Here is a 136833-nt window from a genome sequence, read left to right on the forward strand (position 1 = left end):
GACCTATCCTGAGGATAGGCCATCAATTTTTAGGGACTGGAAAACCCCTTTAAAAAAGGAACCTTTTAGCACACTCATGCTGCCCTAACAATGGACACAAGCCAGTGTTAAAGCCATGACTTCTCTAAAATGACGCAGCACTTTAGAGTAACACGTAGTTTAGTTTAATCAGTGCACCTGTCACTATATCATACTGCCCGCAGTTAGAGCAACATTAACAGGCCGACAGGTTCACATAAACAAAATAGCAGATACAGGATTTGTTTTGGTACAATCTTAAAACCGCATTTATGATCAAAAATAGATGCATAAGAGCAAAGGAGAAAAAGGTTGTTAAAACAGTGGCATAACAATTGCGGTCACAGGGGGGTGGGTCGACCTTGAATGGGTGAGCCCCACTTTAAAGCGGATCCTCATATTTAATGAAGCGTTAGGACGGTGTATGCTGCGTCTCATATAATTTACTAATGCTGCCCGGCGGGATGTGGTAGTGGGCCTTGTGTACCAGGCCATGAAGTAGTGGGGAGTACATTTTTTTTAAAATTTTATGTCGGTTCTGGGGTCCATGCTTAAGGTGGACGAGGCTATTCAAAAGTGTGGTGTGTGGCGCAGCACAATGTAGTTACACCGCTCCCTCTGCCCTATCCAGACACAGCAGTTGGCATTGCTGCGATTGCTCTTCATCGCTTTGGACCTTTCGCAATAATAACAATTATTAAGTGAAAGAAAAAATAAATATATATAAATATTGTAAAGAGCTTCGTCATTAGTTCTACAGAGTTTTAAATGTTAGGGTTAACGCTTATGACGTTGAGCGTGACATCAAGATGTGCTAGATTGCAGCATGAGACTGCTGAGCAACTTAAATAGCCCCAGCCAGACGCCCACTGGAGCTGCTGCTTACTGGTTAAAAAGCAACCATTCAGTAAAAAAAATAAAAAAAAAAAAATACTGCTAAATTATTGTTAACTTACCTGCTGGCCTCACTTGCTTCTGGCTTTGCTTCCTTATTCCGGTCCCCGTTTTCCAGAATCCAAGATGGCTGCTACTGTCTCAGACATATAGAAAGCATTGCCTGCCAGTCTAAGACATGCCCCCACCTCCTTCACTGCTCTCAGAAGGACAAGCACTGATGATGTCAGCGCTGTGTCCATCTCTTCTGACACGTCTCCTGCTGGGTTCTTGACAGGGGTTCAAGCATGTACTTTGATGTTTCCGTCATTCCCATACACTTTGAATGAAATGGAAGCGTGCACGCTTGACCGCCGCTCAATTCAATGTCCGCCTCACTGTGGGGGGTGCAGTGAGGAGGATCTGGGGGTTTGAGACCCTCGTTCTTATAAACACAAAAAAATATAATTAAACTGTAAAATTATTGTTAACCTACCTGCTGGCCTGACTATCTTGCTTTCCGCTCCGTTCCCTCGTTCTGGTCCCCATTTTCCAGAATCCAAGATGGCTGCTACTGCCTCAGACTTGCATGTGGAGAGCGTTGCCTCCACCTCCTTCACTGCTCTCAGAAGGACAAGCACCGATGATGCCCCCACCTCCTTCACTGCTCTCAGAAGGACAAGCACCGATGATGTCAGCGCTGTGTCCATCTCTGCTGACACTTCTGCTGGGTACTTGACATGGGTTCCGGCAGCAGCAACATCCTCACTGACAGCGCGTCACAGGAGGACGGAGGAAGACAGCGCCAGGGTTGTAATGAATCATCTTCTGACTTGATGTTCATTCAGAATCCTGACCACTTCTGAGTCTTTTCTGTGAGATTCCAGCAAGGCGAACGTCATCTCGTTTGAAATGACAGGTTACATCGTAATCTCGCGAGATTACATTTGCCTTGCTGTAAATCTCACAGAGACGCTACAGACGTGTCATGATTCTGAATACACATCACGTCCAGGCTGGTAGTGATGTATATTCATTATCAGGACACTGCAGTAATGTTAGTGTTTGTGTATGTGGCTGCACATAACGATATAACTATATCGCTAGTGCAGTGTAAATGAATGGAGAGAAGTGTATGACGCTGATTGGTCAGCGTCATACACTCCTCTATACAACGCCCACTTGGTCTAAAGTAAAAACATGCCCACTTGGGCATTAAGAAACTCATTAGCATAAAGCTAAAAATCGCTCATAAAGTGGTTTAAAATAGATTGTTTTTCTAGATAAAAAGCATTACTGTCACCTACATTACAGCGCCGATCTCCTTATATAGGAGATAGGGCACTTATAATGTGGTGACAGAGCCTCTTTAATCATACTTGATTATCATACATTGCCAATTTCTATTTTTGCACACTATTTAAATGCTTGAAGCACACACATTCACAGCTTGAAAATGCCTTCAATGGGAAGGTGAAACGTTGCTTATATGTTGGGTGAATAAAAATTTTGGATTTTTATAACTCTGGAGTGCTGCCTCTTCTTTTGGATTCTGGCTGTTCGTATTTGGGGTCCAATGTCAAGTTGCCCCTGAGGATAGCACCCATATTGCATGCTACGGTGCAGCTCCCACATTTTGTGTGTACCTTTAAGTCCTGGTGCCGTTAGGCCTTGTTTACACGAGCGTATTTAAGACCCGTGATATTCACGGACCTATGTTAGTCAATGGGGCCGTTCAGACAGTTCGTGATTTTCACGCAGCGTATGTCCGCTGCGTAAAACTCGCGACATATCCTATACTTGCCCGTTTTTCACGCATCACGCACCTATTGAAGTCAATGGGTGCGTGAAAATCGCACACGACACACGGAAGCACTTCCGTGTGTCGCGCGTGATTCGCGCAACAGTAGATAAAGAAATGAAGGAAAAAATAAAAGCACTTCCTTCATTTCTTTTTCAAAACAGCAAAACCGCGTGTCATAAAGATGGCATATGCGTGGAAATCATGCAGCCACGCACCATTCACTGATGACACACGGAACTGAAACGCGCGCAAAACGCAGCGTTTTTTGCTCGCGCAAAACGCATACGCTCATGTGAATCCGGCCTTACTTTGTTCTATGGTCATTTTATATTGGAAATTTGGGAACTGATTCATCCCCTGGAAACGAGCACATGGCCTAATGTATGGTATGTTGGAGTGCTGTGCTCATCTGCTTTGGACTATATATATTTATATATATATATATATATATATATATATATATATATATATATATATATATATGTATATATATACACCGTGTTCCAAATTATTATGCACATTGGATTTAAGTGTCATAAACATTTAATTATTAGTTTTTCAATTAAACTCATGGATGGTATTGTGTCTTAGGGCTCTTTGGATCATTGTAATCAATTGTTAGGGATCTGCCAGGTACTTCATCTAGCTATACTCCTGGGATTAATCAATCCACACCTGAGGCCAGACCTGCTCGACTGACACCATCTCCCACCAACCAGGGTGGCAGGCTCAGGAGTGGGAGAGCCTATCGCGGCCTGGTCTCTCGGAGTTAGCTCCGCCCCCTGCCCTTTATTACCTGCCCTGTGCTCTCCCTCAGTGCTTGTAATTCTTTTGGATTCCTGGCCCCACTGCTGCTTGCTCCAGCCTGCTTCTGCCGTGCTTCTGCCTTGCTGCAGTTCTGCTTGACCTGCTTGCTTGCCCTGGCTTGCTTCTGTCTCCGTGCCTGCTCGGGTGTACTCACTTCGTCCTGGTCCTGACTGTTCGTTCGCCGCCCCGTTTCCTCGTGGCGTTCCGTGGCTACTGCCCCTTCCCTTGCGTGTTCCCTGTTTGTCTTCCTGTGCACTTAGCCAGCGTAGGGACCGCCGCCCAGTTGTACCTCGTCGCCTAGGGCGGGTCGTTGCAAGTAGGCAGGGACAGGGCGGTGGGTAGATTAGGGCTCACTTTCCCTTCACCTCCTTCCTGCCATTACATAATTACAAGCCCTTACCTAGTCTACCATTTCTCCTACGCTGACGCTATCATGGACCCCCTTGAGACCCTGACCCAGCAGATGCAGGGCCTCTCCCTACAGGTCCAGGCCCTGGCCCAAAGGGTCAATCAGGGTGACGCTGCTTTAGTAGTACCCCTCACCTCACCTCTAGAACCCGACCTCAAGTTACCTGACCGGTTTTCAGGGGACCGTAAGACGTTTCTCTCCTTCCGGGAGAGTTGCAGACTGTATTTCCGCCTAAAGCCCCACTCCTCAGGTTCCGAGAACCAGCGGGTGGGTATCATCATATCCCGACTCCAGGAAGGGCCCCAAGAGTGGGCCTTCTCCTTGGCTCCTGACGCCCCTGAACTTTCCTCTGTTGATCGTTTTTTCTCTGCCCTCGGACTCATTTACGACGAGACTGACAGGACTGCTTTAGCCGAGAGTCAGCTGGTGACCTTACGTCAGGGTAGGAGACCGGTTGAGGAATACTGTTCTGATTTTAGGAAGTGGTGCGTAGCTTCTCAGTGGAACGATCCGGCCCTAAGGTGCCAGTTTAGGTTAGGATTATCTGACGCCCTGAAGGATCTGCTGGTTAGCTACCCCTCGCCTGACTCCCTTGACCAGGTTATGGCCCTAGCAGTACGACTTGACCGACGTCTCAGGGAACGTCAGCTAGAACGCTTCAGTGTGCTCCCCTCTGACTTTTCTGCGATTCCCCCCGAGGTCCCGTCTCCTCGCCCCTCCACGGAGGACTCGGAGGTACCTATGCAACTCGGGGCCTCCATGTCCCCTCGACAACGTAGGGAGTTTCGCAGAATGAATGGTCTCTGCTTCTACTGTGGGGACGACAAGCATCTACTGAACACCTGTCCCAGGCGCAAGAATAAGAAGCCGGAAAACTTCCGCGCCTAAGTGATCATCGGGGAGGTCACTTGGGCGCACAGGTATTTCCCGTTAATGTGAAACGCAATAAAATTTTGCTTCCCTTTCAGGTCTCGTTTGCTGGCCGGTCTGCCACGGGCAGTGCTTTCGTGGATTCTGGCTCATCTGCTAATATCATGTCTGTGGAATTTGCTATGTCTCTAAAGATGCCTTGTATTGATTTACCTTATCCCATCCCTGTAGTAGGAATCGACTCAACCCCCCTTGCTAATGGTTATTTTACTCAGCATACTCCTGTTTTTGAACTCCTGGTTGGCTCCATGCATTTGGAGCAGTGCTCTGTACTGGTGATGCAGGGATTATCGTCTGATCTGGTATTAGGTCTTCCCTGGTTGCAGTTGCATAATCCCACATTTGATTGGAATACTGGGGATCTCACCAAATGGGGTAATGAATGTCTTATGTCATGTCTTTCTGTTAACTCTATTTCTCCCCGGGAGGAGGTAAACACGCTTCCTGAGTTTGTTCAGGACTTCGCCGATGTGTTTTCTAAGGAGGCCTCCGAGGTGTTGCCCCCCCATAGAGATTACGATTGCGCTATCGATTTGGTGCCTGGTGCCAAGCTTCCTAAGGGTAGGATATTTAATCTTTCATGTCCTGAACGTGAAGCGATGAGGGTGTATATCCAAGAATGCCTGGCCAAGGGTTTCATTCGCCCCTCGACTTCTCCTGTAGGTGCTGGCTTCTTCTTCGTGGGAAAGAAGGATGGTGGTCTTAGGCCGTGCATTGATTATCGTAACCTGAATAAGGTCACCGTAAGGAACCAGTACCCACTTCCTTTGATTCCGGATCTTTTTAATCAGGTTCAGGGAGCCCAATGGTTTTCTAAGTTCGATCTACGGGGGGCATATAACCTTATCCGCATCAAAGAGGGGGATGAGTGGAAAACTGCGTTCAACACACCCGAGGGTCATTTCGAATACCTGGTCATGCCCTTTGGGTTGTGTAATGCCCCTGCTGTCTTCCAGAATTTTATTAATGAAATCCTGAGAGAGTACCTGGGTAATTTTCTTGTTGTGTACCTTGATGACATACTGGTGTTTTCCAAGGACTGGTCCTCCCACGTGGAGCATGTCAGGAAGGTGCTCCAGGTCCTTCGGGAGAATAATCTGTTTGCTAAGACTGAAAAATGTGTCTTTGGGGTACAGGAGATACCATTTTTAGGGCAAATCCTCACTCCTCATGAATTCCGCATGGACCCTGCCAAGGTTCAAGCTGTGGCGGAATGGGTCCAACCTGCCTCCCTTAAGGCGTTACAGTGTTTTTTAGGGTTCGCCAACTATTACAGGAGATTTATTGCCAACTTCTCGGTCGTCGCTAAGCCTCTTACGGACCTTACCCGCAAGGGTGCCGATGTCCTCCATTGGCCCCCTGAGGCCGTCCAGGCCTTTGAGACTCTCAAGAAGTGCTTTATCTCGGCCCCCGTGCTGATTCAGCCCAACCAAGAGGAGCCATTTATTGTGGAGGTTGACGCTTCCGAGGTGGGAGTGGGGGCCGTCTTGTCCCAGGGTACCAGCTCCCTCACCCATCTCCGCCCCTGTGCTTACTTCTCTAGGAAGTTTTCGCCCACGGAGAGTAACTATGATATTGGTAACCGCGAACTTCTAGCCATTAAATGGGCTTTTGAGGAGTGGCGGCACTTCCTGGAGGGGGCCAGACACCAGGTAACGGTCCTTACGGATCACAAGAATCTGGTTTTCCTAGAATCGGCCCGGAGGCTTAATCCTAGACAAGCTCGGTGGGCACTATTCTTTACCAGATTTAATTTCTTGGTTACCTATAGGGCTGGGTCCAAGAATATTAAGGCTGACGCTCTGTCACGTAGTTTCATGGCCAATCCTCCTTCCGAGAAGGATCCCGCTTGTATTTTACCCCCTGGTATAATCGTCTCTGCCACGGATTCTGATTTAGCTTCTGATATCGCGGCTGATCAGGGTGCAGCTCCCGGGAACGTCCCTGGGGACAAACTGTTTGTTCCCCTGCAATACCGGCTGAGGGTACTCAGGGAAAACCATGACTCCGCTCTATCTGGTCATCCTGGCATCTTGGGCACCAAACACCTCATTACCAGAAACTATTGGTGGCCTGGGTTGCCTAAAGATGTTAGGGCTTACGTCGCCGCTTGTGAGGTTTGCGCTAGGTCCAAAACCCCTAGGTCCCGACCTGCGGGCCTACTACGTTCCTTGCCCATTCCCCAGAGACCTTGGACCCATATCTCCATGGATTTTATCACCGATTTGCCTCCATCTCAGGGCAAGTCGGTGGTGTGGGTGGTAGTCGACCGCTTCAGCAAGATGTGCCACTTTGTGCCCCTTAAGAAGCTACCTAACGCCAAGACGTTAGCTTCTTTGTTTGTGAAACACATCCTGCGTCTCCATGGGGCCCCAGTCAATATCGTTTCTGACAGAGGGGTACAATTTGTTTCCTTATTTTGGAGAGCTTTTTGTAAAAAGTTGGAGATTGATCTGTCCTTCTCCTCCGCCTTCCATCCCGAAACTAATGGCCAAACGGAAAGGACCAACCAATCCCTGGAACAATATTTAAGGTGTTTCATCTCTGACTGTCAATTCGATTGGGTCTCATTCCTTCCCCTTGCTGAATTTTCCCTGAATAACCGGGTCAGTAACTCGTCAGGGGTCTCCCCGTTTTTCTGTAATTTCGGGTTTAACCCAAGGTTCTCCTCCGTCTCCCCTGGTTGTTCCAATAATCCTGAGGTAGAGGAGGTTCATCGGGAACTGTGCACTGTCTGGGCCCAGGTTCAGAAGAACCTAGAGGCGTCCCAGAGCGCACAAAAGATTCAGGCGGATAGTAGACGTTCTGCTAACCCCCGGTTTGTCGTCGGGGATTTGGTCTGGTTGTCGTCCAGGAACTTGCGCCTTAAGGTCCCGTCCAGGAAGTTTGCTCCCCGATTTATTGGACCTTATAAGATCATTGAAGTCCTCAACCCTGTATCCTTCCGTCTGGAGCTCCCCCCATCCTTTCGCATACATGACGTCTTCCATGCCTCCCTCCTTAAACGCTGCTCCCCGTCCTGGTCCCCCTCGAGGATACCTCCTGTTCCCGTTCTCACCCCTGAGGGGGTGGAATTCGAGGTGGCCAAGATTATGGACAGTAGGATGGTCCAGGGCTCCCTCCAGTACCTGGTCCATTGGAGAGGATACGGGCCGGAGGAGAGGACTTGGGTACCTGCCCGTGATGTTCACGCTGGGGTATTGATCAGGAGGTTCCACCTCCTCTTCCCCACTAAACCGGGTCCCCTTAGTAAGGGTCCGGTGGCCCCTCATAAAAGGGGGAGTACTGTTAGGGATCTGCCAGGTACTTCATCTAGCTATACTCCTGGGATTAATCAATCCACACCTGAGGCCAGACCTGCTCGACTGACACCATCTCCCACCAACCAGGGTGGCAGGCTCAGGAGTGGGAGAGCCTATCGCGGCCTGGTCTCTCGGAGTTAGCTCCGCCCCCTGCCCTTTATTACCTGCCCTGTGCTCTCCCTCAGTGCTTGTAATTCTTTTGGATTCCTGGCCCCACTGCTGCTTGCTCCAGCCTGCTTCTGCCGTGCTTCTGCCTTGCTGCAGTTCTGCTTGACCTGCTTGCTTGCCCTGGCTTGCTTCTGTCTCCGTGCCTGCTCGGGTGTACTCACTTCGTCCTGGTCCTGACTGTTCGTTCGCCGCCCCGTTTCCTCGTGGCGTTCCGTGGCTACTGCCCCTTCCCTTGCGTGTTCCCTGTTTGTCTTCCTGTGCACTTAGCCAGCGTAGGGACCGCCGCCCAGTTGTACCTCGTCGCCTAGGGCGGGTCGTTGCAAGTAGGCAGGGACAGGGCGGTGGGTAGATTAGGGCTCACTTTCCCTTCACCTCCTTCCTGCCATTACATCAATCTCAGACACCTGTGATAATTAGTTTGCCAGGTGTGCCCAATCAAAGGAAAACTACTTAAGAAGGACGTGACACATTATTAAGCAGGCCACAGGTTTCAAGCAATATGGGAAAGAAAAAGGATCTCTCTGCTGCCGAAAAGCGTGAAATAGTGCAATACCTTGGACAAGATATGAAAACATTGGATATTTCAAAAAAACGTAAGCATGATCATCGGACTGTGACAAGATTTGTGGCTGATTCAGAGCACAGACGGGTTCGTTCAGATAAAGGCATAATGAAGAAGGTTTCTGCCAGACAAATTAATTGGATTAGGAGAGCAGCTGCTAAAATGCCATTGCAAAGCAGCAAACAGGTATTTGAAGCCGCTGGTGCCTCTGGAGTCCAGCGAACCTCATGGTGTAGGATCCTCCAGAGGTTTGCAAGTGTGCATAAAGCTATTATTCAGCCACCCCTGAACAATGCTCACAAGCAGAAACGGTTGCAGTGGGCTCAGAAATACATGAAGACTAATTTTCAAACCGTGTTGTTTACGGATGAGTGCTGTGCAACCCTGGATGGTCCAGATGGATGGAGTAGTGGATGGTTGGTGAATGGCCACCATGTCCCAACAAGGCTGCGACCTCAGCAAGGAGGTGGCGGAGTCATGTTTTGGGCTGGAATCATGGGGAGAGAGCTGGTAGGCCCTTTTAGGGTCCCTGACGGTGTGAAAATGACCTCTGCTGTAATGGCAGGAAGGAGGTGAAGGGAAAGTGAGCCCTAATCTACCCACCGCCCTGTCCCTGCCTACTTGCAACGACCCGCCCTAGGCGACGGGGTACAACTGGGCGGCGGTCCCTACGCTGTCTAAGTGCACGGGAGAACAAACAGGGAACACGCAAGGGAAGGGGCAGTAGCCCACGGAACGCCGCGAGGAAACGGAGCGGTGAATGAATAGTCAGGACCAGGATGAAGTGGAGTATACCAACGTGAGCACGGAGAAGGAAGCAAGCCAGGGGCAAAGCGAAGCAGGTTAAGCGGAACTGCAGCAAGGCAGAAGCACGGCAGAAGCAGGCTGGAGCAAGCAGCAGTGGGGCCAGGAATCCAGAAGAATTACAAGCACTGAGGAAGAGAACACGGCAGGTAATAAAGGACAGGGGGCGGAGCTAACTCCGACTGACCAGGCCGCGATAGGCTCTCCCACTCCTGAGCCTGCCACCCTGGTTGGTGGGAGACGGTGTCAGTCTAACAGGTCTGGCCTCAGGTGTGGATTGATTAATCCCAGGAGTATACCTAGACGTAGTACCTGGCAGATCCCTAACAGTACTCCCCCCTTTATGAGGGGCCACCGGACCCTTACTAAGAGGACCCGGTTTAGTAGGGAAGAGAAGGTGGAACATCACGGGCAGGTACCCAAGTCCTCTCCTCCGGCCCGTATCGTCTCCAATGGACCAGGTACTGGAGGGAGCCCTGGACCATCCTACTGTCCATAATCTTGGCCACCTCGAATTCCACCCCCTCAGGGGTGAGAACGGGAACAGGAGGTTTCCTCGAGGGGGACCAGGACGGGGAGCAGCGTTTGAGGAGGGAGGCATGGAAGACGTCATGTATGCGAAAGGATGGGGTAGCTCCAGACGGAAGGATACAGGGTTGAGGACTTCAATGATCTTATAAGGTCCAATAAATCGTTGAGCAAACTTCCTGGACGGGACCTTAAGGCGCAAGTTCCTGGACGACAACCAGACCAAATCCCCGACGACAAACCGGGGGTTAGCAGAACGTCTACTATCAGCCTGAATCTTTTGTGAGCTCTGGGACGCCTCTAGGTTCTTCTGAACCTGGGCCCAGACTGTGCACAGTTCCCGATGAACATCCTCTACCTCAGGATTATTGGAACAACCAGGGGAAACTGAGGAGAACCTTGGGTTAAACCCGAAATTACAGAAAAACGGGGAGACCCCTGACGAGTTACTGACCCGGTTATTCAGGGAAAATTCAGCAAGGGGAAGGAATGAGACCCAATCGAATTGAGATGAAACACCTTAAATATTGTTCCAGGGATTGGTTAGTCCTTTCCGTTTGGCCATTAGTTTCAGGATGGAAGGCGGAGGAGAAGGACAGATCAATCTCCAACTTTTTACAAAAAGCTCTCCAAAATAAGGAAACAAATTGTACCCCTCTGTCAGAAACGATATTGACTGGGGCCCCATGGAGACGCAGGATGTGTTTCACAAACAAAGAAGCTAACGTGCATGGCTGAAGTCTTGGTGTAGAGGAGAAGGATTTGGGTTCCTAGAGCACTGGGCTGACTTTTCATTGGGGTACAAACTGTATTCTGCAGATGATTTGCACCTAAATGGAAGGGGGTCCGCTGTGCTGGGGGAGAGAATTCTAGCTGGGGTGGCGGAGTATTTAAACTAGGGCTGAGGAGGGAGGTCAATGTAGAAAAAAAAGGGGTAGCCAGGTTAGAGAGGGGTCAGACTATATTGGTGGGGGGAGAAACAGAATGTGGGGAGAGGACTAGACAACAAGATAAGGAGATCCTTTCGTTACAAAACATCAGTGTAAATAAAAAGGACCGATTAATGTCAAATCACATTTCTGAAAATAAAAGTGAAAAACTGACAGGCAAGTTAAAGTGTATGTTCACAAATGCCAGAAGTCTAGCAAGCAAAATGGGGGAGCTGGAGGCCTTGATACTGGAAGAAAATATAGATATAGTTGGTGTTGCTGAAACATGGCTGGACTCTTCACATGACTGGGCTGTAAATCTACAGGGTTTTACACTTTTTCGTAAAGACAGGACAAATAGGAAAGGTGGTGGTGTATGTCTGTATGTGAGAAGTGATATGAAGGCGAGTGTGAAAGAGACAATAGTGGGTGAAGACTGTGAGGAGGTTGAAACCTTGTGGGTGGAACTAGAAAGGGAGGTAAACACTGAAAAAATTACTTTTGGTGTAATCTATGGACCCCCCAATATAACTGAGGAGATGGAAGGTCAGCTATATAAACAGATGGAGCGGGCTGCACAGGCGGGTACTGTAGTGATAATGGGAGATTTTAATTTCCGGGATATTAATTGGTGTCATGGTTCGGCTTCAACTGCAAAGGGGAGACATTTCCTCAACCTGTTGCAGGAAAATTTTATGGGCCAGTTTGTGGAAGACCCGACTAGAGGTGAAGCTCTGTTGGATCTGGTCATTTCTAATAATGCAGATCTTGTTGGGAATGTCAATGTTCGTGAAAACCTCGGTAACAGTGATCACAATATAGTTACATTTTACCTATACTGTAAAAAACAAACGCAGGCTGGGAGGGCAAAAACATTTAATTTTAAGAAAGCCAATTTCCCCAGGATGAGGGCTGCAATTCAGGATATAGACTGGGAAGAACTAATGTCAAATAATGGAACAAATGATAAATGGGAGATTTTCAAATCTACTTTGAGTTATTATAGTGCAAAATTTATTCCTACAGGTAATAAGTATAAACGACTCAAATTAAACCCCACATGGCTTACACCTTCTGTGAAAGGGGCAATACATGACAAAAAAAGGGCATTTAAAAAATACAAATCTGAGGGTACAGCTGTAGCCTTTGTAAAATATAAAGAGCTTAATAAAATCTGTAAAAATGTAATAAAATTAGCAAAAATACAAAATGAAAGGCAGGTGGCCAGGGATAGTAAAACAAATCCCAAAAAATTCTTCAAGCATATAAATGCAAAAAAGCCAAGGTCTGAACATGTAGGACCCCTAGATAATGGTAATGGGGAGTTGATCACAGGGGATCAAGAGAAGGCAGAGTTACTAAATGGGTTCTTTAGCTCTGTATATACAACTGAAGAAAGAGCAGCTGATGTAGCCGGTGCCAGTGCTGTTAATATATCAGTTGATATACTGAATTGGATGAATGTAGAGATGGTCCAAGCTAAATTAAATAAAATAAATGTGCACAAGGCCCCGGGACCAGATGGGTTACACCCTAGAATTCTTAAAGAGCTTAGTTCAGTTATTTCTGTCCCCCTTTTCATAATATTCAGAGAATCTCTAGTGACTGGTATAGTGCCAAGGGACTGGCGCAGGGCAAATGTGGTGCCTATTTTCAAAAAGGGCTCTAGGTCTTCCCCGGGTAATTATAGACCAGTAAGCTTAACATCCATCGTGGGGAAAATGTTTGAGGGGCTATTGAGGGACTATATACAGGATTATGTGACAATAAATAGCATTATAAGTGACAGCCAGCACGGTTTTACTAAGGACAGAAGTTGTCAAACTAACCTAATCTGTTTTTATGAAGAGGTGAGCAGAAGTCTAGACAGAGGGGCCGCTGTGGATTTAGTGTTTTTGGACTTTGCAAAGGCATTTGACACTGTCCCCCATAGACGCCTAATGGGTAAATTAAGGACTATAGGTTTAGAAAATATAGTTTGTAATTGGATTGAGAATTGGCTCAAGGACCGTATCCAGAGAGTTGTGGTCAATGATTCCTTCTCTGAATGGTCACCGGTTATAAGTGGTGTACCCCAGGGTTCAGTGCTGGGACCACTATTATTCAACTTATTTATTAATGATATAGAGGAAGGGATTAATAGCACTATTTCTATTTTTGCAGATGACACCAAGCTATGTAATATAGTTCAGACTATGGAAGATGTTCATGAATTACAGGCAGATTTAAACAAACTAAGTGTTTGGGCGTCCACTTGGCAGATGAAGTTTAATGTAGATAAATGTAAAGTTATGCATCTGGGTACCAACAACCTGCATGCATCATATGTCCTAGGGGGCGCTACACTGGCGGATTCACTTGTTGAGAAGGATCTGGGTGTACTTGTAAATCATAAACTCAATAACAGCATGCAGTGTCAATCAGCTGCTTCAAAGGCCAGCAGGATATTGTCGTGTATTAAAAGAGGCATGGACTCACGGGACAGGGATGTAATAATGCCACTTTACAAAGCATTAGTGAGGCCTCATCTAGAATATGCAGTTCAGTTCTGGGCTCCAGTTCATAGAAAGGATGCCCTGGAGTTGGAAAACATACAAAGAAGAGCAACGAAGCTAATAAGGGGCATGGAGAATTTAAGTTATGAGGAAAGATTGAAAGAATTAAACCTATTTAGCCTTGAAAAAAGACGACTAAGGGGGGACATGATTAACTTATATAAATATATTAATGGCACATACAAAAAATATGGTGAAATCCTGTTCCTTGTAAAACCCCCTCAAAAAACAAGGGGGCACTCCCTCCGTCTGGAGAAAAAAAGGTTCAAGCTGCAGAGGCGACAAGGCTTCTTTACAGTAAGAACGGTGAATTTATGGAATAGCCTACCGCAGGAGCTGGTCACAGCAAGGACAGTAGATGGCTTTAAAAAAGGGTTAGATAATTTCCTAGAACAAAAAAATATTAGCTCCTATGTGTAGAAATTTTTCCTTCCCTTTTCCCTTCCCTTGGTTGAACTTGATGGACATGTGTCTTTTTTCAGCCGTACTAACTATGTAACTATGTAACTATGTAACGTCTTGGCGTTAGGTAGCTTCTTAAGGGGCACAAAGTGGCACATCTTGCTGAAGCGGTCTACTACCACCCACACCACCGACTTGCCCTGAGATGGGGGCAAATCGGTGATAAAATCCATGGAGATATGGGTCCAAGGTCTCTGGGGAATGGGCAAGGAACGTAGTAGGCCCGCAGGTCGGGACCTAGGGGTTTTGTACCTAGCGCAAACCTCACAAGCGGCGACGTAAGCCCTAACGTCTTTAGGCAACCCAGGCCACCAATAGTTTCTGGTAATGAGGTGTTTGGTGCCCAAGATGCCAGGATGACCAGGTAGAGCGGAGTCATGGTTTTCCCTGAGTACCCTTAGCCGGTATTGCAGGGGAACAAACAGTTTGTCCCCAGGGACGTTCCCGGGAGCTGAACGCTGATCAGCCGCAATATCAGAAGCTAAATCAGAATCCGTGGCAGAAACGATTATACCAGGGGGTAAAATACAAGTAGGATCCTTCTCGGAAGGAGGATTGGCCATGAAACTACGTGACAGAGCATCAGCCTTAATATTCTTGGGCCCAGCCCTATAGGTAACCAAGAAATTAAATCTGGTAAAGAATAGTGCCCACCGAGCTTGTCTAGGATTAAGCCTCCGGGCCGATTCTAGGAAAACCAGATTCTTGTGATCCGTAAGGACCGTTACCTGGTGTCTGGCCCCCTCCAGGAAGTGCCGCCACTCTTCAAAAGCCCATTTAATGGCTAGAAGTTCGCGGTTGCCAATATCATAGTTACTCTCCGTGGGCGAAAACTTCCTAGAGAAGTAAGCACAGGGGCGGAGATGGGTGAGGGAGCTGGTACCCTGGGACAAGACGGCCCCCACTCCCACCTCGGATGCGTCAACCTCCACAATAAATGGCTCCTCTTGGTTGGGCTGAATCAGCACGGGGGCCGAGATAAAGCACTTCTGGAGGGTCTCAAAGGCCTGGACGGCCTCAGGGGGCCAATGGAGGACATCAGCACCCTTGCGAGTAAGATCCGTAAGAGGCTTAGCGACGACCGAGAAGTTGGCAATAAATCTCCTGTAATAGTTGGCGAACCCTAAAAAACACTGTAACGCCTTAAGGGAGGCAGGTTGGACCCATTCCACCACAGCCTGAACCTTGGCAGGGTCCATGCGGAATTCATGAGGAGTGAGGATTTGCCCTAAAAATGGTATCTCCTGTACCCCAAAGACACATTTTTCAGTCTTAGCAAACAGATTATTCTCCCGAAGGACCTGGAGCACCTTCCTGACATGCTCCACGTGGGAGGACCAGTCCTTGGAAAACACCAGTATGTCATCAAGGTACACAACAAGAAAATTACCAAGGTAATCTCTCAGGATTTCATTAATAAAATTCTGGAAGACAGCAGGGGCATTACACAACCCAAAGGGCATGACCAGGTATTCGAAATGACCCTCGGGTGTGTTGAACGCAGTTTTCCACTCATCCCCCTTTTTGATGCGGATAAGGTTATATGCCCCCCGTAGATCGAACTTAGAAAACCATTGGGCTCCCTGAACCTGATTAAAAAGATCCGGAATCAAAGGAAGTGGGTACTGGTTCCTTACGGTGACCTTATTCAGGTTACGATAATCAATGCACGGCCTAAGACCACCATCCTTCTTCCCCACGAAGAAGAAGCCAGCACCTACAGGAGAAGTCGAGGGGCGAATGAAACCCTTGGCCAGGCATTCTTGGATATACACCCTCATAGCTTCATGTTCAGGACATGAAAGATTAAATATCCTACCCTTAGGAAGCTTGGCACCAGGCACTAAATCGATGGCGCAATCGTAATCTCTATGGGGGGCAACACCTTGGAGGCCTCCTTAGAAAACACATCGGCGACGTCCTGAACAAACTCAGGAAGCGTGTTTACCTCCTCCCGGGGAGAAATAGAGTTAACAGAAAGACATGACATAAGACATTCATTACCCCATTTGGTAAGCTCCCCAGTATTCCAATCAAACGTGGGATTATGCAACTGCAACCAGGGAAGACCTAATACCAGATCAGACGATAATCCCTGCATCACCAGTACAGAGCACTGCTCCAAATGCATGGAGCCAACCAGGAGTTCAAAAACAGGAGTATGCTGAGTAAAATAACCATTAGCAAGGGGGGTTGAGTCGATACCTACTACAGGGATAGGATAAGGTAAATCAATAAAAGGCATCTTTAGAGACATGACAAGTCCACAGACATGATTCCACAGACATGATATTAGCAGATGAGCCAGAATCCACGAAAGCACTGCCCGTGGCAGACCGGCCAGCAAACGAGACCTGAAAGGGAAGCAAAATTTTATTGCGTTTCACATTAACGGAAAATACCTGTGCGCCCAAGTGACCTCCCCGATGATCACTTAGGCGCGGAAGTTTTCCGGCTTTTTATTCTTGCGCCTGGGACAGGTGTTCAGTAGATGCTTGTCGTCCTCACAGTAGAAGCAGAGACCATTCATTCTGCGAAACTCCCTACGTTGTCGAGGGGACATGGAGGCCCCGAGTTGCATAGGTACCTCCGAGTCCTCCGTGGAGGGGCGAGGGGACGGGACCTCGGGGGGGATCGCAGAAAAGTCAGAGGGGAGCACATTGAAACGTTCAAGCTGACGTTCCCTGAGACGTCGGTCAAGTCGTACTGCTAGGGCCATAACCTGGTCAAGGGAGTCAGAAGAGGGGTAGCTAACCAGCAGATCCTTCAGGGCGTCAGATAATCCTAACCTAAACTGGCACCTTAGGGCCGGATCGTTCCACCGAGAAGCTACGCACCACTTTCTAAAATCAGAACAGTATTCCTCAACCGGTCTCCTACCCTGACGTAAGGTCACCAGCTGACTCTCGGCTAAAGCAGTCCTGTCAGTCTCGTCGTAAATGAGTCCGAGGGCAGAGAAAGAACGATCAACAGAGGAAAGTTCCTGGAGTCGGGATATGATGATACCCACCCGCTGGTTTTCGGAACCTGAGGAGTGGGGTTTTAGGCGGAAATACAGTCTGCAACTCTCCCGGAAGGAGAGAAACGTCTTACGGTCCCCTGAGAACCGGTCAGGTAACTTGAGGTTGGGTTCTAGAGGTGAGGTGAGGGGTACTACTAAGGCAGCGTCACCCTGGTTGACCCTCTGGGCCAGGGCCTGGACCTGTAGGGAGAGGCCCTGCATCTGCTGGGTCAGGGTCTCAAGGGGGTCCATGATAGCGTCAGCGTAGGAGAATGGTAGACTAGGTATGGGCTTGTAATTATGTAATGGCAGGAAGGAGGTGAAGGGAAAGTGAGCCCTAATCTACCCACCGCCCTGTCCCTGCCTACTTGCAACGACCCACCCTAGGCGACGGGGTACAACTGGGCGGCGGTCCCTACGCTGTCTAAGTGCACGGGAGAACAAACAGGGAACACGCAAGGGAAGGGGCAGTAGCCCACGGAACGCCGTGAGGAAACGAATAGTCAGGACCAGGATGAAGTGGAGTATACCAACGTGAGCACGGAGAAGGAAGCAAGCCAGGGGCAAAGCGAAGCAGGTTAAGCGGAACTGCAGCAAGGCAGAAGCACGGCAGAAGCAGGCTGGAGCAAGCAGCAGTGGGGCCAGGAATCCAGAAGAATTACAAGCACTGAGGAAGAGAACACAGCAGGTAATAAAGGACAGGGGGCGGAGCTAACTCCGACTGACCAGGCCGCGATAGGCTCTCCCACTCCTGAGCCTGCCACCCTGGTTGGTGGGAGACGGTGTCAGTCTAACAGGTCTGGCCTCAGGTGTGGATTGATTAATCCCAGGAGTATACCTAGACGTAGTACCTGGCAGATCCCTAACATCTGCAAAGTACGTAGAGTTTATGACTGACCACTTTCTTCCGTGGTACAAAAAAAAGAACTGTGCCTTCCGTAGCAAAATTATCTTCATGCATGACAATGCACCATCTCATGCTGCAAAGAATACCTCTGTGTCATTGGCTGCTATGGGCATAAAAGGAGAGAAACTCATGGTGTGGCCCCCATGTTCCCCTGACCTCAACCCTGTTGAGAACCTTTGGAGCATCCTCAAGCAAAATATCTATGAGGGTGGGAGGCAGTTCACATCAAAACAGTAGCTCAGGGAGGCTATTCTGACATCCTGCAAAGATATTCAAGCAGAAACTGTCCAAATACTCACAAATTCAATGGATGCAAGAATTGTGAAGGTGATATCAAAGAAAGGGTCCTATGTTAACATGTAACTTGATCTTTACAACCTTTAAAATGTTTTGATCTCTGTTGCGCATAATAATTTGAAACAGTGCATTTTGAGTTTTTTTACTTCTAAAAAAAAATTTGTTATCATTAGGAGATTTGTTCAATAAAATTCACATTATACTCCAACGGTTGATGGCTTGAAGATTATACTGACTGTCATTTGCATCGACTATTTAGGAAAATCAGCGAAAAATAACATTTGCATAATAATTTGGAATGCGGTGTATACTGTATATGTAAAGGATCTGCCAGACACAGCTTCTGTGTCGACGCCCGTGGTTAATCAGTCTGCATCTGCTCCTAGGTCTGATAGAGTGACTCGATCTGCTACCACTCAGGCTGGTAGGCTGAGGAGTGGGAGAACCTATCACAGCCTGGCCAGACGGAGCTAGCTCCCGCCCTCGGTCTATTTATACCTTCATTTCCTGCTCTTCCTTTGCCTGTGATTCTGTCTTGTTTCCTGGCTCTGCTGTTCCTGCTAGTACTATTGACCTCTGCTTCAAATTGACCCTTGCTTTACTGACTACGCTCCTGCTCTGCGTTTGGTACCTCGTACACTCCTGGTTTGACTCGGCTCGTTCACTACTCTTGTTGCTCACGGTGTTGCCGTGGGCAACTGCCCCATTTCCCTTTCCCTTAGCTTCTGTGTACCCTTGCCTGTTTGTCTGTCGTGCACTTATTGAGCGTAGGGACCGTCACCCAGTTGTACGCCATCGCCTAGGACGGGCCGTGCAAGTAGGCAGGGACTGAGTGGCGGGCAGATTAGGGCTCACCTGTCTGACTCCCTACCCCGAAATTACAGTATATATATATATATATATATATATATATATATATATATATATATATATATATTTATATATATCACGAAATAAAATACAATAATATTAAAAATATTAAAAATATAGGCAACATCCCCAGAGTGCATAGATACATACAAGATATAACACTGAGATATCAAAGCCAAAGAGGACCAGTTCCAGGATACACCACCACAAACCCGACGCATGTTTCACCAATGCCACGCTTGCTTGTTCATCTGCTGATCGCTGCCCTATTTACACAGGGCAATGTTTGGGAATGAGCGTTCTGTAAATGCTCGTTTGCCCGATAATTGGCCCATGTGAAAGGACCCTTACTCCGGTTCACATAGCAAAGATGTGCCAACTTCCTCTGACTTCTGCTGGAGAGGCTGTGGCCACCGGTTAACATATCTACACACATGGTGGGATTGTCCCTATGTCTGGTCATTCTGGACTGAGGTTTTTCATATTTCTCAATTAGTTACCGGCTTTAGTATACCTCTTGACCCTAAGTTGGTCCAGTGTTTCTTAGGCCTTGAGCGGATTCCAACATTCCAATTTTTGGACATATCTATCACGATCTGTGGGTATGTGGATCAACTGGGCCGTACCGTCATAGCGGTATAGCAGCTGGCCAATACAGAGTACCAAGTAAAGTCTATAGTTCAAGCAAGGGTACCTGTGGTGGTTCAGACAGTAGCGATGACTAGGCTCAGATGGGACCTTGGCAACAGATACCAGACATGGTGTAACACAGCAGACAGATCGATGGTACAACACGACTCCAACTCTTTAAAGCACAGAAACAAGGTAGCACGGGCTACAGGATACAGGTAGCGGGTACGGGAACACTGGGAACTGGAAGACACTAAGAGACCATTTGCAAAGACTAACACAGGTAATACAAACAACGCTCAGGTAATGAAGGAAGGGGCAGGGCCCTTCTTATAGTTCAGGGTGATCATGGGAGCAATCAGTCATTCTAAAACATGTGTGTGCTCTGGTTCATTAAGGTCGGGAATGAGCTCAAACACGCACCCTAGTGGTCACTGCAGGACAGGATGGCCACATGTGCTGGCATCTCTGGGGAGGTAGACGTCTGCAGGATGATAGGAGTCTGCGGTCTGCCACCCTGGACATTACAATATCATTCTAGCTGCAAGACATATGATGCAAAATCTTGAAAACTGTATGTCCCATTGCCTATGTTTTAAATGTGTTGTTCTATTGATTGTGGTTATCAGTTGGAGCAATCTGTGGCTGATAGACATAATAACTTCTGCATGCAGTGGCATCTGTGGACTTCCTCTTCATTCCAAAAATGTCTTTAATCTCCAACCCAGTCTGAGCTCTTCAAATACTGGTGCCTCCGTCAACGTCATAGCCCATTACCAACTCATTTATTGCTGGTAACTTAGATACAATCATTTGATCTTGATATAATGGCTCTGTAATCTTTCTATGGTATTGTTTCTAATATATCGGCAATCATGAATTTGGTTGTACCATTCTCCTCATCCCACTTTCTTTATTTTTTTAATTCAAAAATTCAATAAAAGTTTAAATGTAACAAAAAAAATCAAATATTACCAACATACATTGACTGATAAATGCATCGAATAGTGAATGAGTATTACCACCATATAATTGAATAATAGCACCATACTGAGTCTAAATAAAACTACCATTCATTGACCAATAATATCACCATACAGTGGTTAAATAACAGCTCCAGATAGGCAGTCTGCAGGGCATCATCACACTGCAGACCAAACGAGTGAATGCACACGACCTTTGGGCCACTCGGGCCGTTTTTTACGGCATCCGAGTGGCACCCGATAGTCTTCACGGACCGATTCACTTTAGCGGGTGAATCGGGTTCGTGAAAAATGGTCCCGAGTCTCCGATCCGAGGAAAGATAGAACATGTCCTATCCTTCCTCAGATCACGGACGGCACACTCGGTCGTGTGCATGAGGCGTAAGACCCCCATGCACACAACCGTATATTTCATCCGTAATTACGGACCAGTTCATTTCTAGTAGCCATGGACACCTTTCAGTATTTTTACTGATGGGTGTTCGTGCTGAAAAAAATATAGTGCCTGTCTTATTCTTGTCTGTAATTATGGCACGGACTCTCCTATAGAAGCCTATGGACGCTTCCATAAATACGGACCGCTACGGATGTGCATCCGTAAACTGTCCGTATTTACGGAAGCTTTGCTATGCAAAATGATGGTGACATCATTTGCAGCATCCCTCTTTTTTTTTACGGATCCGTATATACGGATCAAATATGGATGCATTACAGACCGTTATGGACACCCTTCCATATATATGAATGAATTACGAATGACTATGGATCCGTATTTACTGACAGTATTTACGGGTAGATCAAAATACGGTCGTGTGCATGGGGCCTAACAAACAATTAAATGACTGTTCCCTGTCTTCTGCATTTGGCCCTGACTGCTATAAAGACTTCGAGCTATGAATCAACTATGCAGAATTGAAGCACAGACATCTTTGGATCATCATATTCACAGCGTATCCTCACCCTCTATACTTCCTCCAATACAATACTGTACTGTTGCCTCAGGTTCCCTAAATGCTTTGTGTGATGCTCCAGTTGCTCCAAATTATATGCTTACTGCCCCAATACTGTGCTTGCTGTAGCCCCCAATACTTTGGCTGCTAGGGTCCCAGGTGTTCATAGTAATGTGCTTACTGCTGCCCAAAATGTTCTCAATACAGTGCCTACTTCTACAGAACCATGTGCCCCCAATATTGTGCCTGCTGCTGTCCCAGGTGCCCCAAATACTGTGCTTGCTCCTACCCCAAGTGCCATCAATACCGTGTCTACTGATTCCCCAGGTGCCTCCAATATTGTGCCTACTACTGCCCTAGATGGCTCCACTACCGTTATCTGGGAGATATCTAAGCCACACACTATATTATTTAAAGGATGAATATACTATTAGGAGACACGATCAGACACAATATTTTGAATGATATTTTAATTGCTTATCATTTTCTGCATTTACAAATTATCGTTATGACTGCTCTGAATCATTTCAATGATAACAAAAATTGCTATGTGTGAATGGGCCTTTAGAGCTAAGCTGTTAGGTTGCATGCCTGTCAAGTTCACGTACATTGCAATATGTTTCCAAAAACCAGCAGCAAAATTTTGCAAGCAGCTTTGGATTTGAACGGAGAAAAAAAAATGTGATGTACTCAAATCAATAAAAAGGTCACTTTCACACACCAGTATTCAGGTCAGTATTTTGTATTCTGTATTTGTGATTCAAAACCAGGAGTGGGTCCAAAAAATACTGAAGAGATGGAAATCTTTCTATTAAACGTTATATATTTCTGTTTCACTTCTGGTTTTAGTTTACAAATACTGAAGCTAAATATTGATCTAAATACTGCCACGAAAAAGTGGCCCAAGAGACAAATTCCAAGCACTCATACAAGATCCATGCTTTTACAATCATGAATGTTTTTGTATACTATCTACTTAAACATTCATGGGATTCCCAGATATCCGACAATAGTTCTCCATAGTTTTGTTGAAGTTGTTGAACTTCTCAGATGTCTCTAGCTCTTTTCCTTGTTTACATACATGAGAACCAATCAGATGTGATCGGAGCGAGCCAAAGATTCATTACAGTAATAACATCCAGGCCTCTCTGCTTCCAGTGACTGGACACATCAGCATGCAGACTGCAGGCGAGAAACAGGAGGAGGACTGGAGCGAGAAACAGGAGGAAGACTGGAGCAGAGGGAGGAAAAGACACCGGGAAAGGAACAGAGGAGGAACTCAGTGTTAAGAAGATTCCTCTCCTGACAGGGGTGAAAATATAGTAAAAGAAAAGTCTTTGGAGCTTCTTACAAGAACCATGAATGACTTCTACTAAAAATTGCTAGAGGTAAAAATCACATAAGAAAGGCTGGGAAGTAGCTCGCACACTATTGCTGTCCTGCCTGCAGCTGAACTCTTCCTTTAATGTTCTTCTACAATTTGGACATAAGGAGTCATGGCTTTGTCCTCAGCATCCCACCAGCCAATTGACAGTCCGCCCATCCAATCATATAGGAAGGTGGGAGCCTTCCTGGCCAACCAAGGCACATCCTGTCAAAAGCCTGGATCTTTTAAAACAAACATCCCTTCCAGTGACATACTGTATTTTTAGAGGGAGAGAGAGCAGAGGCCAGGACTAGGAAAAAAAAAAAAAGATTGGAATGATGTCAGTACAAGCTCCAGCCAATTGCAAATGTCAAGGGGCGGCGTTGGAAAAGTTTCTTTCTTCTTTTTGGGTTTTCCCTGCTCTGAAACAAAAAAAATCTATAATAAGTTTCCCATTAAAAAAAAAAATACAGAGGGAAAAATCTGGGAGTGAGGAATGCTAAAGGCTGAGCAGTGGGGAGGACAAGAGCAGGAGGGGAGCTGGGGATACTGGGATCTGCAGGAGGAATCCCCCTCCCCTCTGTCTGTCTTCTGTATTTATATATTCTTCCTGTATATACAGTAACGTGCTTCATTCCTCTCCTTTTGTATCTGCACTCTCACATGTTCCCTGCTTTCCACTGTTAGCTCTTGTCTTCAGCTTCTGTTGGACTTCATACAACTTTTTCACACTTTGGTCCTCACCTCCCCTGTTTACTTTCCCCTATTCTTATTATTACTACTCTTTTCACTTTGCTTTTTCATACAAATCCTCCTTTTCATCACCTCTTTTACATTAGCCTTTTAGTCCTATTTATTCTTATCATCTCCTGACTCTCCGCACCCTTCTAACTTCCAAATGGGGACAGCTATTTGCCAAGATGGGGAGCTAGATTTTCGCCTTATTTTTGGTGAAGAAGATTCAGACTCTCCATCGCCCAGGAGTACTTTGCACACTGCTGGTGAGTAAGTTGATGGTGCCGATCGGGACTTAACAAAAAAAATAGTGCTCATCATTTTCTCAAAGTGCCTTAGAATCTCTATACTTTACTTGTACTAGCTCTCTATTAATTTGTCTATGCATGTGAGTCTCTGCATGAAGTCGTATATGAAGCATCTACCGATACCAAGTTTGTTACCTCTACTTTGCTTTTTTTATGGGGACTTTGTAATCACTCTAGAACTGGTGTGACTTACATTCTATAGAAAATGCCAGACGTAAACTGTAGACAAATAGGACAAAAAAGGTTAAAAACATCTAGAATGACAGATTCTAGACTGGTACATTTTATTGAAAAAAAAATATTATATGGGAATGATATATTTTATTTAGCTGCCAATTAAATTTTCAGTTTAGCTATCCAGATTGTAGAACACGAGTAAGAATGAGGGATAAGAAACAGCATATATTACATAATATAATCTCTTTATTGGCTAAATGTGGCAGGAAGATCGATTTTAAGGCCTGTGATAAACGACCAATAGTCTGTAGACAAGTCCGAACTGCCCAATGACAAAATACAGGAACAATTATGATCTTGTCATCGAATAAAATGGTGTCTGGGACTAATGTCAATTTCAGTACAGGTAAAACAATGTGAAACAATACAGAAAAATACAATAGGCCTCTTACAATTAGCATCATGTTCTGGGATATGGTACCTTTCTCTAGAGGGAAAACGGAAAATATTCATTTAAATATAGATCTTTTAAAGAATCGTATATTCTAAATGTATAAAAGTTCATACAAATATATTTTAAATAGAAATCACTAAAGCCCAATAGGAAATAAATGCACATCATTCCAATCTTGCTTTGCATATGAATACAAGGCAAAACAGTTGATTTTTCCAACTTTTACGTCGTTTTTGAAGAACAATACTAATGTATCTTCGTACTGCTCATCTTGACTTATTCTTCACTATATAGCATCAAAATTGATCTCCGTCAACCTTTCTAGCACTGTATCCACATTAAGTTAAAGATACACCCTGAACTAGAAATCTAGGTCTGGCACCCAACCAACTGCTTGTACTATGTGTTGGATATAAGGATGTGGTTTGTTATATTGCAATCCTGGTACAAAATATGGTTCACAGGCCTGCTAAATCAGATAAGAACTTGATAGTGAAATGCATTAGTCATCATCCAAAGTTAACGTTCATAATAAAGTATTTTCTCTGTGATTACGGTTTATTACGTTCGGTACCGCAATGTAGTTTTTCACAGGAGCAGGAATATTACCAAAAAGTCCTTGAGTCGTCCTCTTAAGTCATCTAAAAAAGGCTGAACAGAATTTATATTGGTGTCAGGGAAAGCTGGGTTAGAATATGACTACCTTTACAGCTCCTCTACGAGATGTTACCCAGCTTTCTCAGAGTCTTAAATGGCAAATTTTCCTCATTTTTACAGCGGTAAATCCCATGTAGTTGAGTGCCTTCACATTAATAAGTCTACTGTATCACCGTCCCACTGGCCACTTACATGTGCACTATCCATATTTGTTATTTTCTATGATATGGCCCTATAGGGATCAAGAACAGGTGTTTCCATCCATGACACAGTTAACACAACATGACCTGTGGCCGGAGACAGGTCCTGTTTCCTTCTGTTTGTGTAGTCTACTGTCTGAGACAATGGAGCATCACACACAGTTGTAGATATAATAAAACGTGTTATTAGACAGCTCTGGGTAATGAAATATATCTACTACTTGTAAACTCTAGAATCTCCGACCGTTACTACAAGAAATTCATTTCATAAGTTCCAGCCATGGCTGTAAGTTTTCCAATAATTTCACCCATGTATAAAACCGTCTCAGAGAAAAAGTGTCATTGTTGTCTACAACAAGCAATCGGAAATTCAGCATTTATTTCTAATAGACTACTTATAAAGGTATACTTGTCGTAGATAATAGATCTGTTTAAGTACACATGTGTTTGGATTAAAGAGGAACCCCAGCAGAGGGATAAGAAGTTCTCTGTTAGTTTCCCCCATGGCCCTTTTTGTGTGGAAGCATCATATAAAATATTCCGATATTCCCGTTCCACCACTGGGGTTAGCGGCCTGCATTCCATTCCTATAGTGCTGGAGGGGAATTTTTGGTGGTACATATCAGTATGCCACGTATAATGCAGGTGGCACAGCTAGACCTCCACAGGAACATAAAGATAAGGCCAGCCATCTATTTGCCATGCCACCAATTGCTGAGTAGAAGGATGAATGCTATTTTTACAGGAGCATTTCTATTCTGTATTTGCAGACAGAACATTGTGGGAGATTAATAATACAGTAAAATTCCTTTAGTCCAGCAATGGAACAGTTTATAGTGCCAGATACTCATATATAAAATTCACTTGTAAGGGTAAAGAATCCATAGAGAGACAGTCAAAAGATGAACTGTTAATGAAAAAATCTGCTGCGTTGACTTATCAATTAAAGGAATTTCCAAACTAGTTCAATCTCCTGCCTCTGGCCCTCCAAGTTACATTGCAGTATTGTGCCGGATTAACCGACTTTCTGGATTAGGCTGGGTTCTCGATTAGCGTAAACGCTGCAGAGTTTCTGTAACGGAGTTCTTTGCGGAAAATTCACAGTATTTACAGTAGCAGTAAAATCAATAAGATATTTCCAAATTTCATCCACACCCTGCGTAAAAAATCAGCTGCGATAACATTCATAAATTGATTTGAACTCCGGAGCATGTCCATTCATGCTGCGGATTCATTGCTATTTTGTTGAGGTTTTCCCTATTGAATTCAATAGGGAAGTAAAACCCGCAACTAATAGCAAATGTTGCCATTTTTGCGATGAAAACGCTGCGATTCTGCCACAAAAACTTTTTTTTTGTTTCAATCAAGAAAAAAATTAATACTTACCCCTGGGCGTTGTCATAGTGATGCATCCCTCTGTTCTACGTGCAGCCCGGCCTCCTGGGATGACTTTTTATCCCATGTAACTGCTGCAGCCAATCACAGGCCGCAGTGGTCAAATGGGCTGCAGCGTCATTCCAGGAGGCCGGGCTGCACGGAGAACAGAGGGATGCATCACTATGACAACGCCCAGGGGTAAGTATTGTTTTTTTCCCAGCAATGTTTCCGTAGTGGAGATTCTGCCCAAAAATCTGCTCCACAAATTGGTGGGAGTTTTTTTGTCCGTAAATTCCCTGGGGGTTCTAGGGTGGATATGCTGCGTACTTTTATGCAGTGTATCTAACACGTGGGAACATACCTTTAACGGGAGCAGATTAAAAAAAATTAGCAAAAATAAACATTTTATATTGGAGGACACATCTTTCCTATAATCTTAGGCAGTTTTCAAAATCTGTCGTGCTGGCTGAATTATCTGTGTGTCTATGCGCAGATTGAGGACCTAATATGAGTATTTGATAGATTCCCAATAGAGGCAACCAGAAAAAAGCAGACGAAAAGACATGTCAAATACTAATGTGAACAAGCCCTTATATCAGTTTTCCTCAACAGTGGCTGGGGAGCCACATGCGGCCCTCGGGCCCTCCGCATGTACTTCTCCAGCCCCCTGAATGTTGCTCCCTGGCTTTTTGCAGCTTCTGATACTATTGTGCACTAATGGCAACGGGATGTCATAGAATTTGACTGGGTTCACACGACCTATTTTCAGACGTAAACGAGGCGTATTATGCCTCGATTTACGCCTGAAAATACGGCTCCAATACGTTGGCAAACATCTGCCCATTAATTTGAATGGGTTTGCCGACGTACTGTGCCGACGACCTGTCATTTACGCGTCGTCGTTTGACAGCTGTCAAACGACGACGCGTAAATTGACTGCCTCGGCAAAGAAGTGCAGGACACTTCTTTGCCACGTAATTTGAGCCGTTCTTCATTGAAGTCAATGAAGAGCAGCTCAAGATTACGGGCGTCAAAGACGCCTCGCATAATACGAGGAGGAGCTTTTACGTCTGAAACGACACAGCTGTTTTCTCCTGAAAACAGTCTGTCTTTTCAGACGTAAAAGACAGTTATCGTGTGCACATACCCTTACTAGAACTTGTTTCCAGTGTCAAAACAATATCGCTGGCAGTTAATACCGGGGTTTCACTTGGTCTAATCTTTAATAGCCTTTTTTCATTTTACCATTCAGCGGGGCTCAACACTACCTGTCATGTTTTAAAGTGTGTTGCGACCTACAAAAATTTGGAGACCTTTGCCTTATATAAACACAACAGTCATGCAACCAATGAAACCATATTTTACATATAGTCCATCTTCAGACTGAAATTTCCAACTTACCTGCTACTGTAGCATCCCTTTGGCAAGATGTGGTTATAAACAATTTTTAACAGGTACATTATATCACCATACAACTATCCCGTTTTATATATGAAATATAGTGTTTTTGCTTGTTCTACACACCTTATGTTCTGTGATGTTTGGTTATACTTCACCCCCTACTAATTATGTTTTGTGTCACTCTTCTTATTCACCTGTTTAGGTCATTAGATATTGACAGACTGGCCCCATAATACTGTCATTGATTGTTTCAGTCATATTCAGATAGTAGTGACTATACAAATATGTCAGCCAAAGTGGCCCTATCATACAACTCTATTAAAAAATTCAAGCAAACAGCCGATCAGCACCCACTTGGAGCCATATGTTTCTGTGCTAGTCTCTAAGGTTAGATATCAGCACTGGAGAAGACAGGTCCGGCAGAAAATTTCCCAAATGTGTTGTGTTTTAGGATAGGGGAAGAAAAGCAACAGTGTCTAACTGAGTCCTATCATGGGATCAAGTGCCAAATAGCCACATGAAAGAGGATTGCAAGCCGCATGAAGCTCCCAAGTTACTCTGTAGCCCCCCTGGGTATATATACATACATACAGTATATAGACTAGTTTTGGAGGACTTTACTAATAGGTATGCAGTAAGACATATCAATTGTTAAATTGCTCGAGCTATAGATTGAACGGCTCCATTTTCATTTAATACTGTTAAATTTATAATGCATCAATATGCAAATTCATCAAATTGCCAGCAAAACTGTCTTCAGCACAAGATTATTGCAAGAAACAGTTGAAGGTCCTGTTTAGTGGATTTTACAGTTTATTGTCAAGGTTTATAGCAAGACTTGCCCTGTGTATAACCATAAAACCTATTGTCAAAAGTGGGGGACCAGATACAGACTTTTGAATACTGTGGTCAAGCATACCCTCCAACTTTTTGAATATAAACATTGGTACTTTTCCCCTCCATCATAATGCCAATGTTATTGTGCTCAAACAGTAGTTTTACAGAGCCCTCAAGTCTACCTTGCTCTCCTCACTACTATCTCTGCCTGTATGCAGGGCCGGCCTTACGTTGGATGGCGCCCTCTGCATGACTCTCTATTGCCGCCCTCTACACAAACCAAAAATTAACCACATATATAGACACACACATACTGGAACATATATTCTGTATATACATAAAGGCAGATATTTATACATACAGGCAAATATACATACTCACATCTGGAATATATACATACAGGTAAATATATAGACGTACAGACACATATACACACACACACGGCAGATAAATACAAAGACAGGAAAATATACAAATGCATAAAAGCCACATATATACAAGCACAAAGACACATTCACAAACAGACCCATATATACCCACACAGGCACATATATATACACAGTACACATAATGCAGTAGATTTCACATGCAGTCCTATGTAACACCACAGATAACGCAGTGATAACTCTCTGAGTACAGATAATGTAGATGTCACCTGCAGTCCTATGTAACAGTACAGATAACACAGTGATAACTCTGAGTACACATCATGTAGTAGATGATAACTATACACAGACACATATAAACACAAACAGAGGCATGTGTGTGTGTGTATATTATGCAGTGTGTGTGTGTGTGTGTGTGTGTGTGTGTGTGTGTGTGTGTGTGTGTGTGTGTGCGCGTGTGTGTATTATGCAGTGCACTTCCAAACTGGATACACTTTAGAAATATTATTTCCATTAATTAATTGCCATGAATTGGTTAAGGTTTTATAGATGACTATATATGAAAACGGGGTGTTTCCCTTAACCCTTTAACGTCGAAGGATGGATATATCCGTCCTCTGCAGCTGCTAGTACGCGCAGGAGGACGGATATATCCGTCCTGTGATGGCGCGGGTACTGACACTGTACCCACGCTATCAGCGGCAGGAGCACGGCTGTTATACACAGCCTGGCTCCTGCTGCAACTGCCGGAATCGAAGCGCGCTCCGATTCCGGCAGTTTAACCCATTAAATGCCGCTGTCAATAGTGACAGCGACATCTAATGTGTTTGACACAGAGAGGGAGCTCCCTCTGTCACCCCATCGGCGCCCCCGCAAAGAAATCGCGGGTCGCCGTCGGGTTTCCAGGGCAGCCGGGGGCCTAACAAAGACCCCCAGGTCTGCATTCAGCAAATGCCTGTTAGGCCATGCCGGAGGCATGACCTAACAGATTGCCTGTCAGTTTTACACTGACAGGCAATAATGCTTTGATTTACTAAGTATACCAAAGCATTATATATGCGATCAGCAGATCGCATAGTGAAGTCCCTTGGTGGGACTAAAAAAAAATTTTTAAATCAGTTAAATAAAGTTTGTGAAAAAAAAAGAAAAAAAAATTACAGTCAAAATCAAATAAAACTACTTTTTTTGCCCAAAAAGAGGTTTTATTTAGTAAAAGTGTCAAAACAAATAACACATGCACATATATGGTATCCCCGCGATCGTAACAACTTGAACAATAAAATAAACACATTAATTTAACCGCCGGATGAACAGCGTAAAAAAAAAACGCAAAAAACAACGGCAAAATTCTCTCTTTTCTCCCATTCCCCCCATAAAAAATTAAATAAAAGTTAATCTATAAGTTCTATGTACCCCAAAATAGTACTAATGAAAACTACACATTGGCCAACAAAAATTAAGCCCACATACGGCCACATTGACGGAAAAATAAAAAAATTACGGCTCTTGAAATGCGGCGATGCAAAAACAAGTATTTTTTTTCTAAAAGGCTTTTTATTGTGCAAACATAGGAAAACATATAAAACCTCTACATATTTGGTATCCACGTAATCGTGCCGACCCATAGAATAAAGTTAACAAGTTATTTATGCTGCATAGTAAACGGCGTAAATTTATAACGTGAAAATTAATGCTGGAATAGCTGCTTATTTTCAATTCTCTCCTAAAATAAAGTTAATAAAAGTTAATCAATATATTATAAGCATCTAAAAATGGTACAATTACAAAATACAACTCGTCCCGCAAAAAACAAGCCCTTATACGGCTATGTCGACGGAATAAAAAAAAACTTACGACTCTTGGAATGTGAGCGTGAAAAAACAAAAAATAATCCTTGGTCATTAACGTGCAAAATGGCCTGATCATTAAGGGGTTAAGGGCAGCAGAGGATATAAGGGGCAGAAGGGTATATAAGAGGCAGCAGGGTATATAAGGGACAGCAAAGTATATAAGGGGCAGCAGGGTATATAAGGGGCAGGAGAGTATATAACGGGCTGCAGGGTATATAAGGGCCAGCAGAGTATATAAGGGGCAGCAGGGTATATAATGGGCAGCAGGGTATATAAGGGGCAACAGGAAATATAGGGGCAGCAGGGTATACAGGTGGCAGCAGGGTATATAGGGGCAGCAGGGTATATAAGGGGCATCTGGGTATATAGGGGCAGCAGGGTATATAGGGGTAGCAGGGTATATAGAGAGCAGCAGGGTATATAGAGGGCAGCATGGTATATAGAGGGCAGCATGGTATATAGGGGGCATCAGGGTATATAGGGGCAGCAGGGTATATAAGGGGCAGCAGGGCATATAGGAGGCAGCAGGGTACATAAGTGGCAGCAGGTTATATAAGGGGCAGCAGGATATATAGGGGCAGCAGGGTATATCGGGGGCTGCACAGATATCTTCATTTTATCTGTTCTAATTTAATATTGAACACACACTTTTACAAAGAGACATAAACACATACAGACACATATATACACACACATACTGTAACATATACACATACAAACACAGAGACACATATGGTATACACACACACATACACACACACACACACACACACACATATATACACACAGAGACACATAGAAACTTACCATCCCTCAATGCTGACAGGATCACAGGTTTCTTGCAGGATGGGCTGTGGGCGGAGCTTCCTCCTCTATCTCTTGCTCCTCGGCTCCTATTTACTCTGTGTGTGTAACTAAGACTAGAGGACAGAGCAGAGCCCAGTGGCACCTCCTACATGCTGGGAGGGTGCAGCACCCTGTGCACTCGCACAGGTCGCACACCCCTAAGGCCGGCCCTGCCTGTCTGTAGCTTCCACAGTATAGAGATTCCACTGGCTGTAATTAAGAATTGGTGCCATCTAGTGGCCACATTTCTATATATGAAACATGAAATCATGAAAAATATTCAGGAATCTTCCAGCAATAAGTAGTATCTGCATTTCAGAGACAGATTATATTAAATATTAGCTTTATTATCCTATAAGGCAGAGAGGAAGGAACACAAGTAATGTTATACAATTTGTATTTCCATCTCGACAATATCATTCAAAAATAGATTCAAGATTATTGTGTTCTTTTCCCTAAACTCTTGGGTGTAATACAATTACGTTGTTGTAATGCATGTGTCCATGTACCTATAGTTAGTATTGGCTTTAATTGTCTTATTTTTGTTAAATAAGGATAGTCCTTATATTGACATTGTTATGCAAAATTACAGAGAGATTGCCCCTAAATCCCCAGTGGTGATTATGTATGTACAACTGGCATAAGCAAATAATTTGCACCAATTCTTATATATATTCATATACCTGAAGATGCCCAGATAGAAGTAAGAGAAAAAAATATTTAAAAGTATTCAACATATATAATAACTCTTCAATTTATATAGCAGCAATTCCAACTTAGTATGGCCTCGTGCTTACTGTTGGCTGAACCCAGGTCTAATGTCTGGCTATAATAACCAAACCTTAGGCATCTGCTGAGGATATGCTTTGAGTGAAAGTTGCAACAATTCTTACCAATTTGTCATTGAGTGTTTGAAATTATGTAAAGTGACTTATTGTATTTTTATTCCTCCATTTCTTCTAAAGAAATCAGATCAAGCTGCACTTGCCGTGTATTCACCTTTGAGCTGATCAAAATGTAATTCAAATATAGTGAAATGGCCACCATAAAGTCTATTAGTGGACATGAACATATTATTGTACCACTTGTACACCAGTGCTCACTCCAAAAATATATATATATTACTTAATTAGAATTTCATAGAGACATGTCAGTAAAAATAGTGTAGTACCGTGTTAGCCAGAAACAATATGCAATGCTAAACACCTTTATGTCAAAAAAGACAAAAGTATTGTATGTATGATACCTTTATTGGCTAACCATAAAAATGATATATCTTAATGATGTATCACCTCATGTACTAATTGTCTTTGTGTAACATCTTAAACGTTGTGCTTTTTTCTAAGTCATTCATTTGTAAACCTGCCTGAAGAAGGAGCCAGTGTGCTCTGAAAGCTGCATATAGAACTTTTATGGTTAGCCAATAAAGGTATCATACCTACTATACTTTTGTCTTTTTTGACACAAAAGTATTTAACATTGCATATAGAGACATGTCAGAAGATGATATGGGGTGGGGGGGGGGGGTCAGGGCATTAAGACCTCACTAATAACTAGTATTGACAAAGTGTCTCCTAAGTGAGTATCAGCAAGGCATGGCACTAAGATTGGCCAAACAACCCTTCTGTTGTAGCAATCGGTCGGAGTCTAAGCCCCCAGTCCCTCACCCACCATTTCTATTTTCTGACATGTCTCTGAAGGTGAACATTTACTGTTTAAAATCAAACTTCTCAGACAATCAAGTATTCGGAACACAATAGGGCAAATTTACTAATGTAGCACACCTAAAAGCAGATGGGCTAGCTTGAATGGCCAGTGCTCCATATTCCACAACAAGGTTGTACCTGCCGTTGTTCGTCGTGCTGGCAAACTAATGAATTGAATTAATCTGCCCCAATGTCTTCCAAACTTCCCAGGTTAGTCCCACATAGATAACTCGCTTGTATCTTAATTGATTGACCAGGACTAGTATGTATGTATATATATATATATATATATATATATATATATATATATATATATATATATTTAGAATAATGGCACAAAAAGAAGAGAGTGGCACTCCAGTGGACATCATTTTCAAGCCTATATAGTCAACTGTTTTTAGAAACTTCCTCATAAATAATGATGAGGTTCAGGAGGTAAATAATGATGAAAACTGAACCTCCTAAAACTTTAGACCCAACTCTTTCAAGCAAAGATGGATTAGAAACATAGTTGTACCAGCTGATAGGAGAAACCATCAGCAAGTGCTCTACCTCCTGCTGATGGTATCCACTTGAGTAGCCCCTTATCTAACAAGACAGTGATGAAATTGCAATATATTCTGATTATTACAGCTTTCTTGTACATACAGCACAATACACTTGACCTCTGTCATCAGGACAGGTGGACTTTAAAGCCCTCTTTTCTTTCAATGCTGTGTCTAGCTCCTCACATGATAGTACTTTGTGGAACTTGTATGTTCATTTCTTTCCGGATGTCTGCTGGGATGATTGCGTGTGTTCCTATGCATATGTTCATGATTTACCATCATCTATAAAAGTCTTAGAGGAAATACTTAGCTCTTTAGCTAGGACATGCTGGGACCTCACCACCATCTGACGCTCCACAGAGTGCCCCTCTGTGACGAAAAGACTTGGGAACTGGAATGCTAGATTAATGCTTTCCGACTCTTCCTTTTTTAACTGTGAACATGTCTGAGACTCTGCAGCTCCTCCGCCACCATCCAACCTCTCTTTATCTTACTTTCCCGCCATTTATTTTCCTCTCATCCCTAAGATAGATAGAAGTGAATACTTCCATGTCCAGAAGCGTGGAATTTGCTAGCATTATATAAACAATGGGAAATAAAAAACATATATAAGGTTTATCCCTTTTTTTTTATTCTATTCCTACATATCCTTGACTGAGATAGTTATATCTTTGTGTATAGCCTCCCAATTCAATGTTATAGTGTCCGGTCATATTAATGTGGCTGGCTGCACGTTCCAGTCCCGCTGTTTTCCACTTTTTCCTTCATCCTTTTATTACTCTGGCTATTCGTCTTCCCGCCCTCCTTCTCTTACTTGTTTAGAATATCATTCTTATTTAGATATTCCAACATGTGGTACAAGTTAGTCCCTCAAAGGTTTGGCAGGCGAGCGTTGCCGTGGTGACGGTGATTTCGGCTGGCGTAGTTTGGGTTGGGGGGGTGTAATTAGGTACACATGTCCCTGAACTTCTGGATAACTTTATGGAGCTGGGGGGAGGGTTCCCATAAGCCACAGAGTGAAGATTTCTGCGTGCTATAAAGGTCAATGAACATTCAACGTCAGCTTAAAGGGAACCAACCGCCTCCCCTCCTCTACAGTTCTTTTTCACAGCTCGTCCTCATTTATCAAGGACTGCACCTCTGAAGGACCACTCACACTTGTACTCTTAAGTATTTTCCTCTCACACTCTGACCTTCTAATCTAGTAGATATTAGTTTACCACTGTGGTAGAAGATTTTGTGTCATTTTTACATAGGACTGCAGGCCCACTTTATTATCTATCTAAAGGTTTAACATGCATAAATGTAGCTTGATAAAATTCTAGAGTTTAATGTTAAATTCAGCACTGCCACATCTGCATATATTTTTACTGTTCTTTACAATAGTAACACCTCCAGACTCATAAATGTAAAATAGATATGAACAACCTACAGTATTTCCCCTACAGACTAAAGGAAATTGGGCAAAAAAAAAAAAAAAGCACTTATCAGGGCCTGTAGTGCATTGCCAAAGATATATCTGCAGACCAAATACTTATTTCCTAATTGAGTCAACAATTTATCTCAAGTATAGATCAACCAAATAAGAGATCTGACAGAGTTATAAGGATCCTCGGATGTTTGTGGCATTCACATATTTTCCTGTTAGTGTGGCAATTATGCAAAACGTTGGACTTTCACATACAGACCGAACTTTTGTCATTGAGAAATTGCGAAAAAAAATCTTGCCTAAATAACTTTTATTTTAACTTTTATTTTTTTATACTTTGGGCAGCCATAACTTGATTGTCACCACATTATAAGTGCCAGATAACAGCAGTGGTTTTTATTTTGAAAAACGATCATTTTTTAGCAAGTTATGAGCAATTTTAGATTTATGCTAATTAGTTTCTTAATGCCCAACTGATATCGATCTCACCCGTTCGAGCAGTGATGTCCCCAGCCCTCAGTTACCTATGGCAGCTGGGAGCAGGGAGATTTAACGGCTCCCTGCTCTGTTTATTAATTCTGATGCAGCCTATGCATCGGAATAAAGCCCATTAGTGGCCACCGTAAAAACACTATGGGGCGGTCATTAATGAGTTAATGCCCAACTGGGCGTTTTTTAACTTTTGACCAAGTGGGCGTTGTAAAGAGAAGTGTATGACGCTGACCAATCAGCGTCATACACTTCTCTCCATTCATGTCCATTTGTACTCGCGAGATCACGCTGTGCTGTGATTAAGTCCCACACAAACCTTACCGAAGTGTCGGGAGTGTGAATAGACATCGCGTTCCGGCTGGAGGTAATGTATATTCACTCTCAAGGCACTTCAGTAAAGTTAATGTGGGTGTATGTGCCAGCACAGCGAGATCACGCTGTGCTGAGTACAAATGGACATGAATGGAGAGAATTGTATGACGCTGATTGGTCACTGATTGGTCATCGTCATACACTTCTCTTTACAACGCCCACTTGGTCAAAAGTTAGAAAACGCCCAGTTGGGCATTAACCCGTTAGTGACCGCCCCATAGTGTTTTTACGGTGGCCACTAATGGGCTTTATTCCGATGCATAGGTCTTTTTACGGCGCTGCATCGGAATAAATAAACAGAGCAGGGAGCCGTTAAATCTCCCTGCTCTCAGCTGCCAGATAAGATCGCCGGGTGCCAGTGTCTTCTATGGCAGCCGGGGGGCCTAATAAAGGCCCCCAGGTCTGCCTGTAGTGTATGCCTGCTAGGTCATGTCAGAGGAATGGCCTAGCAGATGCCTGTCCGTTTTACATGGACAGGCACTAATACACTGCAATACAGAAGTATTACATTGTATTATAAATGCGATCGAATGATTGCATAGTGAAATCCCCTAGTGGGACTAGTAAAAAAGTAAAAAAAAGTTTAATAAAAAGTTTAAAAAAAAAAGAAAAACCCACTTTTTCCCCTTACAAACTGCTTTATTATTAAAAAACAAAATAAAGTAAAAAAAGTCACACATATTTCTTATCGCCACGTCCATAACGACCCCAACTATAAAGTTATTACATTATTTAACCCGCACGGTGATCGTCGTAAAAATAAAATAAAAAACAATGCAAAAATTGCTGTTTTCTTTGAATCCTGCCTTAAAAAAAATGTGATAAAAAGTGACCAAAAATCGCATCTACTCCAAAATGGTACCAATAAAAACTACAAGTCGTCCCTCCTCAAAAAGCCCTCCTACAATTGCATCGGCGAAAAAATAAAAAAGTTATGGCTCTTCAAATATGGAGACGCAAAATCAAATAATTTGGAAAAAAAAGTGTTTTTACTGTGTAAAAGTAGTAAAACATACAAAATCTATACAAATTTGGTATCTTTGCAATCGTAACAACCAGTTGAATAAAGTTATTGTGTTATTTATACCACACGGTAAACGGCGTAAATTAAGAACGTAAAAAAGTGTGGTGAAATTGCAGTTTTTTTTCTATTCCCCTCCAAAACAGTTAATAAAAGCTAATCAATAAATTCTATGTACCCCAAAATGGTGCTATTAAAAATTACAACTTGTTCCGCAAAAAACAAGACCTTATACAGCTATGTCGACGCAAAAATAAAAAAGTTATAGCTCTTTTAATGAGACGATGGAAAAACTCAAAAAATGGCTGGTCATTAAAGAGGCTCTGTCACCAGATTTTGCAACCCCTATCTGCTATAGATAGGCGCTGCAATGTAGATTACAGTAACGTTTTTATTTTTAAAAAACGAGCATTTTTGGCCAAGTTATGACCATTTTCGTATTTATGCAAATGAGGCTTGCAAAAGTACAACTGGGCGTGTTGAAAAGTAAAAGTACAACTGGGCGTGTATTATGTGCGTACATCGGGGCGTGTTTACTACTTTTACTAGCTGGGCTTTCTGAAGAGAAGTATCATCCACTTCTCTTCAGAACGCCCAGCTTCTGGCAGTGCAGATCTGTGACGTCACTCACAGGTCCTGCATCGTGTCGGCACCAGAGGCTACAGATGATTCTGCAGCAGCATCGGCGTTTGCAGGTAAGTCGATGTAGCTACTTACCTGCAAACGCTGATGCTGCTGCAGAATCATCTGTAGCCTCTGGTGCCGACACGATGCAGGACCTGTGAGTGACGTCACAGATCTGCACTGCCAGAAGCTGGGCGTTCTGAAGAGAAGTGGATGATACTTCTCTTCAGAAAGCCCAGCTAGTAAAAGTAGTAAACACGCCCCGATGTACGCACATAATACACGCCCAGTTGTACTTTTACTTTTCAACACGCCCAGTTGTACTTTTGCAAGCCTCATTTGCATAAATACGAAAATGGTCATAACTTGGCCAAAAATGCTCGTTTTTTAAAAATAAAAACGTTACTGTAATCTACATTGCAGCGCCTATCTGCTGCAATAGCAGATAGGGGTTGCACAATGTGGTGACAGAGCCTCTTTAAGGTCTAAAATAGGCTGGTCACTATGGGGTTAAGAAACTATTTAGCATAAATCTAAAATTGCTCATAACTTGCTCAAAAATGATCGTTTTTCAAAATAAAAACCACTGCTGTTCTCTACATTACAGCACCGATCAGATTATGTAGGAGATAGGGCACTTATAATCTGGTGACAGAGCCTCTTTAAGGTTATGGAGATATGCTTAGAGAATGAATTTTGCTGAGTGAAAGGATGAAATTAATTGTGGCCATCACCTAACTAGTTGCATCAACAAAGGCGAATATAGAATATACAAAAATGTGTGACCCAAGTTGAAAATTAATATATTACCAATGTTCTTGGTTTAACCTGTGTGGTGAGTTAGGTGATGTACAAGGAATAACGGATTTATCAATAGACAGATCAAGCAAAATAAACAGTAGGATGCTCTACTTATATACATGTAAAATTAGACTTAGGCCTTAGTCACACGAACGTGTTATACGTCCGTGCTACGCGTGTGATGTTAAGGAATGGGGCCGTTCAGACTGTCAGTTAATTCCACGCAGGGTATGTGCGCTGCGTAAAACTCACGACATGTCCTATATTTGGCCATGTTTCGCGCAGCACGCATCCATTGAAGTCAATGGGTGCATGCAAATCGCGCACGGAAGCACTTCCAGGTGCCGCACGTGATGCGCGCTACAGTAGTAAAATAAATGAATGAAAACAGAAAAGCACAATGTGCTTTTCTGTTTGTAAACATAAAACCAAAGTGTCATAATGATGCCGGCTGCGCGAAAATCACGCAGCCGCGCACCATATGCTGATGCCACACGGACCTTTTCTGCGCGCGAAATGCAGCGTTTTTTGTGCGCGCAAAACGGAAATGTCCGTGTGAATAAGGCCTTAGGCATAGAAATTTAGGGCAGAATCAGGGGCATACACAGAAATTATAGGGCCCCATAACCCTGCTTCCCCTACTGAATGCTCTGGCAAACGTACAACGTTTTATCAACACTAATGTTCAGGATCATGTTACATATCTTTACAGGGGTTGGAGCTCCATTTTTCACAAATAGAGCTCCAAATCCCTTCACATAGTTATAATAGTAAATGATAAAACTCTGGCTGCCTGCAGCCACCACTAGAGGGAGCTCACTGCATATGGATTAACACAGCTACTTTTGTACTTCACAGGATCCATGAAAATCTCTATGCAGTGAGTTCCCTCTAGTCATGGCTACTGGAAAGCACTACAGTATTTCAGGAAACAAGAGAAGCTGTTCAGTGCCAGGCCCCCTCTCACCACGGGCCCCATAGCAGTTACGTGGTCTGCCTCTACAGTATATAAAATAGAATGTACCATATATACTAAGGTTTATATGTTCATAAAACTGTAAACCAGTGACAGCAACTTAATTAATTTGTTTCCTGTTACATACCAGCACTGATATACAACATAAGGCCGGATTCACACGAGCGTGTGCATTTTGCGCGCGCAAAAGCTCCATAACAGCTACGTGTGTCAACAGCATATGATGCCTGGCTGCGTGATTTTCGCGCAGCCGCCATCATTATGACACTCCGTTTGTATGTTTGTAAACAGAAAAGCACGTGGTACTTTCCTGTTTTCATTCATAGTTTTTACTGCTGTTGCGCGAGTCACGCGCGGCCCACGGAAGTGCTTCCGTGTGTTGCATGTGATTTTCATGCACCCATTGAATTCAATGGGTGCGTGATGCGCGAAAAACGCACGAATATAGGACATGTCGTGAGTTTTACGCAGCGGACACACGCTGCGTAAAAATCACGGACTGTCTGCACGGCCCCATTGAATAACATAGGTCCGTGCGACGTGCGTGAAAATCACGCTCGTTGCACGGACGTATTATACGCTCGTCTGAATAAGCCCTAATAGTAATATAATAGTAATATCATCCCTTTTCTGATTATTAGATAAATATTGACAGATTTTGGTGACATTGCCCAACAATCTTATGTGCATGAGGGGTAGCCTGACTGCCCCCTGATGCCTGCTTTCAGGGGAAATACGGATCAGACATACGGATTTAAACATGACAGGGTCTTTGTTCTCCGGGAATTAATTGGCAGCAAACGGGAATTAATTGGCAGCAAAGATGACAGCAGCTTATCCCCCACTCCCTACAGCAATAAACATGCATCATCGGCCAATCCGTGCATACATTTTTATAGGATCCATATATGTTTGCAGGACAGTCTAGAGATATACGTAGCTGCATTTAGAAAATAGCAATTATATGATTATAAAAGAAAAGCAAATCCAATCAAATGAATTTCCCACAGGTAGACTCCAATCAAGGTGTAGAAACATTTCTGATCTAGAGAAATGGGAGGCCCCAGAGCTATATTTCAAGTGTTATAGCAAATGGTGTGAATTATGTCCATGCCAAATTAGAGTTTTTAATTTTAAAGAGGCTCTGTCACCAGATTTTGCAGCCCCTATCTGCTATTGCAGCAGATAGGCGCTGCAATGTAGATTACAGTAACGTTTTTATTTTTAAAAAACGAGCATTTTTGGCCAAGTTATGACCATTTTTGTAGTTATGCAAATGAGGCTTGCAAAAGTCCAAGTGGGTGTGTTTAAAAGTAAAAGTCCAAGTGGGCGTGTATTATGTGTGTTACATCGGGGCGTTTTTAATACTTTCACTAGCTGGGCGCTCTGAAGAGAAGTAACATCCTCTTCTCTTCAGAACGCCCAGCTTGTGACAGTGCAGATCTGTGACGTCACTCACAGGTCCTGCATCGTGACGGCCACATCGGCACCAGAGGCTACAGTTGATTCTGCAGCAGCATCAGCGTTTGCAGGTAAGATCGACTTACCTGCAAACGCTGATGCTGCTGCAGAATCAACTGTAGCCTCTGGTGCCGATGTGGCCGTCACGATGCAGGACCTGTGAGTGACGTCACAGATCTGCACTGTCAGAAGCTGGGCGTTCTGAAGAGAAGAGGATGTTACTTCTCTTCAGAGCGCCCAGCTAGTAAAAGTATTAAAAACGCCCCGATGTACGCACATAATACACGCCCACTTGGACTTTTACTTTTAAACACACCCACTTGGACTTTTGCAAGCCTCATTTGCATAACTACAAAAATGGTCATAACTTGGCCAAAAATGCTCGTTTTTTAAAAATAAAAACGCTACTGTAATCTACATTGCAGCGCCGATCTGCTGCAATAGCAGATAGGGGTTGCAAAATCTGGTGACAGAGCCTCTTTAAATACATTTGCAAACGTTCTGTTTTCACTGTCATTATGGGGTATTGAGTGCAGAACGATGGGGAAAAAGCTGTAATTTTTTTTATTTTAGCACAAGGCCCCAACATAACAAAATGTGAATAAAGTGAAAGGGTCTGAAGACTTTCCGAATGCACTGTAGCTACAAAAATAATGTTTTGCAGCAATAGATATACATGACATGATATGATGACAGTAGATTCTCACTGCAAAGCTCTTGTGGTTTGGTTGTTTTTTGTTTTTTTTCTTAGTTTTTGTACAGGAGTTTCTCAATAGCATATACTAGTCCTTCTCAATTAATTACAATATCATCAAAAAGTTAATTGATTTCAGTAATTCAATCCAAAAAGTGAAACTCATATATTCTATAGATTCATTACACACAGAGTGATCTATTTCCAGCATATTTTTCTTTTAATGTTGATGAAAACCCAACATTTAGTGTCTCAGAAAATGAGAATATTATATAAGCCCAATTTCAAAAATGATTTTTAATACAGAAATGTAGGCCTACTGAAAAGTATGTACAGTATATGCCCTCAATACTTGGCCGGGGCTCCTTTTGCGTGAATTACTGCATCACCACGGCGTGGCATGGAGGAGATCAGCCTGTGGCACTGCTGAGGTGTTATCAATGTGGCGTGGCATGGAGGCGATCAGCCTGTGGCACTGCTGAGGTGTTATGGAAGATTCTCTATGGGGTTTAGGTCCGGCAAGCTTGCTGGCCAATCAGGTGAAGTGATACTGTGGTTATTAACCCGTTCCTGCTGGCTGTGTATTTACGGCCAACGGTCAGGTTCCTTAAAATCCAAGCCATAGACTATTTAAAGCGCGGGTTTTAGCTTGCTGCCCGAGTGATCGGGCAGCTGAATGTCAGATCTCCGGCAGTCAGTGACTGCGGGGGCCCTGAGGAAAAGATAGAAGCAGCTTTCGCTGCTTCTATCTTCTCTGATCTCTTGCAGACAAAGCTCAATGAGCACTGTGTATATAAATAGAGGCAGCGGCAGAGCATGAAGTGTTCTAAAATTTACTGGTAGATGACTGCGTTGACTCTGGACTGGATATAACACAGTGGAACAACCAGGGCTGACTCCAGGCTTAGTTTATGTGGGCCTTTGGGCAACACAAACTTAGTAGGCCCCTTTGCGGGGGAACTCATGGCGGCAGTAAAATGGTAGAAAACTTCACTTTGTGCCCCCATATAGACTTTAGGTCCTGTTTATGCCCCCATATAGAAGTTAGGCCCCCAGTTTGTACCCCCATAAATTGAGTGCCCTCTGTAGATAGTGCCACACAGCCCCCCTCCCAGGTAGTGCCACACAGCCCCCCTCCCAGGTAGGGCCACACAGCCCCCCTCCCAGGTAGTTCCCAGACAACCCCTTTTATTCAGACTAATAAATTATAATACATACAGACCCAGACCTTCTAAACTATTGCTGTCACCAGACCAGACCCCCTCAAGCAAATACAGACCCCAGAACAAGCACCCTAAACAAATACAGACCCCAGAACAAGCACCCTAAATACAGACCCTAGACCTGACCCCCTAAACTAATGCAGACCCCAGACCTGACTCCCTAAACTAATACAGACCCCAGACCAGGTCCCCTAAATACCTGACTCTCTAAACTAATATAGAACCAGACTTCCTAAATACAGACCCCCATAGACTAATACAGAGCCCGGACCTGACCCCCTAAATATACAGACCCCAGACTAGACCCCCTAAATATACAGACCCCAGACTAGACCCCCTAAATATACAGACCCCAGACTAGACCCCCTAAATATACAGACCCCAGACCTCCTAAATACAGAACCCAGACCAGACCCCTAAATTCAGACCCCCTAAATATACAGACCCGAGACCAGACCCCTAAATACAGACCCCAGACCAGACCCCCTAAAAATACAGACCCCAGACCTCCTAAATACAGACCCAAGGCCAGACCACCTAAAAACAGGCCCCAGACCCCTTAAACTAATGCAGAATCCCAGACCCTCTTGTCAAAGGGTTGTGTCCCTACATACTGACAGTCTCTAACCATCGCTGACAGTATCACACTGTGTAGGGACATATCCTCCTGGCAAGCTAAATTAAACAAAATAAACGTACACAAGGCCCCGGGACCAGATGGGTTACACCCTAGAGTTCTTAAGGAGCTTAGTTCAGTTATTTCTGTCCCCCTATTCATAATATTTAGAGATTCTCTCATGACTGGTATAGTGCCAAGGGACTGACGCAGGGCAAATGTGGTGCCTATTTTCAAAAAGGGCTCTAGGTCTTCGCCGGGTAATTATAGACCAGTAAGCTTAATATCAATTGTGGGGAAAATATTTGAGGGGCTATTGAGGGACTATATACAGAATTATGTGACAATAAATAGTATTATAAGTGACAGCCAGCACGGTTTTACTAAGGACAGAAGCTTTCAAACCAACTTGATTTGTTTTTATGAAGAGGTAAGCAGAAGCCTAGACAGAGGGGCAGCTGTGGATATAGTGTTTTTGGACTTTGCAAAGGCATTTGACACTGTCCCCCATAGACGTCTAATGGGTAAATTAAGGACTATAGGTTTAGAAAGTATAGTTTGTAATTGGATTGAGAATTGGCTCAAGGACCGTATCCAGAGAGTTGTGGTCAATGATTCCTACTCTGAATGGTCACCGGTTATAAGTGGTGTACCCCAGGGTTCAGTGCTGGGACCACTATTATTCAACTTATTTATTAATGATATAGAGGAAGGGATTAATAGCACTATTTCTATTTTTTGCAGAGGACACCAAGCTATGCAATATAGTTCAGACTATGGAAGATGTTTGTGAATTACAGGCAGATTTAAACAAACTAAGTGTTTGTGCGTCCACTTGGCAAATGAAGTTTAATGTAGATAAATGTAAAGTTATGCACCTGGGTACCAACAATCTGCATGCATCATATGTCCTAGGGGGAGCTACACTGGGGGCGTCACTTGTTGAGAAGGATCTGGGTGTACTTGTAGATCATAAACTAAATAACAGCATGCAGTGTCAATCAGCTGCTTCAAAGGCCAGCAAGATATTGTCGTGTATTAAAAGAGGCATGGACTCGCGGGAAAGAGATGTAATATTGACACTTTACAAAGCATTAGTGAGGCCTCATCTAGAATATGCAGTCCAGTTCTGGGCTCCAGTTCACAGAAAGGATGCCCTGGAGTTGGAAAAAATATAAAGAAGAGCAACGAAGCTAATAAGGGACATGGAGAATCTACGTTATGAGGAAAGATTAAAAGAACTAAACCTATTTAGCCTTGAAAAAAGGCGACTAAGGGGGGACATGATTAATTTATATAAATATATGAATGGCACATACAAAAAGTATGGTGAAATCCTGTTCCATGTAAAACCCCCTCAAAAAACAAGGGGGCACTCCCTCCGTCTGGAGAAAAAAATGTTCAACCTGCAGAGGCGACAAGCCTTCTTTATTGTAAGAACTGTGGATCTATGGAATAGCCTACCGCAGGAGCTGGTCACAGCAGGGACAGTAGATGGCTTTAAAAAAAGGGTTAGATAATTTCCTAGAACAAAAAAGTATTAGCTCCTATGTGTAGAAATGTTTCCCTTCCCTTTTCCAGTCCCTTGGTTGAACTTGATGGACATGTGTCTTTTTTCAGCCGTACTAACTATATAACTATGTAACAGTGATAGACGGAAATCATTTGCACCGAACCCGTCACCATTGAAATCACTGGTGATGCAAACGAAAACCTATGTAACTATGTAACCCCCCAAATGCAGACCCCTTAAACTAACAGACCCTAGACCAGAGCCCCTAAATACAGACCCCGGACCCCTTAAACGAATACAGACCCGCTAAATACAGACCTCAGACCAGACCCCTTGAATACACAACAGACCAGACCCACTAAACTAATACAGACCCCCTTAATACAGACCCCCTAAATACAGACCCCAGACCAGACCCCCTAAATACAGACCCTCAGACCACTTAAACTAATTTAGACCCTCTAAATACAGACCCCTTAAACTAATACAGACCCCTTAAATTAATACAGACCCCAGACCAGACCCCCTAAATACAGACCCAGACCCCTTAAACTAATACAGACCCCTAAATACAGACACCAGACCCTTAACACAGACCCCAGACTAGACCCCCTAAATATACAGACCCCAGACCTCCTAAATAAAGACCCCAGACCAGACACCTAAATACAGACACCAGACCAGACCCCCTAAATATACAGACCCCAGACCTCCTAAATACAGACCCCAGACCAGACCCCCTAAAAATAGGCCCAAGACCCCTTAAACTAAGACAGAACCCCAGACCCCCAAATACAGAGCTCTTAAACTAACAGACCCTAGACCAGAGCCCCTAAATACAGAACCCAGACCCCTTAAACTAATACAGACCCCCTAAATACAGACCCCAAAACCAGACCCCTTGAATACACACGACAGACCGGACCCACTAAACTAATACAGACCCCCTAAATACACACCCCAGACATCCTAAATACAGACCCCAGACCAGACCCCCTAAATACAGACCCTCAGACCCCTTAAACTAATACAGACCCTCTAAATACAGACCCCTTAAACTAATACACACCCCAGACCAGATCCCCTAAATACAGACCCCTTAAACTAATACAGACCCCCTAAATACAGACCCCTTAAACTAATACAGACCCCAGACCCCTTAAACTAATACAGACCCCCTAAATACAGACCCCAGACCAGACCCCTTGAATACAGATGACAGACCAGACCCACTAAACTAATACAGACCCCCTAAATACAGACCCCAGACATCCTAAATACAGACCCCCGACCAGACCCCCTAAATACAGACCCCAGACACCTTAAACTAATACAGACCCCAGACCATACCCACCTAAATATGGACCCCCAGACACCTTAAACTAATAGACCTCCTAAATACAGAGCCCTTAAACTAATACAGACCAGAGACCACCTAAATACAGACCTCCTAAATACAGGCCCCCTAAACACAGACCCCTTCAACAAATCCATGATCCCCTTAGGCTGGATTCACACGACCATGTTACGTCCGTGATGGACGGAACGTATTTCGGCCGGAAGTCCCGGACCGAACACAGTGCAGAGAGCCGGGCTCCTAGCATCATAGTTATGTATGATGCTAGTAGTCCCTGCCTCGACAACTGTCCCGTAGTGAAAACATGATTACAGTACGGGACAGTTGTCCTGCAGCGAGGCAGGGACTGCTAGCATCGTACATAACTATGATGCTAGGAGCCCGGCTCCCTGCACTGTGTTTGGTCCGGGATTAGCGGCCGAAATACGTTCCGTCCATTACGGACGTAACATGGTCTTGTGAATCCAGCCTTATACTTACCTAGCAGCTCACCTCACAGTCTTCTCTCTTGCTGCTGTTGTAGGAGCTGCGGTCATGTGACCAGCAGGTCTCTAATCAGTAACAAGAACTGCAGACATAAGGTCATGTGACCTTTATTTCTGCAAGTCATTTACAGGACATACACAATGCCGTTTTGTCGTGTTTTTTGCCGCGATTCGCAAAAACGCATTGTACTTGAGCCTCGGACCCTGGGCGGCCACCCAAACTGCCCAATGATGATCCGACATTGCCCCTAGCTCTCCCCAACACCACCAGACTCCTGTGCATACCTGTGCCCAGCTGCTTTGCCCAACAGACCCCATGACTCCCCCCACAGTATAATGCAGCCCCTAGCTGACCACCACAGTATAATGCTCCCCATATCTGCCCCCACACTGTATAATGTCCCCCCCATAGCTGACCACCACAGTATAATGCCCCCATAGCTGCCCCCCCCCACAGTGTTATGCCCCCCATAGCTGCTCCCACAGTATAATGCCCCTATAGCTGCCCCCACAGTATATTGCCACCAATAGCTGCCACATACAGTAAAATGCCCCATACAGTACAATGCCCCCCATAGCTGCCCCATACACTGTAAAGTCCCCCATAGCTGCCACATACAGTATAATGCCACAGCAGTATAATGCCCCCATAGCTGCCCCATGCAGTATAATGCCCCCATAGCTGCCCCATACAGTATAATGCCCCCATACAGTATAATACCCCCATAGCTGTCCCATACAGTTTAATGCCCCCCTTAGTTGTCCTATACAGTATAATGCCCCCATAGCTTTCCCATACCGTATAATGCCCCCCATACAGTATAATGCCCACCTTAGCTGTCCCATACAGTATAATGCCGCCCATTGCTGTCCCATACAGTGTAATGCCCCCCTTAGCTGTCCTATTCAGTATAATGCCCCCATACAGTATAATGCCCCCTTTAGCTGTCCCATACAGTATAATGCCCCCCATACAGTATAATGCCCCCTCAGAAGCTACTATATGAGCCCCCCTCCAATACCCAGTAAAATGCCCATAAATGTACCTAACAGAAAAATAATAACATAATTACTTATTATTTATTGTAACATAATTACATTATACTTCTCCTCCTCTGCACTGTGCTGTGAGTGACTCGGCGAAGACAGGCGCGATGATGTCACCACATCGCGCCTGCCTGCACCAAGCCGCTTTTGGCACAGTGAATACTGGAGCAATGCTCCAGCATTGAACCCAACTGAATGTGTGGACGCAGATTCAATTGGAAGCAGGACCAGCGCAGTCAGCGCTTTGTGGCATAGGGGGCCCCCCCAGGCTTAGGGGCCCAGTCACAGTCACGACCGTTGTGACCCCCTATAGCTACGCCACTGCCTGGGACACTGCTCTGCTCCTGACAACACTGTCCATATAAGGACAGTGATGTAAGGGGCTATCAGAGATACAGAGTCCCGGTGGAGAGCCGCTAGTGCTCTTCCTGGGACTCCTCTCTTCATTACATCACTATCCATATATGGACAGTGATGCCGTGACGACGGCAGTGTCAGCACCCGGAGGCCGAGTGGGCCCCCCCAAGTGTTGTGGGCCCCGTCACTTACCCGGTTCGCCGGGTGATGACGCCAGCCCTGGGACCAACACCAGCAGATGACATGGCTCCCCAAACCATCACTGACTGTGGAAACTTCACACTGGACCGCAAGCAACTTGGATTGAGTGTCTCTCCACTCTTCCTCCAGTCTCTGGGACCTTGATTTCCAAATGAAATGCAACATTTACTTTCATCTGAAAACAGGACTTTGGACTACTGAGCAACAGGAAATATTAGAGCACTTCATGCTTCCCTCTACTGACAAGCTTTATGGAGATGCTGATTTCATTTTCCAGTAGGAGTTGGCACCTGCCCACACTGCCAAAAGTACCAATACCTGGTTTAATAACCACAGTATCACTGTTGTTGATTGGCCAGCAAACTCGCCTCACCTAAACCCCATATAGAATCTATGGGGTATTGTCAAGAGGAAGATGAGAGACACCAGACCCAACAATGCAGACGAGCTGAAGGCCGCTATCAAAGCAACCTGGGCTTCCATAACACCTCAGCAGTGTCACAGACTGATCTCCTCCATGCCACGCCGCATTGATGCAGTAATTCATGAAAAAGGAGCCCCGACTAGTATTGAGGGCATATACTGTACATACTTTTCAGTAGGCCAACATTCCTGTATTAAAAATAATTTTGGAAATTGGGCTTATATAATATTCTAATTTTCTGAGACACTAAATTTTGGGTTTTCATTAACTGTTAGCCATAATCATCAAAATTAAAATAAAGAAATGCTGGAAATAGATGACTCTGTGTGTAATGAATCTACAGGGTGGGCCATTTATATGGATACACCTAAATAAAATAGGAATGGTTGGTGATATTAACTTCCTGTTTGTGGCACATTAGTATATGGGAGGGGGGAAACTTTTCAAGCTGGGTGTTGACCATGGCGGCCAATTTGAAGTCGGACATTTTGTATCCAACTTTAGTTTTTTCAATGGGAAGAGGGTCATGTGACACATCAAACTTATCGAGAATTTCACAAGAAAAACAATGGTGTGCTTGGTTTTAACGTTACTTTATTCTTTCATGAGTTATTTACAAGTTTCTAACCACTTATAAAATGTGTTCAAAGTGCTGCCCATTGTGTTGGATTGTCAATGCAACCCTCTTCTCCCACTCTTCACACACTGATAGCAACACCGCAGAAGAAATGCTAGCACAGGCTTCCAGTATCCGTAGTTTCAGTTGCTGCACATCTCGTATCTTCACAGCATAGACAATTGCCTTCAGATGACCCCCAAAGATAAAAGTCTAAGGGGGTCAGATCGGGAGACCTAGGGGGCCATTCAACTGGCCCACGACGACCAATCCACTTTCCAGGAAACTGTTCATCTAGGAATGCTCGGACCTGACACCCATAATGTGGTGGTGCACCATCTTGCTGGAAAAACTCAGGGAACGTGCCAGCTTCAGTGCATAAAGAGGGAAACACATCATCATGTGCAATTTCAGATAACCCGTGGCCTTGAGGTTTCCATTGATGAAGAATGGCCCCACTATCTTTGTACCCCATATACCACACCATACCATCAATTTTTGTGTTCCAACAGTCTTGGAGGGATCTATCCAATGTGGGTTAGTGTCAGACCAATATGTTCTGTGTAAACTGAGGGTCCTGTTCCAATTTTAGTTTTGCCCATTCTGCAAATTCAGTGAGCCGATCTGGGTCATCCCCGTTGAGATGCTGCAGCAGCTGGAGTTTGTAAGGGTGCCATTTGTGAGTAGCTAATATCCACCGAAGGGATGTTCGACTGATGCCACTCTCCAGTGACATGCGGCGAGTGCTACGCTGTGGGCTCTTGCTGAATGAAGCTAGGACAGCCACTGATGTTTCTTCATTAGTGACAGTTTTCATGCGTCCACATTTGGGCAAATCCAACACTGAACCAGTTTCACGAAACTTGGCAAGCAGTTTGCAAACTGTAGCATGGGAGATGGGTGGTCTCGTAGGGTGTCTTGCATTGAAATCTGCTGCAATGACCCGGGTACTGCGTTCACCAGACATCAACACAATTTCTACCCGCTCCTCACGTGTTAACCTCTGCGACATGTCAATGGCTGTAAACAAAGAGAAACTTGTAAATAACTCATGAAAGAATAAATTAATGTTAAAACCAAGCACACCATTGTTTTTCTTGTGAAATTCTCGATAAGTTTGATGTGTCACATGACCCTCTTCCCATTGAAAAAACTAAAGTTGGATACAAAATGGCCGACTTCAAAATGGCCACCATGGTCAACACCCAGCTTGAAAAGTTTCCCCCCTCCCATATACCAATGTGCCACAAACAGGAAGTTAATATCACCAACCATTCCCATTTTATTTAGGTGTATCCATATAAATGGCCCACCCTGTATATAATGTATGAGTTTCACTTTTTGAATTGAATTACTGACATAAACTAACTTTTTGATGATATTGTAATTCATTGAGAAGGACTAAAACTGTATGCTGTGTAAAGAAAATGACAAACAGTTATGTGAATATTGGCCATGTCCATTATGTAATTAAAAAAAATTGCTGTTCACTACTGTGTTGGAAGCTCTGTTAGGGGTTTCCGTTGCAGATCCGGCCAAAAATACCACAAACAGTAGTACAGCATGCTGCACTACTGTTTCCAGTAAAACCAAAGATACCCTGACGGAAGTCCAACGGAACCCATTAAAGTCAATGGGTTCCTTTTGGTGCCAGTTTCCTCCGTCGTTCAACGGAACGCAGATGTGAATAGGCCTTTAGGCTTCATTCACATCTGCGTCTGGACTCCGTTCATGGTTTCCGTTGTGCAAGGGTACATTTTCACGGAATGAATAGTGAATAGTGCATAATGAATAGTGCAGTCGATTACGGTATTGATTCCGTCAAAACGACGGAACCCTTGCACAACTGATAATAAAAGTGAAAAACTGAAAGGCAAGTTAAAGTGTATGTTCACAAATGCCAGAAGTATAGCAAGCAAAATGGGGGAGCTGGAGGCCTTGGTACTGGAAGAAAATATAGATATAGTTGGTGTTGCTGAAACATGGCTGGACTCTTCACATGACTGGGCTGTAAATCTACAGGGTTTTACACTGTTTTGGAAAGACAGGACAAATAGGAAAGATGGTGGTGTATGTCTGTATGTGAGAAGTGATATGAAGGCGAGTGTGAAAGAGACATTACAGGGTGAAGATTTTGAGGAGCTTGAAACCTTGTGGGTGGAACTAGAAAGGGAGGTAAACACTGAAAAAATTACTTTTTGTGTAATCTATAGACCCCCCAATATAACTGAGGAGATGGATGGTCAGCTATATAAACAGATGGAGCGGGCTGCACAGACGGGTACTGTAGTAATAATGGGAGATTTTAATTTCGGGGATATTAATTGGCGTCATTGTTCGGCTTCAACTGCAAAGGGGAGACATTTCCTCAACCTGTTGCAGGAAAATTTTATGGGCCAGTTTGTGGAAGACCCGACTAGAGGTGAAGCTCTGTTGGATCTGGTCATTTCTAATAATGCAGATCTTGTTGGGAATGTCAATGTTCGTGAAAACCTTGGTAACAGTGATCACAATATAGTTACATTTTACCTATACTGTAAAAAACAAACACAGGCTGGGAGGGCAAAAACATTTAATTTTAAGAAAGCCAATTTCCCCAGGATGAGGGCTGCAATTCAGGATATAGACTGGGAAGAACTGATGTCAAATAATGGGACAAATGATAAATGGGAAATTTTCAAATCTACTTTGGGTAATTATAGTGCAAAATTTATTCCTATAGGTAACAAGTATAAACGACTAAAATTAAATCCCACATGGCTTATACCTTCTGTAAAAAGGGTAATACATGACAAAAAAAAGGGCATTTGAAAAATACAAATCTGATGGTACATCTGTAGCCTTTGTAAAATATAAAGAGCTTAATAAAATCTGTAAAAATGTAATAAAATTAGCAAAAATACAAAATGAAAGGCAGGTGGCCAAGCATAGTAAAACAAATCCCAAAATATTCTTAAAGTATATAAATGCAAAAAAGCCAAGGTCTGAACATGTAGGACCCCTAGATCAGGGGTTTCAAGCACGCGGCCCGCGGGCCGCATGCGGCCCCTGGGGCTGTCATCTGCGGCCCGCGGGACACAGAGCCGCTAGTATCGGCTCTGCTCCGAGACTCTGGAATTCCCTGACATCGCTGTCCACATATGAACAGCGATGTCTGGGGCTTCCCCAGAGCCGGAGTCCCGAGCAGAGCGCTGGTGTCGGCTCTGCTCCGGGACTCTGTGGAATTCCCTGACATCGCTGCCCATATATGGACAGTGTGTCAGGGTCTTGCCCAGAGCGGAGCAGAGCGCTGGTGTCGGCTCTGCTCCTGGACTCTGTGGAATTCCCTGACATCGCTGCCCATATATGGACAGTGTGTCAGGGTCTTGCCCAGAGCGGAGCAGAGCGCTGGTGTCGGCTCTGCTCCTGGACTCTCTGGAATTCCCTGACATCGCTGTCCACATATGAACAGCGATGTCTGGGGCTTCCCCAGAGCCGGAGTCCCGAGCAGAGCGCTGGTGTCGGCTCTGCTCCGGGACTCTGTGGAATTCCCTGATATCGCTGCCCATATATGGACAGTGTGTCAGGGTCTTGCCCAGAGCGGAGCAGAGCGCTGGTGTCGGCTCTGCTCCTGGACTCTGTGGAATTCCCTGACATCGCTGTCCACATATGAACAGCGATGTCTGGGGCTTCCCCAGAGCCGGAGTCCCGAGCAGAGCGCTGGTGTCGGCTCTCCTCCGGGACTCTGTGGAATTCCCTGACATCGCTGCCCATATATGGACAGTGTGTCAGGGTCTTCCCCAGAGCGGAGTCCCGGGCAGAGCGCTATTATTGGCTCTGCTCCGGGACTCTGGGGAAGCATCTGACATCGCTGTCCATACATCGACAATGATGTCAGGGGCTTCCCCAGAGCAGGAGTCCAAGTGATGTCAGGAGCACAGCTGGAATCCCAGGAAGAGCCTACTAACGCTCTGCCTGGGACTCCAGCTCTGGGCAAGCCCCTGACATCACTGGGGCAGCCTCTACAGAGGGCACTGGGGCAGCCTCTACAGAGGGCACTGGGGCAGCCTCTACAGAGGGCACTGGGGCAGCCTCTACAGAGGGCACTGGGGCATCCTCTACAGAGGGCATTTTGGCAGCCTCTACAGATGGCACTGTGGCAGCCTCTACAGAGGGCACTGTGGCAGCCTCTACAGAGGGCACTGTGGCAGCCTCTACAGATGGCACTGTGGCGCTGTGGCGTTATCTACAAGTGGGTGTGTGACAGTATCTGAAGGGGACTCTGGCATTATCTAGGGGTGTGTTGCATTATCTACAGAGGGCACTGTGGAATTATCTACAGAGGGCACTGTGGCCTTATCTACAGAGGGCACTGTGGCCTTATCTACAGAGGGCACTGTGGCCTTATCTAGGGGTGTGTTGCATTATCCACAGAGGGCACTGCGGCAGCATCCACAGAGGGCACTGCGGCAGCATCAACAGAGGGCACTGCGGCAGCATCCACAGAGGGCACTGCGGCACTATCTAAAAAAGGGGCTGCCCAATCTTGACATGTGTGCTAACTGAGCCACCGGACTGCATTTAGCGACACTTAAACTGGAAAGCTGGATTGTTGAAATAAGCACGTGGAGAAATATCTCAAATTTTAAACCTAGCGCTATTATTATAGTAATGTAGTATTATTATTATAGTAATATAGTGTTCTAGTAGTTCAAATAACTAATTGATAAATTTGATAAATTTGATAAATGTGCACAAGGCCCCGGGACCATATGGGATACACCCTAGAATTCTTAAAGAGCTTAGTTCAGTTATTTCTGTCCCCCTTTTCATAATATTCAGAGATTCTCTAGTGACTGGTATAGTGCCAAGGGACTGGCGCAGGGCAAATGTGGTGCCTATTTTCAAAAAGGGCTCTAGCTCTTCCCCGGGTAATTATAGACCAGTAAGCTTAACATTCATCGTGGGGAAAATGTTTGAGGGGCTATTGAGAGACTATATACAGGATTATATGACAAAAAATTGTATTATAAGTGACAGCCAGCACGGTTTTACTAAGGACAGAAGTTGTCAAACTAACCTGATCTGTTTTTATGAAGAGGTGAGCAGAAGCCTAGACAGAGGGGCCGCTGTGGATATAGTGTTTTTGGACTTTGCAAAGGCATTTGACACTGTCCCTCATAGACGTCTAATGGGTAAATTAAGGACTATAGGTTTAGAAAATATAGTTTGTAATTGGATTGAGAATTGGCTCAAGGACCGTATCCAGAGAGTTGTGGTCAATGATTCCTACTCTGAATGGTCCCCGGTAATAAGTGGTGTACCCCAGGGTTCAGTGCTGGGACCACTATTATTCAACTTATTTATTAATGATATAGAGGAAGGGATTAATAGCACTATTTCTATTTTTGCAGATGACACCAAGCTTTGTAATATAGTTCAGTCTATGGAAGATGTTCGTGAATTGCAAGCGGATTTAAACAAACTGAGTGTTTGGGCATCCAGTTGGCAAATTAAGTTTAATGTAGATAAATCTAAAGTTATGCATCTGGGTACCAACAACCTGCATGCATCATATGACCTAGGGGGAGCTACACTGGGGGCGTCACTTGTTGAGAAGGATCTGGGTGTACTTGTAAATCATAAACTAAATAACAGCATGCAGTGTCAATCAGCTGCTTCAAAGGCCAGCAGGATATTGTCGTGTATTAAAAGAGGCATGGACTCGCAGGAAAGGGATGTAATATTGCCACTTTACAAAGCATTAGTGAGGCCTCATCTAGAATATGCAGTTCAGTTCTGGGCTCCAGTTCATAGAAAGGATGCACTGGAGTTGTAAAAAATACAAAGAAGAGCAACGAAGCTAATAAGGGGCATGGAGAATCTAAGTTATGAGGAAAGATTAAAAGAATTATATTATTTAGCCTTGAAAAAAGACGACTAAGGGGGTGACATGATTAATTTATATAAATATATTAATGGCACATACAAAAAATATGGTGAAATCCTGTTCCATGTAAAACCCCCTCAAAAAACAAGGGGGCACTCCCTCCGTCTGGATAAAAAAAAGGTTCAACCTGCAGAGGCGACAAGCCTTCTTTACTGTGAGTACTGTGAATCTATGGAATAGTCTACCGCAGGAGCTGGTCACAGTATCTACAGTAGATGGCTTTAAAAAAGGCTTAGATAATTTCCTAGAACAAAAAAGTATTAGCTCCTATGTGTAGAAATTTTTCCCTTCCCTTTTCCCGTCCCTTGGTTGAACTTGATGGACATGTGTCTTTTTTCAGCCGTACTAACTATGTAACTATGTAACAGTGATAGACGGAAATCATTTGCACCGAACCCGTCACCATTGAAATCACTGGTGATGCAAACGAAAACCTATGGTTTCCGTTTTTTTCAGTTTGGATTTTGTTCATGGGTTCCCCTTACAGAAAAGTCAGACGGAACCCATGAACGGAGTCCCAACGCAGATGTGAACGAAGCCTTACAGGTAAAGTGTTGAAATGTGTACAAGAAACAAAACTCCATATTTACTAATTACCCTCTGTAAATGCTTACCAAATGTATCTAGAAGTAAGGATCTTGCCTGTAAAATATTATCAAGTACTCTACGGATATGACTATTTACAGCAGTACTCCTGGTTTAAGGCCTACCCTTAAAGGCTATGGACACTTTGTGTACTTTTTCTTATTATGTTGCAATGTACGTGCTTTGTGCTAAAAAAATTTTTTAATAGGTTTTCATTCAAAATCTTGTACCCTTTTTTACTTTTTACATACATTACAGACTGCTCTGTGCGATTCACAGCAAAATCTGTCAGTGCTATACACTAATGGCTAGACCTCCAGCCCGTCTCTCTCCTCTCCTAAACTATCAAAAACGCTCATTTAAGATTCATTCTAAAAAATGTTATCAGAATTCTGTATAAATGAGCGTTTATGATACTATGAAGTTTACACCCCCGCCCCCACCCTCTGAATACGTGTCCTCTATTACCTCCTTTCCCTCACGGAAGCTGTTCAAATGTTCTCTTTCCTGCCTCTTATGATTTTATCTATTCTTCTTGTCCCTAAGGAATGGAAGTAAAAGACTGTGTTTATTTTCTGTTTCACAATACAGGGACACAATATTGGGATGAGACAATGTTGAGGGATGGTTTTGTCTCCTTGTAATTAGAAGCATGAATAGCATGAGACCTGTCAAAGTCTCATGCTCCCATGACATGGATCTCAGTTGACTATTTTTGGTATCTTAGGCTATCACGTGCAGATAAATTGCAGATTATAGTTTTTACATATTAGAACACAGAGCTCTTTGTCCTAATATGTATGTAGCTATGGGTGATATTTGAACTTCCCAAGAATAAAAGGGACAAACATAATAAGTTGTATGCTATTAGAAGTAGTAGAATATTTAAGTAATATTAAAAAAGAAGAAAACTGTATAATGCGTAAAGTAGTCGAGCTAATTAGAATTATGAAAGCTATTAAGGGGCTTTATGTAATAAGTTCAATTCCGGTTAAGTTATTTACTGTTAACATTTGATATCTTTATCATGCCATTGCAGATCTGGAATCAGATGACCCTTCACTATGCAATGATGTGTCCTCAGATACCCTTAATCCATCTAATACCTGTGTTGCTGGAGGAGCAAGTGGTGGAATTGGATGTGTTAGTAGGGCAGGCATGCACTCACCACCCCCCAGACGTTCCTCAGATCATGATTTAAATGGAACCTTCCTCAGCCAGCCATCTCGGTTCATTCCACTTGGGGGATCACGCTTCCTGGAGTGTCCCAGTATACGTATAACAAGTGATTCGCCATCGAATAGTGATGGAGAACAGGAAGAGCAAAGCAGAAGAGATATTTGGGATGAAAGACCACATCGTGATCAGCTCTTCTTGCCCCCAGATCCATTTGTGTATAGGGACTCTTTCCTTAGCCCCAGTCCAGCAAGTAGCCATTCTTCATGGAGCATTCTTTCTTCTGAAGCATCCTCTTGCGATTCTTTGGGACAAATGTGTGAAGAGGTAGAAAGAGAGCTTAATGAAGCTGCCTCTAGATTCACACTAGCTTCACCCCTTGGATCCCCAAGGGGTTCACCAAAACCCTGGAGTGTCCATAATGATGAATTCTGGCCAAGTGGTTCTTCAGCTTCATCTCGAGAAGAACTGTTGTCACCATATCCTCAAAGCCAAATTTCAAGGCCTACTTCACCATGTGGCAAAAGGAGGTACTCAAACTCTAACGAAGATGGTATCCACCATACCAGCTCACCTTCCCCTTCTCCTTCACGCAGGGGAAGCCTGGGAGAGGAAAATCTGTCTTCTGAAGCTGATGCTTCCCCTAAACCACCTGAGCACAACCAACAGACAATGTCAACCTCACAAGAAAGAGGAGATAATATTCCACAAAAAGCCAGAAGAACTTCAGCAGAACAAACAGTTGCCCCTGTTAGGCCCGAGGAATCCTCCAGCCCTGCAAAGACTTTTTCCTCTGGAGCATCTGTATGTGTAAGTGACGAGAACAATGCGATGTTCCCTCAGACCAGAAAAGAAAATGTAGAGATGGATTATTTGGCTGTGCCTTCAGCATTGGCCTGGTCTAAAGCAAGAGTTGGAGGACAAAGTCCAATCTTTAGGTAAAATTTAAAATAAACAAATTTTCATTTTTATAAAGATGAGTCTCTGTTTTACAATCCATAATAGTAATCAGTCTTGTTACAAAGCAATATTTATCATTAGCAGTTACATGACATAAAAACATATATATTAAATAAAAGAAATAGTGTTCAGTAATGTATTTATTTTATGGTATAAGTCAAAGTCATATTTCCTGTGAAGGAGAAACGGAATTATAGTTTGTTCGTTTTTTGCTGGGACTTTAGTTGTTCCTACCACTGAATAACCAGAAGTGTATTCTTTTATATGTGGGGATTTTTTTTTCAAATAAAAAATCATATATAGGGTATGTTCACACGGCCTATTTTCAGACGTAATTCGGCCGTTTTACGCATCAAATTACGCCTTGAAAAGAGGGCTCCACTACGCCTGCAAACATCTGCCCATTGCTTGCAATGGGTTTTACGATGCTCTGTTCAGACGAGGTGTCATTTTACGTGTCGCTGTCAAAAGACAGCGCGTAAAAAGACGCCCGCATCAAAGAAGTGCATGTCACTGCTTTGGACGTTTTTGGAGCCGTTTTTCATTGACTCCATTGAAAAGCAGCTCCAATTACGTCCGTAATGGACGCCGCGAAAAACGCGAGCACTTGCAAAAACGTCTGAAATTCAGGAGCTGTTTTCGCCTGAAAACAGCTCCATAATTTCAGACGTAATTTGTTAAGACGTGTGAACATACCCATACACAAAAAACAAGGAAGCATCACTGTGGATTAGAAACAACCAGGATGAAAGCCCTTGAATACTGATCCAATATCCAATCGTGATAAAAAAAAGCAAAAAATGGCAGCACTCCAGAAAATTAAGTGATAAAGCAAGTGGACTTTATTCACCTCTGCAATGTTTCAGCTCACTACTTAATGTAGCCTTTATCAAGCACTTCTTGATAAAGGCTACATTAAGTAGTGAGCCGATACATTGCAGAGGTGAATAAAGTCCACTTGCTTTATCACTTAATTTTCTGGAGTGCTTCTATTATTTGAGTTATATATATATATATATATATATATATATATATATATATTTTTTTTTTTTTTTTATTTTTTTTTGGGGATATAGACAGATACACTGTAGATACATGTATATATATATATAATATATAGGTATAGGTACATAGTGTATACATACTGTATGTGTATATATGTATAAATATATATATAAAACACTTTCTCTATATTTTATATATAATAATAATACAATTATTATTGTTATTATTAAAATATTTACACTATACGTACTGTACTAAGACACAGCTATGTGGTTTTTGCTCAGGTCATCCTCTTTACCACCTCTGGACTGGCCACTTCCCTGCCAGTATGAGGGTTTAGAACTGAGAATAGAGGTACAACCAAGAACTCATCATCGAGCCCATTATGAAACAGAAGGGAGCCGGGGAGCAGTGAAGGCTTCACCTGGTGGACATCCTGTTGTCAAGGTAACATTACAATACTGCAGCTGCATCTCTATACTATATCTAATACTGGCGCGCCACCCAAAAGCATCTCTTTCTCTCTGGCGGACGCAGACCATCCATGTATTACATGGTTGGCATTTCATTTGAATGACTGGCATTTAATGTATGGCTGGCTGCAGCTTTCCCGGCAATAACAGCTGATTGCTAAGGGTTTCTAAAGCTGGACCTGCAGCAATCGGCTGATCCCTAAGCCAGCATCAATTAAAAAAGACTTCATGAGACAATCCCTTTAAGAAATATTGTTGACCCGCTCACTGTTTCTGACCCAGGTGCATTTGTAGAAAAAAGTGAATAAGGGGTATCATAAACATGGCTTATTTTTAATGTATTAAGCCAGAAAATATATTGAGAATTCTTCCCCAGTGCATATGTGAATGTGCGTTAAATGTGTGTGTGTATTTGTGCATGTGTGTTAAGTTATGTGACCTATAGAAATCTCTATAGGTATAGTATGTATTTACTATGCTTGATGGCTCATGAAATATTGAAACCATTTCCTTCCATCCTCTTGTTGAGAGCAGATACAGTATAAAATGAGGACAAGCAGAAAAACATTACAGGACAGATGAAAAATGCAGACCACTTCTAAAGCAAACACAATATATATATATTTAGAAAAAATTAAACGTAAAGTGGAAACGAAATGCTGTAGTGAAGGATTTCCCAGAACTTTGAATGCACAATTTGGGGGGAATTTCACAAATTTTCTTTGCCAGTTTTCTGGCGTAGAAAAGTTGAAGACGGCTCAAAAGTTGCAAAAATTGGGACTTTTGATCCGTTTCCCATAATCTTGTCACTTTTATAAAAAGTTGTTGGAGCTACGCAGGAGGGCCGGGGCCACCTTTAGCCTGACCCATTTACTATAATTTACACCAGAAACTCTCACAAACTATAGTGAAAATCTATGCCAGCTCTTGGCTGCCATGGATTTCACTCGGTGGTGCAAGGACAGCTGAAGATGCGACAAATTTATTAAGAGTTTTTCGCTTCTTAATAAATGTGTCGCATCTTACTCCAACTTGTTCCCTAATAAGACTGGTATGTGAAATGCCAGTCTTGATAAATTCCCCCCAATGTAAGTGTAATGAATGGTGATCTGAGGCGATTGTAGACGTTATTATCATCACTACAGAAGAGGCATAGTGAAATAAGAGAAAAAAACATGGCTATGCACAAAACAGAATACGCATCGCCCATATAGTCAGCCATATAGTGTAACAGACCCATCTGGTCATACCTACCATAAAGACAGGGGAGGATTGGTACGTAAAGGGTAACTAAACTTACAAAAAACTTCTGACATGTCATAGAGACATGTCAGGTCCGAGCACTGAGACCCCCACCGATCGCAAAATCAAAGTGGCATATCCGCTCGGGTAAGCACTTAGTTTCTGATTGGCTTTTCTCGGAAAGGCGAGCAGTTGGTGTACGGGCTCATAGGCTTTCTATTGAGTCCGTACACCAATTTCTCAGCATTCTGAGAAAAGCCAATCAGAAACAAGCGGTTCAGCGCCCACCCGAGCACTTCTGCAGCTTCGTTTTAGCGATCAGTGGGGGTCTCAGTGCTCAGACCCCCCAATCAAAACTTCTGACATGTCACTATGACATGTCCGAAGTGTTTGAAAAGTTTAACTGCTTCCTTTGCTTGCAGCGACACTTTAAGGGCTTGTCCACACGTAACGGAATTGCTGCAGAAAATGTCTGCAGCAATTCAGTTGAAAGTAGCAGACTTTCTGCTCCGGCAAAAAGGCACCATTTCCTACGTTTTTACTGCAGAAAATGGTGCGTATTTTGCTGCGTTTTTCACAATGCTGGGAGATGGTGACATCTCCTCTGAAAAACGCAGCAATTCAGTCCACTTTCTGCAGCAGGAATTGAGATGCTGCGGTCCAGAAAATACGCACTGCAGCAATTTCTACTTGGAAATTTTACGCAGCGTGTGGATGTGATTTGCTAAATCTCACCCACTATGCTGCTACTGTATTCTGCTGAGTATTTTTCATCTGCAATTTCGGACGGAAAGTACACAGCAATTCCGCTACTTGTGGACAAGCCCTAATAATTACTACCTGCAGTTATCAGTTACCACTGCATACAGATTTATACAGCTCCCTTTAACTTCAAAACTGGTTGCATACATCCATATGCAGTTAGCTCCGCCTATTGGTAGCTGAAAACAGAATTAAATGATTTGTACAATCAGAAAAACAGAGCTCTATACAAATATATTATGAAAGTAATCAGTACAGAATTTTCAACCTAAAACAGTTTTGTGGGTCTCCTAATAATCATCATTTATCACCTTTCCACAGGATAGGTATTAAATGTCTGAGCAGTGGGGGGGTCCGACCGCTAGAATCACCACTGATCCCAAGAACGGGGGTCCACGAGTGCCTATGTGAATGCCACTGCTTCATTCACTTTCTGTGAGGCTGAGATAGCGAGAATGGAGCGGTGGCTGTGCATGCGCATAAATGGACAGTGATGTCAGGAGGTTCCCACGGCCAAACTCCCCGAGTAAAGCACCGTAAGGGCATGTCCAGACGTGGCGGAGTTCTTCCGCCACTGTCCGCATCAATGCCGCACAGAATCTGCGTTGCAGATTCTGTTGCGGCTTTGCCTAAAATGGGCATTAAATTGATGCGGACTAGCCGTTGCGTATTGAGGGGAAGAGGGCTTCCCTTCTCTCTATCAGTGCAGGATAGAGAGAAGGGACAGCCCTTTCCCTAGTAAAAGTAAAAAGAAATTCATACTTACCCGGCCGTTGTCTTGGTGACGTGTCCCTCTTTCGCCATCCAGCCCGACCTCCCTGGATGACGCGGCAGTCCATGTGACCGCTGCAGCCTGTGATTGGCTGCAGCCGTCACTTGGACTGAAACGTCATCCTGGGAGGCCGGACTGGAGGAAGAAGCAGGGAGTTCTCGGTAAGTATGAACTTCTATTTTTTTTACAGGTTGATGTATATTGGGATCGGAAGTCACTGTACAGGGTGCTGAAATAGTTACTGCCGATCGCTTAACTCTTTCAGTACCCTGGACAGTGACTATTTACTGACGTCGCCTAGCAACATAATTACGGGAGCCCCATTGACTTCCTCAGTCTGGCTGTAGGCCTAGATATACATAGGTCCAGCCAGAATGAAGAAATGTCATGTTAGTAAAACCAATACGCTCCACAGCACACATAACATCTGCGGACTTCATTGCAGAATTTTGACTCTCCATTGAAGTCAATGGAGAAATTCCGCAATGAGTCCGCAACAAGTCCGCTACACGTCCGCAACAACCAGTGTATGCTGCGGACACCAAATTCCGTACCGCAGCCTATGCTACGCAGCGGAATTGTCCGCAACGTGTAAACGAACCCAACTACAAAGCTGTGGAAGGCAATGGAGAAACGTGTACGCTGCGGATTTCCGCTGCTGACTGTCCGCAGCGGAATTCCAGAGCAATTCTGCCACATCTGGTCATGCCCTAAGGGTCAGTTCACACGTAGCATAAGTACCGCAGACTTTCCACAATGGATTTAGTTGCAGAAAATCCGCAGCATAATACAGTAGCAGCAAAGTGGATGAAATTTGAACAAATCTCATCCACATGCTGCGTAAATGCTGAGCAGAAAAAAACGCTCAGAAATTGATATGCGGTGCGGATTTTTAATCCGCAGCACGTAAATGCTGCTTATTTATTGCAGGATTTTCCCATTGAATTCAATGGGGAGGTAAAACCCGCAACAAATAGTGGATGTTGTTTTTTTTGTGGCAGAATCGCTGCGATTCCACCGCAAAAAATGCAGCTCAGAAAAAAACCATTATAGTTACCCAGAAGTCTGTGTTTCTTCATCCATGCCGGCCTCCTGGCATAACGTTTCATCCCATGTGACCGCTGCATCCAATCAAAGGCTGCAGCGGTCACATGGGATGAAACAGCATCCCAGGGCTGCAAAGCGTTATGACGTCAGGACATCGGAGGGACGCATGCCATGGTAAGTATCCTTTTTTTTTTTCTGTGTAGTTTTCCACAATGGACACTCCGGACGGAAAACTGCACCACAATTTGGTGCGGTTTATCGTCCGGAATTCGCTGCAGCACACAGGGCGGATACACTGTGGGCTTTTACAAAGCTTATCTCCCCTGTGTGAACATAAGCTAAGCACTCTGCCTGGGGGAAGCTCCTGACATCTCTGTCCATATATGGACCATTATCTTAGGTGTTATCCCAGGTCAGGAGTCCCTGGGCAGATCATCAGGGAACGCTCTGCTCGAAGACTTTAGCTCTGGGGAAACTCCTGACGTCACTTTCTATATATATACAGTGTTGTCAGGAGCTTCCCCAGGTCCAGACACAGCATCAGGAAGCACTCTGCCCAGAAAGCTCCTGACGTGCCTGTCCTATGTGGACAGTGATGTTAGGCACTTCCCCAGTGCCAGAGTTCCCGGCAGAGCATCAGGTAGCACTCTCCCAGGGGAAGGCTGTTCGAGCAACGTATTCAATGGTATGCATACAGTGGGATAAGTTGCATCCTTTTGTAGGAGATACGTTGCTCTGCCGGGGGATTCTGACCTCAGGAAGCAGCTAAAATTGATGTCCATATATGGACAGTGATGTCAGGAGCTTCCCTAGTGCCGAAGTCCCCAAGTAGAGCATTAGGTAGTGCTCTGCCTGGGGGGTGAGAGGGGGTCGGGGCTGTTCGAGTGATGTATCTCACTCTATGCCTATACACATCTGACGGAAGGCAATAGCAAGATGTAAAGTGGGCCTTAGGCTGGAATTTATACAAACTGGTTGTTTTTTTTGCCAAAAACAGAAATAGATACAAATAAGAGGAGACATATCAGTTTCTTTATACATTTCATTCTATTTTGATCCACTCCTGGCTTTGGCTCAAAACACTGCAATAAAAACTGCATGTGTGAATCCAACCTTATACTTCTACTTCTTCTTTAATCAATTCCTATTTTTGCATTGAAAGAAAAGAAAAGTTAATCTGCACTGTGTGACCAAGGCTGTATTGTTTAACATATGTACCATTTTTGGCGCATTTTGGTAGACATTACTTTGTAAACAGGATTTGAAACAAATAATTCTGCTCGCATAATACAGTTGCACAGGTTCCACCAACTAAACAAACGGTCCCACAAATATGCCACTGCACTAGATGAAGCCTATAGTGTATGCATATTCCTTTATTATTAAATAAGGCTGGGTTTCCATAGGGTGTTTTTACAATGTTTTTATTGCACTTATAGCAATTTCCATGTGCTTCTTAATTGCTGTGAAAAATGCATTATAAAAACCACAAATCGTCGCGGTTGTGTGATTCGATTTTCGGCTTTTACTGGTGAGACACATGTGCTTCACCTGTAATAACCGCACGGCCGAAAACTGCATTGCAAAACCGCTTCGATTCACGGTAAAATTAATGCGATTTTTAGAATCCGTTTTTCACAGCAATTAAGAAGCACATGCAAATTTCAAGAAAACTGCAATAAAAATGCGGTAAAAACGCAATTAAAATTCCCTGTGGAATCCCTACCTAAAACTGGGTTCACACGTAGCTATGAGGGTATGTTCACACGACCTATTTTCAGACGTAATTCAGGCGTTTTACGCCTCAAATTACGCCTGAAAAGACGGCTCCATTACGTCTGCAAACATCTGCCCATTGCTTGCAATGGGTTTTACGATGTTCTGTTCAGACGAGGTGTAATTTTACGCCCGCGTCAAAAAAGTGCAGGACACTTCATGGGACGTTTTTGGAGCCGTTTTTCATTGACTCCATTGAAAAACAGCTCCAATTATGTCCGTAATGGAAGCGGCGAAAAACGCGAGTACTTGCAAAAACATCTGAAATTTAGGAGCTGTTTTTGCCTGAAAACAGCTCTGTATTTTCAGACGTATTTTGCGTTTGCTTGTGAACATACCCTAAAACTGGATTTTTTTGCCGCAAACCATGTCAAAACTGCACAATTTTGCAAAAATTGTGGCAAAGTGGTGCAGTATTGCCACAGTTCACTGCAAATAAAACGCATTTTGACCTTAGCGTGTGAACCCAGACTTCTAAGACTACATAAACCAACTTTACCAATTATTTTGCTTTGGTTCGACATAGACAAATGCTGGTAAAGAAACTATGCAAAAATGCCTTATGGAAACCCAGCCTAAGGCTACATTCATTTGTTGCGTAATTTGGTAAAAAAAAATCTGCTTCGAAACCGCAGATAAAATCTGCACTTAATGGTGCGTTTTGATGTGTTTTAGGTGTGGTTTTCACATTCTGATGCGAAAATAGGTACGGTTTTATGCTGCGGATTTCGGTGCATTTTTTTAAAAACTTGTCAGATACAGTTCTGAGCCAGAAATGCAAGATAAATTGACATGCCCCGGATTTTAAAATACGCACCACATGTCAATTTACGTGTGCAAAAATTCTGTAACTTTACTTGAAACCTCATTTACTTTGCTGCCACTGTATTAAGCTGTGGATTTGTCGCAGGAAAATCTACGCTGCAAATCCCCATGTAATATGCGTTGTGTGTATTTGGCCTAAAAAAACCATTTTATGGGAGAATGGATTTTGGATCGGGTGCGGTGGCATTCTACCATTTATCTATCAAAATAGTTATATGAACATTCCTAGATCCGCTTCTATAATGAAAAATTTATATATATATTTAATATATCGTTTTCATGCAGTTTTAAAAACTTGGTATTGATGCAACTTCCTGCCGTATCACTGCCAGTATATGTCGAGTGTGATTGTATAGCTTCAGTGGGGTTTTCCACAGTCACCCTTCCCACCCTTTAAATTAGGGGAGGCCTATGGTATAGGTAGCACCGTGGTAGGTGACATGCATAGTTATAAAATAATAGAGCTTCTTATTGCATAGAACATTGTGCAGATTGATGTGTACAGCGGAGCTAATGTGGAGCTAGTTAGATTCTTTGTGTGTTTCTGGTATAGTAATCCCAGCTTGGAAGCAAAGTCTATCAGCTTGTATATCTAGGAGGCGGGGGCAAGCACTGTGGGTAAGGAACAGGCTCTAGCATTGTAAAGCTATTTGGGTGACAAGATGATTCCCAGCTGTTCTCCTCTAGTCTCATCTTTCCCACGCTCGCATTCTTACGTATAATGGTGGATCTAAAAGAACACTAGTGCTAGGCCGTGCTTAGATATATAGTTCACAGTCTACATCTATCCCTTACTGTCTATAATACAACTACCACCAAAAAAAAATAAAAAAAGAAGTGAATGAAAAAAACGGACTAGTGAAAAATGCAGTCAAAGAATATAAACTAGAGCAAAAAAAATAAATTATAAAAGTTTTCGAAAATGGAGGGGCTTTTCATTTTTTTCAGCATATGAACATAATTTTTTAACCCTGTCATACAGTGATTGTATATATGTACTCATATATTTTGTGTAGCAGCTGCTTATTCTGTGCCTACTATAACCGTTTACAATATGCATCAACTGTACATAGACATGTATTTTCTGATGCAAGCTGCGAATAACTTTATGCCTGAGAACTTGGTAGAATATTTCCGACTTAAAGAGGTTATACCGCCAATAACATTTATCCCCCTTCCACAGCGTAGGGTATACATTTTTAGGTGTGGTTTGAGCATTTGGACCACTGTCATTTGCTAGAAAAGGCAACTCCAGTCAATCCTCACCAGGACAGCCATGGTAAAGAGATGTACGGAGCGGAGGCAAAGTATGCGAGCTGCCGCTGCACAGTGTGCTCACTCAACGGTTTTAGTGTTTCCCACAGAGTTGCAAGGATTCTTGGCCATTGTTTCAAATGAAGGACTCCCACTGATCTATCCTGTGGATACTTTAGGCTGGGTTCACACGAGCACATTACGTCTGTAATGGACGGAACGTATTTCGGCCGCAAGTCCCGGACTGAACACACTGCAGGGAGCCGGGCTCCTAGCATCATAGTTATGTACGATGCTAGGAGTCCCTGCCTCGCTGCAGGACAACTGTCCCGTACTGAAAACATGATTACAGTACGGGACAGTTGTCCTGCAGCGAGGCAGGGACTCCTAGCATCGTACATAACTATGATGCTAGGAGCCCGGCTCCCTGCAGTGTGTTCGGTCCGGGATTAGCGGCCGAAATACGTTCCGTCCATTACGGACGTAATGTGCTCGTGTGAACCCAGCCTTAGGTGATACATTTTATAGATGAGAAAACCCTGTTACCCTTAAAGGGTTGTCCAGTTTTAAAATACCTTATTTGCTATAATTGTCCTCTGAAAATTAATTATTGTCCTGCTACTGGGACCCCTAGCAGTTAGTTTTAATCTGTAGGGGAACCAAAGGGTTTAATTATTTCCTAGTGCACCACGATGGATATAAAGCATCACATGGTGTCCGTTGAAATCATTCGGCCGTACATGCATAGTAGCCAACATTTGAATTTTGTTCCTGGGACACTTATGGTGTGGCTTCTTTGGCGGGTGTGTCTAATGGGAGTGTGGCTTATGTTGTGGTTGTGGCTAATGGGACGTGGCTTTCTTCCCAGAATTTCTACATACAAATAAACAAACAGAAATTTCTGCACTAGTTTTGCTGACAACTACTATGGTGGCAGGTATCTCTAGTTATATGGTTGTTTACAGGAAGGTGATGTCTCACTTTATCACCAAGGCTAAGTGATATGTGGTGACCACTACTGGTAGTGTAAAAACCAGCGTAGATAGTGCCACACTCAGGGCCCCTTGTAGATGGTGCTCTATACTGCCCCCAGTAGATAGTGCCACACACTCCTACCTGTAGATATTGCCACATTGCTCCCTGTAGATAGAGCCACACTCCCCCTGTAGATAGAGCTACACACGCCCTGTAGATAATGCCGCAGTGCCCCCTTTAGATAATGCCACAGTGCCCGCTGTAGATAGTGCCACAGTGCCCTCTGTAGATAGTGCCACACACCCCCTGTAGATAGAACCACACAGCCCCCCTGTAGATACAGCCACACAGCCTCCATGTAGATGGGGCCACAGTGCCCTCTGTAGATAGTGCCACAGTGCCTTCTGTAAATAGAGCCACATACCCCCTGTAGATAATGCCACAGTGCCCACTGTAGATCGTGCAAAAGTGCCCTCTGTAGATAGTGCCCCACATCCCTTGTAGATAGAGCCACACAGCCCCCTGTAGATAAAACCACACAGCCCCCCTGTAGATAGAGCCACACAGCCCCTCTGTACATGGTGCCACAGTGCCCTCTGTAGATAGTGCCACAGTGCCCCCTGCAGATAGAGACACTCAACCCCTGTAGATATTGCCAGAGTGCCCCCTTTGATAATGCCACACTACCCGCTGTAGATATTGCCACAGTGCCCTCTGTAGATAAAGCCACACAGCCCCCTATAGATGGTTCCACAGTGCCCTCTGTAGATAGTATCACACACACCCTTTTTTAGATAGTGCCACACACACCCTTTTAAGGGGCCACATTACCCTCTGTAGATAATGCCACATTGCCCACTGTTGATAGAGCCACACAGCCCCCTGTAGATAGAGCTATAGAGCCCCCCTGTAGATGGTTCCACATTGCCCTCTGTAGATAATGCCACAGTGCCCTCTGTAGATTGTGCCACAGTGCCCTCTGCAGATTGTTCCACAGTGCCCCTTGTAGATAGTTCCACAGTGCCCTCTGTAGATAATGGCACACACTCCTCTGTAGATAATGCCACAGTGCCCTCTGTAGATAGTGCCACAGTGCCCTCTGTAGTTAGTGCCACACATCCCATGTAGATGATACCACTGTGCCCTCTGTAGATGAAACAGTGCCCTCTTTAGATAGTGCCACACACACCCCCTGTAGATAGTGCCACACATTCCCTTGTAGATAGCGCCAGTTTCCTGTTCTGCCATAGTTTTCAATTGTATCTGCGTTCTGAGGATGCAGATATAATTAAATATTGCAGTTGTCAGTATACGTCCGGGACAGTAATTTGCCAGGGCCCTCTCTGTAAATTCGGGAAAGTCCTGGCAAATTCGGGACTGTTGGCAACTATGTACATGTAATACATGGACACGCCAGGTCCTTCATAGACAGAGGCACTCTTTGTAGCCATGCTCCACTCATTCATTGAGATCTGGAATGAAGCTATTAACTCAGAATGCCCTAATAGGTTATCTAAAAACGGCTTTACTAAATCTTTAATTACAACTGAAAGATAAAAAGATCTCAATATGTTTAAATATATTTCCGCAAGCAAAGCCTCAATTTAGATTTCTTATTCACACAAATGTTGTATATGTCTGTGTGACGGCCATTAAAACGACGGCCGTCACACGGACGCATGTATTTCAATGGGGCCATTCACAAGGCAGTTGTTTCAATGGACCGTGTGAAGGGTCTGTTGAAAAACAGAACATGTCCTATTTTCTGCCGTTTTCACGGATCCTTGATAGACTCAAGTCAAGTTTGCATTCGTTCGTGAGAATAAGCCCTTAATGAGTGGTATCATCAGTGCTAGTCCTCTTGCTTTGCTTTCAAATTGCCTCTGTTTTATGGCCGCAGATTAAGGCCCCCTGCACGCAGCCGTAGTCGTAATCCCGGTCTGTGATTTCGGCTACGGCCGTCCATGAACAGTCACCCGCATTTGCGTGCCGTTCTCCTATTATAAAGTAGATAGGGAGCACAGTCCATAAAATCATAAATAGGACATGTCCTGCTTTCTACGGCCAAATACGTGAAGGTGTCGTGGGCAATACAAATGAATGGGTCCGTACTTTGATTCGCAATTACGGTCCGTAATTGTGGATCAAAATTACGGCCATGTGCATGGGGCCTTAGAAGAACCACCAGATGAAATCTACAAAGGGCCATTTTGTGTACATTAATGTGGATACTGTATTTTAGTTCCAGGCTGAGATATGATTGCTTGAATTTATAGGCCCAAAACCTGAGGATGCATAATACTGAGAGATATTTTTTTTACCACAAATCCCCTTTTGATTTCTGTCAGGTATTGTCATAGAGAATTCAAATCACCACCCACAGCTTTATTTACGTCCTACTTTACTTGAATAGCGTTAGAAATGTGTGAACGTTGATGTGAATGGAGACTGCACCTGTCGGAAAGCAGAGGGTAAATGTCATTAGAATCTCCCAGTAGTGCAACTTTAGGCTTTAGCCTGTAACTACTTAGCAAATAAGATAGTAAACATGGCAATAAGCATATTGTATGTGGCAAGAAGAGGAGTTTAGAACAATTTTAGATTTTAAGAATAGTGAGAAAGAAAACTAAGATATCCAAAGATTCCATAATCAACAGCAATAATCTTTAATACAGTACAATATACTTTTTATGAGACTAAGAGGTCAATCTAATGCTATCTTTTGCAGCTATTAGGGTACAATGACAAGCCCCTTACCCTTCAGATGTTCATTGGCACTGCAGATGAGCGCAACCTGAGACCTCATGCATTCTATCAAGTTCATCGAATCACAGGAAAAATGGTAGCTACACCCAGTTATGAAGCTCTAGTGGGAAGCACCAAAGTTCTGGAAATGTCCCTTCTGCCTGAGAACAACATGTGTGCCAAGTAAGTTGCATGCCACAAACAGGAGTGAAATACACTAAAGTGACTAATTTCTTTCCACTTCTACTGTGATATATTGAGAATATACATTATATATATATATATATAGACATTTATTGGTAATGTATCTTACTGGTTTGATACATCCTTGATGGATGCTGTTTATGTCCGTGTTCCAGTATAGACTGCGCTGGAATCTTGAAACTCCGGAATTCAGATATCGAACTCAGGAAGGGTGAGACAGATATTGGCCGCAAAAACACACGTGTCCGACTTGTGTTCCGGGTGCACATTCCACAAGGAGGAGGAAAGGGAATCTCACTACAAGTGGCCTCTATACCTATAGAGTGTTGTAAGTAAAGATTATCATAGAATTACAAGATCATTATATGTTGAATTGTTAGTTGCTACAAGTTTTGAAGGGATGTGCTTTAGGCTCAAATACTAAACCACTATATTTTTCTCTAAAATGTCAAATTGCACAGAAAGTACAAGGTGACTATGGAAGTATCATACTCAAGACTGATATACACTTAGAGAAGAGGGGCTGAAAGAAAGGTGACAGCAGAAAACTGTCTTTGTATACCAGTATGTAGGTGGTAAATAGGTGACCAAAAAACTTAGCTCTATAACTCCAAAATGGCTTACTATGGGTGCAACTTCCTGTCATCAGTTACAGAAGGAAGAGCAGCTCTGGTACACCAGCTGGCATCTAACAAGTTAAATACTGTACAGACTTAGGGCCTGTTCACATCAGCGTTATCCTTTCGTTGAGGAGTTCCATTGAACGTTTCCAACAGGTTAACCCCTCAACGGAAAGGCAAACGTAAACATTAGCTTCCGTTTCCCACACCATTGATCTCAATGGTGACGGAAACGTTGTTATTAGTTTCCGCTTGTCACCATTGTGACAGGGTTCCGTTGTTTTGACAGAATCAATATTGATTCCATGAAAACAATGGAACCCTGTCACAAAGGTGACAAACGGAAACCCTTAGCAAAGGGTGTTGGGTGTTGTATATATGTACTGAGCTTGGTTTTGGTGTTGTATATATGTACTGAGCTTTGTTCTGGTGCTGTATATATGTACTGAGCTTTGTTCTGCTGATGTATATATGTACTGAGCTTGGTTCTGGTACAGTATATATGTATGAGCATGGTTCTGGAGTTGTATATATGTACTGAGCTTAGTTCTGGTGTTGTATTTATGTAATGAGCTTTGTTCTTGTGCTGTACATATGTACTGAGCTTTGTTCTGGTGCTGTATGTATGTATTGAGCTTGGTTCTGGAGCTGTATTTATGTACTAAGCTTTGTTCTGGTGTTTTATATATGTACTGAGCTTGGTTCTGATGCTGTATATATGTACTGAGCTTTGTTCTGGTGCTGTATATATGTACTGAGCTTGGTTCTGGTACTGTATATATGTATGAGCTTTGTTCTGGAGATGTATATATGTACTGAGCTTGGTTCTGGTGTTGTATTTATGTAATAAGTTTTGTTCTGGTGCTGTATATATGTACTGAGCTTGGTTCAGGTGCTGTATATATGTACTGAGCTTTGTTCTGGTGCTGTATATATGTAATGAGCTTGGTTCTGGTGCTGTAAATATGTACTGAGATTTGTTCTGGTGTTGTATATATGTACGGAACTTTGTTCTGGTGTTGTATATATGTAATGAGCTTGGTTGTGGTGTTGTATATATGTACTGAGCTTTGTTCTGGTGCTGTATATATGTACTGAGCTTTGTTCTGGTGCTGTATATATGTACTGAGCTTTGTTCTGCTGATGTATATATGTACTGAGCTTGGTTCTGGTACAGTATATATGTATGAGCATGGTTCTGGAGTTGTATATATGTACTGAGCTTAGTTCTGGTGTTGTATTTATGTAATGAGCTTTGTTCTTGTGCTGTACATATGTACTGAGCTTTGTTCTGGTGCTGTATGTATGTATTGAGCTTGGTTCTGGAGCTGTATTTATGTACTAAGCTTGGTTCTGGTGTTTTATATATGTACTGAGCTTGGTTCTGATGCTGTATATATGTACTGAGCTTTGTTCTGGTGCTGTATATATGTACTGAGCTTGGTTCTGGTACTGTATATATGTATGAGCTTTGTTCTGGAGATGTATATATGTACTGAGCTTGGTTCTGGTGTTGTATTTATGTAATGAGTTTTGTTCTGGTGCTGTATATATGTACTGAGCTTTGTTCAGGTGCTGTATATATGTACTGAGCTTTGTTCTGGTGCAGTATATATGTAATGAGCTTGGTTCTGGTGCTGTAAATATGTACTGAGATTTGTTCTGGTGTTGTATATATGTACGGAACTTTGTTCTGGTGTTGTATATATGTAATGAGCTTGGTTGTGGTGTTGTATATATGTACTGAGCTTGGTTATGGTGTTGTATATATGTAATGAGCTTTGTTCTGGTGCTGTATATATGTGCTGAGCTCGGATTAGGTGCTGTATATATGTACTGAGCTTTGTTCTGGTGCTGTATACATGTATTGAGCTTTGTTCTGGTGTTGTATATATGTATTGAGCGTTGTTCTGGTGCTGTATATATGTACTGACTTTGTTTCTGGTGTTGTATATATGTACTGATCTTTCTTCTGGTGCTGTATATATGTACTGACCTTGTTTCTGGTGTTGTATATATGTATTGAGCTTTGTTCTGGTGCTGCAAATATGTACTGAGATTGGATCTTTTGTTGTATATACACTACCGTTCAAAAGTTTGGGGTCACCCAGACAATTTTGTGTTTTCCATGAAAACTCACACTTATATTTATAAAATGAGTTGCAAAATGACTAGAAAATATAGTCAAGACATTAACAAGGTTAGAAATAATAATTTTTATTTCAAATAATAATTTTCTCCTTCAAACTTTGCTTTCGTCAAAGAATGCTCCATTTGCAGCAATTACAGCATTGCAGACCTTTGGCATTCTAGCTGTTAATTTGCTGAGGTAATCGGGAGAAATTTCACCCCATGCTTCCAGAAGCCCCTCACACAAGTTGGATTGGCTTGATGGGCACTTCTTGCGTACCATATGGTCAAGCTGCTCCCAAAAAAGCTCTATGGGGTTAAGATCTGGTGACTGCGCTGGCCACTCCATTACAGATAGAATACCAGCTGCCTGCTTCTTCCCTAAATAGTTCTTGCATAATTTGGAGGTGTGCTTTGGGTCATTGTCCTGTTGTAGGATGAAATTGGCTCCAATCAAGCGCTGTCCACAGGGTATGGCATGGCGTTGCAAAATGGAGTGATAGCCTTCCTTATTCAAAATCCCTTTTACCTTGTACAAATCTCCCACTTTACCAGCACCAAAGCAACACCAGACCATCACATTACCTCCACCATGCTTGACAGATGGCGTCAGGCACTCTTCCAGTATCTTTTCAGTTGTTCTGCGTCTCACAAATGTTCTTCTGTAATCCAAACACCTCAAACTTCGATTCGTCTGTCCATAATACTTTTTTCCAATCTTCCTCTGTCCAATGTCTGTGTGCTTTTGCCCATATTAATCTTTTCCTTTTATTAGCCAGTCTCAGATATGGCTTTTTCTTTGCCACTCTGCCCTGAAGGCCAGCATCCCGGAGTCGCCTCTTCACTGTAGACATTGACACTGGCATTTTGCGGGAACTATTTAATGAAGCTGCCAGTTGAGGACCTGTGAGGGGTCTATTTCTCAAACTAGAGACTCTAATGTACTTGTCTTGTTGCTCAGTTGTGCAGCGTGGCCTCCCACTTCTCTTTCTACTCTGGTTAGAGCCTTTTTGTGCTGTCCTCTGAAGGGAGTAGTACACACCGTTGTAGGAAATCTTCAGTTTCTTGGCAATTTCTCGCATGGAATAGCCTTAATTTCGAAGAGCAAGAATAGACTGTCGAGTTTCACATGAAAGCTCTCTTTTTCTAGCCATTTTGAGAGTTTAATCGAACCCACAAATGTAATGCTCCAGATTCTCAACTAGCTCAAAGGAAGGTCAGTTTTATAGCTCCTCTAAACAGCAAAACTGTTTACAGCGGTGCTAACATAATTGCACAAGGGTTTTCAAGTGTTTTCTAATCATCTATTAGCCTTCTAACACAGTTAGCAAACACAATGTACCATTAGAACACTGGAGTGATGGTTGCTGGAAATGGGCCTCTATACACCTATGTAGATATTGCATTAAAAACCAGACGTTTGCAGTTAGAATAGTCATTTAGCACATTAACAATGTATAGAGTGTATTTCTGATTAATTTAATGTTATCTTCATTGAAAAAAACTGTGCTTTTCTTGCAAAAATAAGGAAATTTCTAAATGACCCTAAACTTTTGAACGGTAGTGTATGTACTGAACTTGGTTCTGGTGTTGTATATATGTACTGAGCTTGGTTGTGGAGTTGTATATATGTAATGAGCTTGGTTCTGGTGTTGTATGTATGTACTGAGCTTTGTTCTGGTGTTGTATATATGTAATGAGCTTTGTTCTGGTGCTGTTTATATGTACTGAGCTTTGTTCTGGTGCTGTATATATGTACTGAGCTTTGTTCTAGTGCTGTATATATGTGCTGAGCTTTGTTCTGGTGTTGTATATATGTACTGAGCTTGTTCTGGTGCTGTATATATGTATTGAGCTTTGTTCTGGTGTTGTATATATGTACTGAGCTTAGTTCTGGTGCTGTACATATATGTACTGAGCATTGTTCTGGTGCTGTATATATGTATTGAGCTTTGTTCTGGTGTTGTATATATGTACTGAGATTTGTTCTGGTGGTGTATATATGTACTGAGCTTTGTTCTGGTGGTGTATATATGTACTGAGCTTTGTTCTGGTGTTGCATATATGTACTGAGCTTGGTTCTGGTGTTGTATATATGTACTGAGCTTGGTTCTGGTGCTGTATATATGTATTGAGCTTGGTTCTTATGATATATATATAACTCCAGAACCAAATACATAACTCCATAACTCCAGTACATAAATACAGCACAAGAGATAATTTGCAAACTCAGTTTAACCCCTCCCCTGCCATATAAATTTGTATGGCATAAAACTAAAGCTCCCAGTATGGCCAAAACGATGGTAAGGCTATGCTGGGAGTTGTTGTTTCACAAAAAAAGAACGATAGTACTGATCAGTCACAGGGAGAATAAACATTTACATTTGGTGACTCACCGGTGTCGATTTCTCAGATTGGAGTCGTTCTTTATCTCTTTTCTTTGGTTCTCTATGCTGACTTCTCCCGGCCACAACCTATTTCTGCAGTTTGCCGCTCAGATGTCTTCATCTCTTCACTTTTCCAACATTTCTGCACCTATAAACGAAGATAAAATTCTCATGGTGCTGCACTCTATTCTCCTAGATATAATAGTATCATACACTGTGCCCCCGAATATAATTATATCATACAATGTGCCCCAAATATAATAGTAGCATACACTGTGCCCCTGAAAATAATAGTATTATACTCTGTGCCCCCGAAAATAATAGTATCATACACTGTGCTGAATATAATATTACTATACACTGTGCCAATGAGTATAATGGTATCATACACTGTGCCCCCAAATATAATAGTATCATACACTGTGTCCCCGAATATAATAGTATCATACACTGTGCCCCTGAATATAATAGTATCATCCACTGTGCTCCTATATATATTAGTACTGTACACTGCGCTCCTGAATATAATAGTACTATACACTGCGCTCCTGAATAAAATAGTACTATATACAGTAATCCTGAATATAATAATATTATACACTGTGCTCCTGAATATAATAGTACTATACTTCAATCCTGAAAATAATAGTGTTATACACTGTACTCCTGACTATAATAGTACTATACACTGCGCTTCTGAATATAATAGTACTGTACACTGCGCTCCTGAATATAATCGTACTATACACTTCGCTCCTGAATAGAATAGTACTATACACTGCAATCCTGAATATAATAGTGTTATACACTGTACTCCTGACTATAATAGTACTATACACTGCGCTTCTAAATATAATAGTACTGTACACTGCGCTCCTGAATATTTTCTTACTATACACTGCGCTCCTGAATATAATAGTACTATACACTGCGGTCCTGAATAAAATAATACTATACACTGTGCTCCTGAATATAATAGTATTATACACTGCAATCCCGAATATAATAGTGTTATACACTGTACTCCTGAATAGAATAGTACTATACACTGTGCTCCTGAATATAATAGTACTATAGACTGTACTCCTGAATATAATAGTACTATACACTGCGCTTCTAAATATAATAGTACTGTACTCTGCGCTCCTGAATATTTTCTTACTATACACTGCGCTCCTGAATATAATAGTACTATACACTGCGGTCCTGAATAAAATAATACTATACACTGTGCTCCTGAATATAATAGTATTATACACTGAAATCCTGAATATAATAGTGTTATACACTGCACTCCTGAATAGAATAGTACTATACACTGTGCTCCTGAATATAATAGTACTATAGACTGTACTCCTGAATATAATAGTACTGCACACTGTGCTCCTGAATATAATAGTACTATACACCGCATTCCAAATTATTATGCAAATGTTATTTTTCGCTGATTTTCCTAAATAGTCGACGCAAATGACAGTCAGTATAATCTTCAAGCCATCAACCGTTGGAGAATAATGCGAATTTTATTAAATCAATGATAACAGATTTTTTTTAAGTAAAAAAACTCAAAATGCACTGTTTCAAATTATTATGCACAACAGAGATCAAAACATTTTAAAGTTGTAAAGAGAACTAAAATGGTAATTTGTTGAATTTGCAGCATCAGGAGGTCATATTTACAGAAATCAAAAGCTCTTTCAATCAAAAAAACTTAACAGGCCAAGTGACATGTTAACATAGGACCCCTTCTTTGATATCACCTTCACAATTCTTGCATCCATTGAATTTGTGAGTATTTGGACAGTTTCTGCTTGAATATCTTTGCAGGATGTCAGAATAACCTCCCAGAGCTTCTGTTTTGATGTGAACTACCTCCCACCCTCATAGATATTTTGCTTGAGGATGCTCCAAAGGTTCTCAATAGGGTTGAGGTCAGGGGAACATGGGGGCCAAACCATGAGTTTCTCTCCTTTTATGCCCATAGCAGCCAATGACACAGAGATATTCTTTGCAGCATGAGATGGTGCATTGTCATGCATGAAGATAATTTTGCTACGAAAGGCACGGTTCTTCTTTTTGTACCACGGAAGAAAGTGGTCAGTCATAAACTCTACGTACTTTGCAGAGGTCATTTTCACACCGTCAGGGACCCTAAAGGGGCCTACCAGCTCTCTCCCCATGATTCGAGCCCAAAACATGACGGCGCCACCTCCTTGCTGACCTCGCAGCCTTGTTGGGACATGGTGGCCATTCACCAACCATCCACTACTCCATCCATCTGGACCATCCAGGGTTGCACGGCACTCATCAGTAAACAACACGGTTTGAAAATTAGTCTTCATGTATTTCTGAGCCCACTGCAACCGTTTCTGCTTGTGAGCATTGTTTAGGGGTGGCCGAATAATAGCTTTATGCACACTTGCAAACCTCTGAAGTATCCTACACCTTGAGGTTCGCGGGACTCCAGAGGCACCAGCGGCTTCAAATACCTGTTTGCTGCTTTGCAATGGCATTTTAGCAGCTGCTCTCCTAATCCTATTAATTTGTCTGGCAGAAACCTTCCTCATTATGCCTTTATCTGAACGAACCCGTCTGTGCTCTGAATCAGCCAAAAATCTTTTCACAGTACGATGATCACGCCTAAGTTTTCTTGAAATATCCAATGTTTTCATACCTTGTCCAAGGTATTGCACTATTTCACGCTTTTCGGCAGCAGAGAGATCCTTTTTCTTTCCCATATTGCTTGAAACCTGTGGCCTGCTTAATAATGTGGAACGTCCTTCTTAAGTAGTTTTCCTTTGATTGGGCACACCTGGCAAACTAATTATCACAGGTGTCTGAGATTGATTACAATGATCCAAAGAGCCCTAAGACACAATACCATCCATCAGTTTAATTGAAAAACGAATAATTAAATGTTTATGACACTTAAATTCAATGTGCATAATAATTTGGAACACGGTGTACACTGCGCTCCTGAATATAATAGTACTATACACTGTACTCCTGCATATTATAGTACTATACAATGTGCTCCTGAATATCCTAGTACTATACACTGCACTCCTGAATATAATAGTACCATACACTGTACTCCTGAATATAATAGTACTATACACTGTGCTCCTGAATATAATTGTACTATACACTGCATCCGGAATATAATAGTATTATACACTGTACTCCAGAATATAATAGTACTAAACACTGTGCTCCTGAATATAATAGTACTATACATTGCGCTCATGAATATAAAAGTACTATCAGGGGCGTAGCTAAAGGCTCATGGGCCCTGGTGCAAGAATTCTGCTTGGGCCCCCCCCTGCCGCGCCTATGGCCACCCACCTTGCCCAACAGCCCCCCCAGTATACTTCTCCCATAGCCGCCCCCACACAGTATAATGCTCCTCGTAGCTGCCCCATATACTATAATGCTCCCCGTAGCTGTCCCCATACAGTATAATGCTCCCCATAACTGCCCCTATACAGTATAATGCTCCCCGTAGCTGCCCCCCACACAGTATAATGCTCCCATAGCTACCCTCCACACAGTATAATGCCTCCATACAGTATAATGCCCCCATAGCAGACCCCATACAGTATAATGCCCCTCATAAATTCCCCCATACTGTATAATGCCCCCATAGCAGCTCCATACAGTATAATGCCCCCATATCAACCCCATACAGTATAATGCCTCTCATAGCTGCCCACACACAGTACAATGCCCACATAAAGTATGATGCCCCCATAGCGGCCCCATACAGTATAATGAGTCCATAACTGCCCCATACAGTATAATACCCCCCATAAATGCCCTCATACAGTATAATGACCCCATAGCAGCCCCATATAGTATAATGCCTCCATAGCTGTCCCATACAGTATAATGCCCCCCATAAATGCCCTCATACAGTATAATGCCCCATAGCAGTCCCTTACAGTATAATGCCCCTCATAGCTGCCCCCACACAGTATAATGCCCTCCTTAGCTGCCCCACACAGTATAATGCCCCATACAGTATAATGCCCCCTTTAGCTGCCCCCACACAGTATAAAGCCCCCATAGCTGTCTCCCTACAGTGTAATGCCCCCATAGCTGCCACCATATCAGCCCCCCCCCGACAGTATAATGCCCCCATACGGTATAATGTCCCTCATAGCTGCCACCATATCAGCCCCCATACAGTATAATGCCCCTCATAGCTGCCACCATATCAGCCCCCCATACAGTAATGCCCCTCATAGCTGCCACCATATCAGCCACCCTCCTTATACAGTATAATTCCTCCATATATGCATAATAGTAATAAAAATAAATAAAAATAATAAAGTTACTTACCTATCCCCGTTCCCACGACGGGTGGAGGAGGAGATCCTTCTCCTCCTTTGCCCTGTGTTATGAGTGACTCGGCGTAGACAGGCGCGATGACATCACTAAATAGCACCTGTCTGTGCCGAGCCGCTAATAGCTCACGGCAGTGAATGCTGGAGGAAGGAGCCGTCAGCTCCTTGCTCCAGGATTAAATTCAACTGGATCTGCATCCTGAGGGTGCGAATACAGTTGGAAGCAGGACCTCGGTGACCCACAGTTTGTAATGTATTGTGTCATGCAGTTTGTGTTTGCGGTGGAGAGAGGAGAGGGGGGCCTGTAATTTAAAGCCCCTCTCCACCGCAAACACAGACAGTAATATACAACAGACAGTACAATACAATACAATACAACACACATACATTACGGGCCCCCTCTGCAGCTCACCTGCAGTCTTCATGCTCTCCGCATCGGCTCTTCAACAGTGGCTGGAACGCCCCCTCTCGTGACGTCACGGTCACATGGTACACTGAGTGTACCATGTGACTGTGACGTCTAAACAAACCATGCCCATAACCAGGAAGTGCCGGCATCACGGCACATACAAACTTTGTATTAGCACGCTGCGTGGCAATGGGGGCCCTGCAACTGCGACTGCTGTGACCCTTATAGCTACGCCACTGAGTACTATACACTGCACCGCTGAATATGAGGGTATGTGCACACGTAGTGTCTTCAGGCGTATGTTGGGGCGTTTTCGCCTCGAAAAACGCCTGAAAAAACGGAAGCAGAACGCCTACAAACATCTGCCCATTGATTTCAATGGGAAATATGGCGTTCTGTTCCGACAGGGCGGTTTTTTACGCCTCATTTTCAAAAAATGGCTCGTAAAAAGACGCCCACAAAAAAGAAGTGCATGTCACTTCTTGAGCCGTTTTTGGAGCCGTTTTTCTTTGACTATAGAAAAATAGCTCCAAAAACAGCCGTAAAAAACGCAGCGAAAAACGAGAGTTGCTAAAAAAAAGTCTGAAAATCAGGAGCTGTTTTCCTTTGTAAATAGCTCCGTAAATTCAGAAATGTTTGAGTTTGCGTGTGCACATACCCTAATAGTACTATACACTGCGTTCCTGAATATAATAGTATTATACACTGTACTCCTGAATATAATTGTACTATACACTGCGCTCTAAATATAATAATACTATACACTGTACTCCTGAATATAATAGTACTATACACTGTGCTCCTAAATATAATAGTACTATACACTGCACTCCTGAATATAATAGTACTATAGACGACCCCGGATTGTCCTGGGGCGCGTCGTAGCAGTTATGCCAAGCCATGTCCTGCCGATCTGGGCCGCTTCCGAGCGGTGCCAAGGTTGTAGTACCAGCAGGACCAAGTTGGCAGCCAGCTGCGACCTCCTGCGGGGCTCTTGGTTCACCTCTCTCCACGGGTCCTCGACTTTGTTCCGATGCCTTGGAAGGGTCGGTTGTTTGAAGGAGTCCTCCTGCTCGGCAGGTTGCGAGCTGGGCCGTCGGTGAGAGCAGGTAGCCAGGATTGTCCTGGGGCACGTCGTAGCAGTTATGCCAACCCATGTCCTGCCGACCTGGGCCGCTTCCGAGCGGTGACAAGGTTGTACCGGTACCAAGTTGGCAGCCAGCTGCAACCTCCCGTGTGGCTCTTGGTTGACCTCTCTGCAAAGGTCCTCGACTTTCCCTGCTGCCTTGGAAAGTTGTCTTGTCCCCCGCGCGCTGCGAGGCCGCCCACCTCCCGAGCGCAATAAATAAAGGTAGTCTCAGCACTTCGATGGAAGGGGGGACTACCTGGTTGGTTGATCCTGCCAGTAGCATATGCTTGTCTCAAAGATTAAGCCATGCACGAGTAAGTACACACGGCCGGTACAGTGAAACTGCGAATGGCTCATTAAATCAGTTATGGTTCCTTTGATCGCTCCAACCGTTACTTGGATAACTGTGGTAATTCTAGAGCTAATACATGCCGACGAGCGCTGACCAACCGGGACACGTGCATTTATAAGACCAAAACCAATCCGGGGGCTTGGGCGGCAGGGTCGGGAACAAAATACCCCATTTTGTTGCCCAATTTCTCCTGAGTGCAGCAATACCCCATTTGTGGCGATAAACTGCCGTTTGGGCCCATGGGAGGCCTCAGAAGGGAAGGAGGGCTGTGTGTTCTTTGGAGTGCAGATTTTGCTGGTTTGGTTTTCGGGTGCCGTGTCGCATTTGCAGAGCCCCAGAGGTATCAAAGCAATGGAAACCCACAAGAAGTGACCCCATTTTGGAAACTACACCCCTCAATGAATTCATTTATGGGTAATGTGACCATTTAGACCCCATAGTTTCTTCACAGAACTTATTTGAATTGGGCTGGGAATGATAAAAAAAAAATTTTTTCCAATAATATGTCGTTTTGGCTGAAAATGTCTTATTTTCACAAAAAACAAAATACCCCATTCTGTTGCGCAATTTGTTCTGAGTGCCGCAATACCCCATTTGTGGTGATAAACTGCCGTTTGGGCCCATGGGAGGGCTCAGAAGGAAAGGACCACCATTTGACCTACTGGGGATTTTCTAGTGCAAAGTCATGTATGCAGAAGCCCCTGAGGTACCAGTACAGTTGAAACCCGCAAGAAGTGACCCCGTTTTAAAAACTACACCCTTAAGGCATTCATCTAGAGGTGTAGTGAGCATTTTGACCGGAGACCTGCACCCCATAAACTGTAATGTGGGTTTTCCCGGGTATGGCAATACCCTACATGTGGCTGTTATCAGCTGCCTGGGCACACAGCAGGGCCCAGAGGGGAAAGACGAGGGGGGATAAGCTGTGCGGAGTGCATCAGGGTAAGTAAAATTGGGGTAAATTATAAACCAAGGGATGTATGATAAATTTTAAAACACTCTTTCATACAGAGCTCTGGTTACTCGGGACACGTGTCACATTAATATATTGTGTCATCCCTTATCGCCCTCTTATAGCAGACTTTGCACCTCTTTTGACTTTTTCCCTTCTTGCCAGTTTGGGGAACTTCTCCTGGAAAGTGTTGCCCTGGTACAATGCGTGTGGCCCCGCTTTCAGAAGGACTGGGTGCCCCCCCTTCTTGGTCCCTAAAGATTAGGTTCTTGATAATCACCTCTTGAAATTCCAGGAAAGTTCCCCTCTGGCCTGCACATCGATGTAGCACGTACGCATTGTACAATGCCATCTGTATGATGTGCACAGCCAGCTTCTTATACCACACCGCATGGCGCTGTAGGGCTTCAGGACTTGATCTGACAAGTCCATCCCTCCCATGTACCTATTGTAGTCCAGGATGCAGTCTGGTTTGGGGGTGGCCTTTCCTTCATATATCCTAAATCTGTAGGTATAACCTGATGCACTCTCGCACAGCTTATACATCTTCACACCATACCTTGCCCTCTTACCCGGCAGGTACTCGTGGAATTGAACCCTCCCTTTAAAATGTACCAGGGAGTCATCAATAGAAATACACTTCTCGGGGGTGTATGCTTGGGAAAACCGGGCACTGAAACGGTCTAATAGGGGTCTCCGTTTATACAAACGGTCAAAACTGGGGTCATCTCGGGTTGGGCACGGCTCATAATCAGTATAATGTAAGAAGCGAAGTATTGCCTAATTTATTTATTTTTTTAGGTTCCAGTTCAGTTCTGAAGTTGCTTTGAGGGGCCCATATATTAGAAACCCCTATCAAACACCCCATTTAAGAAACTAGACCCCTCAAAGTATTCACAACAGCATTTAGAATGTTTATGAACCCTTTAGGTATTTCACAGAAATTTAGAGCAAAGTAGAGGTGAAATGTACTTTTTTTTTTTCAGAAAATCCTCTTTATACCATTTTTTTTTATAACACAAAAGGATTTATCATAGAAACACAACTCAATATTTATTTCCCAGATTCTGCAGCTTTGAGAAATATCCCACATGCGGCCCTAGTGCGGTAATGGACTGAAGCACCGGCCTCAGAAGCAAAGGAGCACCTAGTGGATTTTGAGGCCTCTTTTTTATTAGGCACCATGTCCGGTTTGAAGAGGTCTTGTGGGGCCAAAACATTGGAAACCCCCAAAAGTGACCCCAATTTGGAAACTAGACCCCTTGAGAAATCCATTGTAGTTTTCTTGGGGTGCATGAGGCTTTTTTATCAGTTTTTATTCTATTTTTAGGTGGCGTGGTGACTAAAAAACAGCAATTCTACTATAGTTTTTTATTCTATTTTTTTTTACAGCGTTCACCGTGCGCTATAAATGACATATTCACTTTATTCTGCGGGGCGATACGATTACGGCGATACCATATGTTTATAGTTTTTTTTTATGTGTTATGGCGTTTGCACAATAAAATAAGTTTTGTAAAAAATCATTCACTTTTTGTGTTACCTTATTCTAAGCGCCATAACTTTTTTATTTTTCAATCAATAAAGCCATGCGAGGACTTATTTTTTGCGTAACGAACTGAAGTTTCGTTCAGTACCATTTTTAGGTACATGCGACTTTTTGATCTCTTTTTATTCCATTTTTTGGGAGGTGAAGTGACCAAACAATTGTGATTGTGGTACGGTTTATTATTATTTTCTTTTACGGCGTTCACCGTGCGGGATAAATAACAAAATAATTTTGTGGTTTAGGCCGTTACGGACGCGGCGATACCAATTATGTATAGTTTATTTGTTTCTTTATATATTTTTATTAATAATAAATGATTGATAAGGTAAAAAGGGGGATTTTTACTTTTAATACTTTTAAAACTTTTATTTTCTTATTTTTACACATCTTTTTTTTACTTTATTGCTTTGTCCCACTAGGGGACTTGAGGGCAGGAGGCCCTGATCGCAATTCTAATACACTGCACTACATGCGTAGTGCAGTGTATTAGAACTGTCAGCTACTCACTGACAGCAAGCATAGTGGGTCCTGACGTTGTCAGGACCCACTAGGCTTCCGTCTATGGCATAGCCGGACGCCATTGTTTGGTGTCTGGTTGCCATAGTCACCATCGCCGGCCGCTATCGTGTAGCAGGCCGGCGATGGCAGCTTAACCCCTAAAAAGCCGCGATCTCTATAGAACGCGGCTTTTAAGGGGTTAATCAGCGGGGACACAGCGATCGGTCCCCGCTGTAGGAGCTGTGACAGCTGCTGTACGAGACAGGAGCTGTCACAGCTCCTGTATGTGTCGGGAGGACGGCCGAAACGGCCATTACTCCCGAGACGTACTATTAGGTCATGGAGCGCGAACGATACAGCTGCCATGACCTAATAGTACGTCCAGGAGTGGGAAGGGGTTAAACAAAAATATTTGTTTTCCATCGCCGCATTCCAAGAGCCATAATTTATGTATTTTTCAGTCAATGTGGCCCTATATGGGCATGTTTTTTGTGGCATGAGATGTAGTTCTCATTTGTACCATTTTGGGGAACATGGGACTTATTTATTAATTGTTCTTTTTGGGTAGAATGGAAAAAGTATATATTTTTGTACGCCGTTCATCATGCGGTTACAATCGCGGCAATTCCATAAATGTGTCATTTATTTTTTTTACAGTTTTACCAAATAAAACCACATTTTATGTAAAAAAAAAATGGTTTTATTTTTACTGCCCACTATTTTTTTTATTTTTAATAAACTTTCCGGAACTGTATATACCAAAAATGTTTAGTTCTACAAGGGGACTTCACAATGCAATCACCTGATCGCTGATATAATGCTGTGGTATACTCAGTATACTAAAGTATTACTGCCTGTTAGGCTATGTTCACACAGGGTGGATACGCTGCGGAAAAGCACACAGCTTATCCGTCCTGGGCGCCGCATGGTATTCCGGCCGAAAAACCAGACCAAATTGTAGAGCAGTTTTTCGACTGCAATGACTGCTGCGGAAAACTGCACGCATAAAATAAACAACACATCCTGCAGAGCGGCCTCTTAGGGTGACATTTCATCCCATGTGACCGCTGAAGCCTGTGATTGGCTGCAGCGGTCACATGGGTAGAAACATCATCCTAGGAGGCCGGTCTGGATGAAGAAGCACGGAATTCTGGGTAAGTATAAGTTTTATTTTTTTTCTGAGTTGCGTTTGCAGCTTTTCTGCCGCAAAAAAATGCAACATCTGCTATTTGTTGCTGGTTTTATCTCCCCATTAAATTAAATGGGGAAAACCAACAACAAAAAAGCAGCGATTACGCAAATACAATTGACATGCTGCGGATTTAAAAAAAAACAAAAACGAACCACAGGTCAATTTCTGAGCGTTTTTCCTGATCATCATTTACACAGCGTGTGGATGAGGTTTGTTCACATCTCATCCACTTTGCTGCTACTCTATTATGCTGTGGATTTTTCGCAACAAAATCTGTTGCGGAAAATCGGCAGTATTTACGCTATGTGTGAACTTACCCATAGTGTTAAACTGACAGTCAGCCTGTTAAGACGTGCCTCTGGCCTAATAGGGAGGAATTCATGGCAGGCCTAGGGGCCTTTGTGAGGCAACCCATCGGCGACATGGCAACCATGGGTTGACAGTCTGCAGCATTTTAAAGGTTAAACAGCTGGGATCTGAGTTATCTCCAATCCTGGCCGTTGCAACAGGTACCCGGCTATCTGTCAAAGCCAAACTCCCGCGGTAATAGCATGGGCACAGCTTCTGCACATCAGAATGTGGGAAGGGGTCCCTTCCCAGGATGTACATGTACATGTAATTGCGTTAAAGGGCTAAAGTAACACGTGGCCGAAGGATTTTAGGTGGAAAAACCTCACTGAATATGCGAGCAAATGCTGTGTGTGAATCCAGTTTATCAAGTGAATTGAAACAGAAAAGTGGAGTAATGTGCATTAGAAGCATGATGCAAGTCACATATTTATGAAAAACGAGCACCATTTTAAGCATGTTCTGTAACCTGTATGACAAAGCAATGGTTGTGCCAAATTTATTATTGATTTGCGCCATTTCTGGAGAAAAATTCTGGCAAACATGTATATAATGCAGTGTGTGTCATTGTGATAAATGTTGTGCAATGTGCACTAAGTTAAAGATGTTGTTTTTCCTTTGTAAAGTGTCTTACGACACATACACTTACATAATATAAAGAGTTTATTGTGAAACATGTTACAAGTGCATACTCTACACCTTAAATGTCAAACAAAGTATCGCAGGGTTTCTCCAACTTTTTCTTCTGGGCCTCACTAGCTAAACCTTGTAACACCTGGGCTTCACCAGCAGTTGACATCCATACCAAAAGAGGAACATGTAGAGTGCCTACAACAGTGCCCTCAATATCAACCTTAAGATGCCCAGTACCAGCTACACAGTCTGCGTTACCAGCCCATGAGCCCCCAGTAACAGCCAATGTGCCCCCAGTCGTTTTTTCCACGTTCCCTGCTCTGCTTCCACAAGGAGCGGACACTATCACCTAGTTTGCTGACCATGGGTAAGGCTGGTGTCATGCTTATTGCTTTATAATACACTGTCACTTTACTTCATCCTCCTTTGTGTATATATGCGTAATGGACCTATTACACACTCACTAGGTTGGAAATCTTCTCCTTGTGAGGGGAGGTATACACTACTTCATATAAACAACTGCATGTTACTTTGTTACCCCATGTAAAGGTATCAGCAACAAGATTTGTTACTACTTCCTCCATTTCTTACTAGAGTCTTATCTTTTTGTATTTTTACATTGTTTGTGATATATGTTGAATAAAAGTTAAAACATTTTTATATATATATTGGCTTCAACTGCTTTATTTTCTCGTGTTTGGATATACGTGTCCTGTGTATTTTCCTTTACACAGGACAGCAGGAGAAACTACACAAGATGACTCGGTGTTCCTATGTTTTGTGTAGATTTTCCTACACAGGACACTGGGGAAAGGGGCCTTGAGTGTATCCGACCCCGAAACCGCAGCAAAATCTGCCCAAATATCTGCACCAAATCTGAATTTTTTCGGTGCAGATTTTTAGTCAGATTTATTGCTGTCTATAGCAGCCGACAGGAAAAAAAAAAAAAAAGACTTTACTTCCCTTCCCTGGCGCTCCCATAGCAACGCGTCCCTTCTCCCATCGCTGGTTTGTGTACGGCCGGTCTGCTGTGATAACTTTATGTCAGATGTGTCTGCTGAAGCATCACTGAAGGCCGCCTACACTGAGACCAGTCAGGAGACCAGGGACGTGTTGCATTGGAAGAGCCAGTAGAGGTGAGTATAGTGATTTTTTTATTTTATTTTAACCGCTTTCCAACCCATGACTAAAATGAACGTCATGGAGCGGGGGGTGAAGTTTACAGCGAGCCCCCTCCATACGCTGCAGGTGTCAGCTGTGTATCACAGCTGACACGCTGCTCTAACGGCCAGGAACATTAAATGCCGTGGTCAATAGTGACCGCAGCACTTAAACCATTAGAAGGAGGGGGCGGCCCACTCTGACAGCCCAACGACCCCCCACAACGCGATCCAGGGACACTGATGGTTGTCATGGCAGCTCGGGGGCCTAATGGAGGCCCCCAGGTCTGCCTTCTGTCTGTTTCTGCTAAGCCATGCCTCCGGCAGGGCTTAACAGAAGCCTGTAAAAATTACTATATACTGCAATACATTTTTATTGCAGTGTATTGTACCAGCGATCTAACGATTGTTGGTTATAGGCCAATAAATTGTTTAAAAAAAAAGTACAATTTTTTCAGGAGTGTAAAAAAATATGAAACCTGTTTTTCCCAAATCCTTTTCCCAAAACATGAAATGTTTTTCCCAAAACCTTTTCCCATTTTTCTCCAAGCACAATGTAAAAAATTAAAAAATAAGCAAAATTGGTATCGCAACGTCCGTAAAAGTCCAAACTGTTACAATATAACATTATTTAACTCGCACGGTGAACAGCGTAAAAAATAAACATTTCAATTTTTCATTTTAAAACACCAGAATCGTTGTTTTTTGGTCCCCTTAAAGTTAAAAAAATATTCAATAAAAAGTAATCAAAAAATCATATGTACCAACAAATGGTACTAATCAAAGCTACACCTTGTCCCGCAAAAAATAAGACCTCACGTCGTTCAATCAAAGGAAAAAAAATGGCGTGAAGCAAAAATGTTAGTTTTTTTAACAAATAATGTTTTCTTTGTAAAAGTAGTCAAATATAAATAAACCTATATAAATTTGGTATCACCGTAATCGTATTGACCCGCAGAATAAAGTAAAGTTGTAATTTTTACCGCACAGTGAAAGCTGTAAAAACGAAGTCCAAAAAGCAATGGAGGAGTTGAAGGTTTTTCCAATTGCAACCCAGAAATATTTTTTTTTACGTTTCCCAGTACATTATATGGTACATTATGGTTCCATTAGAAACTACAACTCCTCCCACAAAAAGTAAGTACTCACACCACTCTATTGCCGAAAAAATAAAAAAAGTCATGGCTCTCTGGAGGCGGAGAGTGAAAAACTAAAACGTAAAAACTAAAATTGTCTTTAGAGGGTTAAACTTTGATCCTTTTTTTTAAAATTCAGATTCACAGCTAGTTCACAGCAAAATCCACAATAATTGGCATTTTGACTTCCCTATTGAACTCAATAAGGAAAATCTACATCTATACAGTGAATGTGAACATATTTATGATGATCGGTAGATGTTCTAAATAAAAATGTTGCAATTACCGTACTTCTTTAGTTGAGGTGAAAATAATTAAGTTATGGCTGTTACAGCTATTAATCTGGGAATGTGAAAATAAAACAAATCTGGCCACCTGAACAATTACATCATCCACATTTACATCAGTAAAAGGATTAAATGACAAACTTTACGGCATACAGCGGGCTCTCTCATTCATAGGGTATGTTCACACGTAGTCAACAAAAACGTCTGAAAATCCAGAGCTGTTTTCAAGGGAAAACAGACCCTGCTTTTCAGACGTTTTTTTACCAACTCGCATTTTTCGCTGCGTTTTCACGCCGTTTTCGCGGCGTTTTTTACGTCCGTTTTTGGAGCTGTTTTCATTGGCGTCTATGAGAAAACAGCTCCAAAAACGTCCAAAGAAGTGTCCTGCACTTCTTTTTACGAGGCGTAATTTGACGCGTCGTAATTGCCGTACGACGCGTAAAATTACGCGTCGTGTGGACAATACAGCGTTCTACCCATAGAAAGTAATGGGCAGATGTTTGACGACGTATTTGAGACGTATTTCCAGACGTAAAACGAGGCAAAATACGCCTCGTATACGTCTGAAATTTGGCCGTGTGAACATACCCTAAGGGTATGTTCACACGTAGTCAAGAAAAACGTCTGAAAATCCAGAGCTGTTTTCAAGGGAAAACAGACCCTGCTTTTCATACGTTTTTTTACCAACTCGCATTTTTCGCGGCGTTTTCACGCCGTTTTCGCGGCGTTTTTTACGTCCATTTTTGGAGCTGTTTTTATTGGAGTCTATGAGAAAACAGCTCCAAAAACGTCCAAAGAAGTGTCCTGCACTTCTTTTTACGAGGCGTAATTTTACGCGTCGTAATTGCCGTACGACGCGTAAAATTACGCGTCGTGTGGACAATACAGCGTTCTACCCATAGAAAGTAATGGGCAGATGTTTGACGACGTATTTGAGACGTATTTCCAGACGTAAAACAAGGCAAAATACGCCTCGTATACGTCTGAAATTTAGCCGTGTGAACATACCCTAAGGCCCATGTAAACCTGGAGCCAGCACTGGCCTTAGGCCTACTTTGCACAGGGTTGCTGTTTTTGTGGCATTTTTAGGGCTTTTTTACAAGCGTTTTTTGGTGCTTTTTTATTTTAAAAAATGTTCAAATGCATTTTTTTCTGCCATTTTTCCAGTCCTATAGAGAAGTCACCATACACAGGAAATGCCGCGTTTAGAAAAAAAGCCACTGAACCCAAAAAAGGCCCCTAAAAACGATGCAAACCAAAACACTGTGTATATTGACTTTTCAATATACCACTATAGACTTTAAAGTGACATCTGGTCGCAGCGTTTTTACTTTAAAAAAACGCTGTGAAAAACGTCAACGAAATCGACATTAAAAACGCAGCAAAACGCTGTGTTTGAATCCAACTTTATACAGTTAGTGCAGTTTGTTTTTTGGACCACATACTATAAAAGTAGGGCCTTATTCACACGAGCGTATTTCACGTCCGTGTTAGGCCTCATTTACACGAGCGTGTGCGTTTTGCGCGCGCAAAAAACGCAGCGTTTTGCGTGCGCAAAAGGCACTTGACAGCTCCGTGTGTCATCCGTGTATGATGCGCGGCTGCGTGATTTTCGCGCAGCCGCCATCATAGAGATGAGGCTAGACGACGTCAGTCACTGTCCATGGTGCTGACAGAGTTAACTGATCGGCAGTAACTCTTTCAGCACTCTCGACAGTGAATTCCGATCAACATATCGAGTAACCTGTTTAAAAAAAAAAGAGGTTCGTACTTACGAGAACTTCCCGGCCGTTGCCTTGGTGACGCGTCCTTGGTGACGCGTCTTTGGTGACGCGCCTCTCTTGACATCTGGTCCCACCTCCCTGGATGACGCGGCAGTGCATGTGACCGCTGCAGCCTGTGCTTGGCTTATGATTGGCTGCAGCTGTCACTTGGACTGAATTGTCATCCCGGGAGGTCAGACTGGAGGAAGAAGCCGGGAGTTATCGGTAAGTCAGAACCTTTTTTTTTTTTACACGTTCACGTATATTGGAATCGGAAGTCACTGTCCAGGGTGCTGAACCAGTTTAACTCTTTCAGCACCCTGCACAGTGACTGTCTCCTGCCGGGTTCGGTCAAAACGAGTTCGGCCGAACCCGGTAAAGTTCGGTTCGCTCATGTCTAAGACACTCCGTTCGGATGTTTGTAAACAGAAAAGCACGTGGTGCTTTTCTGTTTACATTCAGTTTGACAGCTCTTGCGCGAATCACGCAGTTCGCACGGAAGTGCTTCCGTGCGACCTTTGTGGTTTTCACGCACCCATTGACTTCAATGGGTGCGTGATGCGCGAAAAACGCACGATTATAGAACATGTCGTGAGTTTTTTTCAGCGCACTCACGCTGAGCAAAACTCACGGACTGTCTGCATGCCCCCATAGAGTAATATAGGTGCGTACGACACGCTCGTGTAAATGAGGCCTTACACGCGTGAAAATAACGCACGTCACACAGACCAATGCAATTCAATGGGGCCGTTCAGACATTCAGTGTTTTTCACGCAGCGTGTGTCCGTTGTGTGAAACTCACTGCATGTCCTATACTTGTGCATTTTTTGCGCATCACGCACCCATTGAAGTCAACGGGTGCGTGAAAATCACGTACAGAACACGGACGCACATCCGTGTGCCAAGCGTTTGTCACGCAACTGTTGCTAAAGAAATTAAGAGAAAAAAAGAAAACCATCTCCTTCAGTTTATTTTGCCGATGTAATAAACGCGTGACATACGGATGACATATGCGCGTAAAAAACGCGGACACGCACCGTACACGCATGTCACACGGAACTGCAACGCAAGAAAAACGCTGCGTTGTTTTTTACGTGCGCAAAACGGACACGTTTGTGTGAATAAGCCTTAAGGGAGATATGTTACTCAACATATAAAATGTGATGATACATTTCCTTTAAATGTCCTGATGTAAAAACAAAAAACAAAAACAACTAAAAAAAAACAACAGCTATGGTAACGAGAGGTATTTCATAACAATGACAACAGATGAAACCTGAAATATTTGCATCATAGCAGGTCACATAAACTACAGACACAACACCAATAGGAACTAACTACACAACACATCAACTACAGCTACAAATACAAACTGGAAAATAAAAATGGCCCCTGCATAAGATCAGCTGCCAGCTGCCAGGGGTGGACAAGCTATTCTAGCTTCCCACCCTTTTTGGAAATTCAGGGTGATTAGTTATCAGATGGATGCTAGGTGGCCATGTATAGTGCAATATTCTGCCCTGTGGTCCCAGTGGCCAATTTTATTGCAGCCTGTATGGCTATGTTTACAACCACAGTCCCTGAAATAAGGGCTTGAGGATATTCCATAATTCGCTGACCCCCCCCCCACCGATTCCTAGAATGTTCCAAATCGGTTGTGTGTAATTAGAAAAAGTCTAAGTGGCCTATTGTAGTGTTGCAGCCGCTTTACTCTAGTGATTGTGGGGGTCCAAGCTGCTGGGACCCCACCAATCAGCAATTTAGGGCAAATCCTAGTGAGTACAACTTTAAATCATGTTTATTTTGTTCACATTTTGTTTTCTTAAGATAGTTTTTTTTGTAACACTTTGCCACTATGCCTTCTTCTTTTTTTACCACTGGGATCAACTCACGGATTCATACAGCTCTTACAGAACTCAATGCCAAATGTACAAATGCATGTGTAACAAACTGCCCCTAGTGGACAATCCTGTCAGAAAGCATCAAATCATTTATCCCACAGGCTTTATTAATCTGCTACTATAGCATTATTTTTTTAATCAGAGAAATTCCCTAATTGATCATCTCTGCTCGGGGGATTTTTGCTATTTCACATTATATTATAGTTCTGTGCTGGAAACAAGTGCCAGATTATCAGTTTTTCTGTATGTGTTTATCCCGGATTACAGGAATTTGAGTGTATTTATCTAATCATCCATTATTTCACTAATTTATTTCAATAGTCATCCTCTCCTGGGATGGCGCTGTAGTCCATCTGACCAATGCAGCCTTTCATTGGGAAATGTTATCTCAGGAGGCCGGGCTGTGCTTAGAGGTTAGAATAGAGGATTGCTTCGCTATGACTACATTTGAAATAAAAAAAAGCTTTGCAGCGGAATCGCAGCGTTTGCACCGCAAAAGTGACAATACATGATTTTTTGTTGCAGGTTTTACCTCCCCATTGAAAACCTGCAACAGAAGAGCAGCGATTCCAGAGCATAAATTAACATGTTGCGGATTAAAACACCGCACCGCAGGTCAATTTATGAATGGTTTCTCGGCAATTTTTTTCCGCTGTATGTGGATGAGATTTGTTCAAATCTCACTTACACTGCTGCTACTGTACTATGCAGCGGATTTTCCGCAATGAAACCCATTGCGAAAAATCTGCAGTGTATCTGCTGATTGTGTTCCTACCCATATGGACATTTCTGACCAGCCAAAGCAACCTTAAGGGCATGGCCAGACGTGGCGTATTTCTGCAGACACTCTCCGCATCAATGCCTCACATAATCTGCGTTGCAGATTCTGTTGCGGCTTTGCCTAAAATGTGCAGTAAATTGATGCGGATTAGCCGTTGCGGATTCAGGTAAAGAGTACTTCCTGCTGTCCAGTTGCGTAACTACCGCCGTAGCAGCAGTAGCGGCTGCTACGGGGCCCGCGGCATGAGGGGGCCCGTGTCGCTTGCCGGCACGGGCCCCCACCATGGCCGGAGGCTCCGCTAGCAGCCGCTATGGCTGCTACAGCGCGACGCCACTGAACAGTACGGCAGAGCAGGGAGGTATCTCCCCGCTCCGCCATTAAACAAAAGACATGTATCCCCTCTCCACAGCATAGGGGACCGAAAGTCCCCTGAAGTTCTCCATCACAAACCTTGGACTTCCGGGGTCTGTGTCGGCAGCTCCGGAGAAATGAATGGAGCGCCGGTCCCGCTTGTGCGCATGCGTGACCAGCGCTCCTTTCATTTTTAGTGAGCTGCGCAGACGCCGGAAGTCAGAGGTTAGTCATGGAGAACTTCAGGGGACTTTCAGTCCCCCGTTCTCCCTATCAATGCCAGCGATCACACATGTATCCCCTATCCTGTGGATAGGGGATACATGTATTTTATTAGGACACACTGTAGGTCACATTTTTTTGCGAGGGGGGACGCTGTATGGCGTTCCCTACAGGGGGGCTGTATGGCGTTCCCTACAGGGGGGACCGCTGTATGGCGTTCCCTACAGGGGGGGAACGCTGTATGGCGTTCCCTACAGGGGGGGGACGCTGTATGGCGTTCCCTACAGGGGGACGACGCTGTATGGCGTTCCCTACAGGAGGACGACGCTGTATGGCGTTCCCTACAGGGGGGGACGCTGTATGGTGTTCCCTACAGGGGGGATGCTGTATGGCGTTCCCTACAGGACTGGGGGACGCTGTATGGCGTTCCCTACAGGGGGGCTGTATGGCGTTCCCTACAGGGGGGCTGTATGGCGTTCCCTACAGGGGGGGCTGTATGGCATTCCCTACAGGGGGGGGCTGTATGGTGTTCCCTACAGGGGGGGGCTGTATGACTCCCTGTAGGTAACGCCATACAGCCCCCCCGTAGATAACGCCATACAGTCCCCCCTCTAGATAACGCCATACAGCCCCCTCTGTAGATAGCGCCATACAGTCCCCCATGTAGATAGCACCATACAGTCCCCCCTGTAGATAACGCCATACAGTCCCCCCTGTAGATAGCGCCATACAGTCCCCCTGTAGATAACGCCATACAGCCCCCCTGTAGATAGCGCCATACAGTCCCCCTGTAGATAGCGCCATACAGCCCCCCTGTAGATAGCGCCATACAGCCCCCCTGTAGATAGTGCCATACAGCCCCCCTGTAGATAGTGCCATACAGCCGCCCCTGTAGGGAACGCCATACAGCCCCCCCTGTAGGGAACACCATACAGCCCCCCCCCTGTAGGGAACGCCATACAGTCCCCCCCTGTAGGGAATGCCATACAGTCCCCCCCCCTGTAGGGAACGCCATACAGTCCCCCCCTGTAGGGAACGCCATACACCCCCCCCTGTAGGGAACGCCATACACCCCCCCTGTAGGGAACGCCATATAGTCCCCCCGTAGATAACGTCATACAGCCCCCCCCCCCGTAGATAACGCCATACAGCCCCCTCTGTAGATAGCGCCAATCAGCCCCCTCTGTAAAAAAGGCACTATCTACAAGGGGGGGGGGGTTGTGTGACACCCGGGGGAGGGGGGCCCCAGTCAAAAGTTTGCTATGGGGCCCAGTCTTTCCTAGTTACGCCCCTGCTGCTGTCTTTTAAAACATTTCATCTCAGTCTGGCTGTAGACCTCGAAACATATAGGTCCAGCCAGAATGAAGAAATATCCTGTTCGTGAAACCAATCCGCAACGCAACACACATAACATCTGCGGATTTCATTGCGGAATTTTGAATCTCCATTGAAGTCTGCAACAAGTCCGCTACACGTCCACAACAGCCAGTATATGCTGCGGACACCAAATTCCGCACCGCAGCCTATGGTCCGCAGCGGAGGTTTCCGCCACGTGTGCACGAACCTAACTAAAAAATTTGTGGAAACAAATGGAGAAAATGTCCGCTGCGGATTTCCGCAGCGGACTGGCCTCAGCGAAATTCCAGAGCAATTCCGCCACGTCTGGCTATGCCCTTAGAGAAAGAACAAACATAGATAAACCCAGAATACATAAAGTACTCTCTGGGAAAATATTTCATTAAAAAACAGAATGAATAAATTCAAAAACTGATCGCAGAGTCTGTAGAATTTCAATTATCTCCAAAGAAGGCGAATCCAACCTGCAATTTCACTCAAACATTTTAAACTAACAATTTAGGAGTTAGGTATAGTAAAAAATAAACAATTGAGATTGAAGATATGCCAAACTAGGGGATAATTTTGGAATAGATTTCAAAGAATTAGCCCATGCTTAAGTCTAGAGTCCGCCTACATCCTCTCTCCATTTATGTTCATATCTATGCGGAAATCCAGCCAATACATCCTTGACAAGGCACTAATATATTTTATTATAACGATCGCTTGACATTTTGTCAAATTTAATAGGGTGGAATCAGATATCTTAAGTCTCTCCGAATAAATAATATCACGACAGGCTGACTTGATCAGTAAATATCTAAACAAGAAAACTTTAGGGAGACAAAATTCTATCTAAAGCTTGTCAAAGGATTTAACAATATAATTTACTAATATATCTTTAAGGCTGGGTTCACACGACGTAATGGAGGCGTTTTACGCCTCGAATTACGTCTGAAAAGACGGCTCCAATACGTTGGCAAACATCTGCCCATTGCCTGCAATGAGTCTTACGATGTTCTGTGCAGACGAGCTGTCATTTTACGCGTCGCTGTCAAAATACGGCGCGTAAAATGACGGCTCGTCAAAAGAAGTGCAGGACACTTCTTGGGACGTTTTTGGAGCCGTTTTCTCATAGACTCCAATGAAAACAGCTCCAAAAACGGCCGTAAAAAACGCAGTGAAAAACGCGAGTTGCTCAAAAAACGTCTGAAAATCAGGAGCTGTTTTCCCTTGAAAACAGCTCCGTATTTTCAGACGTATTTTGTTACTCATGTGAACATACCCTTACAGTTTTTACACCATATCTGCACCATATAGTACTAGAATCCAGGGAACTAAAGGGGTACAGGGCACAACTACCCCAGATAGAAGTAAAATAAGACAACTAGAAGGTACATTGCAACTTTTTGGAGTATCCCGATAATTTTTGAAAATTGTCTAGAAAATATTTTTAAATTGTCTAAATTCCAACAGTTTAAACTAATCATAACAATAACTAATGTCAAAAGTATCCCAAGGAATAGATGATATTTCCCATTTATGAAATATTATAACTGTGAAGCTATAAAATATGCTGACATCACGCATGACTCCGTATAGTGTCCCTTCCTGTTGTTATAATCAGCCAGAGAGGGTGCGATATTGCTGCTCATTTCACAGATGGGGCAGATAATCACATAGTGAATGGTCAGTTATGAAGCGTTCTAGAGATCAGATGTACTTGATAAATGCTCAAAAACTTTCTCCTACATGTTACTTAATATTAGGAATTATGCAACCCTTCTCTTTTGTCATAGAAATTTCTACCATGTACAGTATGTCCGGTTTACGCAAACCTCACACTCAGACTTCCACTTGTGTTTTTTTCTTTTCTTTTTTTCTAAGGGTATGTTCACACGAGGGCGTCCGTTACGGCTGAAATTACGGGGATGTTTCAGCATGAAAACATCCCCGTAATTTCAGCCGTACCGGCATGTGCAGGCGCTTGAACGCCGCGTCCATTACGGCCGTAATTAGCGCTGCTATTCATTGGAGTCAATGAATAACGGCTCCAATTACGGCCAAAGAAGTGACAGGTCACTTCTTTGACGCGGGCGTCTATTTACGCGCCGTCATTTGACAGCGGCGCGTAAATATACGCCTCGTGTGAACAGACAAACGTCTGCCCATTGCTTTCAATGGGCAGATGTTTGTCAGCGCTATTGAGGCGCTATTTTCAGACGTAATTCGGGGCAAAAACGCCCGAATTACGTCCGTAAATAGGCCGTGTGAACATACCCTAAATGTAGAAATATATGCTTTATTTACCTGTGAGATATATTAACCCCTTAAGGACGCAGCTACTTTTGGAGCAAATGACACATCCTCATTTTTTAAATCTGACAAGTGTCACTTTATGTGGTAATAACTCCAGAATGCTTTTACCTATCCAAGCGATTCTGAGAGTGTTTTCTCATGACATATTGTACTTTATGTTAGTGAAAAAATGTGGTCGATAAATTCAATATTTTTTGTGAAAAAGAACAAAATTTTCAGAAAATTTGCAAAAATTAGCATTTTTCTAAATTCAAATGTATCTGCTTGTAAGACAAAGATAGTTATACCACACAAAATAGTGACTAGTTCACATTTCCCATATGTCTACTTTATGTTTGCATCATTTTTTGAAAATCCTTTTATTTTTTTAGGACGTTACAAGGCTTATAAGTTTAGCAGCAATTTCACAAATTTTCAAGAAAATTTCAAAAGGCTATTTTTTTAGGGAACAGTTCAGACCTAAAGTAGCCTTGAGGGCCTTATATATTAGGAACACCCACAAATCACCCCATTTTGAAAACAGCACCCCTTAAAGTATTCAAAACAGCATTTAGAAAGTTTCTTAACCCTTTATGCATCTCACAGGAATTAAAGCAAAGTGGAAGGGAAATTTGCAAATTATTTTTTTTTTGCAGAAGTTCCATTTTAATCAATTTTTCCTGTAATACTTAAGGTTTTTACCAGAGAAAACACAACTGAATATTTGTTGCCCTGATTCTGCAGTTTTTAGAAATATCCCACATGTGGCGCTAGTGTGCTACGGGGCTGAAACAAAGGCCCCAGTAGCAAAGGAGCACCTAGTGGATTTTTCTGCCTTCCTTTTCTTAAATTATATTTCAGGCACCATGTCAGGTTAGAAGAGGTCTTGTGGTGCAAAAACAAAGGAAACCCCCCAAAAGGGACTCCATTTGGGAAACTACACCCCTATAGGAATTCATCTAGGGGTGTAGTGAGCATTTTGACCCCCCAGGTATTTCATAGATTTCATTAGAATTGGGCAGTGAAAATGAAAAATTACATTATTTTTCAATAAGATGTAGCTTTACCTCAGAATTGTAAATTTTTTTTAACAAATAAATGAGGAAAAGCACCCCAACATTTGTAAAGCAACTTTTCCAGAGTACGGAAATACCCCATATGTGCTCATAAACCACTGTATGAATACACATCAGGGCTCAGAAGGGAAGGAGCGCCATTTGGCTTTTGGAGAGAAGATTTTGCTGGATTGGTTTTTCTGCACCAGTAGCGGCTGCCAGGGGGCCCGCGGCATGAGGGGGCCCGTGTCGCCCGCCGGCACGGGCCCCCACCATGGCCGGAGGCTCTGCTATCAGCCGCTATGGCTGCTACAGCGGGACGCCACTGAACACTACGGCAGAGCAGGGAGGTATCTCCCCGCTCTGCCATTAACTGGTTCCCGACCGCTGGCTGTATTTTTACGGCCAGCGGTCAGGGTCCTTAAAACCCGAGCCATAGACTTTCTACGGCTCGGGTTTTAACTTGCTGCCCGCGCGATCGGGCAGCTGAATGTCGGGTCTCCGGCTGTCAGTGACTGCCGGGGACCCTGAGGAGAGGATAGAAGCAGCTTTCGCTGCTTCTGTCTTCTCTGATCACTTGTACACAGCGCTGAATGCGCGCTGTGTACAGGAATAGAGACAGCAGCAGCGGCGCTGTCTCTATTCCTCCCGGTGATCATGTGACTGGTCACATGATCGCCCGGTGCCGTTACTAACAGACTGCTGCTGGGTCTTACTAGACCCAGCACAGCCCTATTAGTGACAATCGTCACTATGAGAGGGCTGATTTCCACTGTAACTGGGGCTGCTGTGCAGCTCCAGTTACTGTGGAAAAGCATGGTGTAAAAGAAAGAAAAAAATATATAAAGTTCCCCAAAGGTCTTTTTTGACCTTTGGGGGACAGACCATAGTAATAAAAAAAGAATAAATTAAAGTGCAAAAAAAATTTAAATAATAAATACACATAAAATACCCACCCCAAAAAAAAAAAACGTTCCCCCCGCCAATCATTGTTGTAACGCTAACGCTGACCCAATTACCCTAATATAGACATGTAATATATAAAAATTTACGGTAGACAATGACGATCACAAATAAAAGGTCTATTTTAGGGTAAAACTATGTTATTACCAAAAAAAAAATAGCTGAAATGTAAAAAAGCTTATTTTTTTTATATTATTTTCAAACTTTATGAATAAAAATTCTAAAATAGCAAAAAAGGTGTGTATAAAAACGATAAAAAATGAAACCTGCATTGTCTACGGAAAAAACGTCGCAAAAAATCACGTAGTTAGCCCAACAAATAAAAAAGTTATAGCCATTTAACTAACGCGTGCTAAAAATAGCTAAACGGTGTCTGGTCCTGAAGGCGCAAAAGACATGTATCCCCTCTCCACAGGATCTCCACAGGACAGGGGATACATGTGTGATCGCTGGCATTGATAGGGAGAACGGGGGACTGAAAGTCCCCTGAAGTTCTCCATCACAAACCTCAGACTTCCGGGGTCTGTGTCGGCAGCTCCGTAGAAATTAATGGAGCACCGGTCGTGCTTGTGCGCATGCGTGACCAGCGCTCCTTTCATTTTTATTGAGCTGCGCAGACGCCGGAAGTCAGAGGTTAGTCATGGAGAACTTCAGGGGACTTTCAGTCCCCGGTTCTCCCTATCGCTGCCAGCGATCACTCATGTATCCCCTATCCTGTGGAGATCCTGTGGAGAGGGGATACATGTATTTTGTAGGACACACTGTAGGTCGCATTTTTTTGGGAGGGGGGACGCTGTATGGCGTTCCCTACGGGGGGGGGGAACGCTGTATGGCGTTCCCTACAGGGGGGTGGCTGTATGGCGTTCCCTACAGGGGGGAGCTGTATGGCGTTCCCTACAGGGGGGGCTGTATGCTGTTCTCTACAGGGGAGGCTGTATGGCGTTCCCTACAGGGGGGCTCTATGGCATTCTCTACAGGGGGGCTGTATGGCGTTCCCTACAGGGGGGGCTGTATGGTGTTCTCTACAGGGGGGGCTGTATGGCGTTCTCTGCAGGGGGGCTGTATGGCGTTATCTACAGGGGGGCTGTATGGCGTTATCTACAGGGGGCTGTATGGCGTTATCTACAGGGGGATGTATGGCGCTATCTACAGAGGGGGGGCTGTATGGCGTTATCTACAGGGGGGGCTGTAAAAAAGGCACTATCTACAAGGGGGGGGGGTTGTGTGACACCCAGGGGAGGGGGGGCCCCAGTCAAAAGTTTGCTATGGGGCCCAGTCTTTCCTAGTTACGCCCCTGAGTGGTACCCCCGAAAAATTACCCCATTTTGGAAACTAGATCCCTCAAAGAATTTATCTAGGGGTTTAGTGAGCATTTTGACCGCACAAGTGTTTTGCAAAAATGAGTAAACAATAGATGTTGCAGATTGAAAATTGCCGTTTTCCACAGATATGCCATTCCAGTGCTCACCCAGCTTGTATCACCGTAGAGACACATCCCATAAATTGTTAAGCGGGTTATCCAGAATACAGTAATACCCCATTTGTGGTCATAAATTGCCGTTTGGGCACAATGCCAGGCTCAGTTGGACCACCATTTGGCTTTTGAAGCGCAGATTTTGCTTGGTGTTTTATTGGTATTTTATCTTATAATGTGGGGGTATATGTGAGCTGGGCGGAGTACATCAGGGTATATGTAAGCTGGGCAGAGTATATCAGGGTATATGTAAGCTGGGCAGAGTACATCAGGGTATATTTAAACGATACGTAGTACATCAGGGTATATGTAAGCTGGGCGGAGTACATCAGGGTATATGTAAGCTGGGCAGAGTGCATCAGGGCATAATAGGATTATGTAATAATGGGGAGATACGCTTTGAACCAATCCTTTATGCACAGGCCGGGTTTATTGGGTATTATACAAAATATCTGCGCTCCAGTATTGCCTAATCTTTGACTTCTTCACTAGCCCTATAAGCAGCACAAGGCCCTAAAGTTTCCTCATCTCCGCTGCATCTACGGGGTTCAACTGTGGGGTCCAGCAAATGACGATGTGGGGTATTTAGTGAAATTCTACTGGACCTAAATAATTAGTCTGGTCCCTCATTTTGCATCATTGCGTTTTGAGAGTCATAACTTGTTATTTTTCCGGTGACGGAGCTGTGTGAGGGCGCGTTTTTTTTGGAACGAGCTGTAATTTTTATTGGTTCCATTTTGGGGTACATGTGATTTTTTTATCACTATTCATTCCATTTTTTGGGAGATGAGGAAACCAAAAAACAGCAATTCTAGCACGGTTTTTATTTTTTATTTTTTACAGTGTTCACCGTGCAGTATAAACAACATGTTAACTTTATTCTGTGGGTCGATACGATTACAGCGACACCAAATTTATATTGTTTTTTTACGTTTCACTACGTTCCCACAATAAAAATACTCTTTTCTAAAACAATCATGTTTTAGTGTCGCCATTTTCTGACAACCATACCTTTTTTATTTTTTAGTTGATATCGCTGCAGGAGGAATTGTTTTATGCGTGACGAGTTTCTATTGGTACCATTTTGCATTACTTGCAACTTTTTGATTACTTTTTATTACATTTTTTTTGAGACAAGATGATCAAAAAATAAAATGCTGTCATTGTTTTTTATTAAAAAAATTTACGGTGTTCACCGTGCAGTAAAAATAATGTGATATTTTTATAGATCAGGCCGTTCCGAACGCGGCAATAGCTATTATGTATAGTTTTTTTTTTATGTTCTCATTTCTTTTCTAATAATAAAGGAGTTGATCAGGGAAACAGGGCGATTGTTGTTTTTATTAGTTAAAACTTTTATTTATTTATTTTTCTTTCACATTTTTTTTTACTTTTTTCACTTTTTTTTTTACACTGAGCTGGGGACTTGAAGATCTGGTCTTCTGATCCCCGGTATGATACACTGCACTACTACTGCACTACTACATAGCCTATTATGTCATGCCTCGGGCAGGACCTAATAGGCTACCGTACCTGGGCAACCAGGAAGCCTAGCAACAGCTTCCTGGTTGCCATAGCAACCATCGCCATCCGCGATCCATCGCGGGGGGCCCGGGGGGTACAGAGGGAGCTCCCTCCCTCTGTCAACCACTTCAATGCGGCGGACGCCATTGACTGCCGCATTGAAGGAGTTAAATGGCTGCGATCGGCGGTAACTGCCATCACAGCCATTGCAGCGGGATGTCAGCTGTGTATGACAGCTGACAGCCACTGAAGATAAAGCGCGCACAGCTCCTGTGCCGGCTTCATCTACAGGGTTTGACTGTACGCCCGTGTGCGGGAAAGCACTTTGAATTTGGACGTACAGTCACTCCCAAAAGTGGGAAGGGGTTAAAAACTACAACTCGTCCCACAAAAAAGGGCCTTCATACAGCTCTGTTGACGTAAAAATAAAATAGTTATGGCTTTTGGAAAGCGGGGAGTAACTACTGGCTGCAGTGTGAAAGGGGTTAACTTTGGTTGGAAATACCTACATGCTTTGACTTTAACACTTCGATTTCCTCTTTTCGACACAGCTCAACGTTCTGCTCAAGAGCTCCCTCAAGTGGAAAACTACAGTCTGAGTGCATGCTCAGTCAATGGTCGTGAAGAATTGTTACTTTGTGGTTCCAACTTTCTTTCTGACTCAAAAGTTGTCTTCATAGAGAAAGGTCCAGGTGAGATGCAAACTACAAATTTGTCTTTAAGAAACTGAATGTAAATAAATGATGAATTATTTTACAGAAGATATAATCTGGCGATCAGACACTTTATTTGGATAATGACATAAAATAAAAAAAATAAAAATGCAAATTTAGCAACCCACATCATATAAAGTAACCAAACTAGAAATTCTTCATAATTTCAGCAAATGTGTCATATTTCTGTGTCAGTGTTTCAGTATATCAGTGTAGATGAATATATAATAAATAATCCACTATCTTAAAAAAATATGAATTCATCCAGTATGAAGAACCGCATCAATATGGAGTACAAAATATGCAGAATCTGGTCCATTAACTATTATATAAGCATACATTTTCCATAAATTAAGGGATCATGACCAATTTATAAAGACAGTCCAGCTATCTACAACAGGGGCAAACAGCTGCTTAGCCATTATATGAGGCATCACTATATTTTCCTATTCTGTGACATTATCCCTGTACTGTGACGACATTGTGCACATTATTCTCATACTGTGACATCAGTGTGCGCAATAACTCTTTTCCTATGACATCACACCGTTTATTATGAATGGATTGTGACATTACTGTATTATCCTTGTATTATGATGTTGTGTTTATTATCTTTGTGTTGTGACATCACTGTGGTCCTTAGCCATTAGCTGTGATATCACTATGTTTATTATCCCTGTTCTGTAACATTATCTATGAACTATGACGTCACTGTTTGCTATTCCTGTTTTGTAACAATACTTTGTCTATTAATACTGTATAGTAAAACCAGTCATGATCATTGTGTGCTTCATTCCCGTACAGTGACATCAGTGTGACTTTTATTGTTGTGCTGCTACTTCACATTGGTCATTACCCCTGTGCTGTGACATCACTCTCTATTATCCCTGTGCAGATATCACTGTTTATTATATCTGCATTGTGACCTCACTATATGTATTATCCTGGTACTGTAACATCACTGTGTTTATCAGCCCTGTACTGTGACCTTACTGTGTTTATTAGGGTATGCGCACACGTAGTGTTTTCAGACGTTTTTGGGGCTGTAAACGTCCCGAAAAACGGCTGAAAAATCGGAAGCAGAACGCCTACAAACATCTGCACATTGATTTCAATGGGAAATACGGTGTTCTGTTCCGACGGGCGTTTTTTTACACCTCGTTTTCCGAAAAGACGCCCACGAAAAAGAAGCGCATGTCACTTCTTGGGACGTTTTTGAAGCTGTTTTTCATTGACTCTATTGAAAAATAGCTCCAAAAACGGCCGTACAAAGCGCCGTGAAAAACGCGAGTTGCTCAAAAAACTTCTGAAAATCAGGAGCGGTTTTCCCTTGTAAACAGCTCCGTATTTTCAGACGTTTTTGGTTAAGCGTGTGAACATACCCTTAGCATTGTGATGTGACATCACTGTGTTTATTATCTCTGTAGTGGCATACCATTGTGTGCATTATTTAGGTTCTGGGACACAAATGTAAGAATTATCGCTATAAACAGACATCAAAATGTATATTTTCAGGGGTGTAAGTACATGAGATACAGACGTTGCAGTTGCACCCAAGAACTGGTGCCTAAGGTGACCTAATTGTTTCCCTACCACATAACATGATACTAGTACTATAAATTGTGTGTAAGATTGGGGGGCTGTGTTACAGAATTTGTATCATGGCCTCAGAAATGTAAGTTATGCCTCTGCGGGTTACGCTGTTTTTCAAAATTTATGAGCTACTATATTATTCAGTTATTCCTGGCAGGGTAAGAGTCTGACTACACAGGGCCAGCTCCGGTAGTACGTGAGCCCCCTGTCTACTCCACACTCGGATTGGCAAGCATAAAGCATTTTCACCCGGATTGCCATGGATCTCCAATACTCAATGGTATCTTCAAAGGATTTCCTGGTGCTGACTTTAGTTCTGCAGCTAGATTAATTTAGAGGACATGCCAACCATTTTTTCAGTAGACAAAATTCTTAAATTTGATTAAAGGCTTCTTGGAGTTTAAGGCCGTGATTTAGATGGATCAGTGGGGGGGGGGCGCAAATCTGCGGATTCACCAATACTAATGAAGTTTGCACGTAGGGTAAATTCTGCGGATTTTCCGCAACTAATTTCGTTGTGGAAAATCTGCAGCATAATACAGTAGCAGCAAAGTGGATGAGACTTGAACAGATCTCATCCACACGCCGCGTAAATGATGAGCGGAAAAAACTCTCAGAAATTGACCTGCGGTGCAGTTTTTTAATCCGCAGCATGTCAATTGTATTTGTAAGGTTATGTTCACACTCTGAGTTAAAAAACGTCTGAAAATACGGAGCGGTTTTCATGATTTTAAGACGTTTTTTAAGCCACTCGCGATTTTTGCGGCGTTTTTCGCTGCGTTTTTTACGGCTGTTTTTGGAGCAGTTTTCCATAGAGTCAATGAAAAACGCCTCCAAAAACATCCCAAGAAGTGACTTGCACTTCTTTTTCGCGGCCGTTATTTTACGAGGCCGGCTTTCTTGCTTCCGATTTTTCTGTCGTTTTTCAGGCATTTACGGCCCGAAAAACGGCCGAAAATAGACAGTGTGAACATACTCTAATCGTTCCTTTTCTGTTGCGGGTTTTCCTCATTGAATTCAATGGGGAGGTAATAGCAGATGTTGCGTTTTTTTTGCGGCTGTAAAGCTGCGATTCCGCTGCAAAAAAACGCAACTCAAAAGAAAACAAAAACCTGTACTTACTCAGAATTTTGTGTTTCTTCGTCCAGGCCGGCCTCCTGGGATAACGTGTCATAATCACAGGCTGCCGAGGTCACATCTGTTAAAACGTCATCCCAGGAGTATGAGTTTTTTTGTTTTTGAGCAGTGTGTATTGAACAATTGTTAGAAGTCAAGAAACCATGTTTCCTTTTCTATTGGGAGTTTATAGGGCTCTTGCCTGTTGCAGCCACACATAGAATTTACCTATGAGGCTGCAGACCCTACAGCTCTGTTAATACACAGCGCTAAAAAGTTATATACATTCTGCCCATCTAATATGCAGTGACCCTTCAAAAAGTGAATAGTAATCTAACACATATATACAAAAGAATCCTACGGTTTTGTGTATAGAGTGGCCCTCACAGATTTTGATCCAGCAATTTAAAGGGCCGCGGTGCAAATATTGGATTCTGCCAGGGCCAGCTTATTGTAGGGCACAAAGGGAAGTGCCCCAGGGCCTCCCCCACCTAAGGGACCTAAGGAGGCCTCTACCACCCTTTACATCCAGGCTGGTTATCCCTAACTAGTTGCTATAATCACAACCAGATCAGGAGAGCCAGTAGTCTGGTGGGCGTAAGAGAGTCCTTGGCTGCCTCTCCTGCACCATGTAATCGGCATGCAAATTTTAAGCTGTGGCCTACCAGGCACTCTCCTTACAATCAGGCAGTCACCATGCGATGTTGTCCACTAGATGCTGATATGGGAACAGGGAAAAAGATAGTAGTGGGGGTCCCATCATGTAGAGAGGGCCATATGCAGAGTTGGAATAGGGACCCCTACCAATTTTTCTTTCCCCAGGGGCCTCCACTAACCCTAATTCAACATTGGCTTCTGCTCTGGACTACTTGGCAATACTATGAGCTACATAATCACCCATGATTTACATCTGCACGCAGATCAGCTGATATACCCAGGGGTCTCAGCAACCAGACCTGTAGTGATCTTCTGATTGCCGGGGCAGCTTCAATGTGGGGGGGGGGGGAGTTGTCCAGATGGGACAACTCCTTTAAGATTAGTTTGAACAGATCCTTCCATTTAGCATTCAGATAAGCAGGGTAGAACATGGTACAGGTAGTGCATTTGGATACATTTGTGTTCACCATGAGCTGTATTACAGGAGTGACATTATCATTTTCTTCCTTGCTGCTAATAGATGGAAAACTTCAATGGGAAGAGGAAGCAAAAGTAAACAGACTAAAGAGCAATGAGGTACAACCTTACTTTATATATCGGAGGAGATTATAGATTGTTTCCTTTATCGCTTATTAGGGAAAAATCCCATGTTGAGTTAGGTTCACGCCACATTCAGGACTTGCCTATGGGCGGGACTGTTTAGAAATGTCCACATATGTCTCAAATGTTTGCAACTATATGCCTACACAGTTACATATGTCTGCCATTGACTCCCATTAGCCCCCTAAAAAAAGTACGTATAAATAGTTTTTTAACTTAGATGTATTCAATTGTCTTGTTCTGGGCTTTTAATATAGTTGAGGTAGTCATATACTGGGCAAACATATGTCAGCAGAAGCTTCTTTTGGAATACATTTAGTCTATAAAAGTCTATAGGCCCATTATGTATAAGGCGAACATTCAACTCAAACGTAGTGTAAATCCAAGGTAATTTCTGCAATTTATCCATGTTTTGTGTTAAAATGCGTTTTTCTAATCTGACCAATCTCGATAATATTTTATAGTCTATGAAAAAACTGTTAGCAGTCCTAGTAGACAGGCATATGGACACAGATAAAACATGGTAATAAAAAAAGTACTAATTGGTTTTAAATCTATTAGTGAGAATATACAACATATGTGCTGTGTGGGAAGTTTTCCTGCCATCTTGTCTGTTTTTGCTCATCCCTAAGCCTGAGAAAGCCACCACCAATGATTTCAGCTGACCATACAAGAAACATATCGAGATCTTTTGCTGCCACCTCCTGGTGCTAAAGGGTTATGCTAATGAGAAACTATCACCTGGAGCTTACCATTAATCTATATGAATTTATTTTTGTAATGGTTCCAGTCTTTGCTGTCTGTGCAAGTCCCAGAATACTGTAATAAGGAGATCACACGACCCCTACAAGTCTATTTCTACATCTCGAATGGACGTCGGAAGAGAAGTCCTATGCAGGGCTTTCGCTACCTACCAAGTAAGTACATTTCATTTTGTGCAATGCCTATATTATGAATGCATGTTGATAAAGCGGTTTAAATATTTAACTGAAATGGTATCACATGATTTTATTGAGAATTTTAGGCACACATTAAATGTTATTTTTCTATATTTGTTTACTTATTCTCATCTTCATCATCATCCATTCTACCTTTCTGATCCTATGCTATTTTACTTCCAATGTCTACATTATTCATCTTCAGTCATTTTTAAGGAGGAGCCTCTTCCTGAAATGACCTTACGTAGATTTTCTTCTGCTTCTCTTCCTTCTCCATCTCACATAACGTTCGATCCTGGCCATATGGAGCTATCCACATCATTTGTGTCCCCTGTAACACCAAATTTGTCAGAAGCACCTATGGAGGTGTCTCCGTATTATATTTCTCCACACCAGGAAAGAATGTTCTCAGGAGCTTCTGACTGTAGTGTGATCGGTAGTTCCTTTTTAGGTTGCTATTTTAATCCAACAGTGCTTCCTGAATTGAAATGTCCCCCAACCTACCCAGAGAATAGTGGTGACATGTCTTTAACACTGCCATTTCAAACAAATAGCTCAGCACTACCACCTAGTCCAGTTCCCTGGTCCCCACAACCATGTTCATCCCTTGCCACATGCTCAACTACGTTTGGTGGATCTTTGCTTGCCCATTTAAACACGAACAGTAAACTGGAGGAGAGGGGAACAAGTTCTCATCACAACTACCAATCCTCTCCTATTTTGCCAAGTTTGGAATTTGATAGTCCTACTCAGCATTTTGTCCCAGGGTATCAGCCATATCCGTCCTGTGCTCCTCCAACATACACTAGATTAGGTGAAATTGATAGCTTGGATACAATGAACTCTAAACATTCTTCGACATCTGCGGAAATAAGCAGAGCAGAACAATGTGCAGCAAATCAACAATTTATTCCAAGTCCTCTCTCAAATCACTCTACTAGTTCTGCACACCCTTTAAAAATAGATGATTTGGGATCATCAAGTCATACAGGGTTTTCCACCCCCAATTCAAGTTTGCCTCTATCTTGTAAAGATGATAGTGTTCCCCAAACATTTTCTTCGAACTACCAAAATTTGTCCTCCTGCAGCTCTTCCCAACTCACCACTTTGTGTCCATCAAAACTTCCTTCTTTCTCCTCTCCTCCTTCTCCAATCATCCCTACTGTTCCAGAATCTAGTCAAGAGGGAACCTCTGATACCGCAGTTTCGATGCCTTCAAACCAAAATGAAAAAGATGGCTGTTATCAAAAACATTTGGAAGAATATGCCAATTCTGCCACCAATGATGGAGGAGTAAGAAAAGAACATAGTCAAGTTTTTGAAAACCCTTTCCATCCGATACCAATCCAGGGGATCACACTGGAAGAAGGTAAAATATAAAATGACTATTCCATTAAATTCACAATGTAATATCACTGTCATTTTATACTGTTCTCCGAATATTTTCCCTTGTCAGTTTATTACATTTTGAATTCTGATTTTTTTCCACACATCTCATTATTTCATAGTTGCTGGTTACAATTTGACCTATTTGCATAATATGTTCTTCAGTCCTGATCCATGATTCCCATTTTTCAAGGTGTATTTTTTGTATAGATACAATATTAGGGGTCAGAGCTGATGCGTTTACTATTGTATACAGATCCTGATTAAAGGAGAAATCCAGCCATAAATGATCTGCTCACATGTCCTAGATGCGTGTGTCAGGAGATCACATTAATAGAATTTGTGAGCTCAAACCAACAGTGATCGCCGGAACAGGGGGACGAAACTTTCTACAGAACTACTTTGCTTCTGCACTGAGATTTTAGTTAATGGAAATTTCTGACAAGATTTTAACCAAAGTTCTACTGATTTGACTGGCCGAGTGCCTAAAATGTTGTGTCCGGGATTTCCAGAAGTGAGAATCTCTAAGCAGTGCAGAATGGGTTTGGCACGCTATTACTTTGGAAATTGGTCGAGGTCCAAGCCCGAAGACTCAACATATATTTATAATATTTCAGTAAAAAAAATGTTTTGGGTAAATTTCTCCTTTACGTAAATTAAACAAGTATTAAATATAAGGTATGCTATAAGGCCCCAAGCACATGGCCATATTACAGCTTCATATTGTACCGAGCCGTAATAAAGCTACCATGGAGATTCATGGGGATTTACTAGATGTCTCAGATTTCATATGGAAACATATGGAGGTTTTTTCCTGTCAGATTCCGTACAAATCTGACAAAAAAAAAGATTCATGGCATCCCAAAGAAGCATTGTGTTGTCTAGGTAGAATATATTTGACAAACGGTCACACGGTCTCACGAGGCCTAACTCACAGACATGGTATAAATCATTTACAGTCATGGTAACAAGTAAAATAATAGGAATTCTGATCATTTACTGTCACATAAACAGACTATTTTAATGACCAAGTTATCTGTTTCTTTCATCAACTAATTATATATCAGCAGAACCCAGGGTGGAAAGGAGGTTATTAGAAGTTTCTGTCTGTATGAATGTAGACACCTTGTCGACACTCCTGACTGGCCTGTTTTAGTAAATACCTGTATTCCCCATAAAATGTCAATTCTGGAGCATCTTTTCTTAGAACTCTGTGTTTTGCCCTCCCTCTGTTATTGCTCCGGGAAATGGATAAATAAATTGACAACTGGGTGTTACGATTGTAAATAGAGAATGTCCCTACACATTGTGACAATGACAGCACTGATTGAACAGTGTGAGACTGTATAGGAACATGCCCCATTGACAAGAGGAATTGTAACACTCAGTTGTCAATACTGTATATTCATGCATTTCCAGGAGGAATAACAAAGGGACAGTAAAACACAGTTTCTAAGAAAAGATGCTCCAAAATCGATATTTCATTGGGAATACAAGTATTTACTAAAATACTGTAATATACCTACCGTTTAAATTACATACCAGTCCTGGTACCATCGTTAAAAAGAAAAGACAAATGATGACTAGAACATATAATTTGCTCAACATCTGTTTTTCCAACCATGCAAGAAATTTCTGCCACCCCCGCTAATATTTTATGTTATTTAATACTGCATGTGCAACCGAAAAATGCTTAGCTGTCTGACTGTTTATCATATTTCTTTCTTTCCATCACAGTAAGTGAATTTATAGGTCAAGACCTGCACAGTTTTCCAGAGAGGCATCAGAATTAAAACATGGCCTCAAATCAAAAATAACCATTTCATGAGGAAAATAACACATTTTAACAGTCAAAGCATCTAAAGCCAACTACCGATAGCCATGGACCAACAAAAGAGCTATGCTCTTCTAGATACAATCTTGCTGAAAGGACTTCTCATACAAAGTCTGCTACAATTTTATTTTATTATATGCTTGAAACAACTCACCTGTACAGAGTCCAGCCTTAACTTTCCTTGAATTGCGTTAATTTATAGAATTTGTCATGATACCAACTCAATACAATTTTTTGCCATCTAGAAAAAATGTATAGGTTTTTTTTAACAGGGAGTTTTTTAACATAGGGGCAATGGATGACATCCGTCAGAGGCATTTGTCACAGCCATCCAGTAAGAACTGTATCTGTTAAACATATATGTTTTGTTTTTTTAACATGGTAGTCTATGGGCGATGGATGGCGTCCGTTGGAGGTATGTGTATGTTTTTACATGTTTGTTGAACATCGTCGGTATATGTTGGTTTAGAGATCAGTTAAGGGAGGTCACATCTGTATTTTACAATAGGTCATCTCAGACAAAGGTCTAAAAGAGTATATAATTCCTTCATCCAGGGACACATAGGGAAAACCACTGTGACTCCTTTACTATACAATTTGGACCTACTGATGGACATCCGGATATGTAAAATTTTTTGGCCTTCTGCTATGACCAAATGTTCCACATATTATCTTCACCATATATAAGGTGACCTCAAGTAACTTTCTTGATCCATTTATATAAGAAACAACATGGATATTCTTGCACCTGTCAGTCATAGGAAAGTAAGCCATTAGGCCTAATTTCATTGGTGTATTTATGGTCTCCTTTATACTGACCTTCTGTATGCTGCCTTTTACATGTCTGTGTCCATGCTTGTAAGTCATCTGTGATTGATCTGTACCTGGATAGAGGTCCATTCGCTATGAATTCCCGAGTAGGCTGTTCTTCTGTATTACATGTACCACTGCCAACAGTGCAGAGCTGTAGGACAATGCCCACTATGTACAGATTTTCATGGAGAGGCTTGGTAAATTACGAAGGAGGTCATTTAGCTGGGAGGTCCAAGAAAAAAGGCCTGAAATGGCTCATATAAGGTGAACCGATTCCTTTCAGTACTGTTCCCAAAGTCAGGGGTTCGCCAGAACACAACAGAAAAACCATACGAACTAATTTTAGCCTTCTTAAAGATGCTTGGCAAAACAGTCAACACATCTCATCCAGAATATAGTGCTATTTAAGAATTATAGAATTCTATACTCGACCCTACACCAAGCTTGTTAGAGGTAGAAATAGGCGCAGAGGATCATGGGGAGTGGAAAAAATTGTTTAGCGGTTCCTTCATGATAATAATGTTGGGAATCACCGCCGTACAGCATCCATGTTTTCTGGAGTGTGTAATCTGCATTTCTGGTATGATATTTGTATTTAAAATACTCATGTTATATTGCTGTAAAAATGTAATAAAAACATTGTTTAAAAAAACAAAATACTTAGGAAGCGATACCACAGGGCAAGCAGTATTAAGGCATTCCCATTGTGTTTCTAAATGTAGATTAAGGAACCTTTCTGCAGTAGATTTGTAAAATATTTTACACATAGCATGTGAAACTGGAGGCAAAATCTGCAATAATAAATAATTAAAATTTTCTATCAAACTCAGGGGATGACCCATTAAAAGACTTAGGGTGTGTTCACATCAGCGTCACCCCTCCGTTCATGGGCTCCGCTAGACCTTTCCTTCGAAAGAACCCATGAATGGAATGGCAAACAGAAACCATAGCTTCCGTTTGCATTACCCTTGATTTCAATGTCTTCCATTTGTCTCCGTTCTATAATATTTTCGTTTTTTTGCGGAATCAATAGCGTAGTTGACTGCCTTATTGTTTCTGCCAAAAAAAACGGAAACCTTACCGAAAGGAGGCAAATGGAAACCATTTGCAACGGAAGTATTACCATTAAAATCAAACCTATGGTTTCCGTTTGCCTTTCCGTTCATGGGTTACTCCGACGGAAAGGTCTAGCGGAACCCAATAACGGAAGGGTGACATTGATGTGAACGAGCCTTAAACTGTAACCCCAACTTTACACTGCATTGGAGTGACTTTAAATGGTAGTGGTCTGGGTTTCTTCTCTGACCTTTTCCAATGTCAAGATTTATTTCCAAATGTACTTGTCGCTCTTTTGTAAAATCGATTATAATTTATTATTCATACAGACTGACTGACATAGATATATGTCACATAAAAATATATACGACAAATGTGACCTATGCACATCCGGCATGTAAACTAGCTTAAGGAAACAAGTATACAAAGCCTTTTTCTGAATTTGTTTCTGCTGAGAGAATGTGAGAAGCCAAGGTGAAGCCTCAGACAAGGAGATCAGCCCATAGAGGTCTTTCACAGCACAACGACTTCTTCCATTCTCCTGTGTTATGCATAAATCAACCATAAATGTGCTTGTCTTATCCAATGTAGCACTAATTTATGCAGATGTACCCTATGGATCCCTGCCTTAATAAATGGTTTATGTGTATTTATATATCTATTATTTTTATATATGCCAGTTTGGCAATTTGTAAGTTTGTATTTTGCAGCCGGTCTATTAAAAATATGTTGAAAATTCTCCGTACAAAGCTTCTTTTTTACATATTGATCATCATCATCATCAATAATCATCATCATCATCCACATGAAAGCTGCAAGGTTCTTCTTTGGATATCTGCAGGGAATTTCCCCTAGTTTCTCTGCAAGATCATGGTCCAGGCTGGATTGCGGTTGGTGGTGGCAAAAAATTTGGTAGGGGACTCTGAAGTCAACACGATCTGCCAACAATCGACTGTGTATGGGTGCATTCTGACTGACTCTCAATGTCTGCCCATCGCATCAAACCTTCATCAGGCTTTTGGCACTTTAACCTGCTCAATCCTTTGTTCCCTAAGAGGTAAATAAAACTGGAGGTGTCTGACTTACCTACTTGTCCCTATCAATAAAAATGAGACCCCCCCCCCACCCTCCAATTACCTCCCTGATAGGGCATAAATAAAATGAGCGTAAAGTAATAAAGTAAACATTATTGGGAGGGGTTGGTGAAGACCCAGCGGTCATGGTGCAAGTTGGCACCAATAACAAAGTTAGAGGCAGGTGGAAGGTCCGAAACAATGATTTCAGGTATTTAGGCTGTAAGCAGTGGCGCAACCACCGCTGTAGCAGCCATAGCGGCTGCTACGAGGTCCGCGGCATGAAGGGGCCCGTGATGCCGGTCGCACGGCCCCCCATGCCCGGAGGCTCCACTAGCAGCCGCTATGGTTGCTACAGCGGTAGCGATGCCACATTCAATAGTATCTGCGTCCTTCGGACACAGACACTATTGAACACTGACAGAGCAGGGAGTTACCTCCCTGCTCTGCTATAGGCTACATGCCACATTCGGTCTGCAGCCTATCAGGCGCAGGGCCAGGAACCCTGCGCAGGCCGGCATGATAACATCACTGGATCACCCCAGCCTACGCAAGGATCCCATCGGCGTTAAGGAGCTGCTCCGTTCGTCGGGGGAACGGGGCCCGGGTGAGTCTAATTTTTTGTTTGTTTGAGGGGGCCATATATCGCACTATATACAAGTGAGGTGGGGGTGCTATCTACAAGTGGGGTTGTATAGCACTGTTTGGGGGGGCTGTATAGCACTGTACTAGGGGGGCTGTATAACACTGTCTACAGGGGGGGAACTGTATAGCACTGTCTAGAGGGGGGACTGTATAGCACTGTTTACAGGGAGGGCTGTATAGCACTGTCTACAGGGAGGGGCTTTATAGCACTGTATGAGTAGGCTGTATAGCCCTGTCTACTGGGGGGATGTAAAGCAATGTCTATGAGGGGGGCTGTATAGCACTGTCTACTGGTGGGGCTGTATAGCACTGTCTACAGGGGGGGGGCTGTATAGTGTTGTCTACAGGGGACTTTATAGCACTGACTACAGGCAGGGGGGTCTGTATAGCGTGTCTACAGGGGGGGCTGTATAGCACTGTCGACTGGGGGCTATCTACCACTGTCTACAGTGGGGGCTGTATAGCACTATCTACACGGGGAGCTGTTTTGCACTGTATACATGGGGGACTCTATTGCACTGTCTACAGGGGGCTATATGGCACAATCTACAGGGAGGCACTATCTGCAAGGGGGGCCTGTGTGTGGCACCCAGGGGAAGGGGGACCAGTCAAAAGTTTGTTATGTGGCCCAGTGTTTCCTAGTTATGACCCTGGCTGTAAGCTAAGGAAAGAACCTCAAATTTCTGTAATACTATGTGTACCACATGCCACACAAAAGAGGCAGCGGGAGATTAGGCAGGTGAACAAGTGTCTCAAAAGTTTGTGTAGGGAGGAGGGGTTTGGGTTCTCGGAGAACTGGGCCGACTTCTTTGTTGGCCTCAGACTCTACAGTACCTGAATGGGGACGGTGCAGCAGTGTTAAGGGAGAAGATAGCTACAAGTTTGGAGGAGTGTTTAACGGGGAACTTGGGAGGGCAATTGCTGTATATGAGGGGAGTACAGCGTAGCTAGTGAGCTGAAGCTAAGAAATGAACATGGGGTGGAATAGAGGAATGGGTTAATAGGGATAAGAGTAAAACAGATACAGGTAAGAGGGGACTTTGTAGGGGCCCATATAGAGTCCCCTATACTAAATTTACAGGGGACTCTATAGGGGGCCATATTTACAAGGGGAACTATCTACAAGGGGCACCCTATAGAGTCCCCTGTAGACTCTATAGGGGGTCATATCTACAAGGGGCACTATCTACAGGGGTCACCAAATCTACAGGGGGCACTATCTATAGGGGACTTTATATGGGCCCTATCTACAGGGGTCACTGAATCTACAAGGTACTCTATCGGGGGCCTTATCTAAGGGGAGCACTATATACAGGGAACTCTGTAGGTGACGCTATTTACAGCCTGTAGACTATATACTATCTACAGAGGGGACTCTATGGGGGGCACTATCTACAGAGGGCTTTGAGGGGCGCTGTCTACAGAGGGTACTATGAGGGGCACTGTCTGCATGGGGCTCTATGAGGGGCACTGTCTACAGGGGGCTCTATGAGAGGCACTATTAACCGGGGGCTCTATGAGGGCCACTATCTACAGGGGGCTCTATAAGGGGCAGCATCTACAGGGGGCTCTATGGGGGGCACTATCTACAGGGGGCTCTATGGGGGGCACGATCTACAGGTAGCCCTACGAGGGGCACGATCTACAGGTGACTCTATGAGGGGCAAGATCTACAGGGGGCACTGTGTGTGTGTTGCATTATTTTATAGTATTTGACACAATTTTATTCATGGGCACAGTGCATGGTACTATTATATTCAGGGGAACAGTGTATGGTACTATTATATTCAGGGGCACAGTGTGTAGCACTATTATATTCAGGGGCACAGTGCATTATATGATTATTTTCAGGGGAATAGTGTGTGGCGCCATGAGAATTTTACCAGATGGAAAAGATAAAAGAAAATGAACTACTCCAATCTGAGAAGATGTCACCTGTGAGTCACTAAATGTAAATGTTTATTCTTCCTGTGACTGATCAGTACTGTAGTCACTGTATGATCTTCAGCGAGATGATGGGTGTATTGTTCTTTTTTGTGAAACAGCAACTCCCAGCATATCCTTATCATTTTTCAGGCTATACTGGGAGATGTAGTTTTATGCCATACCCACCGTATATGGAAGGGCTTAAGTGGCATTTGCAAATGATCTCTGTACTGAGCTGTATTTGTGCTTGTGTTGTATATATGTACTAAGCTTTGTTCTGGTGCTGTATATATGTAATAAGCTTGGTTTTGGTGTTATATATATATGTACTGAGCTTGGTTCTGGTGTTGTGTATATATATATATATATATATATATATATATATATATATATATATATATATAAAATGAAGGGGCAGCACTCCAAGGAAATTGGTGAAAAAAAGTGATGTGTTTATTCACCCCAGGCAGGCAACGTTTCGATCCGTCTCTATGGGATCTTTGTCAAGCCCTTGACAAAGCTTGACAAAGATCCCATAGAGACGGATCGAAACGTTGCCTGCCTGGGGTGAATAAAGACACCACTTTTTTTCACCAATTTCCTTGGAGTGCTGCCTCTTCATTTTTTTGGACTTCATTAACAAGGGTTCCTAGCCTCAACCTAGGAGGCCTGCACCCACTGCTGTTGCTGTGCTGCTTTACTCTTTTTCTCATTTTATATATATATATATATATACACACACGTACTGAACTTTGTTTTGGTGCTGTATATATGTACTGAGCTTGGTTCTGGTGTTGTATATATGTACTGAGCTTGGTTCTAGAGTTTTATATATGTAATGAGCTTGGTTCTGGTGGTGTGTGTATATATGCACTGAGCTTGGTTCTGGTGTTGTATATATGTACTGAGTTTTGTTCTGGTGTTGTATATATGTACTGAGCTTGGTTCTGGTGCTATATATATTAGTGTGGAAATCCAGTTAAACATTCAGGACAGGGAATCTCTTTATTTAGAGTCCACTTTAAAATAGGGTGTATTTGGAATATTGTAATTGTTTTATTTGATTATTAGAATAATTTTCCATGGCGCGAAATACTGCAAACCCCACCCCCTTGGTGCATATGTTTTGTTCACAAAATAGGGAACCAGTTGTTAAAAATTTGAATCTCCCCCCTGGGGATAAGTTAGGCATGGCTGGATGATAGCTATGACTGGGCTGTTAATTTACAGGGTTACGGTCTGTTTAGGAATGATCGTACTAATAAGGAAGGGGGTGGGGTTTGCTTACATGTAAAATCCTGCCTAAAGTCCATCCTGCGTGATGATGTCTATGAGGGAAATGATCATGTGGAGTCCCTACAGGTGGAAATAAGGGGAGGGAGAAAGAATAATAAAATACTGATAGGGGTTTACTATAAGTCTCCAAGTGTAAAGAAGGATCAGAAAATCTACTAATAAGGCAAATAGATGACGCAGCAAACCATAATGAACTAATTATTATGGGCGACTTTAACTACCCTGAAACTGGGAGGCAGAAACCTGCAGGTCTTACAAAGGAAGATTATTTACAATAATTAAAGACAATTACCTTTCACAACTGGTGCAGGACCCAACAATGGTGGAAGGGGGTCACCTCTGGATCTAATTTTAACCAATAGACTGAACAGAATATCAAAATTACATGTTGAGGGTCACCTAGGTGACCACAACATAATACGTATTTATTGATCCTTTAATAAGATGTTTAGTAGAGAAGCTACAAAAACACTGAACTTCAGAAAGGGCAATTTTCATCAGCTAAGTGTCCTCAAAAATAAAAACAGACAAGCTAAATGAGACATTTTTTTAATTAAGTCCTGTGAAAGCTATATACCTTATGGGAATAAACAAGTTAGAAACAGGAGAAAATCAATGTAATTAAATAAAATTGTAAGGGGCGCAATAAATTATAAAAACAAAGCATTGAATCTACTTACAGGGTTTTTCCCATCTTGGACATTTATGGCATATCCACAGGATATGCCATAAAAGTTAGATAGATGCGGGTCCCACCTCTGCAGCGGAAGAAGTTTACTATAAGGTGCCCCTTACCTTCTGGGCCCCTGTGCAGCTGCACAGGCTGCACCAATGGTATGTCCGCCCCTGCACCTCTGGGACCCGCACCTATCTCTAGAACGGGGCCCCCTAACCCCGTCTAGGTTACTCGGCTCCCCGGCTCCCAGCCACTTCCTGGTTAGGTGGTCGGGAGTTACGGAAACAGCCGAGAGTCCGCTGGGCTACACTGTTTCCGTAACTTCCATAGAAGTGAATGGGAGTTACTAAAACAGTGTAGCACTGCGAGCTTCACTGTTTCCGGAACTCTGTAGCTACAGTAACAGCGTATCTTGCCGAACTACGCTGTTTCCATAACTCTTATTCACTTCTATGGGAGTTACGAAAACAGCGTAGCTCAGCTATGTCCGTAACTCCCGAACACCTAACCAGGAAGTGACCGGGAGGCAGCGAGAGCCGAGTAAGCTAGAACAGGGTTTAGGGGGCCCCGTTGTAGAGATAGGTGTGGGTCCCAGAGGTGGGATCTGCATCTATCGGACTTTTATGGCATATGCCCAAGATGGAAAAACCCCTTTAAGCAAGACGGTAGTGACGAGGCATTAAATAAATATAAAGAAAAAGTTTATAAGAAGTTATTTAAAAGGCAAACAAAGACAGAAAAGAATCATCGCCAAAGAAAGTACAAAATAACCAAAAATTATTTAGCAACTACATGAATATTAAAAAACTAATCTTAATATTTTGGTGGAATGGTGGAGGAGGATGAGAAAAAGGTCAATCTATTAAACGCCTTCTTCTCTAATGTATTTACATGGAAAATCCAATGACAGATGACATGATTAGGGATAACGTAAATGCTCCATTAAATGTCACCTGCTTAGCCCAGCAAGAAGTGTAGCGCCGCCTTAAAAACACGAAAATAGACAAATCACCAGAACCGAATGGCATATACCTGATTTCTAATGGCAGACCCTTATTTTTAATATTTAAAGATTCTAGAATGACCATGTCTGTTCCACAGGACTGGCACATAGCAAATGTGCTGCCAATATTCAAGAAGGGGTAAAAAAAAGTGAGCCTTTATTGTGGGTAAAGTATGTAAATGTTTTATAAGAGATTCTATCCTGGAGTATATCAATGAAAGTAACCTTATATTCAAAAGATGATCGGCACTCTGGTCCGAGCATAGTGCATGCAGAAAGGAAATAATCCCAAGATACTGAATAAACGATATCCCGGCACTCACTGGATCAGATATTAGCTTTTTTTATTATTAAAACAAGACGCATTTCGGCTTTCTTAGCCTTTCTCAATTGTGTATACATGAAAAAAGAATGAACATTTTATAGCATGTAATTTCCGATCACATGATCAAATTAACATATCCACAAACTGGAATCAAATTCACAATGATAAATTGATAAATTCATAGTAAATCTGTTACTACAAAGTAAGCCTCAATGAATAAATCCATTCAGAAAAACAGAGGATCAACACAGGATTATCAACAGAAAGTTAATTCATGAAAATTCATTGACCAAAGAAACTCATTGAGAAAATCGTGACGTGAACCATGGGCAAACATGGTATATAATTTAATTTTTTATTATTTTTACCGGTGTTATATATCTGTAGAGGATATTCTAATAATGTATTATAGTCAAAACAAGCTTTAGATTTTTATTGTGTAATCATTCTCACGATTTTCATTTTCACGCTGAATATCGTTCTTAACCCCTCCCACAATTTCACGTACAGTTACGTGATGGGAGCTGGTGTTTTCCCGCAATTCCACGTAACTGTACATGAAAGAGATGGAGCTGGCTCAGGAGCTGAGCCAGCGACATCACAGCCGGGGGACAGCTGTATGTTACAGCTGGCACCCTGAGGTATCGGCCAGGGCCGGAGCTAGCCTCCGATCCGACCGATTAACCCCTGACATGCTGCGTTCAATAGAGATCGCAGCATGTGAGGAGTTTTTTAGCCACCGGCACCCCAGCAACGTGATAACTGGGTTGCTGGTGGCTGCAAAGGCGATCGGAGGCCTAATACTTACATCCCGGTCTGCCAGTAATGGAATCCTCCTATGCCCCGTCGTCGGCGGGGCCCAAAAGGCTTCCGGTACCATCAACAAGATGGCGCCGGCTCAGCTTCCGGCTCAGAAGCTGAGCCGACGTCATCAGCAGTGGTTGTCTGCTGTATGTTACAGCGGAAATCCCACTGCAAAGGCAGGAACCGTTATGGCTCTCACAACTTGGTGACAGAAAAAATCCATTCTCTTTACAAAAGTTATTTTATTGTGCAAAAAGTTGCAAAACATAAAAAAGTGCTATAAATTAGGTATCACCGGAATCGGACTGACCCGCAGAATAAAGGTAACATGTAATTTATAGAATTTGACACTACACAACAATTGTTGCATCGATATATAACAGATGTCCGTTCACTTATTTGATTAAATAGTATCACTGCCTATATGAACAATTAAAATTCGATTTTTATTGTAGAAAAACCATACTAAAATTGGGCTAGATAGCCAAATGTACTGTAAAGGCGTAAGCACGGTAGACCATACAGAAGGAGGAGCAATTAGGGGTGCTGTTGTTAGCACCACAGACTGCTGAGCAGTAATTCCCCCTGACTGTATTATGATATAACACCTGGTCAATCCGTGCCACTGAAAACGTGTCCCTACGCGTTTCCACACCACTAGTAGTCAAGGTGCTTCATCAGGGGAACACACTATTTGAGTATATGGCCGGGAGACACCTATTGCGTGTCTCATAACATTCACCCGGCCCGTGCACGACACTAGTCAGCTGGTCGAACACGAGCCAAGTGAAATTGCGGACATAAATAGTACTGGCCACTCCCTTCCCGAGATGACGCGGCGGCCGGGCAGCCAATCCATGACGAGCCACGCATATGACGCGGCCTGAACAGGACCGACCCCCGGACGCCCGCTGTCACCTTGTGATCCCTGGTTACTAGGGACGCTGGTGTCGTTACTCCCTCCTGTGGTGACAGCGGGCGTCCGGGGGTCGGTCCTGTTCAGGCCGCGTCATATGCGTGGCTCGTCATGGATTGGCTGCCCGGCCGCCGCGTCATCTCGGGAAGGGAGTGGCCAGTACTATTTATGTCCGGAATTTCACTCGGCTCGTGTTCGACCAGCTGACTAGTGTCGTGCACGGGCCGGGTGAATGTTATGAGACACGCAATAGGTGTCTCCCGGCCATATACTCAAATAGTGCGACCCCTGATGAAGCACCTTGACTACTAGTGGTGCGGAAACGCGTAGGGACACGTTTTCAGTGGCACGGATTGACCAGGTGTTATATCATAATACAGTCAGGGGGAATTACTGCTCAGCAGTGTGTGGTGCTAACAACAGCACCCCTAATTGCTCCTCCTTCTGTATGGTCTACCGTGCTTACGCCTTTACAGTACATTTGGCTATCTAGCCCAATTTTAGTATGGTTTTTCTACAATAAAAATCGCATTTTAATCGTTCATATAGGCAGTGATACTAACATGTAATTTATAACGCATGGTGAGCGCTGTATAAAAAGAACTAAAAACATATGCCAGAATTGCTGTTTTTTGGTCACCTTGCCTCCCAAAAAAAAAAGGATAACAAGTGTTCAAAAAATCGTATGTACCCCAAAATGGTACCAATAAAAACTACAGCTCGTCCCGCAAAAAAAACCAGCCTTCATATCACTACGTTTATGAAAAAATAAAATTAGTTAAGGCTCCAATAAGTCAGGAAAGAAAAAATATGCAGTTGTGCCGACCCGAGGGGAACATTTCTTCTGTTTCAAGTGGCGAATTATCAAGGCCCCTAAAATTAGGGAACCAGGAAGGGGAGGGTCCAAACATATCTGCTGGAAGTGAGGGTGCCCATATTATACCAGGACAATACTTCCCAGCAAAATTCCTCAAACTGCAATGATGCCGAGTGTGGACCAAAAGGGGAATAAGTAAGGACCATTTATTAGTGCGACACCGGCCTGTGCAGAAAGGATTGTGTCACAGCGTAACAAATATCTATGGATTATTTTATTGTTTTTTGAACCCAATTATTATACCACCTGACTATGCCCCTGATGTACTCTGCCCGGCTTACATGTGCCCCCACATTATAAACGGAAACACAAGCAAAACTTAAACAAATCTACTACCAAGCAAATCCACTCTCCAAAAGCCAAATGGCGCTACCTCCCTTCTGAATCCTACAGTGTGCACAAACAGCAGTTTACTTCCACATAAATGGCATCGCCATACCTATATCTCCAGTGGCATAAGCTGGGCACAACATATTTGCCACTGAAATGGCATATCTATCGAAAAATTTACATTTTTACTTTGCACCATCCGCAGCGCAATCATCTATGGAAAAGACCTGTGGGGTGAAGATGCTCACTACACCTCTTAATAAATGCCTTGAGTGGTGCAGTTTCCAAAATGGGGGTCACTTCTCAGGGGTTTATTTTATTTTTTCACATCAGAGCTCTGCAATTGTGAACCAATACTTTGTAAATCGCCAAATTAGGCCTCAATTTTACATGGTACTCTTTCATTCCTGAGCCCTGTCAAATGTCCAGGCAAAAGATTAGGGCCACATGTAGGGTGTTTCTAAAACCGGGAAACACAGCATAATAATTAGAGAGCTGTCTTGTTATGGTGGCACAAGCTGGGCACCACATATTGGCATATCTATGGAAAAAATCCCATTTTCACTCATCGAGTGCACACTAATTTCTGCAAAACACCTGAGGGATTAACATGCTCACTACACCCCTAGGTGAATACCTTGAGGGTGTAGTTTCCAAAATGTTGTCACTTCTGGGGGTTTCCACTGCTTTGGTCCCACAGGGGCTTTGCAAATGTGACATAGCGCCCAGAAACCAATCCAGTAAAATCTGCACGCCAAAAGCCAAATGGCACTCCTTCCGTTCTGAGCCATACTGTGTGCCCAAAAAGAAGTTTATTACCACATATGGGGTATTGCTGTACTCCTGGGAGAAATTGCTTTACAAATTTTGCGGTTGCTTTTCTCCTTTAGTCCTTATGGAAATAAAAAAAAATTAGCTAAACCTACATTTTCTTTGAAGCAATATGGATTTTAATTTTTACAGCCTAATTCCAATAATTTCTGCAGAAAACCTGTGCGGTCAAAATGCTCACTATACCTCTAGATAATTTCCTCAATGGGTGTAGTTTCCAAAATGGGGTCACTTGTTGGGGGTTTCCACCGCTTTGTCCCCTCAGGGGCTTTGCAAATGCGACATGGCCTCCGAAAAACTATTCCTGCTAAATTTGAGCACCAAAAGCCAAATAGCGCTCTTTCCCTTCTAACCCTGCTGTGTGTCCAAACAGTCGTTTATGACCACATGTGGGGTATTGTTTTACTCAGGAAAAATTGCTTTACACATTTTGCATGCTTTTTCTCCTTTAGGCCTTGTGGAAATGAAAAAAAAAATCGCTAAACCTACATTTTCTTAGAAAAACTGTCGATTTTAATTTTTACAGCCTAATTCCAATAATTTCTGCAATTAAACTGTGGTGTCAAAATGCTCACTATACCCCTAGATAATTTCCTTGAGGTGTGTAGTTTCCCAAATGGGGTCACTTTTGGGGGATTTCCACTGTTTTGGTATCGCAAGAGCCCTTCAAACCTGACATGGTGCCTAAAATATATTCTAATAAAAAGAAGACACCAAAATCCTCTAGGTGTTCCCTTACTTCTGAGGCCGGTGATTCAGTCTATTACTACACTAGGGCCACATGTGGGATATATCCTAAATCAGCAGAACCTGGGCATTCAATATTCAGTTGTGAATCTCTGGTAAATCTTTCTGTGTTACAAAAAAAATGGATTAAAAATGAATTTCTACAAAAAGAAATGAAATTTGTCAATTTCAGCTGTACTTTGCTTTAATTCCTGTGAAACATCTAAAGGGTTAAGAAACTTTCTAAATGCTGTTTTGAATACTTTTGAGGGGTGAAGTTTTTAAAATGGGGTGACTTATTGGGGGTTCCTAATATATAAGGCCCTCAAAGCCATTTCACAACTGAACTGGCCCCTGTAAAAATAGGCTCTTGACATTTTCTTGAAAATGTGAGAAATTGCTGCTAAAGTTCTAAGCCTTGAAACGACCTAGAAAAATAAAAGGATGTTCAAAAAACTATGCCAATCTAAAGTAGACATATGGGGGGTGTTAATCAGCAAAAAATGTGTGTGGTAAAACTGCCTGTCTTACAAGCAAATACATTTGAATTTAGAAAAATGAAAATGTTTGCAATTTTTTGCGAAATTTTGGTGTTTTTCACAATTAAATACTGAATGTATTGAGAAAATTTTGCCAGTAACATAAAGTAAAATGTGTCACGAGAAAACAATCTCAGAATCGCTTGGATAGGTAAAAGCATTCTGAAGTTATTGACACATAAATTGAAACATATCAGATTTGAAAAATGAGGCTCTTTCAGGAAGGTCAAAAGTGGCCAAAGAGGGAAGGGGTTAATAATATTCTCACGATTATCCATCAATAAATGTAATGCTATTTTCTCCGTTTTGGACAGATTACCTTTAACTCTTACTTCCCCTTTCCTAATGCTAGATAAAACATTGTCTACCCCGCTAGATACAAACTGTATAAATGTTTCAACTGGATGATAACACAACTAAAATTTCAAGTAATTGAAAGTGTACAGCAACCAAGACGAGGGGGTGATATTAAAAAGTTATTATTATGCAGAGAAAAACGTAGAATTTTTTTTAAATAACTCTGTAAAAACAGGGGTACAATCACCACTGTTAGAAGAGCCCACCGTGCTTATTTAAAAATGTATTAAATATATACTGGAATTGCTGGTTCATTTGTGAACCCTCCTATAATTGAGTATGCTTGAATATATGGGATCAAACAGCGTTTAAACATTGGTGTATCAGCGAATGGGACCCTACACCACACCAGAGCCTGCAATTAACGCTCCTATGTATCCCAGTGCTGGGGTTGCCCAACGATACCGCTGTCACCTACACTAAGACCCCTCTCTCATCTGACCCTACGCATTTCTATATATAATTTCATCAGGGGTCTGTACTTTTGTCAGACTGGCTTTTTCGCCAGTGATATAGATCTGTAACAGATATTCTGTTACACACACGGAAGCGTTCTCGCATGGATGTGAGCGGCACGCTTCACTTAAGACTCAGAGTTTATATAATTAATACTCCTCCCCTTGGGCTGAGGCTAAGCCTCGAAAACATCCAATCAAAGTCGCCCATATCATCCGTGACATATGGTCATGTGACTCCTGGCGCGTCATTTGACGTAGCAGGAAACCCACCACCATCGTCATGCCGAACGCGCAGGTGCAGAGAGAGGCCGCAGAGTGCATCTCATTACTGCCTCTAGCGCTCACATCTAGGGGGCGGAGCAAAATATTAACGTGAGAACAAAGATTGCTGTCCAGCTCAACACTGCAATCTGGCAACCCCTAATCTAACAAACCCTCTGGTCACACACTAGGTGTGCATGAGTAGGCAATAATAGTGTTTTATACAATAGTACATTTTGTCCATATTGAAGGACAACTTTACCAATATTTGAGACTTAAAAATTAATTCATAGATGACTACAGATGAATGTATATTTAAATAAAGCAAGTACAAAGTCCGCTCATATGACTGTAATAGATGACTCTAGATGAATACATGTTCAAATAAAGCAGTTATAGTTTGTCTGCTCATTTAAACATTCTGGCTGCATACATGCCAGTCTATAGAACCACTGGGCCTCTTTTCTCAGGATTAGATTGTCCCAGTCCCCTCCGCGTTTCGAAGGACGGACCAGTTCAATCGCCTGGAATCTTAAACATTCTGCTCTTCCATGATGTTTTTCATGTATGTGCTTAGACATGGGAGTATCTCTGACATTTGTCACATGTCCTATATGTTCTCTAATTCGGCGTCGAAATTGCCGAATAGTTTTACCCACATAATTCAGTGGGCATGGACATGTAATAAGATACACCACCCCTGTTGTTTTGCAATTCACAAAATCTCGTATATCATACTCAATTTCGGTAGTGGCATTTTTGAATTTTGAATGCAAGTGCTGCATCCCTTTGTGTTGAGTTTGACATCCTATGTGCGTGACACCATGGATGTATTGAAACAAATTGATGGTATCACACTGGAACGAGGTACAATGCTGGCAAGCCTTGATTCTGACACCTATGAGCCTCTGAAAACCTGGCTTGGTGCAGGAAAGCAAAATGTACTTCAAAATTTATTAAATTATTATTACATTTGTAAGTCTTCTAAATTGCTGAAAAACTAGTTTTACCTCGCCGGAGATTGTTGCAGTTATAAAGGAAGAGTCCAGATGGGTACACTGGCAAATTTTATAAAACATTGACATTGAATGCCAAAAAGGCGTTTGACAGGATATCCTGGCCCGCCCTTCTTCAAACTCTTCAACATATAGGACTAGGACCTTCCCTCATGAGTAAAATAATGGCCCTTTATCAGTCCCCATCCGCCCAATTGAAAACAAATGGTTCCCTCTCTGCGCCATTTGCTATTCGTTATGGAGCACCTCATGGACTCAATTTGGAACAGCACAGATATTAAGGGTATTCTCATAGGTGGGACAGAATATTAGTTTTCTGCATTTGCTGATGACCTATTGGTTTATCTCACAAACCCGCAAATATTTCTTCCTTCATTGATGTACAAGCGGTCCCGTTTTGGAACATGGTCCAATTTTAAGATTAACTTCTCCAAGTCTGAGGCTTTGAATGTCTCCCTCCCACTTTCGACGTTCTCCTGGCCTGCTAGGGGTATAACATACTTGGGTGCTCTGATCTCTCACAACTGTTTACCAATAACTTTGCCCCTTTAATAGTCAAATTTCGCACGGACCTCGCCTCTTGGCATAAAAGGGAAGTCTCCTGGTTTGGTCGGATTCATATTATTAAAATGTCACTTCCCCCCAGACTGTTGTATCTCCTGCAGACTATCCCTATCTCCATCCCATCCTCATATTGGCTACGTACCCAACATTGTTTTGGATCCTTCATATGGCCAACGGGTCGTCCCCGTCTGAGTAGGACAATCCTTACTCGCTCCAGGGATGTGGGTGGGGTTGGTCTGCCGGACTGTCGTCTTTATTATCTGGCATCGACACGTGCTCATGTCCTTGACTTTTTACATAATCAGGATTCTAAACTCTGGGTTTGTTTAGCCCAACAACTTTGTACTTGTACCCTATCTACTCTGCCATGGACCCTGCCTAGGAACAGACCGGCTCCCGCCTCCTTCATTGTCTTCCATACCCTCTTGGCACTGCGGTGCTCTGGGATACGGGGCTCACTCATTGACCCACTGGGTCCATTGACCCCTATTACGGACAACCCTGCCTTTCCCGCTGGAGAGGCGCGTTTCTCCTTCCTGGGCAGGTCTTCCACCAACCCCATGTACTTCACTCAGGTTCTATCTGACTCCTCTCTACTCTCATTAGCCACTCTCTGTCCGGCTAATATGCCTTCACCGCCTCATATATTTGAATATTCATAGTTAAAACATTTCTATAGTGTTACTAAGCGCCAGGCTCACCTTCACCGGCCGCTTACTGACTAGCGCCTATGGGTTTCCACTGTGTAGCCTACACACGCCATCTCCACACTCTAGAAACTACTCCTCTCCCAGCGATCCCCTAGTCTCCCATCCTTTTGTTGGGTGTGGGAGACTGAACACGACATTCTCTGCCGCGCAATGGAGACGTTGTTTTTCCCTTTCCCAGAGGGCCTCGATAGCCGTACGAGCGTAGGAAGCTAGCTACAAAATTGTCTCCAGGTAGTATCGGGTCCCCACTGCCTTGCATAAATGGTACCTGTCTGTACCTGACATGTGTTGGCGCTGTGGTTCGACGGGGGGATCCATGTCTCACATTTGGTGGAGTTGCCCCTCCTTGCAGAGTTTTTGGGAGACAGTTCTTAAAATTATAAGTTACTGGGTTCTCGGTCCCTAGTTCTCCCGATGCGGCCCTTTTATTTATGCTCCCTATGCCACTACCCATTTACAAACACTCCCTAATTAGAAACCTTCTCCAAGCTGCCAAATCGGTTATCGCCCGCAAGTGGAAAATGGCAATCCCTCCACTGCTAGATGAGTGGTTTTAGGAGGTTGCTTTAATTCAGCGAATGGAGCACCTTCTGGCTCATTCCTCGGCTGCTTCTATGAGATACAAGGACACTTGGTCTTAGTGGCTCACGTTCCTCTTCTTCTTCCACCTACCGAATTGCGGCACAACGCATATCCTCTCGCATGAGACTTCCTCTGAGCGATGTCTGCATACGGGTGAGTGGGGGTTTGCTTTCTCCGATCACATATATGCCAGGTACCCATGATAGATCCGGAACTGGAGTTCAGGTTCACCATGAACTTCCCCTGTCTCTCCTTTTGTCCTTGTTTGTTTCCCTTCTTGTATCCATTTTTTGAGCGGTCATTTGCTTCCTGTGAATACGCTTACCTACTATTTCCACTGCATTTTATAATGTATAGGAGGCTGAATTATTGTATTTGTATTTTTATTATTATTTTCTTTTTCAAGTCATGCTTCTTGCCATTATGCTTACTCCGTTTGCTGTCTTATCTTGTACTCTTTACGGGTGGTGATGTTCACCCTCCTGTTTGGGCTGTGTCCTAATTTGTCATGTTCTGCTTATTAAGGGGACACATCTTCACCAATTGTGTTTGTATTGTTTGTATTAAAATCAATTTAAAAAAATGTGAATACGAATTTTTTTTTAAAAAAAAATTTTTTTTTTTTTCAAAAGTGCTGCCAAAAAAGAGTAAAGAGATGGAAATATATATTTAATAAAAAAAATTGTACAGTATGTATGTACATTTGTAACATGTTGCATTTAAAAATAAGGAAAAATTTTAATTTTTACAAAATTTCTTACATTTCTCTATTTTTTTTATTAATTTACACAAATCGTGTCAGTCTACTTTTACCACTAAAATAAAGTACAACATGTGACGAAAAGATAATGTCAGAATTACTTGGATATTTAAGGCATCATTTACACGAGCGTAATATACGCTTGTGCGATGCGCGTGCTTTTCACGCGTGTCGTACACACCTATATTAGGCTATGGGGCAGTGCAGACAGTGCGTGAATTTTGCGCAGTGCGAGTGCGTTGTGTAAAACTCACGACATGTCCTATCTTTGTGCGCTGTTCATGCATCACGCACCCATTGAAGTCAATGGGTGCGTGAAAACCACGCATGCCGCACGGAAGCACTTCCGTGCGAACTGCGTGATTCGCGCAACAGCTGTCAAACTCTGAATGTAAACAGAAAAGCACCACGTGCTTTTCTGTTTACAAACATCCAAACAGAGTGTCATAATGATGGCGGCTGTGAGAAAATCTCGCAGCCGCGCATCATACACTGATGACACACGGAGCTAAGTGCCTTTTGCGCACGCAAAACGCTGCATTTTTTGCGTGCGCAAAACACACACGCTCGTGTAAATCAGGCCTAAAACTTTTGCAGAGTTATTCTCTGATAAAGTCAGACATACCAGATTTGACAAATCTGGCTTGGTCATTAACCCCTTCAGGACCCAGTCTGTTTTAGCCTTCAGGACATAGCCGATTTTTTCAAATCTAACATGTGTTACTTTATGTAGTAATAACTTTGGAATGCTTTTACCTTGGCTTCTACAGCGGTAGTCACGCCACTGGCGTCATGTGATCCTCCTTCACTCTGCTTCTTCATGTTTTATGTGGCGACGGACATTTTTGCCGTTTCACCAAAAACAATACTCAAAACAATTCTTTTGAAAGTTTCGGGTCAAATCCGGCTTCTACCAAACTGTTTTGCTCATCTCTATTACCAAGCTTTTCCAGGATCCTGAATAGTAATAACTATGGCATGATTTGGGAGCTATTTATGGAATATTAGGTAGATTTAGCAGGCCCTATCACAGCTCCATATAGTTGGTTACACAGCTTTCCGGGACTCTGGGAAAGCTGGGTTACAACCTCCGGGGGGCTGCGATGGAGAAAAATATTGTTTAAATAAAATACACATGTTGGCCTGTTAAATTGTGTATATCTATCATTCAGTTTCAGGGCAACATCATTTGTGGTCCCCATTGCAACTGCGCAGTGTTGTCACTCAGCTATCCCAGGACCCTGAACGGCAAGTCGGTCTAGCTATAAGAGGGGAATTATCTCTAGATAACTAGGAAAATGTAGTATTCAGAAGAAAAATAAGTAACAACTTCTGCGTAATGCAGCGTCACACTTGGTGTATACACTCTGTACGCATTATATACACCAATGTATTTATCCCCTCTGCTCAGATAAATTACATCAAGTACCCCCAAGGCTATAATCATACAAAATACTTTCCCGATTAATTATTAGTTATTTTTTTTTCTCAAATAGTATTTTTATTGATTTTCAAAATGTATACAGAGCAGAAAAACAAACACCCCCGCCCCACCCCACCTCGGCACAATCATACGAGAATGTGAATGCAGTATACTGAATCTGAACAATACAGAAGATACATTATGTTCATACATTTTACATAAAAACATCTGGAAGATCATAGCATGAGTATATAGTGTAACTCTGTCACACATGTCTATAAGATAAATAATCCAATCACTGTTACATAGTACATAACAACAGTATCACATAATATTTTATAGCCGTCCTTAACCTCTTGTTATGCCCAATAATCTGTTTCTTATTAGTGTTAACCCCTTAAGGACGCGGCCAATTTTGGCCTTGAGGACGGAACAATTTTTTTACATTTCCCTCTTTGCATCCCGACGCTCATAACTTTTTTATTTTTTGTACGACGTAGTTGTATGAAACTTTGTTTTTTGCGGGACGGGTTGTACTTTATGTAGGTACCATTTTTTGGTACAAATACATTTTCGTTTCATTTATATAAATTTTTATTTTTCCGAAAATGCAGAAAAAAAGCAGTTCAGCTGCAGTTTAAGTATTTATTTTTTTTAAAACTATACATCGATCATCAAAAATAACATTTTACCTTTGTTGTTCAGGTTGTTATGGTTGTGGCGATACCAAATATGTCTAGATTATTTCAAGTTTTGGGACATATATTTCAAAAAGTTTATTTATTGTAAAAAAAATAATAATTTTTTTTTACTATTTTTTTTTATTTAACATTACATTAATGTAACTTTTTTTTTAATCGCATAAAGGGATTTTTCATTTTGATTTTGATTTTTTAACTGTAATGTACTGGCATATATCTATATGCCAGTACATTAGCCTGTGTACTGATTGTACGCAGGCAGTTGTTAGGGCATACCTCATTATGCCCTAACAAAAGGAAATATGGTCAGACAGCCCTGGGGTCCTTCAATGGACCCTGGGCTGTTTGGCCATACAAGCTATGGACTTTGATCGCGTCACAGGGATTTTCTGTGATGCAATCAAAGGGTAGTCCCCCCTCCTCTTATTTACTTTAAACGTCGCAATCAGCTTTGACCGCGGCATTCAAGGGGTTAACGGCGGAGAGAAGAGGTTTCTCTTTTCTCTGCCGTTAGAGAGGGGCTGTGGCTGTGTATTACAGCCGTTGCCCCGCTCCCGATCACGCGCGGACACAGCTGTCACACAGGACAAGAATGCTCGTTCTAATGCGCGAAGTACCTGCTGCTCAGGACGAGCATTCTCGTCCTGTGTTGGCAACTAGTTAAAGGCATACCTCCCAACTTTCAAGTATCACAAGGAGGGACAAATATTTTTCTTTTAAGCCACGCCTCTAATCCCACCCAATCCCTGCCCATACAGACCCAGTTCAGCCCACACAGCATCATGCTCCCATAGTGCCTCCCACACAGTATAATACCAAATAGCTGCCTCCACACAGTATAAAACCCCCATAGTTGCCATCATACAGTATAATGCCCTCATAGCTGCCACCATAGAGTATAATGCCCCCATAGCTGCCATCATACAGTATACTACCCCATAGATGCACCCATACAGTATAAAGCCAACATAGATGCCCCATACAGTATAATGCCCACACAGATTCCCCCATACAGTATAATGCCCCCATACCTGCCCCATACAGTATAATACCCCCAAAGCTGCCCCATACAGCATAATGCTCCCTAGCTGCCCTTAAACAGTATAATGCCCCCTTAGCTGCCCGTAGTGCCAGTGCCCATGTAGATAGCACCACAGTATCCACTGTAGATAGTGCCCCTATATAGTGCCACAGTGTCTATGTAGATAGTGCCACACCCCTCCCCCCTTGGAGGGAAGCCCTGATGTCACTGTCCATATATGGACAAAGACGTTAGTGGCTACTTCTTGAGTGGAGTCCCCGTTGCCAACTCTGGCCGGGAATTCTGCTCCAGGAGGAACAGTGACCTCAGGGGTTTCCTCTAGGAGCGGAATCCCTGGCCAGATCATCGGCAACAGAGATTCTGCTCAAGGAGTAGCCACTGATGTCACTGTCCATATATGGACAGTGATGTCAAGGGCTTTCCCGAGCACAGCGCTTAAAGCAGCGCTGTGCCGAGGGAGTCCTTGGCGAGTGGAGGAGCTCCCTCTGCTCATCCGCTTTGAACTTATTCTGAAGCAAGAAGCTGATGGTTCCCTGCTTCAGAATCCTGAGGACGCAGATACAGTTTGTAAAGTAATCACTAGTTGAGCAATTCCAAGAGTGCAAGTTTATGGAATTGCCCTGTAAACGATTCCCAAAGACAGCTCGAGACTGTCTGGTTTAAGCGTGCAAATAATCCACTACCTCAAATCCATTACTACTCTGATCAGCAGAGTCTAAGACTACTCTATGGTCTTCACCAGAGCCCACCGCAAGGCAAGTTGGATTTGGCTGCATAGAACCTAGGTTGCCTTAACCAGTACAGGACCGGGCTATTTTGAGCCTTCAGGGCCAGACACCGTTTAGCCATTTTTAGCACGCGTTAGTTAAATAGCTATAACTTTTTTATTTTTTGGGCTAGCGACGTGATTGTTGCGATGTTTTTTCCGTAGACAATGCAGGTTTCTTTTTTTATCATTTTTATACACATCCTTTTTGCTATTTTAGAATTTTTAGGCTTAAAATTTGAAAATAATAGTAAAAAAATAAGCTTTTTTACTTTTCAGCAATTTTTTTTGGTAATAACATAGTTTTACCCTAAAATAGACCTTTAATTTGTGATAGTCATTGTCTACCGTAAATTTTTATATATTACATGTCTATATTAGGGTAATTGGGTCAGGGCTAGCGTTAAGACAATAATTGGCGGGGGAAGTTTTTTTTGGGGTGGGTATTTTATGTGTATTATTATTAAAAATTTTTGCACTTTACTTTATTTTTATTTTTTTATTACTATGGTCTGTCCCTCAAAGGTCAAAAAAGACCTTTGGGGAACTTTATATATTTTCTTTCTTTCTTTCTTTTACACCATCTTTTTCCACTGTAACTGGGGCTGCACAGCAGCCCCAGTTACAGGGGAAATCAGCCCTCTCATAG

General features: G+C 43.0%; 1 protein-coding gene across 1 annotated transcript; it reads left to right on the forward strand.

Moving 5' to 3' along the window:
* The first annotated feature begins 24053 nt into the window (after positions 1-24053).
* Positions 24054-116285, forward strand: NFATC4 (nuclear factor of activated T cells 4). Its single transcript, XM_075828965.1, has 10 exons — positions 24054-24156; positions 57900-58974; positions 60286-60448; positions 71856-72055; positions 72232-72404; positions 105423-105563; positions 109471-109526; positions 110341-110467; positions 110694-111857; positions 113612-116285. The coding sequence occupies exons 1-10, from the start codon at positions 24054-24056 to the stop codon at positions 113665-113667; spliced, it is 3258 nt and encodes a 1085-aa protein (XP_075685080.1). The 3' UTR covers positions 113668-116285.
* Positions 116286-136833: the final 20548 nt, after the last annotated feature.

This window comes from Rhinoderma darwinii, chromosome 1, assembly GCF_050947455.1.
Source record: "Rhinoderma darwinii isolate aRhiDar2 chromosome 1, aRhiDar2.hap1, whole genome shotgun sequence".
In the NCBI taxonomy this organism is placed as follows: domain Eukaryota; kingdom Metazoa; phylum Chordata; class Amphibia; order Anura; family Rhinodermatidae; genus Rhinoderma; species Rhinoderma darwinii.

Coding starts and splice junctions, on each gene's coding strand:
- NFATC4 (XM_075828965.1), top strand. CDS start 24,054: ATGGGGACAGCTATTTGCCAAGATGGGGAGCTAGATTTTCGCCTTATT. Junction 72,405..105,422: donor CTCTATACCTATAGAGTGTT/GTAAGTAAAGAT, acceptor TTTTCGACACAG/CTCAACGTTCTGCTCAAGAG. Junction 110,468..110,693: donor GGGCTTTCGCTACCTACCAA/GTAAGTACATTT, acceptor ATTCATCTTCAG/TCATTTTTAAGGAGGAGCCT.